At 48.0% G+C, this 144179-nt stretch overlaps 1 protein-coding gene across 1 annotated transcript; it reads left to right on the top strand.

Annotated features, from left to right (window-relative positions):
• Nucleotides 1-5948: 5948 nt before the first annotated feature.
• On the top strand, nucleotides 5949-82039 carry GLYCTK (glycerate kinase). The gene is made up of 5 exons (XM_069644002.1): nucleotides 5949-6039; nucleotides 68106-68556; nucleotides 69423-69574; nucleotides 72337-72512; nucleotides 73320-82039. Exons 2-5 carry the CDS (start codon nucleotides 68165-68167, stop codon nucleotides 74202-74204), a joined length of 1605 nt encoding a protein of 534 aa, XP_069500103.1. The 5' UTR covers nucleotides 5949-6039; nucleotides 68106-68164; the 3' UTR covers nucleotides 74205-82039.
• The last annotated feature ends 62140 nt before the right edge of the window (nucleotides 82040-144179 follow it).

The raw sequence follows: 144179 nt of genomic DNA on the forward strand, positions 1-144179 counted from the left end.
ATATCTGATTTGTTTTGCAACCAGGTCTTTTACCACCAGAGTCACCTCCTTTCTTTTTGCAGCGCCACTTGGGCAAGGTCCTGATACAACTGAATTTCCACCCCATTCATTCTGATGTGATGCATTATTCTTTTTTTCTCAACATTTTATTTATACATTTAACATTTTACATCGATAATAAAATATAATACAATAATACAATGTTCAGAGAATACTTATACAAATACAACATATTAACTTTATCAGTAAAGAACATTAAGGATTGAAATTAAGGTGGGAGAAAGAGAAGAAAGAAAAAAAAAGTCTCAGACTATAATATAGAATTAAGCATAGAGATCATTAAATGCCCCCCAAATCCATTACTCTTGCATTCGTAGTATTTGCTTCTGGGGGTATGAAGATAGTGCAACCAATACATTGCAGGGGCGTGCGCCCGGTTCTCCTTTCCTTCGTGGGCCCACCCGATGTATGGATTTCTTCTTCATCCCCATTTGCCAAAATGTCTTTTAATACTTGTTGGACAGCATCCTTGAGGTCCTTATCTTCCACCGGTTCCACCATGTTTTTTATATGTATATTGGATCTGCAGGAGCTGTTTTCTGAGTCCTCACACTGCAGTTCTAAATTGTGTGTGAGGCGTACCAAATGTTCTTGTGTCTCATTGCTTTGCTTTGCTGTGCTTCTTCTTCCACATTTTGGAACACCCTTTCTAGAATGTCCGTCTGTTCTTCTAGTTTAGCTACATCCTTCCTTAGTTCCTGAACCGCTTGCTTCATTTCGTCTCTGATTGTTGCTAACTGAATCTGCACCGGGGTCATGAATTTCTCTTGGGGGACCTCGAACCGTGCTTGCATGTCTTCCTTTGTGGCCGCCATTGACTGCGAGGGGGTCGGTTCCTGTGTTGTCGATGTTTCCCCTTGGGCTTTCCCTTTGCTGCTGATGGAGTTGTCGCTGGTCCACATCTGGATCAAGTTAGAGACCTTTCTGGTTACCTGGTTCTGTGGGGTGGCCTGTACCCTGTTAGGCAGAATTATATGCAGTACCCTTTGGGAACACCACACACAATTAAGACTACAAGTGACAGTACAATTTCAACTTTGGTACAAGCCTATACTACACAGTTAAAGTGGTAGCAGTAGCAGAGCAGCCAGACTTATCTCAAGAGTAAGTGAGCAGTATGACATAGTTACACAAAGGACAGCAATTACTATGATTCAGGCAAACACTGACGCAAGGTTTCTAAGTAAAAGAATATATATTTATTTACCCAACAGTTCTATAACATTTCACTATTATAAGCAAGTTAAAGATCACAATCATAAATACACCACACCACTTCCCTTAAATTCCAGACAAGTTAAGCTCACAAAATGAAGTGGGAGCAAAATGGCACTCCAGCAATTTAAAAGGGAGGGAAAGACAAAGTTATTAGAAATTAAATCCAACCAACAGGTAAGTACTCAGGGCAATTGAACAAGGGGAACTTCAGAGAGGAGATCAGCTAGAAAAGGCTTAAGGCCAAAGTTAATGGGTCAAATGTCTTTTGCTCAAGATCACACAGTTCAGGGTAGTTCGCGGTACAGTTTGTGGCACAGATTCTGGACGAGGTTGGTTGATAGAAATGTTAGTTCAAAGATAAGAGAAGGACAAGCCCTCGGATTGGAGAAAGATTTCAAACACTTTCACCGCGGTTGAACGAAACGGACAACCGGATTTGCACAGTAACTGAAAACGGAAAGGGAACTGTAGCTGAGGTGGACGTTCCTGGTGGTTGCTGCAGGCTCACAGTTCCTGAAGCGACTGTCGGACTGACACGAAGTTGGAAGACTGGAGGGTCCTGCGCCACCCAGGAAAGAAGCCAGCAGCAGAGCAAAACAATGAATAAAAGGTGCGCTCCTTAAAACCAAAGCAGGGTCCGACCTTCCTGGCTATCCGGCCCACTGTAGCTCTGTACAGCGAATTCGACCAGAGGAGGGGTCCTGGCTTGCAGTTTGGACAAACTGGTTGGTCCCACCAGCTCAACGGAAGAAGTTTCCTGGAGGATCTTCTCTGTCGTCGGATTCTGAAGATTCTGACCTGCAGCAGGGCTTCATCGGGCGGTTCAGTTGTTGTAGGGGTCCTCTTCTTCCAGTTCCTTGTTGGTTCTTTCGTTCCAGTGGCGACTTTGCCTTTCCAGTCCCAGAGACCTGCTTGTTATGCAGTTTTCCCCCATTCATACAGCCTGGCTGTCAAATATACAGCAGGGTGGCTGTCCTGGCAAGGACAGTCCCCTCAGCCAATCAAACAGGAGTGTGACTTGGGTGACCAAGGAAACCCATGGCAGGAGTCCGAAGACCCCTCCCTCACATCCTGCCTACCTAGACTTTCAGGCGCCTTAAGGAGGGCTTCTGTGCAGAAGCCTGCGAAAAGACAGCGAACAAAGGAATCATCCCCGGTTTGGTGCGCAGAGAAAAACACGAGAAAGACTTTAACAAAAAGAAATGGCGAATAAACCCAGCCGGAGCCAAAATAAAATGTATTTGGTCAAGTGGGTTTATGTTCGAGGCTAATATAATAGCCTAAAACAATACCACGTTTATATAAGATAATCGCGGTAGAAAAGTTAGGGTAGATACCACTGCCACCAGCCAAGTCTTAATGTAAAGGGGGCGAAACAATGCTCCAAGAGACACAGACAAAAAGGGAAAAGGGTTAACCCTTTCCAATACTCCGTGTAAGATGGGGTGTACTGGGTCTGTGGTTTAAAGTGACTAAAGTAAAGTTAATGGCAACTTTACCTTTTCTGGTGGACAGAAGTCAGCCCCAGAAAATGTAGTCAGTGGGAAGTCTCAAAGACAACCCTGTGTCACTGCACTGTAGGTGCTGTGTAACACTCATGAAAATATGAGGCCATGGAGTAGGTGAGGCTCCAGTGCTCAAGATCACACAAAAAGTGAAAACACACACAGCAAAACAGTGGGAAAAAGGCTCACACACTTAGCAGGTGAAAAAAAAAAATCCTAGAAATCCAGCAGAGCTGCTGAGCGACTCATTAGGTAAGGGAAATCAGCCATTTATGAGAATTCTCCCTAACATACCCCTTTTCCTCTTTATTTGGACTTTAATACTATTTTGTGTTATCTTTTGCCCTGTTCTGCTTTTTTCCCGCCTTCTTATCCTGTAATCGATGTACTGCTCTCCGTTCTACTCCTTTAATGGCTTCCGGAGGGTTCGGGATGTCTGGATGTTGTCTACTTAAGTCCTATGTGGGTTTCCCCTCTTATCTCTGCCTGGTTCTGGCCGCGTGCCCCTTGACTGGGCAGTAGCTGGATTGACTCCTGCTGGTTAGGTGCCTTTGCTGGGCTTTGGCCCAGTTGAAGCCTGCTGGATTGTTACTGAATGCAGACTCTATAGGTATATTGCAAATCTGATATGTGCCGTGAAAGGGACCACTTGCCCTCTCCCTTGGGGTTCCTCTATTTGGGGATCCCGTTTCAGCTCCTTCCTGTGGCCTTGTATCAACAAATAGAGGTGGGGATTGATATGAGTGTGCCTCCCCGCCCCCTTTAGCCCGATTTCGTGCTGTGAACCTGTTTCGGGGTCTAATGTCAGCGGGCTACTGCGCCTTGGTGTCCCGGTCTCCTCCCGTTACCTTTTCTTTCTTCCTGTTTGGAGGTGGGGTTTGGGGAGGCACAATGCTGATTTAACCTGTGGAGGGGTCCTTGACTAATTCCGCTGCCCTTGTACCCCTTGAACCTTCCTACTTTGCAAGCAAGGGGTAAAATGTCAGCCCCATAATTAACACATGGAACCATTTCATTTGGTTAAACCTCACACCGGTAAAAGGGGAAAAGCCCATATTTACCAAAATTTATTTTCATTTAGGCAGCAAATACCACACTCGTCATTTTAAGAGAAGTATATTGTTTTTAGTTGTATTTTTATTGTAAACATTAAATCCTAAATACTTCCAATATTATTAATACACAGTTAAAAGACTTTTAATACACAGTTAAAAGACTTGTGTTCGCTGCAGTGAAGATACGTTTTTCTACTATGTCTATCACTAATGTTATTTGTCTGTTAGCCCTCATTTGCAGACATGTTTGGAATTACTGGCTATGTAGAGCCCCAGGCATTTACTGAGCTCTCAACCTATAATTGTAAAAGGCAGTCAACAAATGCAAACGCCAAAAGTATTGGCTCTGCCAATGCTTGTTTTCTCTATTCAGAAATCCTCTTTTAAAAAAATATGCTTGCCTCAACTGATGATAATTTAAAAACATTTACTAACGTATGGCTTCAGGGGCGTAAATGCGTCCTTTTACCCTCAAATTTAAGCATAGCGCTCTGGCGCATCTTGTTTGCATGCACCACGTTACAAAATGCCAACTAAATAAATAAACAATCTCACCCTTAATCCTTCTCAAATGTTGGGTGGTTTGCTTAGTTGAAAACGTACAAATTGAACCCTACCATCATTTAAGAGTGTCCTCTGGGCCACCCAGGTACCCGGCTTATAGAACAGGCTTTTTAGTGGTGTTCAGGGTCATCGGGCTTTTGTAGCATCGTTCTGAGAGCCGTAGGGTCACTGTGGTTCACTGGATGAAGTTAAAACCTCTACTTTTTTTGTTTTTTATGTCGCTTTGCATCTAGGGGACCAATTGAGCCGAACAAGTCGGAGCAGCGCACTGGCAAAAACTGTCTTGCCGGAGCACCGTTGCATGTAGACACAGGCCCAAACCCCACAAGTTGAGGAAGCTCTCTGCCCCTGACTGCCATGAGTCTCCTGAATGCCATGTCTCGTCACTCTGGTGCAGTTGTGCTGCGGCGCAAGTTTTGACAGACTGCATCTGAAAATCGTCCTCTGATCGACATCACAAACTCGAACAATGAAACCGTCCAAAGCTGTATATATGTGTTTCATGCACTGCACACATTTTACTGTGCGGGTGAATCGGAACATTCTGACAGAGGAAAGGAATTAACGTTTACATTACTAACACAGACCTGTTTGATAAATTGGTGGTCATTCTTATGTTCCCAAAATGCACTTTGTTTTTATGTAAAGCAGACTGTTGTAAAGTTACACACTGAGACTTTACAAGTGTATAACTAAGTTTATTCGTCAAGCCCCCGGAGAGCTGCCTCCAAGGTGTGAAACCAGCAAACACAATGGAACCATTACAGCTTGGATTCCACACGCTACGTAGTAGCACCGCATAACGTGCGGAAGCCATACATAACACAGACATCCTATATGCACATTATTCAACACTTAGCTCCGCATCCCAGTCCTGCCCACACCACTGACAATCTGAGGGCAAGGGAAGGGAGTTCCCCCAGGAAATTGTGTCCATTTCCAGGACTGTTTTCAGTATATGGTTGTGTTTCAAAGCTCTCGAATATAAGGCAGTATGGTAGTGCTAAATACAATACCGAACAAACAGTAATTGGGAATAGACATATTAACAAATCCAAGCGCTTGAACATGTGCAAAAAATACGGAATTCGATCAATTTGGTTTGCCTTAAATCTGCATGTGAATCTGTATGATTTCTGATCGGAAAAACAGTCAAATGAGATCGCAGTTCCAAAGCAGTAATTCTGTCTTCTTACAGTTTATATAATTACATATTAAAATACATTTGAAAATTACAAATTACGTTTGAAATTTAAACACACAATATCTGGACCTCATATGACCGCCTGGCCTGAAATACAGAAATCAGGAGTTAAAAATATGTAACCCAAATTTCAACATAACATTTCTAAATGAAATTACTGAACACGAATGTCACAACATCGTTCCCGTGTCAGAATGTGTCTAGGTTTGGACATTGCTCCCCCGCAGCAGTGAGTAAGAAAAGCAATGGGAAGTTGGTCATTACAGGAATGTGCACGGTTTAAGAAAGAGTGCCTGTGCTGTCACCGTGCCAGTCACAGTATTAATCATTAACATTCCGCAGCAGGAAACCGACCCTTGCATATTGGACCTCTGTACCAGCAGGAACACCACGACCACAGTCGCGTTCATTAAATGGAAAGCAGAAGACGGAGGTACTGTTTCTCTCTCGATAACTGACTCGAAAAACATAGCAAGAATTTAACAGCCTCTAAACATTCTTGTGCTCTCTTGCATGTGTTATAATTCATCTACGAACAGGGACACTTTCACATACGTACCACACGATTCATGGCGTTCTTCTCACTGTCCGCTTGTACAGTCTAGTCTTTTTTACATTCACACATGTAAGTGTCCTCTTTCTCGGAAGAATCCAGGGAAGGGGTTGTGTTTTGGTAGTGGGACAGAGAAAAGGGGCTGTGTACCCCTTTCAAATTGAAGAACCAGCCCTAGAAGCAGTGCCAGGGGCATAACGGAACATAGATTCGGGGGTGGGCCTAACTGGTGATGGAAGGGGCCACTTCAGAAATTGTGTGGGCCAAACTTGGAGGCTGCCTCTGTTCGACCCTCTGTTCCACCCCAGTGGTGCTCTGGCGTGGGGGTCCAATCATAAGATGATACCTTTTAAAGCATAATATGCCAGTGAGAATGACAAAGTGATTGGATTTAACGATAACACACATTTAGTTGCTTTGATCATTTTTATAGCTAAAGCCCAGCCCTTTAAGCAAAATCGACCACCAGGGTACCAAGCGGAAGTATAGTGAGCCACTGATCCAACTTTCACATGAGATACAAACGGTACATTTCTGTTCATTATATCATATATGCCAATATAAACATGTTCACGCTGGTAGTGAACATCCATTTCCATTATGGCTACACATCCATTTCCATTATGGCTACACCATAATCAATATGCCAATATTCCCGTATATGAACATACTAATGTTTGCTTTGTGCATAATGCCAGATATTATAAGAAAATATGTCCATCCCAGTACAAATGTCAAGCCACAGGAAGAAATGGCTAGACTGGCTATTCCAAAATGCCAATCTAGCCACATTAGCATGTCATGCCTACATTGTTATAGAAGCCCAGTTAAAAAAAAAAAGAAATGTCATGCCACAGTAATAAATTGCTAGACTGGCTGCACCAAAATGCCCTTCTAGTCACATAACACGTGTTCACTTTTTTATGGATGTTCACTAAAATGTTATGTTTAGCTAAATCCCCCTTTCCCCACCCATCCTTGTCCCACGATCACCATGCCCCCACCCTTTACCCGCTATAATCGGCTCCTCTGCCCAGAATTACACATAAGCGCACACACTCAAACATAATTACATTCACTCAAATTTAAACATCCCATTCACGATACACTAATTCACATGTACATCCAACCCCCATACATCATACACTCATTCACACATACATTACATACACACTTCTGGCACACATGATTATATACATAATCAGCTAACATGCAACCATGCAACACCCTTTAACTCTGCCAGTTTCAGAAAAGGCGTTCTCGTCTCTCTGCCTAACAAAAAGCAAGTGTGCCCATCAGCCCCCTCCCCTTGGATGTAAATGAACACTTAAAGGGATGGTCTAGTAAAACATTTTATTTAAAAAATAGATAGGCCACATAAAAAAAAAAATACTAGCATCCTCCGTTTTAAAACTTCCTATGTAAAATTTTGAGCTATTCAAGCTCAAAATTCGAAAAAGCAAGCACAGGGGCGCAGCCATTTTGTGAAATGGAGGCCCTCCTGTGCTGGCTTTTGCGGCACTAATGAAGGAAAAGCCAGCCAGCTGTAGTAAACAAAGTCTACCGCTGGGTGGCTTTCCCTTCATTAGTGCCGGGACTCGGAGGACGCGGACCGGAGACCAGAGCAGGAAAGCTGCAGCTGAATCTCGGTAAGTGCTATTTATTTTTTTACAAAAAATAAGCACTAGCTGCAGTTTTTTTTCTAAGTTTTCCGGGCTGGAGGAGCCCGGAAAACTTAGAAATAAAACCGCAGCTTTAAAAACGTTGTATTTATGTTTGCGGTCGCTTTTGAAGCGACCGCAAACATAAATACAACGTTATTGTGTTGGAAAAAGCTGCGGTTTTTCTTTCCAAGTTTCTCAGGCTCCTCCGGCTCGGAGGAGCCTGAGAAACTTGGAAAGAAAAACCGCAGCTTTTTCCAACACAACCGCGTTGTGTCTGCCTGAATCTGCTTTACCACTTGGGGCTTTAACATTTTGGGGAAATGGGGTCTTTGCTTTGAAACTTACTGCAAAATTTCACACACATTAACTAGCATCAGGTTTTAGGTGAAAACCATGAGACAGCAGAAGCTAATTACAGCAAGTGTGGGATATCACAAAGCCACAAGTAAATCACAAGAGTTGAAATCTGCTCTTGCAGCCATTGAAATGCAAACGATAGCCACCTTTTACCCTGTCAATTAGCAGATCTCCAATTCTCAGAGCGAAGGACACAGAAGAGAGTCTTTGGAGTTTGCAAATTGACTTGCCACAATTTCTTGTTAGGCTTCTGTATTGAAACTGAGCAGGTAAGAATCTCTATGCACTCAATCACATGCTGTTCATTTTCGGTAGGGGTGAGGGATGGTACTAATATCCCTAATGTGTAATGATGGCCTAGATTAGAGCTTGTGCTGTCATGATTAAAAGAAAATAATACCAACTGGAAACAAACATTTGTTACAAATCGTCATTATAAATTGCTCAATATGTGAATAAACAGCAATTCGGGGAGTAATTATATTAGTGATTTGCTGTTTTCCCCTAATAAACATATTAGGGATTTGAATGTGCACAGAAAGGTGTTAAGATGGGCAGTGTCAATATCAAATTGGCCTGACTTTCACTTGGCCCCTCAGAAATAGTGTGTCTCCTATGCTTCCACATTACTGTTATCTTTGCTAACATCAATAGGGCAAATATGTATATTTATGAACATAAATGTTTAAATGGTCAACATTTGTGTCCTGTAATATAAATGTGTCTGTAGTATCTATTGTGTGTGCAAAAAGACTTGAGTACCGAGACTGATTTGTGAATACCAACAAATAGAATGAGAAATGAGTGTGCATTAACAACTCATATAGGTACACATGATTGTGTGCTTTCCAAATATGTACTTATACAGTAACACGAAGGGTACATCAATTGTACAAATGGTAATTTGTTAAAACGCAACTAGGCAGTGACGAATAAGGAAGCACAGATTTGCAACACGATAGTTTAGCATGTCAAACGGAGCAGAGGCACAACAGTATTTTCGCTGCACACCCAACACCTATGCTAGACTGCACAGTGCCACCTATGAACAACTTGTGTAGTGCACTTCCATACATCCATGCCCAATATCACTATGCTACATATTAAGAGGCATGCAGTAATGGAATTACTCAACTGTGCAAAAGCCTATGAAATTTAAAACACATTTTCATAGATCCATGTTTTAGCTGGACAAAAGTGACACAAACGTAGTTTGCCTGCAGGTACATTATTTGTGTGAGACTGCGCAGCACCACCTACATGTGGTACTCAATTGCTGTAGGCATGTGTTGGTGCCAGATTGCATAACTCCACCTATTAACCGCTTATAGTACTGCAGCCTCGTACATCCAATATTGGTTCCCATTGTACAATGTTGACAATTAAGTCTGTGATTGTGAGCTACGTTGCACCAATTACTAGTGCCTGACTCCACAGTGCTGCAAACTTCCATTGTAAATAGAGTAACATGGTAGCTTACCCACACAAATTAGAATGGCCCTCTCACCAAATCTTTGTAAGCCTTCCGTCATGGAGCAGACATGGATTAGTCAAAAAACAAATCATTAGGCAGGGTAAACAAGTGCTTTAGCTTCCACAAAATGGCTGATCCCGTGCACACACGGGCCTGCTTGCTTATTGTATGAGCTTTTCTAGCCTGTGGTTTAAGGAGGGTAAAGTTGAATTGTTTGTGTGGTCACAAAAGTATTTGTCAGTGTTCAGCTATGCATCAAGGAGCAGCCTATTCCCTTTCTAAGACAATACGTAGACCTATGGCATAGGCCTTTTCTCCAGCTGAGCGTGGAGAGCGGTCGCCGGTGGCCTGAGGGGGATCAGCAGGCCTGGAAAGCCCTGCCTGGGCCTACGTGAGTGTTTCTGTGCGTTTTTAAAAAAAAAAAAAAGGAAAAAGTAAGTTGAATTTTTTTCCCTCGCGCTCCTAGCGCGGTGTTTGACCTGCTCCTGCTCCCCCCCTCTCACTTCCTGGTCTTCCCCTCCCTCCCCGCCTCCCTGCCCGCCCACCCCCCCCCCTCTGATTGGCTGTGTGCCTGCCTCCCCTCTGGCCTACTCGACGGCCGTTCCCCACGCTCGCTTCTTTTCTCCAGCTGAGCGTGGAGAGCGGTCGCCGGTGGCCTGAGGGGATCAGCAGGCCTGGAAAGCCCTGCCTGGGCCTACGTGAGTGTTTCTGTGCATTTTTTAAAAAAAAAGGAAAAAGTAAGTTGAATTTTTTCCCTCGCGCTCCTAGCGCGGTGTTTGACCTGCTCCTGTTCCCCCCCTCCCACTTCCTGGTCTTCCCCTCCCTCCCCGCCTCCCTGCCCGCCCACCCCCCCCTCTGATTGGCTGTGTGCCTGCCTCCCCTCTGGCCTACTCGACGGCCGTTCCCCACGCTCGCTTCTTTTCTCCAGCTGAGCGTGGAGAGCGGTCGCCGGTGGCCTGAGGGGATCAGCAGGCCTGGAAAGCCCTGCCTGGGCCTACGTGAGTGTTTCTGTGCGTTTTTTTTTTAAAAAAAAAGGAAAAAGTAAGTTGAATTTTTTCCCTCGCGCTCCTAGCGCGGTGTTTGACCTGCTCCTGCTCCCACCCTCCCACTTCCTGGTCTTCCCCTCCCTCCCCGCCCACCCCCCCCCTTCCTCTCCCTCTGCCTATAACCTCCCCCCTCCTGGGCAGCCCTCTGCCCGGCAGCCCCCGCGGCTAAGGGCCCAGGCCAAGGGCGACTCCTACAGTGCGGCTCCCTGTGTGCCTGCAGGTGTCCGCAGGGGACGCCAGGTGCCAGTTCCTCCGCTCTCTGGCCGACCCCTCCTCACCTTGCACACCTCATCCGCACGATGCCTCGCCCCCTTATTCCAATTGTTTGGTAAACTATGGTGCTTTTTTCTCCCCTCGCAGGATTCTCAAACTTAGGTGGCCCTGACCTACTAAGCATTACTGTTTGCTCTGCATTGTGTTCAACTAGGGTGCTTTTTTCTCCCCTCGCAGGATTCTCAAACTTAGGTGGCCCTGACCTACTAATCATTACTGTTTGCTCTGCATTGTGTTCAACTAGGGTGCTTTTTTCTCCCCTAGCAGGATTCTCAAACTTAGGTGGCCCTGACCTACTAAGCATTACTGTTTGCTCTGCATTGTGGTAAACTAGTGCCCTCCACTCACTTCCTGTCTGCATACTCGTGTCGTCCGCCTCCCCTCTTACTCCATGGTGCTCTCTATCTCGCCTATCTACTCTAACTGCTTCTCCATTGACTATCCTGCTCTCCTCACTAAATCCGGTAGGAAAAAGTTTAAAAAGGACATCCTGGTCTCCAACCCAGGCCTCCCTATCGCTGACACCTACACGAGCGCCTGCTCCAAGGAAACTCTCACTGACATTCTCTTTTTCGTGCCTTCACCTGAACTATGGACCCTTCACATGGTCGCTGTGCTCTCTCCTTTCTCCACCTCTCCCATTAATGGTGGCACCCGTTGGGATGTCCTCTTGGCCCCTTTCCACTCCTCTAAAGCCATCATTAATGTCTATGCTAACAGGACCGTCTTGGTCCAAGGCCCTCAGGCCAACCTTCACCTCTTTGATAGACGCTTCCCATGCCTCATCAACTTCCTCTCCGCTCCCGCTGTCCCTCCTCCTCTGTCCTCGGCTACCTTGCCTCTCCTCTCCCTCCCTGCCCCTTCTCTTGCTCCCTCTTCAACTCCTTCTCCAACACCTCCGCAGGGCGTACCTCTGATCTGTACCCCTCCCCGGAAGTTTTTCAAGGGTGGCAACCTTCTCCACATTGCCACTCTAAATTCTCGCTCTGCCATCAAGCACTCCTCTGATATCTGTCGCCTTCTTGAGGAACTGGACCTCAACGTCCTCGGTCTCACTGAGACTTGGTTCACTGCCAGCTCTGCCACCAGCTTCGACACACTCCTACCTGATGGCTACAAGATCCTCTCCGTGCCCAGGCCTAACCGTTCAGGGGGTGGTGTTGCCCTTATCTTCCCTGAGTGGATTCCTGCCACTGTCACTCCTACGCAGACCTACTCCTCTTTTGAATGTCTTGTCTGCCGACTCTCTCTCTCTCCTAGCCATTCCCTTACCGTGGCCACTATCTATTGGCCACCTGGTCAAATTTCCTCCTTCCTCTCTGAGTGGGCTGACCTCTCCTCCTCACTCCTGTCCTCAACCACCCAACTCCTCTTTCTCGGTGACTTCAACATCCACCTCGATGCCTCCTGTCCCCCCACTGGTCTCTTTCGCGAACTCTGCAACTCTCTCTCACTCTCTATTCTCCCGTCTGGGCCTACTCACTCTGCAGGGCACACTCTTGATGCTCTGATCTCTTCTGACCTTCCCCTCTCCCTCCCTCTCTCCACTCCTCTCTCCTGGAGCGATCACTTTCTCCTATCCTCCTACCTCTCCCTCCCTAACCCACAGGCAAAGCCACCCTCTTCACTGCCTCCCACCTTCTCGGTCATCCGACCCATGAAGCGCGTGTCATTTGAGGCTTTCGCTGCTACCTTCTCGCCCCCTTCTCCCCCCTCGGCTGACTCCCACCCTGACACAGCCCTCTCCATGCTCTATTCCTCTATATCTGATACTCTCGATATCCTTGCCCCCGTCATGAGAATCCGCCTGAAGCCCAAAGCCAAATGTAACTCCTGGTATGACTCGGATCTCGTCACCCTAAAACGCAAGTGCAGGGTGGCAGAGAGGAAATGGCGTGCTTCATGTTCATCCTCTGACAAACTGGCCTGCCGCCTGCTCCAAAGGCAATACCGGCTCTCTGTTCTCACCAAGAAGAGAGCCCTTATCCAAGCCCGCATCTCTGAGGCATCTAACAACTCGGCCGAACTCTTTAAAATCTGCAAGGAGCTGGCCAACCCTGCTGCAGTCTCTACCTCTCCTGTCCCCTCCCAGGCCCTTTGCACTGCACTGGCCTCGCACTTCATCTCAAAAACTCAGGACATACTGTCCTCGCTCTCCTCCTCTCACCTCCCTCCCTCTCTTCCCGGCTCTTCCTCTTGCTCTCTTGCAGCCGCCCCTCCGCCCTCCTTCTCTGCTTTTCCACCTTTTTCTGCTGATGAGGTTTCCAGACAAGTCCGATCTATGAAAGCCTCGTCTAAACAGGTTCACCCCTGTTCCTCCAAAACCATCAAGGACCACATCGACTCCCTGGCTCCTGCCCTGGCTGACTTTTGCAACCACTCATTCGCCTCTGGAGTCTTCCCATCCCCCCTCAAGCACTCCCTTGTGCACCCCCTCCTCAAGAAACCCTCTTCCGACCCCTCCTGCCCGGCCAACTATCGCCCAATCTCCATTACTCCCTTCCTGGGCAAGCTCCTGGAGAAACTGGCCATCTCCCAGCTTAACCTCCATGCTGAATATGTTGGTAACCTTCATGACCATCAATCCGGCTTCAGAGCAGCCAGAAGCACGGAAACTGCTCTCCTGAACATCCGTGAGGACCTGCTCCTGAACCTCGATTCCAACACTCCCTGTGTTCTCATTCTGCTCGATCTCTCCTCTGCCTTTGACACTGTCAACCATTCCATCCTGCTCAACCGTCTCCGTGATAACCTGGGTATCACTGGTCAGGCTCTGGCATGGCTGACCTCTTTCCTTTCCGGTCGACCCTCCCAGGTCCAAATGGGCTCCTTCCTCTCCGACATCTTTTTCTCCACCTGTGGTGTCCCCCAGGGATCCAACCTCTCTCCCTGGCTTTTCAACCAGTATCTGGCACTCCTTGCCCACTGCATCGCCGCTCTCTGCCCCCACTTCCAGTGCTATGCGGACGATACCCAGCTCATTTTCAGGCTACCCTCGGCCTCCTCCTCTTCTTCCCTCATCTCCGACTGTCTGTCTGCTATCCAGGAATGGTGTGCCGCCAATGACCTCTGCCTTAACGCCAGTAAGACTGAGATTCTACTCATCGGCACACCCACTCCCTCCTTCCCTGCAGCTCTCTGGCCGGCCTCCCTTGGCCCCCTTCCTGCCCCTACCTGCAAGGCTAAAAACCTTGGGGTCATCTTCGACTCCACACTCTCCTTCTCTCCTCATATATCTGACGTCTCTAAGAAGTCACACTACCAGCTGCACCTTCTCAGAGGTATTCTTCCCTTCCTCTCCTTCCCCCAGAAGCTCACTGTCTCCCGAGCCCTGGTTCTCTCAAGGCTGGATTACTGTAACAGCCTCTATCTTAATCTGCCTGCCTCCACTCTCCGCCCTCTGCAACTTATCCAGAACAGAACTGCGAGACTTGTCCTTGGCCTCAAGCCCAGGGACCGTATCTCTCCAGGACTGAAATCTCTTCACTGGCTCCCAGTGGCTGCGAGGATTAAGTTCAAAACCCTCTGCATTGTCCACAAGGCCTTCTGGGGCCTGGGGCCTAAATACCTTCAACTCTCTCTTCCTAAATATCTTCCTTCACGAGCCCTTCGCTCATCCGTCTCCAACTCCCTCATGGTCAGCCGCTTCTCGAAGCAACGAGCTGGGGGTAGATCTCTCTCCGCAGCAGGGGCCTCCCTCTGGAACAGCCTTCCTGCCTCCCTGAAACTTGAGGAGAACCATCTCCGGTTCCGGAAGCACCTCAAAACCTTCCTCTTCGCTTCTGCCTTCTCTCTCCCTCTCCCCTGCTAAACCTGCTTAACTCCCCACTGAAATTCTGCACTAAACCTGCATCTTGGCCACTCTCAGCGACCTCGGTCCAGGGCCCAGCCACTCTCCACTTGCACTGCCTCCCTGGCTCCCCCTGCACTGTGGGACTGTCACTGTATCCCTACAGCCCCCTTCCTAGCACTTGCTCTGCACTTACCTCGCACTTGCCACCAGCTGGCCCTTTTATTTATTATTTATTATTTTATTACGCTACTTACCGTGTACTGCACTTTCCCCCCCCACCTCCTCCCCCTGCACTTTCTCCTTTTTCCCCTTACCTCTGCACTTGCCCGATCTGAATGACACCTGCCCTAGTAGGATCGTTTGTCTGTCTTCCCCTTGTTTCCCTCCCTCCCTGCCTCGTCGCGCCTTGAAACACTTGTGTATAGGCGCGTTACAAATACCATATCATATCATATCATATCATGCATGTGACATGTGGCATCATGTGCCATGATGTCAGTGCTGCTCCCTTTACAAATGAATATGAATACATGTAAAAGCTGCACATAGGTGGAAAAAACAAAGCACCGAGTAGGGTAGAATAACAGAGCTCTTACAGGCAACAGTCTGCATTTCTAGCCCCAACTTATGCAGTAAGTCAGGTTCCACTAAATGGCTGGTCCTATGCCCCCTGAAGCTGTTTTACTAGGTAGTTTGGATACTACATTGTGTTGCATGGCTTCCTCTTTTACTGCATTAGCTGTTCTAGTCAGGAAGGAGGGAGAGTAGTGTTGCATTGTTTTTTTTTCTTCACAAAATTAACAAGCAGCATAAAAACTAAACATACACATAAAAGCACCATTCAACAAATCCTGGATGCACTGTATTGCAGAATGCCATTGTACATAAAGTAAAATTCGCCAACACCTGCGCACATTAGAATGACCACCTAGCCACATTTTCTCAGTGTTTGGCCATGCATCACGGATAAGCCTGTGCTCCCTTTTACAAAAAAGTAAGAATACATATAAAATGCAGAAGATAGGTTCAACAAAATATCAATGAACTAGGAAAGGTAAAATGAGTAATGTGCGACGGCTTTAGCCCCAACGGACAGAGGCTTTTACAGAATGGCTTATCCTATGCACTCACAAGTAATTTTTCTCATTCTCAATGAGTTTTCGTGCTTCTCTATGTAGCACATATCTCTCTGGCCTGGGATGGAGCTAGGGCAATGTTGCATCGTTGTTGTGGTCACAGAAAATATTTGTCAGTATAGAAACAAAACATCCACTGAATACACCATTCAACAAATCCCTCCCCAATGTAGACAGTTCCATTAGCAGTACACAAGTGAAACAACATCAATATACCAGGCAGCATGACAACAATACTTAAGCCTGTTAAACCATCATTCAGCAAATCTCTCACCGGCATAAACAGCTCCACTGGCCTTTACAAAATGGTTGAGTCTGTTACACAGCTTTGAGCAGGATGCATTGGTTAAGCATGACGAGGAGCAGCATGCTTTTATCTTCATTAGCTCTCTCTGGCAGCAAAGCCATTCCTAATGAAACTATGTGACATGGCCTCGAACTTCCATATACATTTCCAAGAAGGGACTGGTACTTCCCATGATGACCCCAAGTTGCAGAGGGAGTACTACAGTGCCCAGTGCTCATTGCGCTTGCACATATGCATGCACCAGAGATGAATGGGGGCTCACCGCTGCAGATCGCTGGACTACATTCCAAAGTGATTCCCTCTTGAGATCAGTGTTTGTTCTGATTGTCTTGTGCATTGACCTGTTATGCTGCTTGCCTGTCTCCCCCTGTGCCTGCTCCACTTGTTGTGATGTGTCACAACTCATTACATCTCTGGAAAGTATTCACAGACTGCTCTATCCTGCTACTCTGGTACTGCTCCTAGCCTGCTTCTTACTGACCTGGAAAGAGCTTTTGGCCTGCAACTTGATATACACCTGTCGTTTATCGACCCAGACATTTTCACAGAGGGCTTTGCTTGCTCTGTGTGCTTTGATTGCCTGTTTGCCATTTCTGACTCCTGCTTTCCTATTCTGTTCCCCATATAGAACCTCCTTCCAAGGATACTACTTTGCAGCAGTCAGCTTCTTGGATCATGTCTGAACACTCTCTCCAGCCCTGTTTATCTGTGCATGTGACCTGGTGTCAGCCTTCTTTGGTTCTGTCCTCTTGCTTCCTCCATAACTCTTCAATCAGCCCTGGACTTCTGCTATTCCAGGATACTGTGTTCTATCTCCTCTTCTAGTACTCGTCTGCGTGCCGACGTGGTCATGCCCTTGTGGACTGTTGTATATTTTCCCCCCGAGTTCTCGTCTCATTGTGCAGTCCACATCTAGACTATGCAACATGTAAAGGATTGTTCATCCCTCCTCTCCTCTTACTTCTCAAAGAAATACTTGCAGCTCTTCTGCGTGATGTGCGAAGGGGTGTTGGAGGGGTTAGCTGCATGTACAGTGCCTTCCTGATATATTGTAGAACCCATTTAGTCAACCTAGGTACTATGGAGCCAGAAGCAGATCATTTTTCTGCAAGTCATTGAGGTAATGGAAGAAGGCCCTTGCTGCTCTTCAAAACCTTATGGATAATTTACCGATATTAACGCATTCCCTCCCGATGAGTGTGTGGCTTACATATGCCAGAGGGTTAAGGGGGTGGCTGGCAGCTGCATTTCCTGCATTGGTGCCTCATACTATACCTCAGTGGCTCCAGCATTCATCCTTACAGTTAGTTTCACCCGCGTGCGGTTTTAGGGCAACCTGAGATACTATCATAAATCAGTACAAATTGCACTTTCTTTGCTGAAACGCAACTTTCACTGATTCTCTGTCTAAAGTAGACTTTTTGTACACTACTGGAGTGGTTGCCAGGGCGAAACGGCTGCTTGAAAAGAATTACCGCCTACTACATGATTTCAATGCTCTCACATATGAAATTGGAATTCTTGCGATTGACTTAAGGCAAGCACCACTTAATGAGTTATGTTTCTTGTTTTAATCAGATCAGTTGTTTGCAGAAGCCTCGTCACCAGTGCAAAAGAAGGCAGTCATTTTCTATAATGGGCTGCAAGACAGATCTAAAGGATGTTTTGGCAGTGGTCCCATCTTTGCTAGCGTCATACTCTGCACTGCTAGACTTGGTGCTTCTGGTGGCGGCACACCTTACGGAAAGACGTGGTAAAAAAATCGCCCATAGTTAAAACCTCTGACCAGGCAAAATCTAACAGATACAACTAACCCAATGACCTCGGTCTCTCCTCCTTTGAACCGATGCTGATAGGTGGGGTCAGAGGTCCATGAAAGAGAATTAATGAGGAAGGCATGGCAATTCGTGCACGTCCTGTGGGAAGACCAACACCTCGCGAGTTGGGAAACGCCCATGTTTGCTGTTAGGGAGAATTCTCTGTTCAGGCTGAATTTCCTAACCTAGTGAGTCCCCCAGCAGCTTTGCTGGATTTTTGGGGTTTATTTTTTCTCCTGCCAGGAGTGAGGCTCTTTTACCCTCACTCCTGGACATGATTTGAGAGTGTTTTCTGTGACTTGTTATGTGCTTATGGGCTAGGGGGTAATTTTCCCCATAGGCCATCATTGGTTTTTGGAATGTGTGTTACACAGCACCCTCAGTGCAGTAACACAGGGGTGTCATAGAGACCCCCAAACATAGACTCCACACCCTGGGACTGACTAATGTCTCCCTGGGTCAGTAAAGTTACCATTAACTTTACTAGTCTAAACTTAGGAACTTAACCAGTACAAACCATCTTACTGTGGAAGTACTGGTAGGGGCAATTAGATTGCCCCTGGGTCTGTAGTCGAGGGGGTACTGTCCCGTCCCCCCTCGCAGAGTTCTGGCTGGTGGCAGTGGATACCACGGAAATATTCCACCGGAATATTTCCCAATGGGATTTCCCATTGTTTTTAATGCACCACTTTTTGGTGCAATGTTAAAGATACCGCCGGGTTATTTAATTAAAATAAATTCACCGGTTGGGATTTTTCGCCAGAACTCGCCACCAAAATGGCGACTAGGTTCACTTCAGTATCCCTGAACCCGAGTCGAGCCTTTGTTCCACTTTTGGCGGGCTTCTGCACAGAAGCCCTCCAAAGTGGTGCCATTCTGTCTGGGTACCACAGGGGGTGTGGGAGGGGGTTTAGGCACCCTGGACTGAGTTGCCTTGCCAACTCATGTCGCACTCTAGTGTGATTGGCCCAAGTGGTGAGCCACCCCGCTCACCACTTAGCATGTTTGAGTGACAGCTAGGCTGCATGAATGGGGGTTTGCTGCATAAAAGCAGGGTTTTTGGGACTGGTTCTTCAGAAGTCGCCACAGGACCTAAGAAGCCGAAGAGGGAGAAGCTGAGCCGACCTGCCAAGACGACACAACTGGTGGAGCCCTGCGGAACCGTCTCACCACTTTTCCCGACAACAGAGGAGATCTCCCGCCGGAGAGTCTTCTTCCCTTAACTGGTGGGGACAACCAGTTGCTGCCTTCTTTTCGCCGTCCCGAAGCATCTTGTGGCCGCCTGGCTTGTGCCAAGCACTCCGGCAATCGGGATACCACTTTTTACCTCAACCGCGAAAGAGGGGTAAAATCCTTTGTGTGCGGAAAACTCCACGGCTGGCCTCATCCCTGGTAGTGCAACGACCTTCAGCTTTCCTCCACGTCGAGATCACCTCTTCCTCTGGACGACGCCGCGACTTGCACCCACTACGAGGAACGACTACCACCGCTGGAGGATCCTTTCCACTTTTAAAGGTACTGTGTTCCGCCTGGCCTCCCTTGCCACCGATTGTACGGGGTAGATTTAGTCCTCGGCTCTCGACCCTGGGTAGGCCTGGGACACCCTAACTAAACTTTTCGGAAACATAGTAAAACCTTTTCTACTCACCTGTAAAGACTTGAGACAGTGTGTGATCTTGGGCATATTTTCGCCTGGCTCCCTCTAAAGCGGCCCGAACTAAATTTCCTTGTTCCACCATTGTCTGCCTTTGCTAACCTTATGTGAAAAGTGTTTTATCGTACTGCTCTCTTTATTTCTGCCTTTTCCCTCCCTTTTTTAATAATTTGTTGGAGTACCATCTAACGTTAAGCGCTCACCTCTGGTTGGAAATAAGTGTTGTGAACTTAGAACTGTCCAACAAATGATTAGGGATGTACATATGAGTAATAGTAACTGTGTTTTGACCTTCTTACCTTTTCTCTGTGCTAGTGTAATTTATGAGTGTGTCTTTAATAAATAAGTTTATACTTTTACACCTAGCTCTGATCAGTGTTTGTTTGTACTACTGTGCCTCTGTACCTATTGCGTATCCTCTGTATACTGCCTAACTCTTCTTGAGGGAAGTCTGACTGCTCAGCCACAGCTACCTTCAGGTGGCAGTGTATATTGCTTCTTGACAACTTTGCAACACTTCATGCTATCCCTCTAGTTCAGAAAGATCGCTTTGAAACTGTTCGAGCAATGAATGGTTCCACTGTGCTCTCCTATGTTATTTCTGCACACACTACCTTGGTAGAGATGAGGTTGTGCAGTAGCACTTTTTGGTCGTATCTGTGCGCAAAATGGGATTACCGTAATAATCGTGCACCCAATAACCGGGCAGACTCGCAAAGTACTACTTTATTATCACAGCAATAAAGTAGGCCAAACTGGCGAACAGCAAATTGCAGTTCACACACTGTCAGTTACAATTTTGTTACACAAAGGCTTTATTCCGCAATGTGCATCAGTGTGAGACAGGCATGGTATCACAAGGTGACACAGGCAACTGAAACGTAGTTCGAAAACCTTTATTTTACCGTTCAGGATGGTGTACCGCTTAACTTGCTCTAGCTCTAAGGTGGGAATGTTGCCTACCGGAAAGTTAACTAGGGGAAGTAATGCCTAACTGGCCCTAGCTCTAATGGCGTTGTTTCCTCAACTGATGTTTCTAAGGACCGACGATGTCCGAAGTCCAAAACCTTTGCTTGCACTCACAAATGTGATGTGTCTCCTTAAAGAACAAATGGTGGTTCAAAAAGGAATGCAAACAAAGGTTGGTTTCAGGTAGCCTTACGTCAGGTTTTGTTCTGCAAGTTTAGGAATAGTTCAGTGCAAAAAGGGGTGCCCTTGGAATCTTCCAGGTAGGGCTCTTGCAGCAAGTCAATAAAGTTCACAATGTCTCTGGGTCTCTTGGGGCTCCCTTCCCCAAGCTCGGACTCCTCTGGTTTCAAAAGAAATAACACAGTTCCTTGTAGGCCTATCAGGGTTCCCTTCCCCAAGCCTTGGCCTTTCCCCTTATCACAAAGTCTTTCACAATTCTCTGTGGGTTCTCTCCGGGTTTCCTTCCCCAAGCCTAGGCCCTTCTGGTCAAAAACTAAAGTTCAATTAACAGTTCACCTTGTCAGGATGTACCTCTGAAAGCACAGTTCTTTTCACAGGGCAGTATCAAAGGCTTTCGAGAACGCCAGGCTTTTGCAACTCCCATGCGTAACCACTCTGATTTATGGCCCCTCTCCATATACTGTGTACTTTTCTTTTGCCGCCTTTACCTTCCTGTGCCTCTTTCACTCTGTCATCAGTTCTTTCCCACCTTTCGTCTCTCTGTGCCACTTGCAAACTTTCCACTTTGTCATGCTTCTTGCACACTTTCCACTTTGCCATGCTTCTTGCACACTTCTATAACTTGGCCAGGTCTCTTGCACCCTTCTTTTCCTTTGCCGTGCCTCTTGCACACTCTTTTTACTCTACCGTGCCTCATGCACACTCTTTTTACTTTGCCGCGCCTCTTGCACCGTCCTTTTCTCTTTTGGGCACCCTCTCTTTTTTTTCCATTCTTTCGTGCCGCTAGCGCAATTTCTTTTTCTGGCTTTTCTTTACTCTTCCATTATCGTACCGCCTTTACCTTCCACTGCTTCTCTCTCTCTCTCTCTCTCTCTCTCTCTCTCTCTCTCTCTCTCTCTCTCTTTCTCTTTCTCTTTCTCTCTCTCTCTCTCTCTCTCTCTCTCTCTCTCTCTCTCTCTCTCTCTCTCATATAAAACTCAGAGTAGCGCAGCACTGGCGAGAAGTTTCCTCAGGATTTGTGGGTCGAGGTCACGGTGCCACCACCTGCCCCTCAGACACCCCTGGGACCGGAACACATCTCAGGGGAACAAAAACTGACCTGGATACCACCAGCAGGTTGCATTTCTCCACAATCTGACTCCTTGGAGTTAGGGCTCCCTCGCCACGCTGCAACCCCTCTGACACAGTGGATCAGCATCCTGCCATGCCGTTCTCCTCCGGGCTTCTCCTGCTGCAGCCTCCTATTCCCTGGCTTCCACGATCCATCCAGCAACCCAGGCTCACTCACGCCACCTGGCAGAACTACACCTTTTATGCCCTAACTGGGAGTCATGCGGGGTCAGGTGGTTGAGTGTAGTAGGCCTCTCTCTGCATCACAGTATTGTTCCTATGGGTAATCTTTATTACTCTCGGTTGCCTCTGCCTCATCCCAGTGCATTTTGGAAATTGGTAGGGGAGATGGGGTGAGATTGAAAATACCCCATAAAGGCTGAGGGAGAGTGGGCTGATGTACAATTGGGAAAGGGGAATGCCATGTCTCACCTTTAGGCATTCTCCTCCCAATCCCCCGCGACCCTCCACTCAGGTGATTCTCCCTCGCTTGTCCACCCCCAGGGTCAGGATCCAAAATGTGATGGCCCTTCCCTGGCCACCTGAATGGAGGATCCCAAGGGAGTAGATGGGAGAATACCTTCAGGTTTCTCACATAGTCCAAAACAAAATGCTGTCTGTTTCAAAACATATGCTTGCCCTCACTTCTATAGAATAAAAAGGTGCAGGATACTTAATAAACTCAATAGTGTTCAAAGTAAAAATAGTTGTGCACTCAAGCTCTTCTATAGCTCCCTTGCCCAAGTTCAAGACACTCTGGTTCACAAAGTTCCACAGGCTTATCAGTATTCACTTGCCAAAAGTTCACAGTACCTTAGTTCACAAAGTTCCTTGGGCTTATCCATGTTCCCTTTCCTGAATTCAAAGTGCTCTGGTTCACACTCTTCAATGGGTTTCTCAGACTTCTCCAGCCAATTTCAAACTCCTTTGATTTCACAAAGTTCGTTTTTTCAAACATCAATGTTCAACTTTTCAATTTTCACTTTTTAAAACACAAGAGTTCAACTTGCTTCTGTAGGGGTTCCCTTCCCAATAGTCAATATAACACAAAGGTTCAATTGGTTTCTTTAGGGGTTCCCTTCCCCATATTCAATGACTCCTCTTGGTTTATTCAATTTCAACTAGTCGCACAGTTCACCTATTCAATGCAGTCTCCCCTGGTCGTGGCGCAGTTGTCAGACCGCATGGTCCACCCATTACAGGTTGTGCAACCAGGTGTGCTGGGCTTTAACTGTGCCCTCTTGTTAAAGTTCAGTAGCCAAAATAAGATTCTCTTTCAACATTCACTTTCTTTATAAATTACTGTTTCTTCATATTTGCTAAACTGGGTTTCTGTGGTTATCCTGGGTCACTCCCGGCCTGGAAAACCTCCCAGTATATATTTCTTTTTGATGGGGTCTCCTGCCTGCCGGCCACCTCAATGCTTGATTCATCTTTTTCTGGATCTCTGTGGTTTTCCTGGGTCACTTGCCTGCCTGTAAACCTTCCTGTTATACTTCTTTATGATGCCGTCTCTTCGGCCCTCCTGGGTCACTATCCACTCCTAGTTTGGTGGTGCAGGCGGCTACGGCCCTGGCAAAGCAGGCGTCGTATCCTACCATCCGTCCTGATAAGGACGACAAGTGTTTTGACGGCTGGGCGAAGAAAGTGTTTTCTTCAGGGGGTATGGCGCTTCAGGCGGCCAACTCCATATGTGCCTTGTCACGTTTCACGCTCACTCTGTAGAACTGTTTCCTTAGCGGCTGAACATATTCCCGAAGGGGACGAACAGGATGGTTTCCTTGCCATGGTTCAGGATGGCAAGGATGCCATGTGTGAGGCCGTTCAGTCGTGTTTGGACATGGCAGATTGCGTCAGCTGGGCCATGGCGACGAGCAAGGTGATACGCAGGTTTGCGTGGTTGCGGAAGTCGGGGTTTGATCCTGATGTGCAGGCCCGGCTCCTCAACATGCCCTTTGACGGGGAACATCTTTTTGGCAGCAAGGCTGATGAGAGCCTTGAGAGGTTGCAGACCTCAAAAGCTGCAGCGAAGTTATTGGGCGCTGCAGTTCGACAACCTCTGCCTTCTCGTCCTAGGGGACAGCAATGGAGGGGAGGTTCCTTTCGTTATTACTCATCCTTTGGTAAAGCGAGAGGAGCTGCCAGTCAAAGGGGCCACCGTAGGAGTGCCAGAGGTGGAAAACAAGGTACTCGAGGTGCCAACGCCGCTCGGGCTGTTGCCTCCTTGCCCTCAGGCAACGCCGCAGCCGCTTCAGCTCAGTCATGAGGCCATGTCCCATGGTTCGCCGGTTGGGGGAAAGCTGGCACAGCATCTTGCAGAGTGGCGCGCCATTACATCAGATGTGTGGGTTCTGGAGATCATAACCCAAGGCTACTGTCTTCCTTTCCGGCAGAGGCCTCAAGACAATCCACCGGGGAATCTCTTTGAAGAGTCCAGATCCTCTCCTTGCGCAGGAAATTCAATCCCTGCTGGAGAAAGGCGCCATAGAACTGGTGCCTGTAGCAGAGAGGAACAAGGGATGGTATTCCCCTTATTTTTTGATTTCCAAGAAAGACTGGGGATTGAGACCCATCATGGACTTGCGCGGTTTGAACAGACTCCTCAGGAAGGACAAGTTCAAGATGGTTACTCTCTCTCAAGTCCTCCAGGCCCTTCAACTTCAGGACTGGTTGGTGTCTCTCGACCTCAAGGATGCTTATTTTCATGTGCCGATACATCCAAAGCACAAGAAGTACCTGAGGTTCGCGGTTGGCGACTCTCACTTTCAGTTTCGGGTCCTGCCGTTCGGATTGACCTCCGCCCGAGGGTCTTCACCAAGCTCATGGTAGTGGTGGCAGCGCACCTCAGGAAAGGGGGGATTCACGTCTACCCCTACCTGGACGATTGGTTGATCAGGGCGCGCTTTCCCGAGCAAGTCCTGGATCATCTGTCAGTGACCTGCCACTCCCTCCACAAGCTGGGCTTCTCCCTCAACTTAAAGAAGTCCCATTTGACACCAACTCAGAGGCTCAGTACATCGGAGCAGTGCTCGACACGTCCCTGGGGCAGTGCTTTCCTCCCCAGGTGAGGGCTCATCACATTCAGCAGATGGTGCACAAGTTTCAGCTTGCCCAGAGTCTCCCAGCGTTCGAGTTCTTGAGATTGCTCGGCCTCATGGCATCCTGCATTCTTCTGGTGCCAGAGGCCAGGTTGCGGATGAGATCTTTGCAATGAGCACTCATGCTCCAGTGGTCTCAGTCCTCCGGCAGGATGTCCAACCCTGTTCAGGTGCCGTCCTCTGTCACCCAGGACCTTCTGTGGTGGGCTGTCGAAGACAATCTGATGAACGGGGCTCCATTTTGGCTACCCTGGCCGGAGGTGACGATCGTGACGGATGCATCTCTCACGGGATGGGGAGCTCATGCCAACGAGTTGACAGTCAGCGGTTGTTGGTCTCCGTCGGAGTCCAGACTCCATATCAATCTGTTGGAGCTGAGGGCCGTCAGGCTAGCCCTGAAGGCTTTTCTGCCGACTGTGCGAGGGAAGAATGTCCTGATCCTGGCGGAGAACACGGTAGCCATGCACTACCTCAACAAAAAGGGGGGGCAGGGTCACTTCCTCTGTGCAGGGAGGCGATGCAGCTCTGGTTCTGGGCAATCCAGCAGGAAGTTTCGATCTCGGCAGTTCATCTGGCCGGTGACGAAAACGAGATGGCGGACGCTCTGAGCAGGCAGAGCGCAATCTCACGAGTGTGAGTTGGCTCAGGAGATTCTCCTGGAGATCTTCGCCCTTTGGGGTACCCCTCAAGTGGATCTCTTCGCCTCCAGTGTCAACCGGAAGAGTGAGAGGTTCTGCTCGCAGGAATTTCCTCCGAAAGGAGCCTTAGGAGACGTGTTTGTGGTGGAGTGGTCATTCCCACTGCTGTACGCGTTTCCTCCAGTCCCCGTCATCCCGCAAGTACTGCAGAGGTTACGGAGGTTCGGTTCCCGGATGATCCTCATTGCTCCGGCGTGGGCCCGGAGGACGTGGTACCCGGACCTTCTCGACTTGTCCATCTGCCCTCCACGTCTTCCCTACCGAGACAATCTGCTCTCACGAGAGGGGGGTCAGGTTCTCCATCCAGAGGTCAGATCCCTCAACCTTCACGCTTGGTTTCTAAAAGGTTGAGGTATAAAGATTGGGACCTCCAAGAAGATGTGATGGAGGTGTTGCTCTCGGCCAGACGGCCAGCAACAAAGTCCCTGTACCGTTGGCGTAAGTTCTGCGACTGGTGGAGGGTTAAGAATATGGATCCTTTTTCATGTGACATTCCTGTAGTTCTGTCTTTTTTAGCTTTCTTTGGCCCACAGGGGCCTGCAAGTGGGTACCGTTAGAGGTTACCTGGCGGCGCTGTCCATATTTAAGCGCTCGTCTGAAGAGTGTTCCTATTTTAAAATTCCTTTAATTTCTCAGTTTCTGAAAGGGCTCACTAATGTGTTCCCTCCGTCACCTTTCCAGGTGCCCAGTTGGGATTTCAACCTTGTTCTCAAGTTTCTGATGGGTGCTCCGTTTGAGCCATTGCATTCATGCCCTTTGAGGCTGTTAACTCTTAAAACTGTATTTTTGGTTGCAGTCACTTCCGCTCGCAGAGTGAGTGAGCTACAGGCACTTTCAGTTAAGCCACCCTTCACTGTGTTTCATAAGGACAAGGTTGTCCTTAGAGTTCGTCCTTTCTTTCTTCCGAAGGTGGTGTCGGAATTTCATTTAGGCCAGAAGGTTGTTCTTCCGGCGTTTTATCCTCCTCCACATCCTGGTAAGGAAGAGGAGAGGCTCCAAGGCTTGATCCCGGGTCAGAGTGGACGATCAACTCTTCATTGGTTACGCTGGAAAGCGTTTGGGACAAGCTGTGACGAAACAGACTTTGTCTCGCTGGATTATTTTGGCTATCTCTGAGTGTTACCGCTTGGCGGGTAAGGACCCACCGGTCGGCTTACGGGACCATTCTATCAGGGGTATGGCTGCCTCTACTGCCCTACAGAAGGGTGTTCCTATTCGTAACATCTGTGATGCAGCCACCTTGGCTTCGGTACATACTTTTGTACGTCACTACTCCCTCGATTCCATCCGGGGGCAGGATCTGGCCTTTGGCAAGGCGGTCCTTTACTCTGCAATTTGATTGGGCATTCTAAATTTCTGTTTTCTACATTCTTTTCCCACCTCCTTGCATTGGTACTGCTTTGGGAGTCTGTCATAGATAAGGAATACGTCGGAGGACCCAATCCCCTCGAAGAACAAGTTACTCTCTTACCTGGTACGTTCTTTCGATGGGATGGTCTGACAACGTATTACATATCGCTCCCTCCCTGCCTTCCCCGCTACAGAATTTCTTATGCGATTGCAGCTTACGTTTCCGCAAGGCTTTGTGTGGTCAGACTGGCAGAAGACTGGTGCCACACGTTCTGGGAAAAAACTACAACTGAGGCTATGGGCGTCGTGCGTCCTACTTATAACATCCAGTGACGTCAGCCATCGGAGGAGGTCCTCGAGGGCGGCGTATCGACGTCATCGACGCAGGACGCAGACGCCGAAAGATTTTCCGAAGCAGCACAGCTCTGGTGATTACTGTCATAGATATGGAATACATCGTCGGACCATCCCATCGAAAGAACGTTACCAGGTAAAAGAGTAACTTGTTCGTCTCCCTGAAAGTCTGGATCTATGACGCCTGCCAGGACATCTAGACCTAACGTCCAGGGCAGGCCAGATTTTGGGGCCAATCTTATATAACAACCTGCTGGAGGTAGGTATTAGGACTAAGTCAGTGGGAATCACCTTTCTTTTCCCTGGAGGGGTAGTGGCTTCTCTGCTGTTACAAATGTCAAAGCCTATGGATTCTTTGATGGTGGTAGAGGGGTCTGAGGCCATGTGACTACGTTTCTGGAATTTTAGGGTCCCCAATTTCAATTGATTTGTATCCCAATCCTGACACCATATGTAGGGGAGGCCTGGTATCACAAGTATGACACTGACACAATGTGTACTATTTGTAAAACCTTTATTGAAATGGTTGGGGTTAGAAAAACTCCTAAGTCTGCCCTTTAGCTAAAATGGGAGTAGTCTCGACCATCAAATAATAAATAATGCAGTCCTGGTGGAGTATGTTGAATCAAAATGGCCTATGCTAACAAAACCTAATGCCTGCCCTATCTCTTGTACAAAAAAGTGAATAAAGGAGAAATGTATGCAAAAAAAAAGATTAGATTTCTAATTAGGTAAATTTGGTTGAACCAGGTCTCCTCCCCACATTAGACTTCACGGAGTAAGGCTGTCCCTGTAGGCAGGATAACACACTCTGGCTCTACTTCCAACACAAATACAGTTCCTTCCACATTTAAGTCTATTTTCTCGACTTCCAAAATAATGTTTCATTTAAAATGTTCACAAAGGTCCCCATCGGTCGGGCTCAGACCTTTAACGATAATTTAATTTGCAAGGGGGCTCCCTTCCCCAAGCTTACTTCACTTTGGATCTCCCTCTGTCAGGCTCAGACCACTTTTGGATGTCAAAGGTTTTCGAATATGCGTGGCTAACCTTTTAGACCACTGCAGGACCACTTCAACTCAAAATGTATAGTTCAACATTTACTTTCCCTTTTCTAGGAGTTAAACGTTTCCATATTACTTTTGCTGTATATTCGCTTTCTTGCTTTTAACAGTTTACCTTTCATAGAGACTTACGAGTGGGCTACTTCATTTTGCTAGACCACTCCGTTACTTAGTATCGCTGAACTCGCTGCTGCCTTTCACTTCAAAGTTCATTCGCAGGTCTGCCTTTCCTCGCGTGTAGCCCTCAATTGTGATAAAAATGTTGCAATTTCAAATGTTAACACACACCAGTCTTTCAGGTAGCTTGCCAATGTACCAGCTGTGTGCGTTTCTTCTTTGCTTTACGATTTCCAATTCACGATTCAAGGTTAGTACCACAGGCTTGGCCTCGCCTCCCCCAACTCTGCCGTTCACCCGGGAGGGTCGTTCGCGTCCTTGAAACACAATGCAGTTTTTACCCACGGGATCTGGCCTTCTCCACGTGTCTCTCATGGCCTGTCGGAGGCAATAACCTCCAGTAGGGAGCTCTGGGGTTTTCTGACTGGTGCTCTTTCCCTTTGGTCCGTCGCTCTGCTCCAATAGGTTTGCCTTCATCCCGAAAGCCCTGCATGTTCTCGTGTTCCGCCTTGCTCAGAGCGTGTCGTTGGGTTCTGCCTTTTATTCATGTGAGGGGAGCAAATTGGTATCAGATGTATGCACTTTGAATTAAGTGCCTGACTTTGCCTGACCCAATTAGCAGGACATGGACAGTATGATATGTGAAAGTCAATGGTGTTACTCTGTCACCCTCTTCCTCGGCTCAGGTTTTTGTGTAAAAAGGGGAGGGGGGAGTTATGACCTCGAAGCATCCTAAAATTAAGGATGGGTTGGATAAACAAAATGAGGGGGAATACTGCATCTCGCCCTCAGCTATCTCACCCCCACTCCCCGAAGAACCCTCACCCAGGTGATCCTCCTGCACTGGTCCACCTCCAGGGTCTGGATCCAAAGGGGATGGTGTACCCTGGCCACCTCATAGAGATCCCCAGGGACTAGCGTATGAGACACCCTCTGGTTTCTCACATGAAGGTGACCACAATAGATACGTCACTGAAACTGGTGAACCTTATGAAGAGATATCCTTTGATTAAGACTAGTGGATTCTATGAAGAAGCAATATTTTGCATGTTTTTAATGGATGTTTGTAGGATATGTAGCGTGCATAATGCAATACGGAAGATCAATTACATATTCAGGAAAGGGTGGAACAAAGTTATTTTGACAGTCCCTACCAAATGTAATATGATTTGCTTCCATACTTTGAATGACATCTACAGTAGGTGAGATTACATTTGTATTACTCACTCCCTCTAAGGGTTTGCTTTGGGAGTAGAGTATTATTTTTCCCATTAATATGGAATAACAATGCATGAAGCTGTAGTGACCACCCAGAAAATTGTTGCATTGGCTTGCACTTTCTAGCAGTAGTTTAGTGGAGGGTCAACCTCGTATCTGTCCCTTTTAGATAGGTGGCTCACCAGTTCAGGCTAGGGGTAGCCTCCCCAATTGAGGGACAGACAAGTTCTTCTTGAGGGAGAGTGATAGCCTACTGTAGATATATTTTAAACTATAAGACCTGTTTACTGTTGTGTGTTGAAATTTCTTTCGTTGTAGACATGGCTAGAAGGTGAGAGAAGCTGATATAGAAATGACAGCCCCTAGAGGGTGCTAGAGGGCCATCCAAGATGGCCGCTTAGGTCAGAGCTCCCTCGTAGCCCCCCATCAATCCTGGTTAATCCTACGGATCCTGGCGCTACCGACCCCCAGTCTGCCGGTACACAAACTGCTGATGTCCCCAGCTGTGCCACCCCGAAGTTTCGAGTGAAATCGGAGATCCCAGCCCGAGACTCGGCCCGAGAGGCCCGGCTGCCGTAACCCGCGGGGTCGGCCACTCGGCCCCATGCACCAAGAGCAGAGCTCCCCCACTACAGAACCCGACGCACCCCCCCGGCCACCCACCAGACGGGGGGCCAGTATCCTGGCAAGGAGTCGGCAGTGGCCCGAGAGAGCCGGCGGGAGACCCTGACCATCCCCCTCCTCCCGTCAGGAACCATCACCGGAGCGGAAGAGGCGGCCGTAAGACGCCTGGGCCTCCCCCACGCCCGGAATTGGCACCTGCGGCTCCGGCATTCGGCTTCCCAGCCGCGGGCCGTGGAGCGACAGACCCTGGAAGACGGCCAGCCGCCCAGCAAGAACCCCCACATCCACCAGGCGGAGACGAGCGGAGGGGTCGTCCCCAGGGCCCCGGCAGTTAAGGAGTGGTGGGGTAACAGCGCTGTTCCCCCTCCCCCTTTCCGCCTTCGGGACTGGGCGGCCGCCGTACCCGCAGTGGCAAAGACAATCAAGCAGCGAAGCGCCCCCTGGCTAACCAGTCACTCCTGTAACCCGCTAGGCCCAGACAAGAGCGGCACCCGCACACACGGACGACCTGAACCCTTCCACCTGGGGCGGAGTACCCTCCCTGTCGCAGACCATCACACAGCCCTGTACTACGAACTGCAGGCGGCTGTCCACCACTTCTCCCCCTGAACCAAGAGGAGCTGGCAGAAAACTTCTGTAAACCTCTTTCGCCACGAGCCAGCATAGCGCCTGAACAGTCAACCCCCGGCACGCATAGCGGGCAACGCACATCCTACGCCAGTCTTCCACTGAATCCCACCAAGGGGGCTGCGCTATCAGTGGAAAAGCACAGCGCGCGACGACGTCTAGCCCTCGGCCCGCATTGCTGATCAAACACCACATTCACCCAGCCGCGGCCAGTCCGATCCGGAGGGGGACCCGAGGCACAACCTGACCACCAGCAGCCAAGATGGGGAAAAACGATAAATCTCAGAGGAAGCTAAACTTTGAGAGTGGCCTGACCCCCAGAGCCCCTCACCAACCTGAAGATCAAGCTTTATCGTCCGAATGTTCCCACCAAGATGGAGCGGCGGAGAACCCCTTTGAAATCAAAGAAATCCTTCATGACTTAAAAGCAGACATCGGCAGCCTGAGTAACAAAATGGACGGTCTCGCGTCCAAAGTCGATCTCATGCTACACCGCATGGACTCCCAGGCCGAACGCCTAAACGAGATGGAGCAAAGGGTGTCAAATCTCGATGACAGTTTGGAAACCCTCACAAACAGAGTTTCACAGCTAGAATCGCAAATGAAACTAACCGCCGCCAAGTGCGAGGACCTCGAAGGTCGGTCGAGGAGGAACAACCTACGGATAGTTGGTGTGAGAGAACATCAAACGCAGGAGAAAATGGAAGACTTTGTGGAAGCCCTATGCATCACTCTAAGACCGGCCCCAGGGGCTCCCCCTCGACCCATAATAGCGAGGCTGCTGAACTACAGAGATCGAGACTCCCTGCTCCGCCTCGACAGAGAGAAAGGCGATCTGAGCCACGATGGGGACAAAATCCATTTTTACCCCGACTTCTCCCTGGCAGTTCAAACACAAAGGAAAACATTTGCAAGCGTCAAACAGAGACTCCGCAACAACCAACTGCCATATTCCATGCTTTACCCAGCACGCTTGAGAGTCCAGCACGAGGGAAAGGTCCAATTTTTCCAAACCCCAGATGAAGCAAATTTGTTCCTCGACCGTCTGGGGCTCCCGGATCAGAATCGGGCTCGCCCCAGACCACAAAGAGATAGAATCCCCAGGAACCCTCCTTAAACGGGTGGACACAGATGGACGCATGACCTGACACAGCTGCACCGAGTGGGCCAGACCAATTACAGCAGCACAAGTCGGGGCTGGGACACTTGGGAGACCCCAGGCGCCCCCAGCTCAGCTACCGTTAAGTTACTGTTAGCCTGAGTGGGGTCTGCCCGCCGAGGTGTGGAACGCACGTCTCGACATGGCGACTCCTAGGGCCGTTTTGGTTTGGGGTTGGGTAAGTTGGAACCTCCCGGTGAGCATGTTTAAGGTTGCCCACCCTCGGGAGAGCTACGTTATGGGCCAGTTGGGGATTGCCCGAAGTTCGAATATTACAAAGTTAATGGAGAAGTCCAGCGCCACCAGTTCCCGTTTGTCCCGCTCGCTGCCTGCTCCCTGCTCGTTGCCATATTCATCATCGCATTGTGACTCCCATCCCTCACATACAGACCCAGTCAGCAGCTCTGGCTCAACCAGACCACGGCCGCCCGCTGATTTAGATACGGGATCCGAAATAAAAGCAAAGTCGCCCCGTTCAACGTTTTAACATGGAACATAAGAGGAGGTAACATCCCAGCTAAATCTAGGAAAATCCTGCACTATCTCAGACGACATGATGTAGACGTGGCCCTGATTCAAGAGACGCACTTTACGCCGGGGAGTGACCGCCAGTGGGCCAAAAGCTGGGGCTGCCACAGATACTTCTCATCATACTCCACTTACTCGAGGGGTATTGCGATCCTCATACACAGGCGGCTCAGTTTCCGGCTACTGCACACGGCAAAAGACGAGGAAGGCAGAGCACTACTGGTGAGTGGCATCGTCGCCGGTCAGAAAGTGACCTTTGTCAACTCATATGCCCCGAATGTGGATGGCCATAACAACTTTGGCTGGGTGTTGACACAGCTCTCCGTGCTCGGCCCAGCCACGGTCGTTTGGGGCGGTGACATGAACACGGTTATGGACCCTACGAGAGATAGATCATCGGCCATACATCAACCAACCTCAAAAGCTGCTATCCAAATAAAGGAAATCTGCAAAGCATTTGATTTACAGGACACATGGAGAGTTTCCAATGGGGAAAGGCGCAAGTACACCTTTCATTCTACAGTCCATAACACAAGCTCCCGAATTGACTACTTTTTCACCTCAACCAACAGCACCCTAGCGTGTGGCCGGTGCCTCATCCACCCGAGAACACTCTCGGACCACTCACCAATTTTCCTCAAGCTTCAGCCAGCTAGCCCCACCCCGCCGCTACAACGCTGGCGCTTCAAGCAGGGATCACTGCGGGACGAGGTCTTTGCCTCAGAATTAAGAGAGGAGATAGACGTGTTCTTAGGAGCCAATCTGGGTTCGGTCCCATCGGCAGGCTTAATTTGGGAATCCTTTAAATGTTTTATCAGAGGAGTCTGCCTCGCCAAAGAAAACGGCATCCTCCAGCTCATTAGGGGCGAGCTTGCAAGCAGCGAAAATAAACTAAAACAGCTCGAAACTCAGAACGCGAACAATGACAACCCGGAAGCTGCAGCGGCACTGAAGACGGAGTTGCAGAGATTCAACGACGCAGCGGAGCGTGAGGTGAAATTTCTCCAACGCCCCAACCAAATCCGCCAATACGGCGAGGGCCAAAAACCAGGAGCTTTACTGGCAAATCTAATTAAAGCCGACAATAAACAGTCCTAAATCGAAAGGATCAGAACTAGGCAAGGGGAAGTGGTCCACACTGACGAAAAGATAGCGGAGGAATTCGGCCTATTCTACCAAGACCTTTACAGTGCCAAGCTACCGAAGATTCGCACCTCCCCCTGGAATATCTGGAAGACACAGAGCTCTACTGGGTCGAACATCATCTACCTGAACCCCTGAACGAACTAATCTCACAAGAAGAGATCAAAGCAGCCATAAAGTCCCTACCGCCCTACAAAGCACCAGGCCCTGACGGCCTAACAGGAGAATTTTATAAGGCCTTTGCAGAACCCCTGGCTCCGGTGCTGGCAGCGGTGTACGAGGAAGCGCTAGAGCTTGGAACCCTTCCTCAATCTTCACGTGAGGCCAATGTCATTCTTTTACACAAATCAGGAAAACCACCAGACAAATGCGCCTCGTATCGCCCGATCTCCCTGCTCAATCTGGACAATAAAATCCTTGCTAAGATCCTGGCGAATAGATTGATGCCCCTGATGCCTGCCCTAGTACTAGCAGACCAGGCAGGTTTCATACCTGGCCGCAATACGACCTTCGGCATCCGGAGAATGTTTGGAATCATCGAGGCATTAGACCCTACGGGCCAGGCAATCGCGGTCCTGCTTGATGCAGAAAAAGCATTTGACTCAGTGGAGTGGCCGTTCATGTTCATGGTTCTCACCAGAATGGGGCTGGGGGCCCGCTTTATCAAACTGGTCTCTCTCCTGTACACCAACCCACAGGCCAATATCATAGTGGGCAAGGCAAAATCAGCAGCAATAAACCTGCAGCGCGGCTTGAGACAAGGATACCCCCTGTCAGCACTAATCTTCGCTCTGGTAATGGAGCCACTAGCTTCCAACCTGTCCCAACAAATGGGACTCACTATCGGCCCACACAAACTAATTGTGTCCTTATACGCCGACGACGTAGCACTATTCATAAGAGATCCTGAAGTCAACCTGAACCCGGTCATGCAGGAAGTCATCAGATTCGGGGTAGCCTCCGGACTGAAAACCAATCACTCGAAATTAGTCGTCTTCCCATTGACCAGGGACACGAAACAATTCGCAGATGACTTCGGACTCGAGTGGAGAACCTCGAGGGTCCGTTATCTTGGAATCCAACTGTCACTGGACCCACAAGAGGTATTCCGGGACAACTATGAGGAGGTGTTTAAGTCTCTACAAGACAAGGTCACGCGCTGGAAGACGCTCCCACTGACACTCTGGGGCAGAACCTCCTTAGTCAAAATGGTAATGCTGCCAAAATTACTGTATCTCTTCAACAATATCCCACTGCTACTACCACAATCCTTCTTGAGAAGGCTGAAAAGCTTGGTTCTGGATCTACTGTGTGCTGGCAAACCAGCCAGAGTGGCGTACGCAATACTGACGCTTCCCGTGTCCAGCGGTGGTCTGGCCCTCCCAGACATGGAAAAATACTTCTGGGCAGCCCAAGCACAGTATCTCAGCCATTGGTACGCAACGCAAACGATTCGCCCCCATGTACAGGTCGAGAGGGCCTTGGCAACACCCAACCTCCTAACCGCCGTGGTTTTCAGTCGGCTTCCCGTTCCCAACCGCACAATGAACGTGATGCTTACAACATACAAGGTCTGGAAGTCGCTAGCAAACAAACTGGGGGTGCAGATAAGGTACTCTCCCCTCTTGCCAGTTAAGTTTATTCCTGGAATCCCCCTAACATCAGAAAAAGTGTTTCACCAGTGGCTGTCGACAAACTACACATACAATCCCTTGGAGACCTATTCACAGAGGAGGGCTTCCTGACCCCTGACCAAGCCAAACAGAAAGGGGGCGACTCAGCACTGGACGTGTTCCTCTACTTCCGAACCCGATACACTATGCAGACCCACCTACCTGGTTTCCCGAGACAGCCACCGACCTGGCAGCTATTGCATGATGTCATTCAAGCACAGGGGGAAGGCAGGCTGGTGTCGCAAATCTACAAAGCGCTGACCACCGGAACGCCCCCCGTCAACTCAAGAGCGAAAACGAGATGGGAACGAGCACTAAGCACAAGTATATCGGAGGTTGATTGGGACTACATTCTGAAGCAGACTCAGAAAATTTCACTTAACTCCCGGCTCAAACTTATCCATTTTAATTTCCTCCACCAAACCTATTATACACCGGAAAAAGCTAATAAACACCATCCCGACACCCAGGCAGAATGCAGGAGATGCGGTATTCAATCAGCGAGCTTCGTGCACCTGGCATGGGAATGCCCTGAAGTAGCCCCATTCTGGAACCGAGTGTTAGACACGACATCCGCAATCGTGGGTGAAGTAGTACAACCGCGATGCACAGCAGCTTTGTTGGGAATGACGAAACTGCTATCCACGCCGTCGAGGAAACTGACCAAAGTCCTACTGACACTAGTCCGCAGGAGAGTCAATTTGGCATGGGGCCGCGGCCCCCCGCCTTCCTACACCGCTTGGCGGAAGGACTTACTCTATTACCAGGACACAGAAGCAGATTTCATAAAACTCCTCCCGCTTCACGTGCGCCCGCCTGACATATGGGGCCTGCTGATATCCTTCCTGATAAGGGAGGCCGACACCTCCTCAGAGGGACCACTAGATACTGGGAACACACCCTGATGCAGTCTTAACTCGGACTGACAAGTATTACCACTGGGTCCCTGGGAGGCTGCAACGACGCACAATGAGGACAATGCAGAGATGCGGCAGGGGCTGGGGGAGGGGCTCGGAGGGAGGTGGGGGGGTTGGGGCACTGGTTGACGGCGTAAAGTTAAATCCACCCTAATGTGGGTGCGTATTTGTATGGTGTGTTGAAAGACCAAAAATAAAGGTTTAAAAAAAAAAAGAAAAAAAAAGAAATGACAGCCCCTGGTTATTAGTATTTGCAATTGACCACAGCGAACCTTGTCTATAAAGCTGATTAGCACTTTGCAGAACCTCCTGGTTATTGCATGAGGCAGAAAGTCTGAATGTCAATGTGCAGTCTCTGAATCCATGGCATGCAGACATTTCTGTTGAAATATGTGAGCCTCTTTGGTAAGACTCAAATCATTAATATAGTGACCATATGCCTGAAACTGCCTTCCAACTGGAAAGTACATCCAATATTGCTTACCTATGTACTCAAATGGGTCTCAGGATTTTAATCGTTTGTCAGTGCACCCTCAATCAATTTCTGTTGAGGGTGAGCGAGTGTAAGTACAAGACATTTTCCCAATGCCAAAGAAAGACATTTTCTCCAGACTGGCTGCACCAATATAGGCCAGCCTATCCACTTAATAACACTTATGTTTGCTGTTATGATGGATTTCCAAAATCAGCCCTTGGGGGGTGGGGGGGAGAGGATTCCTGGAGGCCACACTATTCTGGTAAACAGGGAAGACACGGACAGGTAAGCCAAACCCAATCAAGGTGAGGTAGAAGAGAGTCAAGACTTAGGCTGAGGAAGGGTATGAGGGTGGTCTAGGGTTGCAATGAGTCCACACACAGCAACACCAGTAATTCCTGGTTGATAGGTAAGTATACAAATACAATTATTTATTAGGCCTTTAGTTTATACACTAAGCAGATAAGAATTATAGGTAAATATTTTTACACAAAATCCTTATAAAACGGATGTTTACATTCACTATTTGGAGAGATAGAATAGTATTTGATTCAATGACCAGTGAAACATAGGTAAGTAGTCGGATGCATAGAAATAGATAGTAGTCTTCAGAATAATCAGTGCTGCTTCCCTAACTCTTATAAAATCCAACCCAATATATCTATATTGGGGCCTTGTGCCTAAAAATCACCAGTTCCAAAGTATTCACTCTTCAGGTAGATTTATATAGAAATGTGTGGTGTCAGTGGTTATGATTAATAAAGAGTTATACAAAGTTAGATGAAGTTCAGATCAAGAGTCAACTCCTTAACCCAGGTTCCACCACCAAAGGTCAGGTAAGAGTGAGTTAGGGTCAGGAATGTATGCCCTTGTTACCCTCTGGAAGACACAGAGAGAAAGCAACAGGTATGTAGACTTACCCACTAGCTGAGAGTTCTTCGGATACCACTTGGGGAGGTTCCATAGCTCATTGCAGGCGTGTTCTTCTGTCTTGTTTCCTTTCATGAGGGACGTCTAGACAGAAGAGCTACTTTGCTTAGGGGGGATTTAGTTTCAGTTGGTCGCATTACATAGGAATCGGTTGGCAGCTTCCAGTAGAAGACCCAAAGGAAGACAAGTGAAGACTTCTGCAGGACAGATGGTTCGTTTTACTTATCATGTTGGCTTTAGCTTTAATGCCCAGTAAAAAAAATGGCCATCCCACAGTAAGAAAACATATCCTGGATGGCACCCCATCAGAGGCATCCTCCCTGGTCAGGGACATGCACATTTGTTCATACACATTCCCTCTCATTCACACACGCACCCATACCACATTCTTACATATTCACATCCCAGCGCCACATACCAGATCACGCTCGGACCCACACACCATCTCCCTCCCTGCTCCAACACTCGGGCCACACTCAACCACGCACACCTGCACTTACTTGCATGGTGGCAGTGGTCCCTGGCACCTGTATCCATGGAAGATATAGCGGCACTGTTCCGTTGGATCTTCACTCACCCATGTTATCCATCTCGTCAAAAGAACAAGCTTCCCTTGCCAGTGCTTGCACTGTGCTTGTATGACGCAAATGAAGGGAAACCTCGGCCACAGTGCAGTGAGTCAATCCAGCGTTTCTAGGTCACCACTTCCTGGGTCAGTTGAGTTGGTTTCCTGTTTTCGCATAGCAGCTCAACCTTTTTCCAAGGAGTTGCAACACGACACAGCCACCAGAAGAGTCAGGTACGCAGCGCAGGTGTAACATACATTCTCTCATTCGTGCGCACACTTACAGACACAGACCCTCACACGTATGCATACATATATATGTACATTTCTTCTAACCTGCAGTCCCAGTCTGGACTCTGCCTGCCATGATGCCCTGTGGGCTACCACACAGCATGCAACAGGAGCCAGGAAGCATAGAGATGTTCCTGAGGGCTTGCATGGTGGAGCCAGAGCACCTCCTTCATGCCGCCCCTGTACCTTTGAATGTGCAAGAACGCCCCCCACGCACATTCAAACATGCAGTAACCCAGCCTGCATCCCCAATGGATCATGCAAGACTAGGGAAGCAAAACGCTCCAGGCCTTGCACGACCCTTTGGGCATGCTCACTGGGCTCTGTAAACTGTCAACGGGAAACAGTTAAAGCCAGCATAGGAGCGCTCTCTCAGCTGCTTACTATGGCTGGGGGACCGCTCATGTTTTCACTGGTCAGGCCCGGCTTAGTGTTTACAGTGAGTAGTAGGTCGACTCCCATTATGGAAGAGCCACCCCTGCTCAAGACTAGGCACTAGGGTGAAAATCGTGATTTACAAACTATGGATTGGAATTAAAGATTGGCTGCACGGTCATACCCTTCTGCCACTTTGCCCATGGTGGGAAGTTCAGATAGTGGCCCCCATAGTCCTTCGGGATTCCACTCAACCCAATCCAATTGTGGTCATTAAGATCATGCAGATATGTCAGCCAATCGGGAGACTCCAATGGTTATCCTGTTCTGATCGTCTGACTTTTTAAACTTCTAACCTAAAAATGATGTAGGGGTGCAGAGTAGGGGTGACTGGGGGATCCTCGTAGTTGGAGACACCAGATTCCAGGTGCAATTACGAGGGTGTGCAAAGCAGTCATGTCTTGGGTGATAGAAAGGGCATTACAGTGTACTTATGCCAACATGGGAAATGTTCTGCATGGCATGTAAACAAAGTGGGTTGAGGAATCTTGGGGTGAAATGTCAGTACTGTGTTTCCGGAGCAGCAATGATATTGCTTTAACAGGAGCAAGCAAGCTGTGGCTGCCCTTGTTCTGACATTTTGGGTTACAAGTTCCATCAGCCTTAGCCAGTATAATTCATGTTGGGGGATCAAGTGGGTGGTCAGCCAAAAGATCTGGAGATCCGTAGGTCGCCTAGTCCTCCTTACTAGAGTACAATTGCACTCAACAAATTAAATAGTTTTCCCGTCCAGGGCAGGTTTAACGAACTGAGGGTATGGGGGTTAGAAGCGCAGAGTATCGAGTGACTTTCAGAACTGAAGAAGGCAAGGGCACAATACATTCTAAAGAGGACTATGCAGTAACATAAATTGAGATGGGAGGTACTGTATACCAACCCTGCTAACTTCTCCCCCCCGAACCTGATGATTCTCTGATGAGTGTGTGAGTGGCTAGATGAGTGTGTGAGTGAATAAGTAGTTGGGTGAGTGGTCAAGTTAGTGGTCAGGAGTTAATGAGTGGCCAGGTGAGTGAGGTAATGGTCAAGTGAATGAGAGAATGGTTGGGTAGGTAAGTGGTCAAGTGAGAGAGGGAGCGATCAGGTGCTAGAATGCCTTTTTATCTATCTTGCTGACTTTTTTCACAGAGTTTAGAGTGCTACCCTGTAATGCTTTAAAAAAAAGTAATATCTTTGACTAAGAAACATGGAGTCTAGTCGAAAATGCATTCTGGGTGCAGCAGTAAACATTTTCCTCATGCCTCAGTGAAGGCTTCATTTTAATGTGAGCTCAGAATACGGTCTGCTTTCTTTGAATCACTAGAAAAATATCTTGTATTTCCCTATGCTACTTTGCCATGTTCAAGGACTGTTTTGAATTACTGCCTGATAACGTTTCAGGAACTGAAAGCAAGCTCTTTCGCGCTCCCATGAGAAAAAGAATGTGTTTACCCCTTGCAGTGTTTCATGCAACATTTCGGTCGAATGCCTGTGAATGCCAGCAACAGGTGAACTTTTTGGAAAATGCCATTACGCATTTGTGTAATGTTTAAATTCGAGAGCACCAGATTAGGCTGTCAGAGAAAGCTTCTTTGCTGGGAGAAAGGTGGACACACTTTTACTGGTTCCTGTTGTGAAGAGTCTCTCTGCCAACCTGGTCTGGAAGCTGTCCAGTGAAGGTCTTTGGCGAGATGGCGTGGCTTGCAACTGTGCCAATTGTGAAGTATACCATCTAATTTGCTTTTTTGTTGTTGTATTATTCATGTATGAACCGCCGTTAAGAGCGCGATTTGCAATTTAGCTGAGAGTGTGTGTACATTCTTGCGTTTCAAGTGTACAATGCTTTCCCATTTAGTATATTGGGGAGAAAACTAAGTAATATATCTGTGCACTTATTTTAGAAAAGCTACCTCTTTTTATTTCCCAATGCCTCCCAGTACATTTTTTGGCCATGGTTCTCTTTTCTGTTTCAGGACCCAAACGCCGAAAATGCATCTGGGATCAACAAAGTAACCCTGTACCGGCGGCAGAAAAGGGTAATAGAGTGAGAAGGAGCGGGTGTTAGGAGAGAGTAGGAATAGTAGAGATGGGTGTAGGAATGGGGTGCAAGGAGAAGGTGCAGGGATGAAGTGGGCAGTACACAGTAGGAGTAGGAGGGAAAAGTAAGATTGGCTAGAGGGTAGTAACATCGGAGGGTGGAGATAGATTTTAGAAGGGGAGGGGGAGACGTAGGAAGGGGAGGCAGTGGGTAGAGTTAGACAGAGGCGAGTAGGGGGAGGAGGAGAGTAGTAAATCGACAGATGGGCTTGAGGGTCTGAAGGCACATCCATACACAACCCTGAAGAACTAACATCATTGATACTGTAGGGCCAGGTTAGGAATTCCCTGAGGGAGATATTCTAGGCATTTGCCTTAAGGCCATCTCATCTAGATAATGTGAAAAACCTAAGGGTCTTTCCCTACCTACTCCCCAGGGATCCTCTAGGCAGGTGGCCAGGAAAGGACCAGCGCTTTTGGATCCCGACCTTGGTGGAGGACTAGCGAGGAAGGATCACCTGGGTGGAGGGTCCTCCGGGATTGGGAGGGAATACCCGAGGGTGAGCATGATATCCCCCCTTCTCTGATATTGACCTAGCCAACCACCACCCCAAGCCATCTGTCAGGAATGGCACTCTGTCAAGAGTGGCACAGGGAACCCAAGTAGGGTTTGGGTGGCTGTGCTGAGGTAAGTTAGCAGATAAGCACACACAGCAGGAAGTTCAACAAGAAAGAAGAGTAGGAAACAGTAGCTGTGAGCCAAAAGGGGCAAAAGATACAAAGGTACAAACAAACTGGATTCCTTCTTGGGGTGTATGCTGAAATGGGAAAGAGTGTTCCACGAACCTTGGGAAACTCCAGCCTTCTGCACAGATTGCTATAACAGAGGCCCACGCTGTATGCTCATGGCTGGGAACAACAGCAGTGGGTGTCTGTAACACTGAAAACGCGACAAAGGAAGGGGCAGAGGTTGCCTGCCGAAAACCAACAGGCAAGCTCTGTACAAAGGGATTACATAAAACACATGAGAAGACAAGAACAGAAATAATCAGCGAAAAGGAAGTCAATGAGCAATCTAGCAGAAGGAAATGAAGGAAAGGCAGTTAGACTGAAATAGATAACGTAAGGTGGGAGTACAGAGGACTCGAGGAAGAGAACAAGGAGCAGCAGTCAGGAAAACAGAAGGCTGCAAAGTAGGAAGCAGGTCTGCATTCAAGAGTGGCACTAGGTTCAGGCAAACTGTATTGGATTGCGGAGGACTGTAGTAGGCTGAAAGGCAGGGAGTCCAGAAGAACAGGACAGAGAGAGATTAGTAGTAGGCGACAGACAGAGAGCCCAAAAGAATAGGGCCGCTAGGTAGGGAGCCCAGAGGAGCAGGGCTGTAGGCAGCGAGGAGGTGCAGGCTGCAAGGTAGGGAGCCCAGGGAACAAGGGCTTGGAGACAGCAGAAGGTTGCAAGCTGCACGGTAGGGAGCTCAGAGGACAAGGGCTGTAGGCAGCCGGAGTGAGGCAGGCTGCAGGGCAGGGAGCCCAGAGGACAAGGACGGTAGGCAGCCGAAGTGAGGCAGGCTGCAGGGCAGGGAGCCCAGAGGACAAGGAGGGTAGGCAGTCGGAGTGAGGCAGGCTGCAGGGCAGGGAGCCCAGAGGACAAGGATTGTAGGCAGCCGGAGTGAGGCAGGCTGCAGGGCAGGGAGCCCAGAGGACAAGGACGGTAGGCAGCCGGAGTGAGGCAGTCTGCATGGCAGGGAGCCCAGAGGACAAGGATTGTAGGCAGCCGGAATGAAGCAGGCTGCAGAGCAGGTAGCCCAGAGGACAAGGACTGTAGGCAGCCGGAGTGAGGCAGGCTGCAGGGCAAGGAGCCCAGAGGAGCAGGGCAGCAAGGAGTGAGCCCAGAGGAACAGGGCCGCTGACTGTAGAGGGCTGCAGAGGACTGTAATAGGCTGCAAGGCAGGAAGCCCAGAGGACGAGGGCTGTAGGTAGAAGGCAGCAGAGCGTGATCGGCTGCAAGTCAGGGAGCCCGGAAAGGGCACTGGAACAGAACAGGATAATGCAGCAACAGGAACAGCATACAAAGTAAAGGGTCAAGGCAAAACAGGAGCGGGGAGATCTCAAGATGCAAGACACTGTGCTCCTGCAGGCAGCTGCTTATATACAGCCCTGCCCTGTTCTGAGGCAGGCTAATTGACAGCACCTGTAGCAGCACACCTGAAGACAATCTGCCTCCTCCCTCTCTGGTCCTGAGCAGGTGGAAGCAGCACTGGCTGCTAGGGCTTCTGGGGATTGTGGTCCCTATAACGATGAATGAGAATAGCCAGGAATTGAGGACTGCAGCCAGGTGCATTATGGTCAATGTAGTTAATTGAATAAAATAAGAAAGAACCAAAGTTGAGCAAATGGAAATAAAAGACCAAGGCGTGAAAAGGAGTTGTTCAAGGAGTATTAGGAGGATAAATGAGTACCAAGTAGTCCATGATGGTTGCCATTGCGTGCGCCAGCGGTGCGGGCATGACACCATCATGGGATGTTATAAGTCTCAAAACTTCAATTCCCCAAAGTACCACTCAAGTACTGAGAAGAGGAGGAGGAAACTAGGAGGAATACATGCTATCTATGTGAAACACCACTATGGTACTGGGACGAAGAAGATGCAATCAGAGGCACACCAGTATACTCGAAAGAGATGTCCCAATAATAAATGCAGCAAGGTCAAGCCATTGAAGTTAAGCAGGCCCGGCTGCAGCCTGTTAAACACTAAGGAGAGTATAAAATTAACACAGTAAGAAAGCAAGGTGACTGAGTTGGATGGAGAGCTGAGACGCCAGAGCTACCCAGAACCAGCTGGAGGATAACGGGATGCCGAGAGGCTGAGGGGGCTGCAAGCTAAGGGAGAAATAAGAAACGTGGTGAGGGAGCTGGGTCTCCAAAGAGCCAGGGAAGTTGGTGAAATGGAGCTGGGATGCAGGCTTATCCCCTTTGAAATGTTTGCAAGAAAATGCTCATTCCCCTGGGACAAGAGGGAAGCCCAGGAGTGTCTGAGGGGCAGGCAGTGAGACCCTGACCTCAGTTGGAAATGTCATTAACAAGAAAGCCAAGAAAACACAACAGTTTAATTGAATGCAGGAGGAAATCTGAAAGAAGTGAATGAATACAATGTGACAGTGAAATCGCGTATGAAGAGAAACGCGTTTAATGAAGTCTCTGAATGCTATGAAAAGGACAATGAAGTGATGCATGTAGGAATACACGTTCTGGAAAGCCTCTATGTATTGAAGAAACCTGAGAAGAATGGAGCTGTGCGCGGAAACAAAGTTGGCGCAAGATAGAGATCCTAAAAAGGGGGGAGCCATGCGAGAAGGTGATGTGGGAGCAAAACCTGAAAGAAAAGTGAGAAAGAGATACAAACAGAAGAAAGTGTGATAAAGAAGCAATGGGGTGGCCGCCAGGTGGGTGAATGATCCAGAAGGGCCGCAGAGATCAGACCATAAGGAAAGTATTGGGAATAGAGGACACAGCCAAAGCCTAAAGCACCTTGTTGCGCAACCTGTAATGGGTGGACCATGCGGTCTGTCAATTGCCCCACGGCCAGGGGAGATCCCGTTGAATAAGTGAACTGTGTGACAAGCTGAAGCTGAATAAGCCAAAAGGAGCTATTGAATATAGGCAAGGGAACCCCTAAAGAAACAAGTTGTACTGTTGTGTTTTTGCAAGTTGAACTTTTTGTGTTAACAGATTGAACATTGGTGTTAGGAAAAGTGAACTTTGTGAAATCAAATGGATCTAAGCTTGGGCTAGGGAAGCCTGAGAGGCCTGTTGAAAAGTGTGAACCAAAAGGCTTTGAGTTCGGGAAAGGGAACTCAGAAGAGCCCAAAGAACTTGTAATACATAAGGTGCTGTGAACCTTTGACTAAGTGAATCCTGAGAAGCCTCTGGAACTTTGCGAACCTGAATGTCTTGAACATGGGGAAGGGAGCTGAAGAAGAGCTCCAATAGCAAAATATTTTTATTTTGAACACTATTGAGTTGATCAAGTCCCGTACACCTTGTTGTTATATAGAGTATAGGTTGTGACACAGACAGTGGGCCTCATTACAAGTCAGTCGGTCCGTAAATAACGGTGGCGGTAAACCCACCGTTCTGCAGGTGGGAGGTGTCATTCCCGCCAGGTCTGACCTGGCGGGTTTAACACCACCCGCCTGCAGGTGGACGTGGAAATACCGGCACCATCACGAGATGGTGCCGGTGTTTCCACTTCCCCATTCCCATTGAGTCCTACAGGACTCAATGGGAATTGGGATTTACCGAATTCCGCCTCCAGAATTACCGGGTCACCAGGGTTGTAATGCCCTAGTGATTCCGGGAATCACGGTGGCGGAATGGTAATACGAGTCCGGTGGTAACCTGTCGGTTTTTCCGGCTCGGTTACCGCCAGACTCGTAATGGGGCCCAGTGTTATGTTTTGGACTGACAGACTTCGACTTCCCTTATTTTACTTTCCAGTTGGGACCATTACCACCTTAAAGCTAGGGCAAGCTAAGCATTACACCATCCTGGCAAGTAAAATAAAGGTTTTCAAGCTACACTTCTGTTGTCTGTGTCATCTCTTGATACCATGCCTGTCTCACAATAGTGATAGACCTTAGACAGTAGGGGTTACTCATGGGAAGAGATTAACCTGGATCAGGGGCGCCTGCGTTAAGGAGGGTTACCAAATAAGACAAAGGAGAGGGATGGCCCTTAGAGAGCCTCCTCCAACTTTGTTCTCCAGCCTAGTGTATTCTCTTGAACTGTCTGCTTTACTGCTGTAATTGATAACGACAACAGTCAATACACCTTACTCTGTGTTAAACATTAAAAAAGCTTGAACCTGCCGGAGACTCTGAGCTATTAAGGCCATCTGTCACAAGAGCTTGAATATTGATTTGTGTATGTTGCTGCTGCAGGCAGGCTCGGAATGCCCTGTATGGCATAGGGCAGTGCACAAAGTGCAGACCCAACATGCTGGTGTGTACCAGTTTTTGGCCAAAGGGAGACCGATATTGTCTATAGTGGGCCAGTTTGAGTAAATATCTCCCTGTGCAGCTCGTACTTTTGTGTTACTGAACAAATATATCTTTTTAAATGTACAATTTGCAATGCAGTTTGATTTTTAAAAAAAACGTCCCCTGAGTACTACTCAATAGTCTGTCACAGGGGGCATGGCTTGGCGCCGAGGCAAGATGGCAGCCTAAGACAGCAGCTCCACCTCACATTTAATATATAACAGCATTAGGTTAAATTCTACGTTGATAAACTTACCTTATTCTCCTTCCTGAGCTCTGCCGACATCCCGCTTACATCTGTTGGACTTCTTCCGCGGCTCCGGCGTGTTGAACAGCTTAACACGCGACAGGCTCCATTCTCCAACTTCCGCATAGGACGCATCCAGGAACGCGATCCGCCCCACGTGAGGAGAGACGCGGCGAGTCAAATCAGCTAACTCCCCGGTCTGGGCCCTAAAGCACAGCGCTTCCTCACGAGTGTGCCACCCACTGGACTCCAAGCAAACTGGAAGAAACACAGTAAGAAATGAATATAAAAGCAAACTGCCTACATTAATTGAACTTTTACTGAAGCAAAAGATATATTTAAAAAAAAGAAAAAGTAAAAAAAAAAGGGGGGAATGAAGTGATAAAAGAAGAGAGAATAAATTGGATTAATAGGAAAGGATACTTTAGTCACATACCTCAGAAAGGAATCTCCAAGAACAGTGTACGGGCTTTTATGTCACATTTCAAAGGCAAATCAAGCTTAAGAACCATAATACCGAATAAGTCATGAAGTCTCCCTTCTGCGAACACTAAGTGCTGTTTTTAAATTTAACACCACTACTATGCCTCATTGCTGCAAACTTCCAATACTGTATTAATTGATTGGATTATTATCATCCACCGCTATACTTCTACAGCTCTACAGATTTAAACCTATATTTTTGGGCAATAGCCCTACACAACATATCCAACTCAGTCTCCGGTAGTATATGCCTTATTATTCTGGGTCTTTCCAGTTTTTGGTCTCTCTTGCACAGAGTAAAGCCTAAGAATAATATGGAAGTAATAATTATATACTACTAGTCATCCTATAGATCTTCTTCAAAGAATTAGACGCCATAACAATTTATATTTGTCAACTTCGGCACAAATATGGCAACCAACAAAACCAACCAAAAAAATGGCTCCTCTATCAAAGATGCTACCGCTTCCTCAACCACTCTGAAAAGACCCAAAAGTGACTCCCCACCTCCAAGCGGAATCTCAGACCCAGCCATTGAAACCATTCTTGCTGAAATCAGGGCACTTAAACCCTTCATGGAAACCACAAATATTAAGTTACAGCAACTAGATGAAAGGTGGATGGGAGTTAACAGAGTAGAAGAAGCAGAGAAAAGAATTGGCGTGCTTGAAGATCTATCGCCTAAAGTAGCACAAATGGAGAAATCCATTAAAGAACTTCAAAAGCATAATGAAGATTTGGAAAATCGAAGTAGGCGTAATAACCTACGCATCTCTGGCCTTCCTGAAGGAGCTGAGGGCACAGACCCCATTGTCTTCCTACAAAAATTCTTACCGGCCATACTACATTTGCCTTTGGAAACTACTTTTAATATACAACGAGCCCATAGGATTGGCCAAACCTCAGTCTCTCCCTCATCTCGGCAGCCACCAAGAACGCTTATATTTTACCTTTTGGAATACTCTCAACTGCAACTTATCTCCACAGTTAAAGAACGTAAATCTCTAATCTGGCATGGCAGTAAGTTATCTCACAGGATGTTGCTAGAAGTACAGCACAAAGAAGAAAAGTCTTTCTGGCATTCCGGCCTGCTCTTAAACAACTTAATGTCCTATATGGCTTATTCCATCCTTGCTCCTTTAAAGTTACATACGAAGGACTCTCTGCAGTCTTTGATGATCCCGCTGACTTAAGGCTCTTCATACAATCCATCAAAAATGAAAATATGGACACTTCTTCTCCAGCGGCAGCCTCAACTTCATCTACTGCTTAAAACTGGATCTCCATCAATTGACTTTTATACTCTTAAGTATCTAATTACCTAATGCTATGATTTTACTTTGATATTTACTATGTGGGGTGGGCGCTCTTCTGGGTCCATCTTCCACAGGTAGTCGCTTTTTCCTAGTTAGCGACCCGGTAGGCGTTTCCTATCCCCTATATATATCTCCCTTTAACTCCTTATCCCATGTCCTGTTTGATCGCTAAAATTATTCATTCGTCATGGTATACTACCCGTCAAGGTGTGATCAAACCCCTCTCTCCCCTTCCTGACCCCCAGTGTTCCTTCCTTCTGAACAAATATTGGTGTAAACACAATTTCAATCGTATGACTATTGACTATGGTATATGATTATTCCTGTACGATAGCTATAGGGTGTATGAATATCAAATCTCCTCCAACTAAATGATCTTTAAATGCATAACATGGAATATTAAGGGTTGCAAGAATCCAATGAAAAGATGTAAAGTATTATCGCACTTGAATACATTTAAACCAACAGTAGCTTGTCTACAAGAGACACACTTATCCCTTAAAGAAACAATGAAACTCAAGTCTCTTTGGGTGAAGGAGGTTATTGCTAGCCCTGCTTTATCTAAGAAAAATGGTGTTGCTATACTTATTAGTAAAAAACAACCCTACAAAATCCTTGCCCAAGATGCAGATACTAATGGCAGATGGGTTTGGGTAAAACTGCAAATTGACACGACACAAGTATCAATTCTCAATATTTACGGACCTATACTACCAGATCCCTCCTTTTGGAATAATATCAAACAAATGATTCTGAAAAATGACTTCGCCAACTTAATAATGTGTGGCGATGTCAATCAGGTTCTTGACCCTTTTCTGGATCGAAAATCCAGCTGCATATTTAAACCCAACAAAACTCACAAATCCTTCATAAAATGTCTAGGAGAAACAGGACTAATTGATTCGTGGAGGATATCTCATCCTTTGCATTTGGATTATACCTTCCACTCTCCCCCACACAACACATTGCCACGTATTGATTATATTTTTGCTACAAAGACTCTATCTGGATCCATTATAGACTCCAAGATAGCCAATATCATTATTTCTGACCACGCTCCAGTCATCATTTCCTTCTCCCTTACAGGTATGAACAAAGGTTCTCCCAGATGGAAACTTAACAATTTTCTTTTAAATGATCCTAAATCTATTCAATCCATCAACACTTTCATTCAACAATACTTTAGCGAAAACCAAGATCAAGATACCTCCACTGTCAATAATTGGGATGCTTTCAAAGCGGCCCTTCGTGGTCACATAATGGCCCTATTAGGCAAGAATAAGAAAATCAGGAAAAAATATCTTGCTGATCTCTACTCTAAACTCACTATCGCAGAACAACACTATTATACTGACACTAACCCAGCTAATCTACGACAAGTCATTAAGATACGCTTTGAAATCCATAAAGAAATCACTGAGTTAGCTGCAGGTACCATTCTTAAATATAAAACTAAGAACTATCAAACTTCTAATAAAGCAGGTCAAATGCTAGCTTCTTAGGTAAAAACCAAAAAAGAAAAAGTTCAAGTCTCTCACATTCAAGATAAGTTGGGCAAGATGTATCATAGGTCTGATGAAATATTGGAATGCTTTAGAAAATTTTATACGGATCTATATACTCCAGAATGTGCTATTGCCAGAGAAAACATTGATTCCTTTTTGAACAACATAAGTAGAACAATCTACCCTGAAATTGATCTATCTCATCTAGAAAATGACATCACTTCTTTCGAGATTACCAAAGCCATCCATAGCCTCGGAAAAGGCAAAGCACCCGGCCTTGATGGACTATCCACAGAATTCTACAACACGTTTTCTCAATCCTTAACACCTAAACTCAAAAATCTTTTTTTATATTTCATTTCACAAAAATGTTCCTCCGGATCCTTTTTTGAAGCTTTACTTATCATTTTACCAAAACCTGACAAGGACCCTACTCTTCCTAGCAACTATCGACCCATTTCCCTTATCAATATTGAAAGCAAAATTCTTGCCAAAATACTTGCCAATAGAATCGAATCCTCACTTACAAGTCTAGTTAAACCAGATCAAACAGGTTATGTAAAAGGACGTAATATATCCTCTAATGCAAGACTCCTACTAAATGCCATCAACCTTGCAGCCAATGACAAAAAAGACACTCAAGGCTATGCGGCCATTGCATTAGATGCGGAAAAAGCGTTCGATCGTGTTGACTGGAATTTTATGTTTCAAACTTTACGCTGGCATGGGTGCGGTGAAAAATGTATTTCACTGGTCAAACTGCTTTATTCTGCCCCCAAATCCGCTATTTACTTAAATGGTCAAACTTCCTCCTCTTTTCCCTTACTAAGAGGAACGCGTCAAGGTTGCCCCTTCTCACCATTACTATATATCCTCTCTCTCGAACCACTTCTAGAATTAATAAGATCTAACAAAAATATCCCGGGAATTCAAGTCAGTGCCTCAATAAATAAAATAGCCGCATATGCGGATGATATTCTTATATTAATTAAAAACCCCAAACTTCACATTCCCAACCTCTTGAGTGCACTATCGCAATTTGGTGAGGTCTTAGGATATAAATTAAATACGCAGAAATCAGAAATTATGCCCCTAAATCCATACTGCCTTAAACATGATATTGTCACTTTTGGTCTCAAATGGTGCAGTAGCTCTGTCAAATATTTAGGTCTTCGTTTTGCCCCAACTATCCCTAATACGATCAAACTCAATACTGAAACACTACTGGGCACACTCAAGGATCTAATATCCAAATGGTCTCCACTATACCTCTCCTGGTGGGGGCGCTTAGATACTATTAAGATGATGCTTACTCCCATAATACTATACTATTTGCAACTTCTCTCCGTCCCATTATCCCTTTCCTTTTTTAAATCCATTTACTCTATACTACTTAATTTTCTTTGGGGAAAAGGAAAAGTAAAAGAATTGCTCTGAAGAAACTGAACGCCCCCTATGATATGGGGGGAGTTAGATTCCCTGACTTTAAGTCATATCACTATGCATTTCTTATAAAACAATCTCGTCAATGGTTCATGGATCCTATATCCGCTGATATCCCGACCTGGTGTACATTAGAAAAACAAGTAGTTCTACCACACGACATCACAGACTATATATACATTTTTAAACATTCGTCTAAAAAGATTTTGGACCCTATTAAAGCTTCAATCTCAGCTCTACAAATCTTTCTTTTTCCTCACACTATATCTCCTAGTAAGCATCTTTCCCCACTATTATGGCATAATAAGAACATAGTAATTAACAATAAGATCCTCAACCGCAAAACATGGATTCAAAAAGGTATTAGATTCATCCAACACATTATAGATGACCCGTATGTCCTTTCCTTCCAGCAATTCTCTATCACTTATAACATTCCTAAGAAGGACTTTCAATTTTATAACAACTTAATTAATTCCTGCCTTGATGCACTTGCCCAATTTTCCAATGAAATTCTTACTCCGAATGCTCTTAGACTAATGCACCTTACCATAGTTGGTGAAGTTAGAGCTTCAAAAATGTACAATACGCTCACCTCTACTTTTAAGATTTGCCCTATACATCTGAAATGGGAACTTGATTTGGGCTTCATGTTTGAAGATGAAATATGGCATCGTCTGTTTGCCAAAATCAAACAAATATCGGTATCAGCAAATATTTCACAACACTATTACTTCTTCATGCATAGAGCATTCATTACTCCGGCCAAACTGGCTAAGTCTAATCCGAATTATAATGCTAAATGTTGGTCATGTGGCATATCTCCTGCCACGTATATGCATATGTTTTTTGAATGTTCATTTATTGTTAAATTTTGGCAGGAAATCTGGAAGCTTCTTAAACGTATCTTCTGTGTTGATGTGCCCTTTTCCTTTGTTAACATATTTTTAGGAAGTATAGCCATCACAACTTACTTCCCATCGGACTCTGCAAGACTTTATGATTTATTCATCTGTATAGCTTTAAAATGCATTACTGCTAACTGGAAAGACTCTAGTTTGCTTTCTACCAAAATCTGGTGGAATACCATTTGTAACACTCATAAACTGGAGATGTACATGGCCAATAATCTTAACACAATTCCTAAATATAATGCTAAATGGTATTATCTCACCAGGTATCTTAACTGTTTTAATGCAACTGCTCATGGTACATGAATCTACACCCTTATACTTGCATCATTATTCATATTCCATACTCATTTAGAAATGTTAGAACTTGATAATGGTTGAAATGATTAGATTATTTTGATGAATTAATCCAATATACCCATTCTCCCCCCCATCCTCTACCCTCCTTATCCTTATATGTCTCTACTCTGTCTCCCTGTACGTCTCCCCCTAATCTCTATTTTCACTACATATAAGTCACTCTTTGCAGACTTATGCTATTATTAATTTTATACTACTTGTTATACTAACGCGGTTTATATCTACTATAGTTCATATTATATTCGTAAGTAATTTTAACAAATGACTCAGCCTTATAGAAAAACTATTACAAAAGACCAAAATCATTTACTATGTCATTTCTTTGAGGTTCTTGTTTTATTCAAAGTCTGTAACCCGTTGATATCTGTATCAAATTCAATATTTTAACAATAAAAATCATTAAAATAAAAAAAAAAATAGTCTGTCACAAAAAGAATGAACAGCGACTGCGGGCTCAATTTTCATTTGTGCCTGAGCCACATTTATGCCCCAGTCCAACCCTGGCTGGAGGTACATTGACCACTGCGGTAAGGCCCACAAATGGGCAGAAACTCTCACATTTGTGTTAAACTTTGTTCATGTGGTTCTTAGCAAACGTCGGTGTGCCTTTTACTCTTTTGTATGCAAATAATGCTGTTACATTTATTTTACTACTCTGTCAGTATCTGCCAGTTCTTTTGAATAATTTTAATAATTAATTTTCTGACCGTTCTATAGTTAGCAACACATATGGTTTTAATGTCACAGTCAGATTTCTTTTTTGGTATTAATAAGGTAGATTGATCAGTTTGGATGGCTCCATTGTAAGCCATATGTTTAATCCTCTGTGAAAATCCTGTTCGAATTTTAACTTCTGTTCAGCTGCAAAAAAAAGTCCCTGTTAGTATGTTTTCATTTGAGAGTTAATCATTGTCAATTTCTCAGTCTTAGAGGAAGGTAACTGCAAATATAGTAATGTGTTTGTATCCTTTTCCTATATCTATAAATAGGAATGTTCGTTTTTCCTTCACTGGGCTCACTCCGCAGTGCCCTTCTGAAAATGGTATGGGTGCCATTTGGAGACCCCCAGGTCGACCGTGACATGGTCACACCACCACTGCTTACTTGCTCTGTCTTAGGACACCTTGCATCCAGCTCTGTCTCTCGCATCTCATCGCTCTTCCACCACCACGCATAGGAAGCTGCTCTCTGGCTTCTTTCCACCACTGGGTGCCATGCATCCAAGTTTCTCTCAGCCTCTCTCTCCTAACTGATTAAACACACGGGTTCTCCTCTCACCAAGGTCTCCGCCTCCAAGATGTATGACACTACCGTGGGACTTGGCAGAGTGTCAAAGTCCCTTTTCTCTGTTCTATTTTCCCTCAGTATCCTTCCAATGGTTTTCTTCGTCTCAGTACCAAGTAGATGCCTCTTCATAGGTACAATCAGACTGTTTAGTTGACAATAAGACATTTTAGTTGGTTCTTCATGTTTTCTTTCACTGGCTGTTTTTTTTAAATTGTTAGGTTTATGTTGTTTAGGGAGTTCCTCATTAGAATGGGAGTCCCTGTCCCCAGAGGGGAAGTCTCTCCTGGGAGAGGTCCTGCTTGCCTCTACCCGTAGAGAGGGTATTGCGTACCAGGCTCACCTCTGTAGCCTTGCAGGGAAAGCCCCCGCCCCATGTGGAGAAGTGACAGAATCCCATGATTCGTTACAGAGGCTAATACCTTTTGACATGCTGGTTGGATTTGGATGAAATGTTCTAAACAAAAGGTTTACCCCTCCCCAAACTGGACATTGTGGGAACGATTCGTTAAAAAATGAAAAGGTTATTAAGAAAACATTAAAGCGCGGTTTTCAGCTTACTCCCATACATTTTCCCATAGAGAAAAAGTGCAGTTTTTGGACAGCTGTAATGGGAAAACCACTGAGCAGATTTGGACCGAAAAAGAAACGATTTGGGCGCAAAGCACTGACTTAAATTCCTTCACTGGTTTGGGGTAAATCCATCCAGTCATTTTTTAAAATATTCGACCGAGACATGGTGGTTCCTTAAAACCTTTATAAATATCGGCTGTGGTGCTTTGCAGCAAAGATGCTGAGAGGCTTTTACAGAAATTAAAAGCCAACCTTTTTTTGCTCAATACGAGTGATTCCCACAATATATCCGGGAGAAGTTGCAAATGAAAGAACTCAAAATTATGAGAAAAATGGATGCCATCAAACTTTTCCCAAGTTCTCGACATCTGGAAGGGACTCAAAACTCTTCTGTTTATGTAGTCACTCCTAGGGGAGCACTGATCGTTTTGAACAATAGCGCTAAGATGGCCTGGCCATAGGCGCTATATAAATATCAATAGCATTAGCAATCGCATCAGGCTGGAGGTCGGCCTTGGGAAATTAGACACCATGTGAAGTTGAGGGTTTGGTTGATCGGTTGGGGAGCCTGCTACGGGTAGAACATTTTTGGGAGAAGGCTGCGTGAATCTCACTCGATTACAGCGGCTACGCCGCAAGACAGGCTAAGAAAAAAAAAGTGTCATAAAAAAGCTATGATAGATAGGGGGTAATGGGAGAGGGCAAGAGAGGAAAAAAGCAATTGAGTAGAGTGAGGGGACAATGGAAAGAGGGGGGCACTAAGTGAGTGATGATGAGGGCGTGGAAGACGTTTTAATTCTGAGCACGTTTTCCTGTTATTGCAGGAATCTGCGACCCGCCACTCTACTGCAGGAATTTCTGTTATTGAAATGCTTACTGTGAAATTGTCACGGAAATGAGGAGTTAAAAAAAATGGTTTAACGTCTGCAGTGCCTACATCTACCGGGCAGGGGGAAATGGGTGTTTGGTAACAATAATGGTGTGACGTGGCTAATGGACCCAAAATAAAGTTATTGTTGCAACACGTAGAGAGCCAATGGCCGAAGGGCTTAGCTAATAAGACCTCAAGAAACTATGCAACATGTTCGGCTGTGACCACTGCCCATGGCTGAAAGCCATGGCTAGTGGGCCCAAAGAAAAACTATTTGTACCACATGTACAGTGGCCACGGCAGAAGGTCATGGCTAGAGGGCCCTGAGGAAACTAAGGTATAGCAAATGCCTTGAAATTCAGTGAAAAAACATTCCTTAAGAGAGAGTTGGGGTGATGAGATTTAACGCAACAGCACCACTGAACTTCAGCACTTGCATTTCAATCAAGTCCACCTCGGAGAAGAAAATAGGTCTCACGAACCAAAAAATGATAGGGGTTAATGTCCAGTGAGGAAAAAAGTAATTGAAGGCAGTGGGGGGACCATGGAAAGAGGAGGGTGCACTTGGTGAGTGCCTGTGAGAACAGGGAAGAGATTTGGATATTCAAGCATTATGGGGGGAATACTGGGGGAATCCCACGGGCATGGGTAGTTCAATGCCGCTGTATGTTTAGTTTGTTACCATTATTGGGGGAATATTGGTGGACTCCTGCAGGAATGGGGAGAGATAGGGGTGAAAAGTATTTTTACACCCCCAGTGATCGCATCTCCTAGGCAGAGGGTATTGGGTCTCTGTGCCGAAGTTCATGGTTAGTGGCCCCCAAAGAAACCTATCGGGGCCACATGTACAGTGACCATGGCTAGTGGGCCCCAATGAAATCTATTGATGCAACATGTACAGAGGCAGTGGTCAAAGGCCATGGCCAGTGGCCTCCAATGAAACCTATTCAGCCGTGGCCATTGGCCATGGCTAGTGCGCTACAAAGAAACCTATTGGTGCAACATGTTACAGTGGTCACGGTCAAAGGCCATGGCTAGTGAGCTCAGAAGAAACTGTAAGGGTGTAGAAGTAAGACTTGGACACAAAGGTGACATAGTTTTGGTTATGAACATTTATTAACCAGTAAAAGGGTTGGAAAAACAACCTCTCTGTCCCTAAAGCTAAGAGGGGTTTTCCTTTCTCAAAGAAATTTAAGGAAAACGTCAGGATGTCAAATAGTCAGTCACTGTTGTGTCCAAAAACTCTGCTTCTGACCCTAACGCTAGTAACTTAAATCTAATGTGCAAGGACGCCATAGTTAGAACTAAAGTGATGATGACAGTTCTTGCCAACAGAAAGTTCCCAATGTCTTGGGTTGTCGAAAAACAAAATAAGTGTTCCTTTTCCCCTTTGTAACATTCCAATGATCAGGGACTAGCTCCTTTCCCCAGGACTCTTTCTTGTTCTACTTGACAAGTTAGGAGCTCGTCTTCTCCTTATGAGGTTGCCTTTACTTTAAGAACATTACAACAAAAGTCATGCTTTTCTGTGAACACCTCTTCGTTGTTCACTGAGGGTTTATGTCTGGCTCAATCTCCTACCAAACACAACCCAGGAAATGATAACAAATAGTGCCTGTTAATCTCTTCCTTTTATCCCCTTGGGTCCCAGACACCGTACTTTCTTGAATGAGCTTCACCTAATTCTTAGACCTTCATTTGGGTGTGAGTCCGAGACTCGTAATTATGTATTATACCAGCTTGGTGTACTCTCCTGCCAACCATATGATTTCTTCTTGTCCGCCTCTTTTACTTTCAGGGTCCCAGACTCTCTTATTTTCAAGCTCTCATGTGGGTGCAGGTCCCAGACTTGCAATAATGTCTCTTGCTTGCTTGGTTTACTCCCCTGCAAAGCATACAACTGTTTCTTTCTTTCTCTCTGTTACTCAGGGTCCCAGTCACGCTTATCTTCTGATCTGTAGCTGTTCCCCAATTCCTCCTGGACCTCTAGCACCTTCCGGTCTGCCCGCGTACTTATTTGTGTAGTTCACATTTTAAGAGCGGCCGTGCTCCGCTATGAGGCTCTGATAGCGTTTGGGTGCTCTCTCTGGTCTGCGCCGGTTACTCCTTCTTTCTTGGGCTGTGCTTTCTGTCTCCAGTCGTGTTTGAGTAACTCCTCTCGTTGGTGGTTGCTCTGCCAGTCACTGCTTCCCTCTCAGGCTGCGGTGTTGGTCTCCAGCAGCTCCTTGGGATGCTGGGAGGGTTTCTCGGGCAGCAGTCAGCATAGTCTGTTCATCCTGGACTAGATTTGTGCTCCCATTCGCCTCTGTGCATGGCATCTGGTGGTGCGTGTCCCTGTTCAGGTGGTCGGCATCTCCCGGGTTTCCTCAGAGGAGAATGGTTCCCTCCATGGTGCTATCCCTCTGCTATTTTGTATTGCCTTTGACCAAACAAGTTCCAGCAGATACTAGACCGTACACTTCCATTCTCTGCAGTGATCTCCATACTCCTGGTCATAATCTTCTTCAGGGTGCTTGCATTGGAGCTATATGGAAAAAAATGTATTCTCTGGTGCCTTAGTCAGGTCTAACATACTAGGTTGACTGACTTTACAATAAAAGATATTGGCACGAGTTGGAAGGAGAGTTTGGATTTGGGAAAGAGGGGGGGTGTAATTAAGCAGAGGTATACCACGTTCTCGGAGGGGGGGTGGTCGTCCCTAATCCTATAAGGGGCTTCCTCTCCCATGCAATACTCCCCCTGTGCACCACCCCCATGGGGACTATTGTACTGTGAACACACTGCCCTGGCCCAATGGGAACGGTCTCCCCCTTTGGAGCAAAGGGACGACGTCCACAGATTTGTCACTAAACCTACTGTTGTAACATGTTCAGTGTCCACAGCCGAAGGCCGTGGCCACTGGCCAAGGCTAGTGGGCCCCAAATAAACCTTTTGGTGCAACATATACGGCGGCCACAGCCAAAGGCCATGGCTAGTGGACATGAAGAAACCTAATGGCGCAACATGTGCAGTGGCCACAGCTGAAGGTCATGGCTAGTGGGCCCCAAAGAAACCTATTGGTTCAACATGTACAGTGGCCATGGCTAAAAGCCATGGCTAGTGGGTACGAAGAAACCTATTGGTGCAGCATGTACAGTAGCCACGCCAAAGAACATGGCTAGTGGGCCCAAAAGAAACTATACTATAACAAAACCCTTGAAATTCAATGTAAAAACTTTAGTTTGAAGAGTGTAAAGGTGATCAGACTTTACGTGAAAAATACAAAGCAACAAAACCTTACAAATTCATTGAAAAAAAACCTTGGTTAAGAGAGCGCTAATGTGATCAGATTTCACGCAACAAAACCCCTGTAATTCCGAAATTCCATTTCAAGCAAGTCCACCTTAGCTATGCACTCCCTGTGGCACAGCCTATGACCTCAATGTTAACATCACTGGTTACATCCCTAATTACATCATACGTGACATCACTGATGGCGTCACTAATTAGATCATGCATGACATCACTGAAGTCACTGGTTTAATTAATTACCTTTTGAAATATGACAACTCTGTTTTTGTTAACTTAACATATATGTTCATATTTAATACGTATACAGTACAATGTATTCTGACCTTGTTTCTTTAAATGTAACGCACGGTACATTGGCACGGTTCCAACTCGTGCCAATATCTTTTATTGTAAAGTCAGTATACAATAATAAGTACATACAGACATTATTACAAAGAAGAATAGTATGTAAGCATGGATGTGCTTTGAATTGGTAATTGTTATGTTGGAATAAAAATTCATAATTTATGTTCAAAAGAAATTACTACAAATATTAGTAATACCATTGCTATGTCTATAATTCAATATTTACTTTCTAATCTTCATTTATTTTCTATAAATGTAATTATGTAGCATAAGCAACTGATTTGTTTTGCATATTCACCAAACTTCAAATTCTTAGGTTATATATTATCACAACACACACATACTTTCTTTTGTATGTGATTTATTTTTGATAAAACTTGTAATTTTGAGAAGAATGTTTTCATGTAATGTTATTACAGTAAGGAGAATTGTACATTTAAATGTGAACATTGACTATTTTCATAACACTTACATATTTTATTACACTTAATGTTTAATAGTATCAAAAGAGGTCAACAAAAATATGCTTACTTACACATACAACTTCGTATACAAACATTTGTTTTTTTTGTCTGTTGAATAAATGCAGGATAAATAAAGGTCATTTATTTTTGACTGCAAACATGTGGTACATGCTTTGACATAATTTTTAAATAATGACAATTCCTCTCTCAACCTTTCCCACATCTTTACTCCATTTCATCTATGTACCTTTTCCAAATGTGATGCATCTTTGATAGAAGGTCAAATAATATATTATGACGAGTCAGAAGGTCTTGTCCCTATTATTCCCATACCCTAACCAAGAAACGGTATATACCTCCCCATAAGTAACCCGGAGATACCCTATGGATATATGTAATTCTGCAAGGTATAGCACATCAGAAAGAATGAAACCACTGCAACGAAGAAACCACCTGCAGAGGAAAAAAGAGTACAATACTCTTTTTTTATGACTGATAACCGAATCAGCCCTAAAAGAGAAGAATTACTATTACCTAGGTGTTGTTGTTCCAGCAATGGGAGTAGCAGGAGTCGTGGTCGTAGGTGTAGCAGTGGTAAGAGTGGCTGGAAACGCGAAACAGAGTGTGCGGGCAGCTGGAGAGATACGGAGCAGAATAGCAGTGAAGGCTGGAGAAGGTGGGTATGTCGGCAGAAGAGTGGATGGCCAGAGAAGCAGAGTGACATCACAGAACCACTGTCATGGAGCAAAGCAAAGGACTGCTGGGGGAATACGAAAAGAGTCCCCCAAGAGACTTCTGCTGACTGGCGGCAACCCGAGGCAAGATATCCAAACCAGCCGGGGCTGGGTCTCTGGAATTGAAAGACTGTGACACACATTAGCAGCAGCAGCGTCCCAGACAACCACAGCGCGAACCGCCGTATTCAGGAGAGGCGTATTGTTCACGGATGCAATTTCTCAAGCTGGGGAAACCGTGTATCCTCAGACAGAGAACAACTACATCAGGCTCCCTGAAAAGGTCATGGTAGCAGGCGGGGTGAGAAGGTGTGCAAGAAAGTGAAAAGACGTTCACATGCCGCCCGTAACATTGAGAGAGCAACCCATTGAAAGGGGAGACATCAACTGTTGCCATACAAAGTGTGGTTCAGAGATTGAGAAAGTGCCTGTTTCTGAAATCCCAATGGGACGTGTCTCCAGGCAACAAAAAGGCAAGTTGTGTGAGGCAAGCCATTAACAGGTACCTGGTGGGAAAGGGGCGTGGGGAAAACGGACTCTCGAAAATGAATAATCATTGCTGGTTAAATGCTTGATTGAAAAAGAAGTTTAAATAGACCATAATCTTCCCCGCTTCAAAGAAGACTATGCGATCCTAAGAAGTCCTTAACACGAGACAGGAGAGTAAACGCAGACAGGAAGAGAGTTAAACGGGGAGAGCTCTGCTCTTCCTCATGTGAATTGAGAAAGTAAAGAATGCAGCAGGCAGTACTTGGTGAGAAAATAAACCAAGTCTGCCCTAGAGAGAAAGCATGCTTATTTACTGCACATGCTCTTCTCATCCCAGTGACTTTGAAAGGCATATTTGGCAGTACTTAACTCCAGGGAAAACTCAAGTCTGCCAAAGATAAAAGAAATAATATTCAAGCAGACACCACTGGAAGGAAGCCAAGACCAGGTGCAGTGGATTGTCCCCCTTTGCATTTGAAAACTAATCACCAGGGGAAGAAATGCACTTCCTCAACACTAACTAACCAAGGTAGTAAGTCCAAGAGAAACCCAAGGGGCAAGGAAGGAAAGACCAGGGATGAGGATTGTCCCTTTGGCATAATAAGAAACACTGGTGAGAGGTTAAAGATCACTAGAAGGCTATAAGGAAACAACCTATAGACATGTTATTTTTTCCTGATAGTATTCTTGGGTAGTATTTGAGGGTGAGTGTCAAAATAGGTTTTGGACACAGGACTGTGGACTTGTTTTGACATCCTTTCGACTGTCACATTAGTTAGTTTGGTTGAGGCAGGGAAACCCCTCTTAGAATTAGGGCCAGTGAGGCATTGTTCCATTCCCTTTTTATTATTTGAATAAAACCAATATTGCGAAGTAAACAACTCGGTACCCGTCTTCCTACTCCGAACCCTCACAATATGCATTTCCTCATATTTGACACGTAGAAATTGGCGAAGTTAATGGTATATGTTGCCCCATGTCATTCCCATTAATTTGAGCATCAATCTGCTTTTGAAAAATGAAATAATTCTTGGTCATGGATAAAGTAGGCAACTGTGTTAAACATTGTGTTGGCATCTTGGAGGGTTGTTCTTTTATCTAGCACATGCTGTACTACACTTAATGGTCTTCGTGCAGAATATTAGTGTAGAGTCTTTCTATATCCATAGCCACTCTCTAGTCTTTTGAAGTGTCACATCCTTTGTTATAAATTAGGGGAATGACATTTATAGTATCCCTAATGTACGAATCACTGTTTTGAACAAATGGTCTTATAAACGGTTTACAAAAGTGGACGGAGGCTTCAACATTGAGCCAATGCCCAATACTATTGGGCGTCAGGGGAGTAAGTAATGTTTTGATCAATTGTTGGTAAAACATACATGACAGGGGTTGAAATAAGGATTTGATGAGCAGGAGCTAAAAGCAGCCTCAGGTTATCGGGCACCACCCAATAAGGGTGGGGAATGAGGAGGTAGTACATGGCGAATCGCATATATATAACTTTCACACTATAATCGTTTGACCGAGTACGCTTTAAATGTCTCTTACATTTGTTCTGTGCTCCTTTATAAATGTTCCCAACCACTCAGAGATATTGATAGTTAGATATGTTTGTATGGCACCAGGTGGCCTGGGGAGTCTGAAGTTAATTTGACACCAATAGCCACCAAGACCTATTGGTGTCCAGTTAACAAGGCTCTTCTAGGCTACATGCAGGAACTAAATAGCTCCCAGGTCCTTACAATTTTGAACCATGTATGGCAGGAATGTCTGGAATTTGATTTAAAAAAAAATCACCTTTAGCAATTCATGTGATGGCCAGAAATCACTAACAACCCATAGCGAGCAACCACTAACCCTGGTGCCTTGCATTATCTAGATGGGAGAAGGGCATCATTCTCCTTAAGATCCTTTGCAGAATAGCATTGAGACCTGGGGTTGTTAGGCTTAACCCCTTGACAGGCTTCCAGAGACTTCCATGGGTATTAATCCCCCACCAAGCTAGGAGCCTCTGCAGAGACTTCAGTCTTGACCATCCATCCCTTGCCTTGTATTTCTCTTTGGGCACCTCCACCTCCTTATTACTGCCTCTGTTCTTCTCTGTTACCTACACTGCCCCCTCCTCTATTTCTCACTGTCCTTCCTCCTTGATGTTCCACAATGCTCTATTATTTTCCTCACAAAGGAGGAAAAGAATACTACCTTTTCTGATCCTGGTCCCCTCTTCCTCCCCTGTAGTGGTATGCAGCTGTTCCTCTCTCCCCACTTGGATTTTCGTCTACTTTCTATTTCATTTCCTCTTAATAGTTTATTTTCAAGCTCCTTCTTCTCTTCTCCTTTCTCTCTCTCGCTCACCTGTTTGCTTCACCTCCATCTCTTTTAGCTCCTCTTCCTCTCTCTTGTCCTGTTCCTCCAATTACGACTTATGACAGTGTCTTCTCAACTGTCACCGATTCTCCTCGACTCTGCAAAGTAACCTCTCACTTCCAAAGCCTGACTCCTAAACTCCTCATTTCGTCTGCCCCTTTAAAAGACCCAAATAACCTAAGAATGTCTCAAGTGTTTAATGATTGTCAACTGGTTGCGGCTTGTGAGGGAGTGCTGTGATTGGCACTCGTTTCCCCTGTTTCTGATTTGTAAGTGGGACCCAGCTTGGGACTGAATGATGAAGTCAGATGACCCCTTGGTGCATTTGCTGGCACCTAAATTGGTAACAATGCACGTCTCTGATTCAAGCGGGGCTCTCTGTTTTAAGGGCAACACTGAACCCTCCTTGAAATGTATGTACTTCCCTAACCGGGAAGGTGGTCTTCTGGACCATTTAGAGGATCTGTTGAGTTCTCTCAGCTGAGTATTGCACAGTAAACCCAGTGTACCCCTTGTGGCATCTCTGGTAGAATTATCCCAGAGGTTCTGGAAGCTTATGGGTTTCACCTTTCCATGCCATTTAATCCTTAAACCGCAACTTTTTGGACAAACACTTTTTGGGGAATCCCCGTTTGCCTTTTCAGGTATACCAGTCTGGAATTACAAGAAATTGTCATGGTGTAGCAATGGAGCGATCGACTTAAGGCTGGCTGGGTACTTGGGGGGGGGGGGGGGGCAGGATTATCCGTAGTCCTCCATTGGGTCTCCATCATGAAGCAGATGGTGGTTCCCGGCCTGTAAGGTGCACCCACTCCCACCACCCAGCAGCCTACTTGGGACTTCATCACAGGTTCCATGCCCCTGTATGGAATGTATTTATTGCACAGGTCTGTCCAACGCAGTAAATCTTTTGATGGATTCCCCTTGCTGACTGTTCTGGCCCTGATCCTCTTCATCTCCATGCCCGCTTTCTCTAAGACATAAGAAAGGGGTGTTCCGCCTTCCATTACCCTCCCGCCCTCCGTCCTAATGAACAACTCTCCACCCCCGCACTTACAGCGATCGTCCAGCACAGCTTCCTATTCTACAGCTTGGGACATAAGACGTCCCTTGCCCCTACCCCCTAAACGCCACGTTCCAGCTCAACTTCCCTCCCACTACTCTGTCCCGAATTCAACCCTCCCACACCCCCCAACGTGCAATACTTTACTGCGAGGCATGGCAAAAAACCTGTGTTGCACTTGCAGCACGGCAAAGACATGCCAATCCTCAGAATATAGTGCTTCCCTCAGATCACAAGGCTGCTTTGCAACAATGCATTCGACTTCCAGTGCTGAATGTTTCCATCCTGCCCGTGGGTTGCGATACAAGTGCTCTTGATGTGCTGTTTACTCAAGATCACAAGGCTTTACTGTAATGAATACATCCAACCAACCCCAGTAGCGACTGATGGGCTGATTGCTTTCTTCCTCGAGGAGCACAAGAACTCATAATATGCTGTTCATCAACTACCGTACGGTTGCACTGAATCAAATCCCTGCACCTCCAAGTGCTGATTCACTATCTTTCCTCCCCATCAAAGAGAAGACAGCGCAATATACTGCATAACCATGATCACAATGCTAATTGCTTTTTTTTCCTCTCCATGGAGCACAGTATACTCCTTGCCAAAGGTCACAAAGATACACTGTTGTGAGTGTCCACGTTCTGTTTTTCCTTACCGTTTAATAGAGCACAATACATTTTTGACTATGACCCGCAGGATCCCTGATCATTACTATGCTGGCTAGAGTTAGTGGGAACTGTAGCCCAAAGCATCTGGAAAACTAATAGTTGCAAATAGATACTCCTCCTCTTCAGGTTCTGAATGCTTAACATTTCTCCCGTTAAGACTAGAGCTCTGAATATACACTTTTCCCAAGATGACAAGTCGCTACTTGCTACAACTAAGAACAAGCCCCCTCTCTGAACTATCTTATTGTAATTTCTGTCATATTGTGCTTTTAATCCAAAACTAAATGGCACTTTTTGTAGTTTAAATCAGTTGTGCCATCTGGGTACAGTTCTTTATTATTGAACTATTACTACGATTGATTATATTTTTGGGAGGTTTTGTGAATCAAGATTACATTACATTGCAGTTTAACTGAACCAATCCCACGTTCTATGACAACCTGCTGTTATTAAGTTTAAAAAAAGACAATATCGAAATTAATTTCTGATTTGTGTAATGATTTTTTATATGCAAAGACGATGCAAGTGGGTGGTGTGCCTTGAAGCCACTTTTGAGCACTGTTATTTCTTTTTGCATGGTGCACTTGAAGTACAATTTATTTAATTGCACTTTTTTAAAGCGCACAACAGCCCAGGGGCATTGTGGCGCTGTTACAGAAAAAGACATCAAGCTGGTTACAGAGGAAGGCAGTGGTTACACGGTAATTTGCATTACAGGCGCATAATGGAGACATATACTGGTATTACATGCACATATTATTACGGTACGGTTGAGGGTGAGGTTGAGGCAGTGGTGAAGTTTAATTGAACAGTGTGGTTTTAAGAGATTTACGAAAGGAGTACAGCGAAGGTTCTGTTCTGATCTGAGTGAGTTGGGGAGAGCATTCCAAAGCTTAGGTGCTATGTGAGGGAAGCCAATGCCGCCGGCTTTGGCTCTTCTTATAGTGGGAACTCGGAGTTGGTTAGCATGGCGACTTCTTTTGGGGCGGATGGATGTATTCTTTGTTATGGTTTCTGCTAAGTAAGGGGGTGCTGTGTGATTGATGCATTTATGTGTAAGGGTGAGTATTTTTCTTTCCTTTACTGGGAGTGTACGTTCCTTCTGGCCTGTGACACACGGTCAAATTTGGGGATGTGTAGTGCAGCGCAGAGAGCATTATTTTGCACTATTTGGAGCCTGTTTAAGTTTTTGGTAGATGTGCCAGCCAGAAGGGTGTTGCAGTAGTCCAGTCCGGCGCCTACAGTGGCTCTGGCGATAGAGAGGCAGTTGGGTGTGGTAAGGTAGGGTTTTATGGCATAAATGAGTTTGGTGGTCAGTGCGGAAGCGCAGGAGATGGCGCTGACTTGTCTTGTCATGGAGAGTGTGGCGTCTAGGTAGACTCCTACGGTCTTTACGGTTGATGAGACAGGTATGATAGTATTGTCAATGGTCATGTGTGAGTATTTGGGGCTGAGTCTGGTTAGGATTTTGTTGGGAGCTAGGATGATGATCTTGGTTTTATCGCCATTTAGGCAAAGACCATTAATAGCCATCCAGGTTTGGATAGTGGTGTTAATCTTAAGGAGAGCTTCTGTGTCTTGGTCATAATCTCCGGAGAGGGGGAGGAGAACTTGTGTATCGTCGGCATAATTAGTGTAAGCTATGCCGAGAGTGTCCAGTAAGTCAAAGAGGGGTTTGGTGAAGAGGTTGTAGAGGGTTGGTGCGGTGCATGACCCTTGTGGGACTCCACAACTGATGGTGGTGGGGGGGAGCGTTGGCCTGGTCTGAGTACACTTTCATGGCCCTACCTTCTAGAAAGGAGGTGATCCACGTGATTGCATTGTGAGAGAAGTGTGCTGCTTTAAATAGGTGAGTGGTGAGGATGCTGTGGTCCACTAGATCAAATGCTGCGGAAAGATCGAGCAGTAGAAGGAGAGCAGGTTTGCCTGTGTCCATAATTTTGGTGATTTGATTCTTTAAATCTAAGAGGGAAGTTTCAATCTACTTCAAAAGAAATGTTTTCTGTTTTAGTTTGGTGATTTATTTCCGAATCCATGTAAAGGCTGTATCAGGCACAAAGGCACTATTATGTGCAGCATTGATTCACAATATCTTGCATTAACAATCTGTAGGCGGTAATGTTCTAATGTAATGCAAATATGCATTCAATGTAATGTTTCGTTGCATGACATGTCACGCTGCTCGAAATTAAACGTGCATAGCAATAATTTTCTCCTATAATGCAATGCAGCAAATCATTCCATGGTATTATTCCATGTTGCAGTTGAAAGTTGTCTCCTACACTCAGTCTAAAGATTGTAATAGGGCTTGTACACACAGATAACACTATAATTATCAGACTTGCTCCTATCTTTGCAAGATGGCCCTTGTAAAAATGCTGCTTTCGTTAAGATGTTTTGGCCCAATGAAGGCACTCTACATCATATAACAGCTGGTTGTTATAAATGTGGACCTTTATTATTTAATTCTGTAAACACACTGTAATTCCTCACAAAAGTGTAAAAACAGCGTATCGAGAGGCAGGTAAACAGAAGTTGTTCCTAAAAGGAACTTTGTACACTAGTTTACCCAACCTACACAGTTTCACTAGCTTCTGCAAAATGGCAGGCACTATAGCAGAGCTTTCAATATAATGCACGTTTTATGTATTGTTTAGCAGCAGATTAGATTGAGGCCAAGGCTTTCTACATACTGCTACAAAAGATCTTGCAAATGGCTACATTTCTCCCTTGCTAACTCCCTTAACCAGAACTCAGTGCATTGCACATTACATCTCCTCGTCGCATAGCCTTTCCTGCTAGCCTGCTTACAGCACTAGTGTAAATGATGGCTCCTGTACGCAGTGACGGCCTTCAAAAAAGCCCACTCTTAAGTAACCCTCTAATTTGAACCAGAGATTTATATTTAAATTTTGAAAGGAATAATCCCTGGCCCTTGGTGGACTCTTAAACGCAAGACACAGTTGCAGTGGAATAAGCACTACAGTCATATAAAACACTTAGCATGGGAAAATGAATGTAGGACAAAGTTTTAAAAGTATTTGTGCTGTCGTGTATGGTTTACATTAAAATCAAAACATGGGTATAATTTCTGGCAAAATCCACATACAAGCAGAAGTGGTTTCCTAAAGTCCAACCCCAGTGCTTAAGTTTGCTGTAGGATCCACCCTCAAACCCTCTAACCAATTCCAAAGGCAGGAAACCTTGAGGTTGATTAGGCCCATTTAGAGATTTCATCTTGCAGTGTGTTGTATGGAAATAAACTATTAGTTGCAGATTCTAGTAAATCCTAGGAGAGAAATGTGAAAGTAGGTAGTGCAATTGTCCATGAGGGGCAAGTTTAAACCAATGCCATAACCTAGTATCACAGAGGTGGTAGAGAAAGAAGACACATGGAGGTACTGATATGTCTCTTTTTCCCTGATGTAGGTGACATTGTGGTGTCCAACAGATAGAACAACATGTACTGAAAATATGGTTCCCTTACAATGGCATTTGCCTTGAGGAACCTGGACAACATTATCCAAGTATCTATGAAAAGGACCTGGAAAGCCCTTCTTACCCACACCAAAACCAGCATATCAAGCCATTACAGCATGTCCTTACCGGAGCATGGGAAGCAGATTTTCAGCAGGGCGGTCCAAGCCGTTCTTCCTGATGCGATCATGAGGAAAAATCTAAACCTAACGCATGGTGCTTCTCCAAGACTTCTCGTGGGAGGAAAAGAGTTTTCCTTTGAAAAGCTGTATATTGTGGGATTTGGCAAGGCTGTGCTGGGTATGGCAGCCACAGCAGAAGAGATTCTAGGGGATCATTTAATACAGGGAATCATCAGTATCCCACTCGGTATCCAGGAATGTCTCCGTAAAGCAGGAAAACGGTAAGGAACAGCAATTCGGATGTGGATTTACATGACCTGATAATGCTTGATATTTGATTCTGAATGTCAAAAATGCTGCTGCTGGCGATGGTCTTCTGTAGTCACATGACATGAATGCACACATAGGCTAAATAAATATGCATTCAGACAAAACTCCAATCTCACTCCTGAAATTGACCCAACTATATCAAGGTCAATTAGTGAATTTGAGAAGTGTTTAGACACAATCTCTCCAGTGGAATATCTAGTTGTGAGTGGGTCTGGTGACCTAACCTTTGTAGATACAAAGGGAGTTGTCAGTTAGAGAGGAAGCAGTGAAGTGCAGTACGAGTGAAAGGTAACAACTTTCATGCAGATGTTAAAGATAAAAATGAACATGTAGAAGGAACCCTCATCTTACTTCCAAAAGCAGTACCTGATATGTTCATGTGAGAGCGTGTGCACTGTCAAGATACTATTAAACATAAGTGAGGGTTGCACTACTGCTCATATTATATTTCGTGGGGGAATCTTGTGTCATGGAGGCTTGCAGTGCTGGTGACATTATTTGACCTCTTAGGCATGAATGATGGAATCTTGCCAGTGCATGTGCACTACATGTCCTATTTATGATGCAAGTTCGCTCTGCTCTGCCTCTTGTTCTATTTCCCTGTGCGTGGAGGATGTGTGTTTGGGAAACTTGTACTATTGCATGCGTTGTAACTTTTATGTATGGAGGAGGTTTGTGTAGCCTCTGCCCGACCTTATCATTTCCTGAGTTAGAAAGATGTGTTTGTTCTTACTAATGCTTGCGTTGCCGTCTGGGTACAATTAGAGTTGCGGTGCTATGACTTCATATCCTTCATCTGGTTTCTTGAACACATCAGGGAGATGCTGCTGAAGTCTGATAGTCGTATTAAGGTCATGGAAGGAGCCCGAAACAACCTTCCAGATGATGCTGCATTGCAGGCAGCCCGAGAGATCCATAAATTATCCCAAAGACTGACTAAAGATGACGTGCTCCTAGTTCTGATCTCAGGTGAGTTCATGGATTCACGAAAACCTAATGTCATTACCTCAGGGTGGAAACAGTTCTTTCAGAGGAGACTATTTATATTGGTTCTGAGGTCCCCTCGATTTCTTTGCTCCCTCCTGCTTCTACTACAATCTGGTGTTTGTTTCCAGATTGCCAGATAAACCTCTTCTTTTGCTTATGCAGCAGTTTGGTTTCTCAATATGCTTGGTCTCTTGCTTTCCTTTCTCTGGGCTATCGTTTAATACTGGGTTCTTTCCCCAGATTCACCGTCCCCTACATAAAACAAACTGTGCTAAACTCTGTCTTATGTAGCTTTGTGAGCCCATCTGCCATTTCTGCAAAAATAATCTTTGTAAAACTGCTGCTTTCACTGTGATAACTTTTTATAAAAAGAGACTCCCCAGTCGCCACTTATCAATTTATAGAGTTCAGAATGAGGCTTTGCATCTGTTTTTCACTCAGATGAGAAGTGACCGTGTTTCTGCATCCACAAAGTTTACACACGGTTCTTTTGCTACCATTTATGATGTTCAAGATCCTCTACTTGGTACATAAATCCCTCCTCCTAATGACTCCTTAATACATTTGAGATCGGGTCTCTACCTCCCCACCCGCCATATTAGTTTTGCATCACACTTTGTAGGGTCTACCCAGAAACCATAAGTGGTGGAGATGTTTTAACTTTATTTAAGTTTGGCTGCAAACAAGTGATGGGTTAATCACGACAGTTACATTCAGAGTAAGTCCACCTCTTAACCAATAACATTCCCTCCCTACACCACAAAGCTTTCCCACCCGTTCTCGCATTCTCACAAATTCCATCTATATTTTAGCAATCCCGTAAGAAATGTGCAACTAAGCGCACCTTATACGTTTGTGCTGGATAGTCGAGGTCACAGTTAAGTATGGGAGTCAGACCTCTGTGAACTGATGCAGCACCTCTTCTTTCGCCACTGTGATTTTTTCGGCAACTAAAATGTCCCAAATCTTTGTCCACCACAAAGAGATGAGCTTTTCTGGCTATTGTGATTTTAGCTGCTAGCAGCAGGTGGGTAATTAATTTGGCCGTTAACCCGGATTTTGGGTATTTATCTGGGACTGGGATCCTTAGCAACATCGCCTGGGGTTCCAACAGGAGCTGAATGTGAGTTATTGTTAATATATTAGGCAACACTACTTCCCAAAATGCTTGAACTAGTGGACATTCCCACCACATATGAAAATACGACCCTATGCACCACATCCATGCCAACAAGTGGGGTCCAAAGAACATTTAATATTATCTAGTATCACAGGGGGATAATCCCAATGATATGTCAGTTTAAATGTGCATTCCTTATTGGTTACGCATTTAGATGTGAAATCATTTTCTCAACCATGTGTCAATCCATGTTTGATCTTCCACTGGGTGACCCAGATCCGCTTTCCATTTCACCATGTATTGGGGCCCAAGCACCCACATATCCTGTAGGATTTTATATAGCTCGGATATGTCCCCCACCCTCGCGTATCCTCTGTAAGTGTGAATTCCATGGCCCCCTTTTCACAAGTTGCCCCTTGTTTAACGGTTCCTTGCAATCTGTGAACGTCAAAGGTAACAACTAAATAGCTGTGAGATGTGATGTAGACCCCCCCTATGACCACTTCATTAAATCTGTATGGCGGAGACCTGGGGCAAAGTCTGGATTATGGAGGACTAGATTTAGTGTGCCCAGACCCACCGGGAGTCTGTTACTCTTCATCAGTATAGTTTAACAGTTACTTTGGTGGAGTATAGAAGTTGGGGCCAGAGTTTACGTGCTGGCCTAGAGATGTATGGCAGAGATCGGGGGGCAACGGGAGCATGGATTGCTCCTTCTCTATCCACTTGGGAGGGGCAGTTGTCCTATTCCACAGGATTATATGTGCTAGCTGCGCCGCCATATAATTACGTATGCTTGGAACTCCAATTCCCCCCTAGTCGTGCATCCCCCATCATCACCGCTCTGAGGATTTATGGCTTCTTGCCTTGCCATATACATTTAAAGACCTTTTCTTGTAGTCGCAGTAGTGGAATTCGTGGGATCTCCACTGGGAGCCTTGTACAATGATAGAGAACCCTTGGGAGCAGATTTATTTTAATTGCTGTAATACGGCCCATTAACGAGATCTCTTGGGCCAATGTACCGCTCTAGGTCTGATTTAACTTCTTTAAAGAGCTTCAGAAAGGTAGCGGTGTAAGTAGCTTGTAGGTGTGATGGGATCTGAACTCCTAAGTTCCCCACTGCTGTTTTTTTTCCCACGAGATTGGACAGCCTGGGCGGAGACCACTCATTTCTTCTTCTGTCAAGCCTATCCCCATCGCTGCAGACTTGTGATAGTTGATTGCGAATCCGAATACCCGCTGAAAGGATTCTTACTCCAAATTTGCTGGATACTGTTGCAGAACTCCCTGAATCACAATCTTTTGCTTGTGTTAACAAGTCATATTTACATCTGTGATCTCCCAAGGTTTGCCTGTATTGTATCCTCATCTGTTGCTGTACGGCACCCTATTAAGCCTTCAGAATTTTCTTCAGGTATTTTGTTGAATTTATCATGCAGAGTGTTTTAATGGTTTTTATCTTGCTGCTTCCTTTTACTACTGAATTCCACAGTTTGTTGCTCTTTCTCTGGCTTTAGCTCTCTTTGTCAGACTGCTGGATCATATATTACAGTGCACTGCCTATCTGACTGCTCTCTAATTTCTTCCTTAAACCCCTCTCATGCGGTTTCTTATTTTATAGGAGGAGGTTCTGCCCTTTTGCCATCTCCCATCCCACCAATCACACTGACTGAAAAGCAAATGGTTACTCGATTGCTGGCATCACGTGGTGCCACCATTCAAGAACTGAACACTGTACGTAAGGCCCTCTCACTCCTGAAAGGTGGGGGCCTGGCACGGGCTGCTTATCCTGCACAGGTGAGTGGGACGGGATTTAACGAAGAGAAATAAAATATCAAGGAGGACACAGGTGAAGGAGAAGGCATGCAGGGAAGGAGTTGAAGGAGGTACAGTCACAGGAAAGGGCCAGCTGCACTTAGCCATGGCATCATAACACGTCTTTTTAAATGTTAATTGCACATGTTCACACTTAAAAACGTAAAACATTCATTTTTTTGCTGATTGATTGGGTTGTTCCATTTAACTTCAGTATTTTAACACCTGCGCCAAGATACAGGGTCTTCTGTCCGGTTCCTCAGGATTTGCGCATGATAAACATACAAATACATACAAATATACAAATGCTCAAACTACAAATCATCCAAAGAAACCGCCATAATGATGTTGTATTACCTCGATTTTCCATTTAGTTTGCCCTTTCTGCGTTGTGAGCAATTTTCTATTTCTGCTGTTTTTATTTACTACTGGTCTTGTTACTTCATATTTGCGTTTATTTATCTGATGTTGCCCTCCTTTTTTCAGTTTTTTAAATTTGTTTCAATTGTTACTCATTTCTATACCTCTTGTTCCGCTCGTGACCTTTCATTCCTTTATCTTCCAACATTTTGCCTGCTCAACCCCATTGTAAAAAACCCAAAATGTACCTTAACTTCATTGATTTCTTTCTGTTTTCTTGCATTTTCATATCTTCCTTTTTACTTTCCGCCACCTTCTATTTTGTTTTTCTCCCTCGCTATCATTCTTTCACCTTTTGCCAGTCAATGTTGTTTTATCCCTCTCTCCAACCCATTTATAAATCTTTGTGCTCTTCTTCTCTATCTTCAGGTTGTGAGCCTCATCTTGTCTGATGTAATTGGAGACCCGCTGGACATTATAGCAAGTGGTCCTACTATTCCAAGCCCCCACAGTGTTCGGGATTGCCCGCTGGTACTAACTAAGTACAATCTGTGGGATGACATGCCTTCATCTGTGCAAACAGTTCTGCAATCTGATTCTGGCCCCAGTTTGGAAAATACACTGGAATTCAGCCATGTCTCCAATACAGTGATTGGCTCCAATAGCCTTGCTTTAGCCGAGGCCAGAAACTATGCTGAAGAGCTGGGGTATGATCCTGTGGTGCTGTCCACAGGAGTGGGTGGGGATGTAGGTAGCATCTCTCATTTCTACAGCCAACTTATCAGCCGCATTTGCTCACACCTGGCCGGAACAGAAGCAAATCCCAAAGCAGATCAAGAACTTTTGGAACTGGTAGCACATCTGAACATTCCAGGCCTGAGCCTCGCAGATTGTTTCAGTGTGGTTAAATGTCTCAAAGATAGAAGAGCACTTTGCCTGCTGGCTGGTGGTGAAACTACAGTCAAGCTCCAGGGAAAGGGGAAGGGTGGTAGAAACCAGGAGATGGTCCTGAGAGTAGCTTTGGAGCTTCATAAAGAATGTGACAACTTAGGGCCTTGTGACGTTCTGTTTCTAAGCGGTGGAACAGATGGGCAGGATGGGCCAACGGAGGCAGCAGGTGCCTTCTGTAAGCCAGGGTTGGTGGGACAGGCGGAGCAGGAACACCTTGATGTGCAGCGTTTCCTGCGCCGTAATGATTCATACACATTTTTTCGCCGATTCAAGCAGGGCCAAAACTTGCTGCTGACAGGTTTAACGGGTACTAATGTGATGGATGTCCAAGTGGCACTGATTAGAAGTTCAGAAAGTAGTTGATGGTCTGTTCCAAACAAGCTCTGGTGCCAATAAATCGGAAGCATGCATGCATACGAATCATCCCCAGGTCATGTAAAGAAGCTGTAAATCGTGCCACTACATCAACGTAGAATATTCAAAACCTTTAATCACTGAGAATAGGAGCAGCTTATTTTTCTCAGCCCCATAACCGGCTTAAAATTATTCATTTTGTGTGAAGCATTTGATAACACACTAACCTCATCAAAAGCATAGTCAGAACAATTCATAAAAAGAAAATATAATACTATAACGCAAAATGCAAAGGTTTTTGTTTAAAAAAAAAGAACAATTTCAATAGAATCATTACACAGTGTAAAATGGCAAAACAATACAAAAATAATACTATAGAAGCACAAATCCAAAATAAATATTCATTAATAGATGCTCAAAATTACAAGAAAAAATGTAAAGAATCCCCCAGTAAATTGTAGCTAGTGTCACAGATAGCCTTAATAATTCACAGACCCTCCAGCAAGTTCCAAAGCTTTTTAATCAAAATACAGCCTAATGTCTTTCAACTGTTCAATGAATATACTTCACTGTATAGATGGCAGATGGTTCAACCCAAGGCACCAGCTGGCATAAGGATTTGTGAAATGGCGCTAGGGCCGTCCCTTTTGCTCTCTTCTCCTGTGGGGTCTTCTCCCTAACCCAGACATCTGTACCCCCAGGGTTAGTGCTACTGATTGGTATCCCCTGCTGTCTAGTAGATGACAGGGCCTAGCAATGAGTCTTCTAAATGCACGCTCACTGGCTCTCTCCGGGACTTCCTAGCATACGCACTCTCCCCAATGTAAGTGTTCTAACAGGGAGTGGGGTCTGCCTTGCAGTTGCTTGGTAGGATTCAAGTGTTTTCACTACACTAATGTCCACCATGACCTTACCCTTCTACTCAACCTACTTCCTCTCCTCTGATCCCTCCCCACCAACCTTCTGTCCCTCTGATGCTTTACTGCCCTTCTCTCCTGCCTCTGCCCATTGTTGTTAAATCTCCTCTCCGTCCTCCCACTCCACTACTACTCGCACACTACTACTACTTCCACCTTACTACTCCTCCCCCCACTACTACTCCTTTTGACCACTACTACAACTCTACCACTACTCAACCTCTTTCCACTACTACTCTCCTCCTTACAGTACTATTCCCCCTCCTCCCACTTCACTACACAAACATCCTCCTTTTACCCAGTATCATTCAATTCAGATTCTCACACACACACACACACACACACACCCCTCTCTCTCTCTCTCTCTCTCTCTCTCTCTCTCTCTCTCTCTCTCTCTCTCTCTCTCTCTCTCTCTCTCTGCAGTACACTTGTACTCACTTAGCCAATACCTCCAATAAACGCCTGCAAACTTTGCTGCTCTTTCCTTCCTCCTGCTGGTCTCTTGGCCCTCCTTCACAGCTGACCTCATTCGGATAACACACATTTCCTATTTCCTGTCTCCATGCTTAAATGTCCCTACCTGTGCCCTGATGTGTCTGCTTTCCCTAGCTAATTCTATTCTAGTTGGAGGTGTATGAGCATGAGGAAACCTTTACAAGAGGGCTAGCACTGCCCTTCCTCGGAAGGGATATGCAACTTTGCTGGCCGCCACCTGCAGACTTTGTAATGGTCCTCATTCTCTGCTCCTTTTCTGCAATGAATGTAATTCGGTAGATGGATGGGCTTCTGTCTGATCGTTGGGTGGCAAGCTTTCAGCTTCTGGTAGATGATCCTTCACACTGGGTCTAACGGGTTGCTGCTCTGTTGCGTTCAGATTCTGCTTCCTCTTCCCTGCAATGAGGAGAAAAAGACTGGTGAGTATCTTGGGTTAGAGGCAAGGTGTGCAACCAATATGTACTACCAACATATAAACTAGCACAAGGGGGTAAGGGTTGGGTAGGGTTGGGTCCCGTAAGCACCAGGGGAAACACTTGGCTCTGGATCTGGGCCTTTTTCACATTGGGAATTTTCAACAGCAAATGTTTTTGTTTTGTGAGGTCCTGACCCTACAATGTAAATGCAGCTTGGATACCTAGCAGTGTTGATCATTTACAGAACAAATCTCTTATCAGACAACCAAGCGGAAGTAAGTCCATCTAAAATTACTTAGCGGGGCTGGGGAGTTGTGGGTATTAAGGTGGTCCCTAAATTAGGATTTAGGTGTGTTTACACATAGGTTTAACAGATTTTGGCTTAAGAGCTTTACCGTGTTAATGCAACGTCATGCTCCATAAACAAGACAACCCATTTTGTATTATATAAGGGCTTTAAAGTAATATTGTTCTTAGACAGAAAATGTTATCTTTTATTTTTTTTACTGCAAATAATGTTAACAGTCCTGTTATTAGAAAGAAGGCAATCATTTTGAGCATTCGCCACCTCTTGGACATGTTCAATCACTACTTCAAAGAGGCTCTCAACAACTCTTGGATTCAGCAGGCAACTGCCCATTAGAATCACTCATATGTTTCTTTTCATTGTCATGACCGGCGTTCCTTAAATCCTCTAACCTGTTCTTGTCTCTGTTTCTCAAGTGTCTTGTAGAGGACCTCACCATCCTCCTGGATTTGTCTTCAAAGTATTCATTATTTATAGAACTGTCTCTCAGAGGCCCTCGCCAAACGTTTTTTTCTTTTCAGCCAATTGTTTCTTATAGACGCTCACAGACCACTTGGCTTCACCCGGCAACTGTTACGCAGATGCTCTGATCAATCTGCAGGCCACTGTTTTTTTTTTTAAAGGTTCTCACCAAACTCTTGATTTTGACAGGAAAGCCTTTTTTAAGGACTTCCACCAACCTCCTGACGTTGTAAGACATGTGTTTTCCAGAGAACTTCCACCAGCCTTGCCTGGCTTTATCAGGCAAGCATCCTACGGAGACTTCCACAAAGCTCTTGGCTTTGTGTGAGCTCTTACTTGGTCAGGAGGCAAGATGCATTCAGGGAATATGGAAAACAGAACTGCTACCCCCACAGATTTGTGAAGTTACCGAAGGTAGTTAGCATGAGAAACCCGTGAGGTGGAGGAGCTTCATCATGTGCCTCCTAACACAACAAAGGACCTCACAATGACATTGGAGCATAAGAGCCTCGGAGGAAGCTGCTGCTGTGCATGAAGTAATACAAATTTCAATATACAAAACCAACAAACACCTGGATATGTTTGATTCTGGAAAGTCCAGAGGTCTTGTACATGCATGTACAAAACATTATGTAATAACAAGACCCCTCCATTTATTATAGACTATAGTGTAATTCCTTTTTACATCTCTACACATTATTTGCTTCCGATGGGCCCCTTCCCTTTGATGTACTTCCTGTTTCATTCTGCTCTTCTATTGTCATGGCTTCTCCATGTTATGGGACCCATTCAACTCTTTATGAAATTCTATTCTTCTACAGTGAGTGGGGGCAGAGGATAAGGTATTGTGAGAGGAGGCTGTTACATTAAGCCTCTACTTTACTTGAGGCCTCACTACTGTGGATTCTCTGTAAATACTTCATTGTCCAGGAGGGCCACATTACAATTCTGGCAAGGAGGTGACTCCCGCGATTCATCGCCCCAAGACTTCTATCGTTCTAAAGGAATACTTGCGATATGTGTAGGTAACTGAGGTTGCTAACAGTATTCTCATTTCAGGGCCCTCACCTACCACTCAGAGAGGACCCGCTTCTTGATGTACCAGTGTGAAGGTATCATGAAGAAAGACACAGACAACAGATTCAAAGTTTAAAATAAACTGGTTTATTAAATCAAATGGCGGGATGGTTGAAGGCCTAACTTGCCTTATGCTAAGGTGGAATTTCGAAACTTAGGAAGTCTGAGTCGATAGACCAAGTGTCCAAAACCTATCCTTGCTTTCACAGCTGAAGCTAAACAATGTGTGGGGATGTCAACAATAAAAGAAATGTTGATCAAAACAAAGTTCCAAGCTTCTTCCAGCTCCTACCTTCCCTTTCGGCTCCCCTTCACCAAGTTTACGAAAGTTCCACAAAAATCTCAAGATTACCTTTCCCAAGTTCAAGCAGTTACACAAATCCTTGGGGTTCCCAGTCAGTCAAATAACTTTATTCAGTCGTATGACCAAAAGTACATCCTAGCAAAACAATTCTAACATTACGCTTCCATATTTACAATCAAACAAGAACAGGAAAGACCCAACATGCTGGGACTCACTGCTGACATTAATACAAAGGAGCTAATCATGACCCCTGTTAAATGGCTTGGGACGAATCTCTGAACTTAGATCCACTGTTCCGGTACCACAGTAGTTGTCAGATCGCTGAATACCAAGGGAATGAGATTCGCACCAGATAGGGCATTGTTGGTTATAAAGTGTTTGGGGGCGGCCACAGTGACCGGATCGGTGGACAGGCTGCCCACAATGCTACTATCAATGATAGTCCGGCCATGACACTTGATTCTTCCCAGTACTTCCCTGGACATTTGTCCAAAAGACTAATTTAACAGAATCCTCAGGTTTATCCGCACCATGGACTCCCAGGTCACAAAAGCACAATCCCCAACTGAATGGAGCCAATGGAGGCATTTATTCAAAAAGGCGTCCCTCGGTTCACGCCTGTCGGGGGAAGTTTGGGTACCCCATGAAGAAAAACAATGGACCCACTTTGTCTCCCCCTACTTGGAGCATGAGCGCACCCCCCCAGAACCCCTTCCCCAAGTTCAAGGCAACACAGTTCCAACAAAATGCGTCTTTGAGGGCTCTGTCCTATTGCAGTTCATCAAGCTCCAGGGTTCCCTTACCCAAGATTCCAACGTATCAACTTATACTTGGTTTTAATCTGTGTGCTTCGGGCAGAGCACAGCTTCCCATTGTAGTTGTCGGCAACCGGAGCTCAGCCAGACAGTTAGACCCTTCCGTGACCCACACTCAGCCCGGGGGTCGCTCGTCTTCTCCGGACTCACCAATTCTGGTTTCTCCGACATGCTTCTCTCCAGCCCGTTCTTTTCCCTGCTCTCTTCCATGGTGTGCAGTCCCATCTTTTATGATCACTGGAAGTGTTAAAGGCCCACGGGTGTGGGTCAGTAGGTTTAATTGCCTGACCTATATACAGTCTATTTGTTGGACATGCCTGATTTTCCCAATGGTACTCTTTCTCAGTCTTCTTCGTCTCAATGAAAATACCTACTGGTGTTCACTACTCCTAGTCGCCACTTCCTCGTCCAAGTACCGTAATAGGTTGAATGAGGAAAAGTGACGGGAGCTAGTTCACAGTAACCCATAAAGGTTGGGCGAGGTTTCAGTTGCTTCTCAGAAGGGAAAGGGGGCTACCATGTCTCGCCTGTGGGTACCCTTTTCCCAATCCCAAGGACCCCCCCACCTAGGTGATCCTCCCTTGCTTCTCCACCCCCAGTGTCAAAATCCAAAAGCGATGGCCTTTCCCTGGCCAACTGAGAAGAGGATCCACCAGATATTCATTAAACGAGTGACTGTGTCATTGCTTTTACCTATCCACATCTTGTCCGCTGGCCCAAAACCCTTCCAGTCTATTTGAGCTTGCTAAAACTTATCTTTGGATCCAACTGTAATTGGTGAAATGGTGGCCTTGCTTTAGTATTTACCTTAGGACATCTCTGGTTTCATGAGGCAAACGTATACCACCAGATGAACTGGACAGCAGGATGGAGGTCTTAGCCTAGTGCCACAGAATTCATGATTTTCTCAACAGAAAATTGCTGTATGAACCAGGTGTACCTTCTGAAACTTTTCCTAAATTGAGATACTAATTGTGTGCTGCTGTCCATTATAATGTTCACAGAGAGTCCTGGGGCCTCATTACGGCTTTGGTGGTAGCCATGCCGCTATTGGCGGCATGGCTGCCTCCAAAACCGGGTCCGGGTTCCCTGAATGGGGAATTACCGGGCCATTCCGAGTTTGGAGGGCCCGGTAGTTCCTCCCTCAGGGAACCCGGGCCAGGATCTTCCCCATTCCCATTCGAGCCCTGTTAGGGAGAATTCACTGTTTAGGCTGAATTTTCCAACCTAGTGAGTCCCCCAGCAGCTTTGTTGGATTTTTGGGGTTTATTTTTTTCTCCTGCCAAGAGTGAGACTCTTTTACCCTCACTCTTGGGCATGATATTTGAGTGTGTTTCTTTGAATCTAGATGTGTTTAATGGGCTATGGGGTCTTTTACTCCATAGGGCTTCATGTGTTTTTGTGATGTGTTACACAGCACCCTCAGTGCAGTAACACAGGGGTGTCATAGTGTCCTCCCAGTATAGACTCCATACCTTGGGACTGACTACTGTCTCCCAGGGCATGTAAAGTCACCATTGACTTAACTAGTCTTAAATTCTGAACAGAACCAGTACAAACCATCATATTGTGGACGTACTAGCTGGGGCAATTCAATTGCCCCAGGGTCTGTTAGTCGAGGGGGCACGTTATGGCTGGTGGCAGTGGATACTACTTTTTATATTCAACCGTGAATATTTTCCTATGGGATTTCCCATTGTTTTAGGCTACTATCTTTATTTAATTATTTACGGTAGCCTCGACCATACCGCCGGTTTATTTAATTAATATTAATTCTCCGGTTGGTATTTTTTGCCAAAACTTGATTCTAAAATGGCGTTTGTGATCTCTTCTGTGACTCCAACCCAAGTCGAGCCCTTTGTTCCACTTTTTGGCGGGCTTCTCCACAGAAGCCCTCCAAAGTGGTGCCACTCTGTCTGGGGTACTTAGGAAGGGTGGAGGGGGATTTAGGCACCCTGGACTGAGTTGCCTAGGCAACTCAAGTCGCACTCCGTCCTGATTGGCCCAAGTGGTGAGCCGGCCGGCTCACCACTTAGCATGTTTGAGTGACAGCTAGGCTGAGTGAATTGGGGTTTTCTGCATAAAAGCAGGGCTTTGGGGACTGGAACTTCAGAAGTCGCCACAGGACCTAGGAATCCGACGAGGAAGAAGCTGAGCCGACCTGCCACGACGCCACCACTGGTAGAGCCCTGCTGGACCATCTCACCACTTTTCCCAACGACAGAGGAGATCTCCCGCCAGAGAGTCTTCTTCCTTTGACTGGTGGGGATAACCAGTTTCACCGTCTTTTTGCCTTCCCGACGTACCTCGTGGCCGCCTTGCCTGTGCCAAGCACCCCGGCAACCGGGATACCACGTTTTACCACGAACAAAGGTACCACCTTTAACCGGAAAACTCCGCGGCTGGTTTCTTCCCTGGTAGTGCATCGACCTTCATCTTTCCTCCAAGTCGAGATCTTCTCTTCCCCTGGACGACAACGCGACTTGCACCCACTGCCAGGAACAACTGCCACCGCTGGAGGATCCTTCCCACTTAAGGTACCGTGTCCCGCCTGGCTTCCCTTGCTACCGACTGTACGGGGTAGATTTAGCTCCCGGCTTTTGAACCTGGGTTAGCCTGGGGCACCCTGGCTAAACTTTCCTAAGCCTCTCTAAACTCTTTTTGAACTCTCTGCAAGACTTTCCAAGCCTAGTGTAACTGTGTGATCTTGGGCGCATTTGTGCTCTGCTCTCTCTAAGAGTGGGCCCAGCCTTTGGACTTTGGCTCACCAGTGACTTTTGCTCTTCTGTCTTGTTCCTGAATCTTAGAGTGGTGTACCTTTCCATATTCTGTCTTTTTCCCTCCCTTTCTCACAAACTTATTGGAGTGCCATCTAGTTAAGCGCTCACCTCTGTATGAAAATAAGTGGTGTTTTACTGTGACTTATCTGATAAGGAAAAAGGGATGTATATATTACAATAGTAACTGTGTTTAGAATATTTTACAAAAAGAGTGCTGGAGTGTTTCAAACAGTGTGTTTTTAAATAAATAATTATATACTTTGATACCAAAGCTCTGGTCAGTGTTTGCTTGTATTATTGTGGCTGAGTGCCTATTGTGTATACTTTGCATACTGCCTAACTCTTCTTGAGAGAAGTCTGACTGCTCAGCCACAGCTACCAGGTAAATCTGGGTGGTACAGACTGCTACCAAGTGGGTTTACTGCTAACACCTGTAGTCCTAAATCTTTTGCAGTGTTCCCTAAGGGAACTGCACAGGTTTCTGCCTAACAAGCCCCCATAGGGCTCAAAGGGAATGGGTGCAGGGAGCTAACAACGGGCCGATTACGACCGGCCTGTTGTTAGCTCCCTGGTCCCCTCGCAGGACCCGGTAAGGACGCCTGGTTTTACCAGGCGTCCTTACCGGGTCCTGCGAGGGGACCTCGTAATCAGGCGGAATGGGTTTAACGGGTCCGCATCCATTTGCAGCACCCGTTAACCCATTCTGCCAGGGTCATGAGTCCCCATGTCTCCTAAACGTTGTAGGAATAAAGGCTAATGCCAACGTGGCAGCAGTAGTAACTGCTGGTAAAAGAACAAAATACACTAATTTAGTGTACAAATCAACTTGTGTTCATATGACTATGTTACCTTGGACTGGAGAAGGTGGGTCACAAAGCCTGTTCTGCAAATCTGCCATGAATGATTCAGCACAGTGTGAATATGTGGCCTACCTGGTCCTACAGGTAAACGATGGAGTGGCTACGGGGCCGTTACCACTACCTGTTAAGTGCTACAGAACCAGGTGTAGGTGTGGTCTACCCCACCCATCATGAGGACTTGTCACATTGCACTACCAATGGGCTCTGCCTGTAAACAGATTATTGGGCAGCAGGGATGCCACAGATTGTCTACCATGGAGCAGCAGGCCCCACAGATAGAAAACATATAGCCAAACACTTATTAGACTGGAGTTTGTGAGCCCCTTGCACATACAAACCTGTTCAAGAGCACCGGGACTCGCAAACTCAGAAATCTTACAAGTAGGAGTGCTGAGATGACCGTACGCATTTGCAAATGACAAATCCAAGATTGAACCCGTCTTAGTTATCGGTTCAGGTTTGCGCTGTGTAGAGCCCAGTAAGGAGAAGGGTAGGAGTCCATAGCATGGGGAGAGCACTGCCTGTGAGCTCAAATCAACCAATCCCATTTGTGAAAATATCCCATACTGCTGATAGATATTGAGAAGGGGAGACCCTGGGAGATGGGATCAGGTATGTACAGTATATGTCATCAAAGGAAAGAGTCTCGTAATGGATACCAAAACACATCGGATGCAAAGGAATATGTTTAGATATAGGGCTGGTATGGTGGAGCCATTGGAACTATCAATGGGTTTGATGAGGTGATTGACAATGAGTGGAATCTTTAACATAGGCATTGTCCAAATCAATAAAGTTACTAGTCAACCACAATCAATTAATATTTTTTTGTCTGTATCCAACCATGTCTATTCATATTTAGCTCTACTTGTAGGTATAAATTCAAGGTGTTTCCTGGAGGGGATGCTTGATGTAGAAAAGGGACGGGGTGCTGAGTATAGCTACAATTTAGCAATAACCCCGATATCATCAATTAATGGTCTCATTTTGCCTCACGCATTGTGCTCTGTTAGTAAATAGCCTAACTAGATCCTAGCTCCACCATAGTAGAAATAGAGGTTAAGTGTCGGCCTCCTTATAATCAATGTTGCTTTTCTATCTTTTCACATCACCAACTCAAACCCGTACAAAGTTTTACACCACAATAAGTTTATCTGTAAAATTATATTCCAGTTTTATTTTACAAAATTGTTGCACTAGTCAAATCAAAATAATTTTGAAACTGAATAAAAGTTCAGTACCTAGTGTAACACAGCTCTGTACCACCACTATATTTGTTGACAAATCAGGCAGTCTCACTTATACTTATTCCTACTGTAAGGGTGCTGAAGTACGAGTCTGACACAGTGGTGGCATGTTTGTTGGCGAAGACTTTTATTTATAAAAGTAAAAGAAAAGGAAAAACAACTATCTTGCCCTATTACTATGTGGGGTTGCTCAACAAAAATACTAAGGACTCTTTCAGGATGTACTTGAAGTGAAATGTCCACCATCCTGTGTCCAAAGCCTATTTCTGTGCCTTACACTCTAAACTAACTAAGGAAAAACTGGGTCTCTTCTTGATCCAGAAGGTAGGGCCTCTCGTTCTGGTTTCAAACTCAAATGTACAAGTCTTGATCCGAAAACCTTGTGAATGAATCTTTAGCTTAAAAGTTCTTGATTTGTAAATGTCCTTCTACACATATACAAAACACAATCCCCAAATGTCAAGGAGGTGGGGGAGAGCCTCTTCCCCTGTCCTTTCTTTAGCTCATCGACGTAGCATTAGGCCTGGTTCGCTATCCTACCAGACCTGACTGTAGACTTTCTTTTCACAAAACACAGTGCCCACATATCTCCAGGTTACCAATGTAGCGCAAACTCTGGTTCACTATCCTGCCAGGCTTGACTGTGGACCTCCTCTTGAGAAAACAGAATTTCCAAATGTTCCCAGATCACCAATGTGGCATCAAGTCTGGTTTACTATGATCCTGCCAGACTTAAATCTTAGTGTTCCAAAAAGTGTTTCTCTCTTTGGTAAAGGGTGCCTGATCCCTTGTTCTGGTTTCTTGCTCCTTTCTTTCTCTTCTACTTGGGCTCTAGATCCCTCTGGGCTGTTTTGGGATCTCCTTGAAGTGTTCTGCTGTTGGTTTCTCCTTTCTGTGGGTCCTCTCTGGACCTCCCTGACTTATTTTGGGCCCCAGTCCATTAATTAGGTGTCTCTATGCACTGGTGTGGGTCCTTGACCCCTGTGCACTTCTTTGGTGGGCTTTCGCCAACTTTTATATGGGTCCCAGAACCTGGTATGCACTGCTAGCGGGGCTTCCCCATCTTCATGTGGGTCGCAGACCATGGTATACTGTTTCTGTAGGACTCCTGCTCCTGCTTCTCTCTCTGTCCAATTGAGCAGACTGGTGTACTCTACTGCCAAGTACTGTTCTAGATAGGATATTTCGCAAAGTTTGTTTCAAACTGTCTAATTCTTCCATTATCGTCTCTCGGGACGTTAATGTGAGCCCTTTTAATCTATTCATTTATTTATTTAGTTCTTAAGCACCAAAAGGCCCCTGGCACTACATATCCACAAGGACTTAGAAGCGACGGGACATAAAGTAGGGCATTTGAGAAAGGAGGTCCAGTCCGTGACTGGCGCAGGCCAGATGTGATAATTGAAATAGGGTTTTCAAATGTTTCCTAAACGTTAGTTAGCACACTTCCAGGTGTAGTTCCAAGTATAGCCAAGGATTCCAAATTAGAGAGGTCAGGAAGATAAAAGGGCGCCCGAGACTCCTGGCTCTTTTGGATCTAGGAACAGATAGCAAACCGCCGGAACCGGAACAGAGTTGGCTCTGAAGAACATAGAGTTTTATTTTATCCTTGAGATAGACGAGAGCATTGCCATAGACACATTTGTGTACCAGCAAGATTGCCTCAAATCGAATTCCTGCTGCCACACTCAACCAGTGGAGTCCCCATCTGGCTTGTGTGATGTGTTCTCTCTGTAAAACATCGCAACCAATGCGAACCGCCTCATTTTGTAATGTTGGAAGTCTCTTTAGACTATTGTTACTTGCTCCGATCAGAAGTGTGTTACAATAGTCAATACAAGGCATAATAATTTCCCTGACTAAGGCTGCAGCGTTTTTTTTGTGAGATGGAAGAGGTTTAACATGCCTTAACACTTTCAGGTGATACTGTACGTGTACGTTCCCTATTATACCATCTACCTGTGCATCAGAGCTTAGTGAAGTATCGATATGTACTTTGGTCAGGATCTATATGCAGTTGTTTTCAATGGTCAAATGAGAGTAATCAGGATGTAACTTAGTTCTAGCTTGTGTTGACCCACAAATCATCAGCTCGGTCTTGGCAGGATTTAAACACAACCCGTTATGAGCCATCCATCTTTTGACAAGGTCATAGATGTTAGTAAGCCGGATTGAGTCAGATACATAGTTGCCACTCAGTTCCATGAGGAGCTGAGTATCATCAGCATAGTTGGAAAAATTGACATCAGAGGTTGTGAGGAGGGTAACAGAGAGGCTTGAGATATAGGTTAAACAAGGCCGGAGACAAACTGGGACCCCAAGTGGATTTGCTCTGGGCTTGAGGAAACCTCTCCCCCACACACACACGTGAGCTCCAATTGCTCAAAAAACAGTAAATGCAATCTGCAGCCTCATTAGAGCACTCCCCATAGGTGGTTAGACAGTCCAACGAGTGCTTGTGATCAAACAAATCAAAAGGGGCTTATAAGTCTAGCAAAATGAGTAAGCCAGGTTTGCTTTTTCCCATAAGACTAAACATATGAGTTTGGAGCTCCGGTAAGGCACTTTCAGTTCCATGGTGAGCACGAAAGCCATATTGTTTAGGATGGAAGATGTTGGCATTTTCCAAATGTTTTTGTAACCGGGATGTTGCTAATTTGTCGATGACTTTCAGCAGGAAAAGGGTGTTTGTGATGGGGCGCAGATTACTGGTGTCTTTTGGGCATAAACCACTTTTTTTGGCAATGGTGTAATGACTACATGTTTAATGATGTCCGGTACATTACAATGTCCAAAGGAAGAGTTTGCAAAGCGAACCAAAAAAGGAACAAAAATATTGGGATTTTGCAAAATGAATATGGAGGGGAGTATCTCACCTGGACAGTAAGTAGGGCGCATAGATTTGTCCACCATAATCATCTCTTCCTTCGATGTATGAGAAAAGGAGATCTGGGAGCTTTTCATTTTGATAGGCTGATGTCGGAGTGTAGGTGTACTTATTACACTTCGTAAAGACGGATATTTTAGTGCAAGCAGTTTCAATTTTCTTAGCGAAAGCCTGTGCACCAGATTGCAGTCCTCAGTGTTAGGCGGCGTGGACAGAGGCTTGAGTTTGGGTTTTTAGAGGTCTCTGTAAACTTTTGAATAGTTGCTTAGAATTGTTCCCAGCAGTCTCAAGTTCGTTGTCATAAAAAATTCATTTTGCTTCATAAAAGTGGTCTTTATATAGAGATTTCCATGTATCCTTGTTTTCCTTGGTTTGCGTTATTGTCCAGCTATGTTACGCCTTTCTCTTTTTCCTTTTTTAAGTGGCTAGGACAGGAGTGCACCATAACTGTTTACATACCCTGTCTCTGATCACCTTGGATTTAAGAGGAGCCACTCTATCCAAGAAGCAACTTAGTGTGTTGTTATAGACCTCTACCAGGATTTTAGGGAGATCAGTATCTGACTTGAGAGGCATCACCTGGTTGAGACATTGTTGTAAGTCAATCAGATTTATCCTTTTTAGCTTCCTCTGTGACCCAGTAGCCGGCCCGACCCTTTCCCTACCTTCGGGAAGTGTTGTTCTGGGCGTGGGTCTATGCTGGGAGCAGAGCGGGGCTTCTGTGCTGCTACTGCGCACAACGTCCTGTCCTGGAACTGGCGTCTGGTTCCTTGCTCCTCCAGGGCTGGATTGATGAAATATGCAGTCCATCCTTGCTTTTTATCTTTGAGGTTGCCTCTAGTAAGCTGCACCAAAGTCACCAGACCTATGAAAAGAGTGACTGCGGCCACCTTTGCCTCCACCTACTCTCCAACCTCCTACTCATGCTGTTGACTCCCACCGTGACACAGCCCTCGCTTACTTCAATCTCTCTATCTCTAACACCCTTGATACTCTTGCCCCTGTTATGAGGGTCCGACTGAAACCTTCCAAAAAGTGCAACTCTTGGTACGACTCCCATCTGGCTGACCTTAAACGCAGGTGTAGGGCAGCTGAGCGGAAATGGAATATCGACTCTGCATCCACACCAAGAAAAGTCTTTATTCAAGCCTGCATCTCTGCGGCATCAAACAACACCGCTGAATTTTTTAAAGCCTGTAAGGAACTGGCCAATTCTGCAGCAGCCTCCTCTTCTGTCACACCCACCCAGGACATTTGCTGGGCCCTGGCTGTAGACGTCACTGCAAAAACCCAAGACATCCTTTCCTCTCTCTCCTCCACAGCACCTCATGCACCAACACCTCTGGATCCTCCCTTCACCCCTCCACCACTTCTCCTCTCACACCCGTCACACCTGATGAGGTTGCCAGACAAGTCCGTTCTATGAAGGCTTCATCCAAACAGTTCGACCCTTGCCCCTCAAACTATTAGGGACACCATTGATTCTCTCGCTCCAGCCTTGGCTGATCTCTGCAATCTCTCTTTTGCCACTGGAGCTTTCCCAACTTCTCTTAAGCACTCCCTTATGCACCCTTTACTTAAGAAACCCTCTGCCGACCCCTCCGTTCTGGCAAACTGCCGCCCTATCTCTATCACTCCTTTCCTGGGAAAACTCCTGGTGAAGATGGCTATCTCACAGCTCTCCCTCCACACTGAAACTGCTGGTTGCTTCCACGACCATCAGTCTGGCTTTAGAGCCTCCAGAGGCACCGAAACTGCTCTTCTGAACACCTGTGAAGAACTGCTCTAAAATCTGAACAGTAATTCTCTTTTTCTTGACCTCTCCTCTGCCTTTGACACAGTAAATCACAACAGCCTGGTGTCATGCAGACGTGGGATCTAACCTATCCCCCTGGTTCTTCAATGTCTACATGGCTGCCCTTGCACGTGTGATTGCCACTTTCATCTCTAACTTCCAGTGTTATGCGGATGACACGCAACTCTCCTTCAGGGTACCCTCAGCCACCTCCTATACCTCGCTCATATCTGACTATCTGTCCATCCGCAATTCAGTCATGCTGTGCTGCAAACAACCTCTGCCTCAACGCCAGCAAGAATGAGATTGTTCGCATTGGGACTCCTGCTCCTGCTTTCCCACTCTCTCTGGCCTGCCTCCCTTGGCCCTGTGCCCGCACCCACCTACGAGGCAACAAACCTTGGGGTCATCTTAGACTCCACTCTCTCCTTCTCCACTCACATTCCGGACATCTCTAAAAAGTCCAACTACCAGCTATACCTCCTCAGAGGTACTCTTGTTTTCTCACCTTCCCCCCGCGGCTCACTGTCTCCAGAGCCCTGGTTCTCTCAAGGCTAGACTACTGCAACAGCCTCTTACTCATTCTCCCTGTCTCTGCTCTGCTCCCTCTGCAACTCATCCAGAACAGAACCGCAAGACTTATCCTTGGCCTCAAGCCCAGGGACCGCATCACTCCACTGGCTCCCCGTGGCTGCAAGGATCAAGTGCAAGACCCTCTGCATTGTCCACAAGACTTTCTGGGGCCTGGGATATACCTATCTGCAACATTGCCTATCTAAATACTGTCCTTCCGACCCCTCCGCTCATCTACTTCCAACCTTCTGCAAGTGGGCCGGTTCTCCAAGCAGAGATTTGGAGGGAGATCTTTATCCTCTGCAGTGGCCTCGCTCTGGAATAGCCTCCCTGCCACACTCTGTCTTGAGCCTGATATCCTTAAGTTCAGGAAACTCCTTAAGACATCTCTCTTCTTCTCCTCTTCCTTCTCTCTCCCTCTACTCTGCTAACCTTTCTCGCCACTCTATCCCTCTCTCCCTCCTTTTCCGCTAAGCCTGCTGACTTGCCGCCTGGTCTATCTCAGAGTCTCACAGGTCCCTGGCACCCTTGCCAGTCCACTCGCACTTGCCTGCGGGCCTTGCACTTGCCTCATCGTTACTGCACTTGGTCAATGCCCCATGAGTGTGGCATCTCGCAGCACTTAACCCAGCTTCTGACTGACTGGGCGCACTTAGTCGCCACCCCCACCCTGCCCCAACCCCCAGCACTTGTGCCCCCCTCTCCTCTCCTGCACCTGTCTGCGCACTTGCACAATCTGAATGTACAATGCCTTGAAGATCGTCTATCTGTTTTTCCCTTGTCTCCCCTCCTTGCATGGTGGCACCTCAATGCACTTGCAAAAACTGCAGAATCGTCGGCAGACCTATTTGCTGTTATCTACACCGTTAATTGTATTATATGCACTTGTTCCATGCACCCACTCTGCGCATGCAGACTTGTATCGTTCAGACATTCAAGGGCTCTGAATGACTATTGTTTTTCCCCTTGTTTCCTCCCTCCTTGAGGGCTTTGAAACACTTGCTTTGTGTATAGCACTTTACAAATAAACAATACAATACCATACCGCATATATTGGTTTTGCGGTGGGCTTTTGCCTCCTTGCCGGATCTTCTTCATGTCAGTGATGCTTTGTAGTCTACCTGTGTAAGCTTCACTTTTCCTCGTGTCAGTCGATTTAATGATCTCCTATACCCTAGTGAAATAAATAGTGGTGTGGGGGACCAGAGGGTACTTAGTGGGGTGCAAGGACAGTGAGGACAGTAATGGAGGGGTTGAATACCACATTCTCCCAAGGCTATGGTCACTGCTCCCATGGAGGGCTTCCCTCCCCATGAGTACCACCCTAAGGGGGACTTTTGGGTAGCAGCCTCACCTCCCTGGTCTCATGGGAAGGGGCTTCCCATGGAAGCAGTGACAATACCATGGGATTTGTCACATAACCTTCCCCTCATGCAGCTGGTTTCTCCATCTGTTAAAGGAAATCGGGACAGGAAATCAACATTACCCTGTTCCTTACCTTTGCGATGTTCTATGATAAAAGAAAAGGGTTTCAGATCGAGAAACCAGCGCATGATTCAGGGATTTGTGTCCTTTCTTAAACTCATCCATGTTAGTGGTGAGTGATTCATGATTAACGTAAACTTTTTTCCAGTGAGGTAATATTCTAAGTGCCCCATGGCCCATTTTATCACCAGGGACTCGAGTTCTATTGTGGCATACTTGTGTTCCGCCTGATATACATCACTGGATGTTCTATCCCCTCTGTAATGAATCTGGCAATGTCCTCACGTCTTTCCCAGGAGAAACCCCCTCCCATTTGGCCAGGGGATGGCAGCCGCTACCGGATTGTGATCCTGGGGGTGGCTATATGAGGGAGAACATTCTGGGGGAGGTATACCTCAGGAAAATGACAGGACATTGTCAGGGGAAAACACATATCCCCCTTTTCCCTCCAAGGATGCTTCCTCAGTCCCCCATGCCTTAATGTCATATTGTTACACTCATCCTCCACCTCCTAATAGATCTATTGTGATTAATCCCCAAACTCCCATTAGGGAGAATATGTTGACAGCCAGGATGAGGAGGAGGCAGGGAGTAGTGAGGTTCACTTCCCAGGAGCCTCAATATCAAAGTCCTTCAAAACATTCAGAAAGCAACTCCATAATGCGACCAATGCAGTGGTATAGTTGTTGGCAAATGAGTAAGCAAGCTTGGAAGTTCAAATACCACCCGGCTACAGCTGATTATGTGAAGGAGAGAGGAGAGCTGCAGACTCTGAACTGCCTTGCAACCCATAATACCACTGAGCTCCACGCTGACGGCACGCACGCACGCCGTGGCAGGCGACCTGAAGTTGAATCCGATACATGAACGGAGAAACCAGGTTGCGGGCGGTCTGCTGCTGAAAGAGAGAGTGCAGCGGGAACCATGCCCCCTGAAAGCCAACACAATGAGAGTACATCGCTTGAAAGGGCGCACGTGTAGCCAGTACGCCAAAGCAGGGTAGAGTGGAAAATTGCTGGAGACAACTGGTAAACCCGGTGAAGGAAAAAGCGTTATTGATTTGTCAGCAAGTATATTTCGCAGCGCTGAAGCAACCGTAACAACCAGTGAACCTAAAAGAAACAAGTGGGTTGCCGGGTGGGCAAATAAATTAAATCACTTCTTGAGAACACAGCGTGAGGAAAACAGCATTATTACTAAAGAAGTGAGAGTATTAGCAAGGCAAGTTATCCATGGGTGTTTGGACCTCAAGCTGATAGAAAGAGTGACTCATATAGTTAAGTCCTGGCAAACAAGTATACCATGTGAAGTTAAGGATCTGTATAACAAAGTGTTTCTATAACAAAGAGTGTGTGTGCAACAAACTACTGCCAGGAACGTATACCAGGTGAAGTTTAGTATTTGTGCAACAAAGTCTTGGCAGGAAAATATACCAGGTGCTTTAAAGACAATGCGCTGGGCAACTGGCAACCAGTGCAAAGAACGTAGCACAGGAGATGGATGGGCACCATAAGGGGAGCCAGTAGGAACCCGGGCAGCCATGTTTTACAAATGTTAAAGCCTCTGTATAAGTCCCTTAGGTTGTGCTAGATACAGACACATTAGTCAGGCGACTGAGCACAAGGGCAGCCATTGGAAAATGTAAATGAGGAGGTAGCCGAGAAAGGACCTTCCTCAAAATTCTAAGATGTTTTTGAGGGTGTCAAAGCAGCTTTGTTCTTCCTTACCCCACTGTAGCTTCTGAGGCCCTGCATTTCTCATTGTATTGGTCAAACAGGCTGTGATGGAAGAAACATTGGGAATAACAGTCGGTAGTACCCTACCAGCTCCAAGAAAGTCCTAAGATCTTGTTTGGTTTTTGGCACAGGGGTTTCTTTTACGGCTGTAACCTTTGCCGCTTGCGGTTGGACCAACCCGTTACCCACAAAGAATCCCAGATACCTCACAGTGGATTGGGCTAAATAACACTTCTTTGGGTTTAGTGGTTAGTCCGGCCTGTGCAGGGCCTTGATGATTTTATATAGATGTCATATGCTCTGCCAAAGTTTTACTATGGATAATGATATCATCTAACTAGGCGCCACAGAAACTAGAATAGGGTCTTAACACTCAGCCCATTAGCCTTTGGAAGGTTATTGGTGCACCATAAAGGCCAAATGTGTCAGAAAAACATTTGTTTGGGGCAAGAAACAGCGCGTTACAGTTAGAAAATAGGCTGTTCTGGGATTAAACTACGTTTCCCAGCATGTCTAGGGAATTCAGTAGTCCGGGTTTTTCGCGCGATGCAGCAGCTGGTAATTAAGGAAGGAATAAATCTCCAACCGCCCGTGACTCGGTGCAGATAATTAATGATTATGTGCACGGGCGGCAGGTTGGAGAGTTGGTGAACCAGGTTATTGTCTCGGACGCCGAAGGACTGTTGGGCGTCAGCACGAATTCCAGATCAAGATAAGCAGGCATTCCGTGGTGATTTACAAGCGGCTTGGACGTGTTTTGGAAGCAACGATCTTCAGGGCTCGGGTGTCCTCGTGAGGCGCCCGGGCCATCAGCTAAGTGCATTTTCCATGGTGTTCTGTTTAATGGTTACGCAACTCTTGAAGTCATTAGTTATGTGTGCGTGTAAGTAAACACACGACCACGTTGATACATAGCGGGCCGAATTACTTACCTCAGATCGCTCAAGTGTCTCATTTAAACTCAGGAATTTATGTACAAGCATATGACATAAGGACATTGTGTTTGTTTGTTGCATGTAGTTTTCTGTGCACCATTTGTTCGTTCTTTCATTGTGCTAATTGGGGCCATGAGTACAATGTGCTTCATTCCAATGTATGTTACATGCTTTATGTGCTAAGTCCGTGTTGCGCAAAGTGTTCCTTTATGTTGTGTTCATTACGTTTGGGTTTCTAAACACACTTACGTGTGTTCAAAAGTCAGGTTAGGTGTTCTTGCTTGGAAAGATAATATGAATATGAATATACAGTGTTAAGGACAGGTCAGGTGCAGGATTTATTATAGTGTTGTATGTTGTGTTTCCCCTCTTTCCCTTTGTCATTCCACCCCCTTTCCCTAACTCCTTCTTCCCCCCATTGGCTGCCACGTGGCTCCTTGTGTGACTAGTTCAAGCGCCCGTGCTAACCAAGGTGGGAGGGTCGAATCTATTCGGCTTCTGTGGTTCGGGAGAGAGGGTCGAGACCCTTATCCCTTTGCTTGCATTGACAAAATGGGAGTACCTGAAATTGAAATAGTCCTCTAGGGGTGGAGAATGCCATTTTTTTCTTGTCTTCATGGTTCAGGGGGACCTGCCAAAAGCCTTTGCTGAGATCAATCGTGGAAATATAAACGACAGCCCAGTCGATCAATCGGGTAATTTATCCTGGGCATGTGTAATGCTCACCTGGTATCCACATGGACGCCACCCAAATTGGCTGGACTGCTTCCGGCCTGGACCCACTCACTCAGGTTCTTGTTCTGCCGAGGACCGAGTCTGGAATACAGGAGTACTGATTTTAGCTTATAGTCTCTTTTCCCTTGAGCCCACCTCCCTTGTGGACCCAACGACACCCTTAGTGTTTTCCTCACCTTGGTTTTCAATATGGTGCACTCTCAGTCCTGCTGTTCTGTGCAGGGGTGCGTCATGAATGGGCGCGCCGCAACAGAGTTGCTTCACAGGTGCGGGCCCTGTGAGTTCAGTCCTGCTGCAACTCCTTTTTCAGGTAAATCTGCTGTTTTGACAGCTTGTCCTTAATTGCAATTGCCCCTGTTAATGTATTTCCTTCTCTTTCAGGTGAGGAAGGAGTTCTGAGGAAGCCGTGCTGGCTGGGGCTGTGCTCGAGATGGTAAGTGAAAGCGCGGGGTGTGACGCTATGTGCTTTTCTTGCCGTTTGCTGACCTGTCTTGTCCTTCTCTTGCAGGCCGCTGTGATGTTCCGGAAGGTAGCTGCTGCGAGGATGCGACGTGGTGAGTAGGTGTTGTTCGAATTGCCTCCGAGTAATTATGCGTGTTAATAAGTCTTGCCTTTTCTCTTGCAGGTATACAGAAGACCGAAATGGCCTTGAACCAGAAGCAAGTTCAACTCAGGTAAGCGTGAGACTGACGATGATTGTTGAAATGTGAAGAATAAACGCTTTCTAATGTTGCTTTTCTATTTTCCCCCCAGGTTGCGGCTTCCAAGGAAGAGAGCAAGCGTTCGCCGAGAAGCTGGAAGTTCTGGACACAGGAGCAGATGGCAGGAGCTGACTCGCTAACAGGTAAGAGTACTAATGATCTTCTTTTTCTTCTTGCAGGTGTCGGCCCGGAATGCTGAAGATGATCCGACAGGTCGTGGTGAACGTCACGCTGCGAGAGCAGAGCAACGCAAAGCGTGTTTTCCAGCTTAGGTGTGACTTATATAGCCTGCAGGTATCCCAGGAGCCTTCAGGCCAGACCACACCCTAAATGCTAGACTGCATGGTTCAGTTCTGGAACTGAACCATGTGGGGCATCCATGTTGTGCCACTGCCATTTAGAGCTCCAGCTCCCCTTTCTACCATATGAGCCTGACGCCAAAGGCGCCAGGACTGACTCCAAGAGAGTCTTGGGGGGCATGACTGGGCCCTTGGGGCCATGATGAGACACCGTGGTGCAGCCCAGGGGGGGGGGCGATTGCCAGCATGAGGGGTAGTGGACATGACAGCATGGGATAGTTGTTGAACTAGAACACAGTGTTTCATTTTCGAAAATCAATACAGAATCTCCACGACTGATACGGTTTGGCTACCAAGACTATTGGCGAGGACCATGGACTCTGAGAGGTCACTTCTTGGTGGACTATTTCTTTTCTAGCCTCTGGGATTCTGTATGGCTTTAGATTCACCACTCTTCCCAGGGAGTACAAATGCAGTGATGGATGCTCTTAACTCTCCCTGGTTCCTCACTGAAAACATCCAGGAACTGATTTAAGAGGTCTTCAACGTTATGCTGCAGTGCTAGACAGAGGCAGGATGGTCTTAACTGATGTATCACCCCTTCTTCATTTTATTTAAATATATATATCTAAATATAAATTGAGAAAACAAAAAAATGAACAGTAAAACAAAACAAAAACAGCAAGCAGGGCAAAAAACAGCCCTTCTTTAGTTAATAAACTGGCCATCACTACTGAAGAAGACTCTTCCGGGTCCTTCTTCCATTCTTTCAAGATGTTAAAATGGTAGATATGGGACATGAGTTTTCTCTCTGGATGGGGCACTCTATAATTACATCAACCATTCTTTTCTACGTTTTCATATGGACCATGCCCGTGAGACAACATTTTATTTTCGGACGTAGGGAGGAGTACCAACACCTTCTGTCCGATGAACCATTTTTCGGTCATACAATCCCTTTTGATGTTCTTCGGTGTTGCTTAGATGGGAACGGCCTGGATCTCGGACAATCCCCATGGGTTCATTTATTCTCTGGGCTGTCTGTGTTATGATCACCTAGTATCTACAGGGACGCCACCCAGCCGGGTTACTCGCTGTCCCGGGAGGATAGCTCAGCGGCAGCGTGCGCGTCTTGGAAGCAAGACGACACGAAGCAGCAACAGGTTCGATCCCCGGGTCCGCGCTTAGAAACCTCCGGGTGTTTAAGCGCGTTATAACTAAGACAAAAAAAAACACAATTACGCAACTAAGAAAAACAAACAATTCATGTAACAGCGCCTCGATGCCTGCGGGCTGTGTGAGCGCTTTATAAATGTAAATAAATAAATAAATGCTGCTCAGCTTTGCCCTGATGTGATCTGCGGGGAAGGTTCTGCCTGAAAATACAGGAGGACTGTGTTCAAGACTGACCGACTGGGCTAAGTATCCTCCCTACACCCCCGTATGATTTCAGTCCCTCTGGCGACCTCTCCTGTGGTAGAATTAGGCGTGCTCTCCGTCCTGCCTTCTTTGCAGGGGCGCGTTGTCTTTCATGGGCGGGTGCGGTCCAGTTACTTCACTGACGCCGGCCCGTTTGATATTGTTCAGGTAGGTCTTATTGCTGTTCTTTAGTTTTGTTGCTATCCTGCATGCCTTTATTTGTTTAAAATGTCTTTTTTCTCCCTTAGGTATGCGGAGCTTCAGCGCGGCAAACTGGCTTGGTTGAGCCCCACTGGTAAATGATGGCGCATTAAGAGCGCTATGATGCGGTAAGTAAGCGCTATGTGCGAAGACTTGCCTTTGCTAACCTGTGTTTTCCTTCATTGTAGGTCGCGGTGTTCTTCAGCGCGAGTGGAATGTCCGGAGTGGTGCCAGCCGAGAGGTGACCAGCCAGGTAAGCCTTTTGAGCAGTTCGTAATTTGTAAATATCTCTACTGCTTTCTTTAATGTTGCCTCTATCTTCCTCTTTCAGGTCGTTCTGTCCAGGAGGCGTGCAGATTCGAGGAATCTGTTCTCAGTAGCTGCGAGCGTTTAAAGATGAAGACTGCAGGTAAGATGCTGCTGCTAATGATGTTCCTTTTGTCTCCTTGCAGGTTCTGCTTCTCCGAGGTTCGAGGGAATAGCTGGACACGGTGAGCATCACGTTGCAAGCTGCAAAGTAACGCGAAGCGTGTTGTCTTGCTCGGGTGTGGTTTAAATAGCCCCAACAAAATAGTCCAGGTAAAGTAGTCCCTAGGCTGCCACACCCAAAACACTAGACCGCATAGCTTGGTTCTTCGGAACCAAGCTATGTGGATGCCTCCATGTTGGCTGCCAATACAATAAAGTAGTTCCCAAGCACATTATTTTTCATGGTGTATGAGCCTGGCGCCTAGGTGCCAGGACTGGCCTCATGAGGGCTTTTGAAGAGGATGCCAGGCTCTAGAGGCCTGAGTCCTGACTCCACCTGGCCAGTGGGTTTGCCAGAAGGGGTTTTGGGTGAGGGTTGTGACAGTCTGGGACAAAGGTAATGCAGCTTCCTCCCTCTCCTCCCGGTATCTATGAGCATATCCAACACATCCCTTGGTTCCTGCCCATTAAAATGTTCAAGAGATGAAAAACGTAGGGATGCCTGTGGAGTCTTTATTACAGCAAAGAAAGGGATCATTACATCACAGTCCCTTCGATCAGTTTACACCAGCTTTCTAATGACCATTGTCAGGGTCTTATTAAAAAGCTCAACGAGTCTGTCTGTCTGGGGATGATATACCGATTTACTGAGCGTCTTAATCTGAAGGATTTCTTTCACCTCAGCCATCAGTTTGCTCATGTAATTGGTTTCTTGATCTGTGAGAATTTCTTTAGCAAAACCTACACGTGACAGGAAGGGGATAATGTGTTTTGGAATTTGTTGGTTTGAGCCGTTCCACATTGGGAAGGCTTCGGGGGTAGTGGGTCTCATAGCCTAGAATGACCAATATATATTTATTTCTGAGCCGGGATGGTTTGAGGGGACCTACAATATCTACCCCTATACAAGAAAAAGGTATATCTATGATGGACAAGGGCTGAAGGGAGTTTGGGGGGAAGGTGTTATGTTTTGTTAGGGTCATTTATTAACCACTCGTACACCTGAAGGTATCATGGTGCTTAAATGAGGAGAGAGGGCAGCATTTCTTCAGTCACAATCCTAAAACAGATACGATTTCAATGCCTTTCTGAAAGTAAGGTGGTTCACTGAATTTTTCAGAAACAACGGGAGACCATTCCAGTGCCGAGCTGCAGCAACAGAAAAAGCGCGGCCACCACAATGGGATCGTCGAAAGAGAGGGACAACAAGTAAACCAGATGTAGCAGAGCACAGAGTCCGAATAGGAAGGTAGTGGGAGAACCTTTCACAGAGATATTCTGCACATTGGTGCTTTAAAGGCAATACGCTGGGCAACCAGTGCAAAGAACGTAGCACAGGAGATATATGTGCACCATAAGGGGAGCCAGGAGCAACCCGGGCAGCCACGTTTTGCAAACGTTGAAGCCTCTGTAGGTTGTGATAGATACAGACACAGTAGTCTAGGCCACTGAGCACAAGGGCAGCCACTATCGGAGAATGTAAATGAGGAGGTTCCAGAGGAAGGACGGACTTTCCTGAAAATTCTAAGATGGAAATGCCCCCCTTTACAGACAGCAGCAACCTGTGACTCCATAGAGAGTGAGGCCGAGACTATTACCCCAAATTCATCACCTTGTCGGCCGGAACAGGGAGGGGACCCAAAGAAGAAGGCCAGAAAGAAGACACCCAAAGTGAAGGATCGGGATGAGAGCCCACCACCACCGTCTTGTCCCCATTCAACTTCAGCCAATTGCGGTTCATCCAATCTCCAATGGACAACAGGCACCCTCGCAGGCGCGACAACATCTCCGCCTGATTAGAATCTGAGTGTCGTCGAAGGAGCGGATGAGACACACAAAAGAGGCCAGATGTAAATATTGAAGAGAATAGGGGACAAGGCAGAGACTTGAGGGACACCAAAGAGAGCTGAAAGATCGAAGAGAGAAACTGAGAAAGTGAGAGAATCTGAGTTCTCTCTGCCAGGAATGAGGTAAACCAGGTGTGAACCTGGCCGGAAATTCCGACTTGGGCCAGGCAGACTTGTTGGGTTGTCTTTTGACACAGTGAACAATGTGAGGGGTCAGAAATGTGAGGCAGACATTTTTGTAAAGGTTTTTCATAAGATGCAATTTTATTAACTTAAAAGGGTTTAATAAACGCCTCTCTAACCGTACCATGAAAAGAATTTCCCTGCCTATCAAAATAAACTGAAGTAAACACTCTAACAAAAGTAATCTGTCCCTCACAAACAAACATATGAAGGGAATACATGGCAATTCAAAAATAATCAGAATCACATTTAGATCCAACATAAGCTTAATAATTGTTTCTCCTTGTAACTTGGGTAATGTTCCCTTTCCCAGATTCAAAACAGAAATGTATATAAACATTTCTGGTAATGAGATTCTTCTTGCTCCAAAGGTTTCTTACTTAGACTTTCCAACAGTTCCAAAGAAATAATAACTCTTTGTCTCTCCACTTGTAGCAAAGAGTTCAACAGAACTCCTTCTTAGGAAGCAAAACACTTCCACAGTTCATCCTTAGCAACATCAATAGTTTGTCGTGATGATTTCACAATGATTCACAAGATTTTGTAGTGACCTTCCCACTTCTTCTTCTCTGAAGTTTTTAGACACAACACAGTAATTCAATGATGTTTATCTGGTCCACTCACCTGCTATACTCACCTGCCAGCACTAAAGAAACCCCTAACACTACTACAAATACTTCTGTAGTATGGTTTGCTTCCAACAACTTTGTAAAGTCTTTTGACCTTCAACAACATCAGCAATGAATATTTCTTCTGGAATGACATGAAACACATTGGTGTTGTTTATGCCACAACAAAGTATTTTAGTTTTCAGCAATAACAGTATTAACAACTGCAACTTGTACTACTTCTTCTAGCAAAACATGAAACACATTGGTGCTGTCCATTCCACACTTATGATTGCCACATGCAATGCAGATTATGCTCCTCTCCTCCTGAATGCTTTCTGAAACACTTAGTGTATGCGTGCATTATAAATGCTTTATCATATCAGGAGGGCAGTGTCACGCGCCTAGGACTTTGGCACTTGTGGGACCGCTGGCACTCGGGCGGAACTTTGATTGTCCCATCACGTTTTCTCTCGCTTGCGCCGGCTGCAGTCTAGTCGTTCCCAACATGGCCGCCGCTGGGAGGTATTTCCATTCTGTCCTCCCAGCAACCGGCACATTGCAACCCTCTTGCTCTTTTGGGTTATTTTGGGTTATATGCTTGAGTTTTCCCTCTTGTCTGTATCTCTCACGGCCTCCGCTCTGTGTCTCTCTCCTGCCACCGCCCTCGGGTCCTTCCCCTCACGTCGCTCTCTCTCTCTCTCTCTCTCTCTCTCTCTCTCTCTCTCTCCCGTTCTGGCGGCTCTCTTTTCTCCCTTCCGTCCTCTTGCTCCGGCTAACTATCCTGTTGGTTCGGCCGATCCTCGGCCTCGCCCTGCTGCGGTCTTACCTTGTTTGCTGGTACGCTATACTTCTTTCGCTTTCGGGCTTCCCCTGTGTCTCTGTCAGGAGTGCACTCCCGGTTGGCCGTAAAAGGTTGTTAAAAATACCTGCCCGGCACCCTGTGTTCCCAGTCAGGGGTACAGACAGGTCTTGCTACACCCACCGTTTCTCCGGCGTTGGCAGTTGCCATGGCGCCATGAACGCCTAACGGACGTTCCACGTCACGTGACGCGGCATCACGTGACACAGCGTCATGCGGCGACGCTCGATTCCAGAAGTAAAGCCACGTAACACAGTTGCGGCGGTGCTTCTGATTGAGCATTTTGTTGTGGAATCTGTTGGCGCTTTGGTTTTGGATTTCTTTCATTTTCCTGAGCTTGGCCTGCTTTTGGATATCTCTTGGAACTCCCTTATGACACTCTGCCTTCGTGTGTACCGAACCTTGGACTTCTGATTGGATTGATTGTGGTTTGGTATGTTCTTGCCTTGCCTCCTTGTTACTGACTCGGATTATTACTGACCTGCCTAGCTGTTCTTGGATCCTTGTTCCTCTTTGGTTATTGGTACTCTGGGATAATCTTACCTTGGAATTTGGCTAGAATCTTTTCTGCAACTCCTCATCAGCCCGGATATAAGACGCTTTCCTGCTTCACCTTAGGTGGCCTCATGCCGGCGAGATAGGTTGTGTTTTCAGCATCTTGGAACTAGAGACGCTTTCCTGTCTTCTGTGTAGGCGTCCTCGTGCCGGCGGGATAGGTGTCTCTTTTGGAACTGTGTCTTCTCTCTGGATTTCCAGATGGAATTGCAGGACTGGTACAGCCTTCGAACTCTGAGTGTCCCAGACCTTGGCTCATGGTAAGATCTAACCAGTTTGTTGGTTTCTCTTTCTGGGTTACTGTTTGAGCATTAAATTAATGCTGGGTCCGCCTATATTTTCATAGGTTCCTGGGTGCGCTTTGGGACGTCACTTCCTTATTCCTTCCCTGTGCTCATCGCCTCCAATTAATACATACAGGTGGGCACTCTTCTGATACAGAGTAGGGAGACATTCTAGTACTACTGGCTAGTAGCCTGTGATATTTTCTTTACAACAGGTGTTCGAGAGTGATGTCCTATCTTCTGACTACTGGACCCCTTTGCTTGTCCGCTTAAAACAACAGAGGGTTACAGTTGTAGGAAGAATTCTTCTTCTACTGTCTCCAGATCCATAGTGGTGAAACCTATTACGGAGTTCGGGGTGATTCATGACAGAATCAGAAGCCTCTAACATGGAGACAGTAGACGCTCTGGACAAATTGGTACAACTGGTATCTGAGCTGCGTGCAGACATGACCGTTGCTCATGATGCCACTCATCGCTGCATTGATGCTTTACAGGCGGCTCAGGCTACCGTGTCACAACCCACCCCTTCTACGTCAACGGGGCAGGTTACGCATTACCCAGGCAAGAGCCAGTACCAGTGTTGATGTCCACGCAATTTCCTCTCGCAGCCCCAGAGAGATTTAATGGTGACCCAAAGCATTTCAGGGCATTTGTCAACCAGTGTCGACTTCATTTCGTATGCGGACCGCCTTCCTTTCCATACTCTACTACGAAAGCTGCATTCGTCCTATCATATTTGGGCGGAACAGCGGCAGCTTGGGCAAATCCTTTGCTAGACCAGAATAGTTTTATGTTGTACGATTGTGAAGCTCTGCTTGCAGCCATGGGTAATGTTTTTGATACCCGACATAAGTCTCAAGCTACCAACCTGGAATTGCTTAACCTCCAACAGGGTAATACCCCTATCTTGTCCTACATTGCCAAGTTCAATCAGTTGGTAGCTGAGACAAACTGGCCGGAGTTAAAAAGATATGCTGTGTTTTATAAAGGGCTTTCCGATTCCCTAAAAGATCCTTTGGCTACTGTCCCAGTTCTACCATCTGTCTTCACAGACCATCTAGTTCTGGTATTACAAATTGATGCCAGACGGATAGAGAGAAAGGGAGAACGCAAGTCACCTTTTCCCATTGCTCCGTGTGCAGACGTCACTGGTAGTACGGAACCTGAACCCATGCAAATTGGGGCAGTACGGGGCCCTTTGTCACCAGATGAATGAGAAAGATGCAGAAAAAACAACCTGTGTTTTTACTGTGGATCCTCTGAGCATTACATCAAATCATGCCCCAAGAAGCCCAGTAGGCCCCAGGGAAACCTCAAATCTCGGCAGTAGACAGGGTCCCTGTGCCGAGCCTTATGTACAAGGACTCCACTACCTTTGGTGGGTTTTCTCCATTCGCCATTGCCATGTCATTTTGTTGTCCTTCTGGCATACCATGGACTACATTTGCCGTCATAGACTCCGGAGCAATTGGCAACTACCTGGACATACAACATACCCACTGTAACCAAAGAACACCCTGAGGTGGTTAATGCAGTAGACGGCACGTCTCTGGTTTCTGGAATGATCACAGAAAGGATTGTGATGTTAACCATGATGGCGGAAGACGGTCACACTGAGGAACTTGCTTTTGATCTGATTGCCGCCCCTCAATACCGGGTCATTCTTGGCTTTCCATGGTTACCGCAACAAAACCCATGCATTTATTGGCAAAAGCAAGATGTAAGCTTTTTCTCTGTGTTTTGTGAGGCACATTGTTTCGATCGAGTACAGTCGCATCTAGGGGTCCATGCCAAGCGCTCCTTAAAGGCACTCTTGATTCCGGTTCCATTGTGGGGTCGGTTTCCGTATCCACTCTGCCTGCAGAATACAGTACTTATCAGGAGATTTTTGACAAGGCCTGTGCAGAACAGTTACCCCCCACAGACCACATGACTGTCCCATTGATTTGAAGCCTGGGGTTACTATTCCTAATGGCCTGATTTATTCCCTAACACCAAAGGAGGACACGGTATTGAAGGAATATATTGAGCATGCGCTTTGTACTGGGTTTATTCGCCCTTCACGATCCCCAGCGGCTTCCCCATTGTTTTTTGTGCCTAAAAAAGAGGGGGACCTGAGACCCTATATCGATTACAGGGCACTGAATGCCATCACTATACGGAATCAGTACCCCCTTCCTCTGATTTCCGTGCTTCTTGATCAACTAGGCAAATCCACCATATTCACCAAGTTGGATCTACGCGGTGCGTACAATTTGGTGCGCATACGCGAGGGTGTTGAGTGGAAGACGGCTTTCAAAACTAAATAGGGCTTTATGAGTATTGTGTAATGCCCTTTGGTGTATGAAACGCTCCAGCTACTTTCCAGAACTCTATTAACGACATATTCCATGACATGTTGGATCAATATGTAGTGGTTTACTTGGACAATATTTTGATATATTCTACGTCTTATCAACAACATGTTAAGCATGTTACAAGTGTTCTCCATCGCCTTCGCAAGAATCACTTCTATGCCAAATTAGAAAAATGTGTTTTCCACACCACTGAGGTGGAATTTTTAGGTTATGATCTAACCGGCAAAGGGATACAGATGAATAACGTAAAGGTCAGTGTAGTCTTGGACTGGCCCAGTCCTAAATCATTGAAGGAGCTGCAGTCCTTTTTAGGATTCGCCAATTTTTATAGGCATTTCATACATTCCTTTTCAGGGATAGTGTCGCCTCTGACAGCTTTGACTAGTACTAAACAGCAGTTCTGTTGGACAGACAAGGCGCAACTGGCCTTTGAGTCATTAAAATGCTCCTTTACCTCCGCACCCATTTTGCAACATCCTGACCCTACTTCTCCGTTTCAAGTGGAGGCTGATTCATCGGGTATAGCCATAGGCGCCATTCTGTGCCAACATTGCAAGGATACAGGTATGCTTCATCCGGTTGCCTTCTTCTCTCGGAAACGTACTCCTTTCGAGAAGAACTATACAGTCACGGACAGAGAATTATTGGCAATTCGTGAGGATTTCAGAGAATGGCGGTATCATCTGTTAGGGGCCATTCATCCTATCCAGGTTTTTACCGATCATCGTAACCTCCTAGCCATGAAGTCGGTCAAGTGTTCCACTTCCCGGCATGCTTGTTGGCACAAGTTCTTTTCTATGTTTGACTTTACTATTACGTATCGTCCTGGCAGTCAGCATTCAAAGGCGGATGCCCTTTCACATCTTCATGGCACTCCTCTTACATCCGATCATGTTGAAACACTTATGTTGCCACATCAGGTGGTCTGCGGTTGTACCCCGCAGCCATCTCTTAGAGCTGCCCTCAGTGAGTGGGTTAAAAGTACACCTACAGAACTAACGGACTTGCATTTGGACGTAGTTAAGATGCTGCCATACATACAAGGTCGTTTTTATATACCAGACGCTAGGACTCGTCAGACTGCACTCCAATGGTGCCACGATTCAGTCTTTTCGGCTCATCCCGGTCGCAGGGAGACTGCAGAATTGCTGCGCCGGTGATTTTGGTGGCCTTCCTTGGATCGAGACATGGCTGATTACATCAAGACCTGTGCTGTTTTGTATTCAGTGCAAATCTTCGCCATTCAAGCCTGTAGGTTTGCTCCATCCCTTGCCAGTGCCGCAGCGCTGGGCTATGGTATCCATGCATTTCATCGTGGACCCTCCTGCCGTACAGGAGTATAACACTTTATGGGTGGTCATTGACTATTTTACGAAGATGGTTGTGTTTGTTCCCTGTTACAGTCTACCTTCGGCACCGGTGTTAGTTGATTTGTTTTTGAGGCATGTCTTCAGATCCTTTGGTTTGCCGTCCATCGTGGTTTCCGACAGGTGAAAGCAGTTTACCTCACACTTTTGGAGATTCCTTACGGCTTCGTTTGGTATTAACGACCGGTTCTCAAGCCCCTGCCATCCTCAGACTGATGGCCATACTGAAAGGTTGAACGCTACTCTCGAGCAGTACCTACGCTGTCTAATCCTTCAACATCAAGAAACCTGGTTGTCGGTACTGGTGGCGGTGGAATTTGCATATAACAACTACGTCCATGCCTCTACGGGGTCTTCCCCGTTCTATGCCCTCTATGTTCAACATCCGAGGGCCTTACCTCTGGACCCCTCTGTGTCTATAGACAATCCGGCTGCTCTGACTTGTGTCCGGGATGTTTCGCTGTTCACAGGAGTGTTGAACATCTGCATATGGCTCAGCTGTCTGCCAAGCGATTTGCCGATCTGCATCGTTCACGTGAGCCGGATTATTGCCCTGGTATGAAGGTGTGGTTGTCCTCCAGGAATGTGCGTCTCCCGGGACGCAAGGCTTTACTACCCCGCTATGTGGGGCCTCATGTCATTAGTGAAGTGATCAATCCTGTGGCTGTGAGGCTAGTTCTTCTGTCTTCTTGGAGATAGATATGGTTTTTCATATTTCGTTACTCAAACCTTTTTGTCCTGGTACCCGTTTGTCCACTAACCCTGCTCCTCCGCTCACTCCTCCTTCTGATGTCTTCGAGGTGAGGGCCATCCTTGATTCGCGAGTGCAGCAGGGGGTGCTTCAGTTCCTGATTGACTGGAAGGATTATGGGCCTGAGGATCGGACTTGGGAGCCTCTGCGAAACATTAACGCACCTCGTCTGCTGGATCATTTCCTTAAGTCTCGGGGGGTGCATGCTCCTTTGGGAGAGGGAACTGTCAGGAGTGCACTCCCGGTTGGCCGCAAAAGGTTGTTAACAATACCTGCCCGGCGCCCCGTGTTCCCAGTCAGGGGTACGGGCAGGTCTTGCTACAGCACACAGTTTCTCCGGCGTTGGCAGTTGCCATGGCGCCATGGACGCCTAACGGATGTTCCACGTCCCGTGACGCGGCGTCACATGCCACAGCGCCACACGGCGATGCTCGCATCTGGAAGTAAAGCCGCGAAACACAGATGCGGCAGTGCTTCTGATTGAGCATTTTGTTGTGCAATCTGTTGGCGCTTTGTTTTTGGATTTCTTTTGTTTTCCTGACCTCGGCCTGCTTTTGGATATCTCTTGGAACTCCCTTATGACACTCTGCCTTCGTGTGTACTGAACCTGTACCGAACCTTGGACTTCTGATTGGATTGATTGTGGTTTGCCCTGTTCTTGCCTTGCCTCTTTGTTACTGACTCGGATTATTACTGACCTGCCTAGCTGTTGTTCTTGGATCCTTGTTCCTCTTTGCTTATTGGTACGCTGGGATAATCTTACCTAGAAATTCGGCTAGCATCTTTTCTGCAACTCATCATCAGCCCGGATATAAGATGCTTTCCTGCTTCACCTTAGGCGTCCTCGTGCCGGTGGGATAGATTGTGTTTTCAGCAGCTTGGAACTAGAGACGCTTTCCTGTCTGCTGCGTAGGCATCCTCGTGCCGGTGGGATAGGTGTCTCTTTTGGAACTGTGTCTTCTCTCCGGATTTCCACATGAAATTGCAGGACTGGTACAGCCTTTGAACTCCGAGTGTCCTAGACCTTGGTTCATGATAAGATCTAACCAGTTTGTTGGTTTCTCTTTCTGGGTTACTGTTTGATCATTAAATTAATGCCGGGTCCTCCTATATTTTCATAGGTTCCTGGGTGCGCTTTGGACGTCACTTCCTTGTTCCTTCCCTGTCCTCATCGCCTCCAATTAATACATACAGGTGGGCACTCTTCTGATACAGGGCAGGGAGACATTCTAGTACTACTGGCTAGTAACCTGTGATATTTTATTTACAACAGGTGTTCAGGAGTGATGTCCTATCTTCTGACTACTGGACCCCTTTGCTTGTCAGCTTAAAACAACAGAGGGTTACAGTTGTAGGAAGAATTCTTCTTCTACTGTCTCCAGATCCATAGTGGTGAAACCTATTACGGAGTTCGGGGTGATTCATGACGGTCTCCTCTCTCATTGGCCACCCCCTTTCCCTTTGCTGATAGCTCTCGCTCTTCGGAGCCGTTCTGTACGTCTGCGGATACCGTTCCGTATGCCTGCGGATTGTGTAGTACGGCACCCCGCTGCCTTGAACTCACTTACAGGTTTTTTTATGCCATCCGGCTTTTTCCCCTGCCTGGGTTGTCTGGGAAGAGGGGCCTCCTGATCGTTCCTTACATCAGTGGTCACAGTGGCTTCCTTCTGTGGCAGGCCCTTCTTACACAAAAAAAAGTATCCTATTGGAAGAAGAAGGGAAGATGTCTGGACACCGATACCTCAGGGGAGGGAATTGACATATTTTGAGGTGGAAGAGTCCTCTGGTGACAGTTTGTAATGCCAAACAAGAACCATGGCGACGGCAGAACAATTCCAGGAGTTGGAAGGCCTGACCGTGAAACTCCAAAACATCAAGATGGAAAATGCAGTCTTGAGGCAATTGATGACAAACCATGATGCACATACTACTGACTTTCCTCCTATGGCCTTACCCTCTGGAAAGTTCGACGGATCTCCCAAATGCCTGAAAGAATTTCTTGAGGCCTGTATGGTCTACTTTGATTTTCGTCCTCACACTTCCGCCACGGACCCCTCCAAGGTAGGCTTCATGGTTTCCAACATGACGGGCAACGCTCTGGCATGGGCCATCCCGTTGGTAACTAACAACAATCCGGTGCTCCAAGACTATGGTGGATTTCTAGCATTGCTCAAACAATCATTCGAACTTCCAGAAACCACATGTGTCGCGTGTGAGGAGCTGCTAGACGTCCAGCAAGGATCCAGCGACATGCTCACCTACATTACCACCTTCAAGCGCCTTGCTGCTGAAGCCGGTTGGCCCGAACAGACCCAGTTATCCATATTCCATACAGGGATTAAAGAGGAAATAAAGGATGAGTTAGCCCGCACACCCCGACATGTTACCTTTTCTGACCTGATCTCAACGGTCCTGCAGATCCAATACCGGTTAATGGAATGTAGATCTAAGAGAAGAAAATACAACGCCCATCCCTCCTCCTCCTCTTTCTGCTCCGAAGACCACCAAGGACGAACCCATGCAAATTGGCTCCACCCGAGCCCCTTTGACTCCTGAAGAAAGGAAACGCCGGCGAGAGTCATCCCTTTGTATGCATTGTGGTTCTGACAGCCATCTGCTCCGTAACTGCCCTGAGGTTCCCCCAATGCGTTCGGGAAACGACCGGCCTCGGACCTGTTAGGGATGGGTATCCGAGATATGTCCAGCAGTCCCTACGTTACGCTCACGGTTTCTCCTAAACCCGGCGCAGAAGACTCCCGCCTCATGCTCATTGCCTTACAAATTGTGGAACAGAAGCAAACCATCAACACCATGGCACTTATTGACTGTGGAGCGGCTGGCAACTTTATAGATACCATATGGGCAGAGAAAATTGGCCTACGCCGCCTGCGGCGTGAAGAAGACCAGAAGGTGGAGGGAGTAGACGCTCTCCTCACTTCGGGTCCCATCGCACACTCTACTGAAACTCTTTCAGTAAGATTCTTGCAGCATTCAGAGGAAATAACATTTGACATCATCCAAGCCGCCCATTTCCCTGTGACCCTCGGAATCTCATGGTTGCAGAAGCACAACCCAACCATAGATTGGGCAAGAAATACCATGGCTTTCAATTCCACCTATTGTAGGCATTACTACCTTGGGAACCTTCCGAAGCAAACGGTGTACATCACACCAGCAGGGCAAAAGGAATCCCGCAATGTATGCTGTATTCTGCATGAATTCAGAGAATACCAGGAGGTATTCGTCAACAAGGCCATCCTTGACCATCCACCTCATTGTCCTGAGGACTGTGCTATAGAATTGGTTCCAAATGCTCTGGTTCCATTTGGGCGTATGTTTGCCATGTCTCTAGCAGAAAAGAAAGTGTTAAGGGCTTACCTTGACACCCACTTGGTGAACAGACCTATACAATCATCCAGATCTCCAGCGGGACACCGTTGCTATTTATCCCTAAGCTGGATTCCACCGATCTCAGATCCTGTATAGACTACAGGGGACTGAATAAGGTCACAGTCAGGGACAGGTACCCAATGCCACTCATCTCTGACATCCTGGAGCCAGTACAGGGGGCATCTATGTTTTCCAAGCTGGACCTTTGAAGAGCGCATCACCTCCTATGCATCAGGAGTGGGGACGAATGGAAAACTGCATTCCGCACTCCCTTTGGCTTGTTTGAATACAAGGTGATACCTTTTGGACTTGTTAATGCCCCCGCGATATTCCAGCGATTCATGGACCGTTTATTTTCTGATGTTCTGTTTATGAATACCATTATTTACCTTGATGACTTTTTGGTCTTTTCCCATACCCCCCAGGAACACATTGAACACCTTAGAGCAGTCCTACACCGACTGCAAACCCATCACCTCTTGGTCAAGCCAGAAAAGTGTCTCTTTGGAGTCACCTCTGTCCCGTATTTCGGATGTATCTTATTAGAGCAAAGCATCCAGATGGACCCCAAGAAGGTGGCGGCCATCCTTGAATGGCCCACTTCATCTTCGGTGAAAGACATTCAGAGGTTCCTCGGTTTGGTGAACTTCTATCAGAAGTTTATTGTAAATTTCTCCTGAGTAGTGTAGCCCATCACGTCCCTACTCAAAAAGGAAGCCAAACACTTTTGATGGACTGAACAAGCAGATGAAGCCTTCAGCCATCTCAAGACGCTGTTCTGTTCAGCGCCTATTCTTAGGCAGCCCGATCAATCAAAATCCTTCATCATCGAGGCGGATGCATCCGCAGGACCAGTGTTATTACAAGAAAGGAACGGCCTAGAACATCCCGTAGCCTATCTTTCACGAACGCTCTCACCCCCACAAGAACTATTCGGTGATAGAGAAGGAATTGTTGGCACTAAAGCTTGCCTGTGAAGAGTGGAGACATCTTTTGCAAGGAGGGTATCATCCATTCATCTTACGCACAGACCACAAAAATCTGCAGATACTCCATGGTATGGAGTGTGTCAGCTCTCCGCAAGCCAGGGTGCCCCATTTCTTTGGTCAATATGACTTTAACATCACTTACATACCCGGCAGCACCAATGTCCTGGCCGATGCCCTGTCCCGCAGGGATTCCTCCGAGCCCACTTCCAACTATCAATCGGAACCTATCTTTCCCAGGAATGGAATAGTCTGTCTTTTGTCGTTGTTTCTACAGGCTGTCCAAACAGCCACTACTCCCCGTCTTGTAACCACATTCCAACAGAATGGACGTACCCAGACAGTATGGAAGGACGGACTGGAAACTGTATTTACCCACACGACTCCTTCAAGAGAAGGCTTTGCATTTATGCCACGACCACGTCTCGGCTGGGCACCAGGGGGTTAAGTGTATCCAAGACCTTGTGTCCCAGGCTTTCTTTTGGCCTACCCTTCACTCTGAGCTTCAGAAGTACTGCAAATCATGTCAGGTCTGCGCCAGGAGTAAACACTGTTCCAACAAACCCATAGGTCTGCTAGAACAACCTGCAATACCCTGCAGACCCTGGTCCCTGATCTCCACTGACTTCATAGTAGACCTGCCCGTTTCATAAGGTTGCACATGCATTATGGTCCCCATTGACTCCTTCTCCAAGTTGGCCCATTTGTCTGCTCTCCAGGGAATTCCTTCAGCATTCGAGACGGCTGAGGTGTTCCTGCAGGACATCCTCCGCCTACATGGTCTGCCGAACAAGATTATATCCGACCATGGGTGTCAGTACACCTCCAGATTTGGAAAGCACTTTGTGACTGCTTGGGGATAGAGAGAGCCTTGTCATCTGGTTTCTACCCTCAGACCAACAGACAGACTGAACGGCTGAACGCGGCATTAGAACAATACCTCAGATGTTACATCAACCAACATCAAGACAACTGGCTGTCTCTCTTACCCACCGCTGAATTTGCATACAATAACACGGTACACTCAGCTCTCGGAATTAGTCCCTTCCTTTGCACTTACTTACTTATCCTTCCCTTGAACCCCAATCCTACCAATTTCCCCACCATTGAGTCTACCGTGGTGGACATTTCGGCTGTCCATAAAACTGCTAAGACTAGCCTTTTGGAAGCCCGCGCTAGATACAAACTACAGGCCGATCGGCACCGTTCGCTTGTCCAAAATGGGAGGTGGGATCCCGAGTTTGGCTTTCTACCAAATACCCGGATGGGTTCACCCTTCCAAACTTTCCCCTCGGTATCTAGGATCCTACGAAATCATCTCCAAAATCAACCCTGTGGCCTTTCCCTTTAGGCTCCCCAAGAAACTGGCACGCATCCACCCAGTATTCCATAGCTCCCTATTGCATCCTGTTGAGCAGAGTGATGACCTCCCTCCAGTACGTTTCCTTACTGTGCCTTCTACATCGTTGCCCGATGAGTATGAGGTCTCTCAAATCCGGGACTCTAGGTATAGGAGAGGGCGTCTGGAATACCTGGTAAGCTGGAAAGGGTACCCCAATTCCGAAGACTCTTGGGAACCTTGGTCGTATGTCCATGCCCCTAGATTGGTCTGTAGGTTTCATCAAGCTCACCCAAGCAAACCTGGGAGAACACAGGCTGGGCGGGGGCATACTGTCACGCGCCTAGGACTTTGCCGCTTGTGGGACCGCTGGTGCTCGGGAGGCCATTGATTGTCCCATCATGTTTTCTCTTGATTGCGCCGGCTGCGGTCTAGTCGTTCCCAACATGGCCACTGACGGGAGGTATTTCCATTCTGTCCTCCCGGCAACTGGAGCGTTGCAACCCTACTGCGCGGCTCTTGCTCTTTTGGGTTATACGTTTGAGTTTTCCCTCTTGTCCGTGTCTCTCACTGTCTGCTCTCTGTGTCTCTCTCCTGCCACTGCCCTCGGCGGTCCTTCGCCTCACGTCTCTCTCTGCCGCTCCGGCGGCTTTCTTTTCTCCCATCCGTCCTCTTACATCCTCTTGCTCCGAAAACTATCCTGTGTGGCCAATTCTCTGCCTCGCCCAGCTGCCGTCTTACCTTGTTTGCTGGTACGCCATACTTCTCTCGCTTTCTGGCTTCCCCTGTGGCTCCACTCCCATTGGCCACCCTCTTTCCCATTGCTGTTAGCTCTGGCTCTTCGGAGCTGTTCCGTATGTCTGCAGATCTGTTTCGTACGCCTGCGGATTGTGTACTACGGCACCCTGCTGCCCCGCTGCCTTGAACTCACTTACAGGGTTCTTTTACGCTATCCGGCTTTTTCCCCTGCCTGGGTCGTTCCGGAAGAGGGGCCTCTGGACCGTTCCGTACATCAGCGGCCAGGGTGGCATCCTTCCATGGCAGGCCCTACTTACACAAAAAAAAAAGGATCACATAATGAAATTCATGATTTCTGATCGGCTCAGCCTATAGTTAATATAATGCTAAAGTAATGTATTTATGGAACGGACTGTGAAAGATTTTCATCAGGATGAACTTGTATATGAATATTGTATGAAGTGCATGATGTCAGGAAAAATGTATTGTTTTTATACAATTTTACGTTTTTATGCTTGCTGTTTTATCTTGTGTATTTGTGCTGTAAAACTAACGTTGAATAAAGGCATTTTGAAACTGAAGACTATGATGGTGGCATTGAGTTGATTAAAAGGGGAACGTGGTTGGCAGATTACCCTTTTGGAGATGGAATTACCTGCATCATTGGATGTATTAACAAAATTCAAAAAGCCAGGGCTTTGCACCCTTCCGAGATGGCAATTCTTCACACTGTGTACATTTTAAATTTGACATGTGTCATGCTCAGGAATTGATTAAATAAAACAGGACATTGATCAAAGGGGACCCATAATATGAAAGATACATTTCAAAGAAAGCTCAAATTAAAGTAAAGTAAAGAAAAGATGGAGCGGGCAATTATAAGGGGGCTTTGAGAAACGCTTACAGCACTACCCATTGCAAATTTTGCATTAGCTAGTAGATGGGTGACCCTGAGAATGTAGTAGCTATCATTTATCTTGCAATGCTGTTCTTGCTATAAATAATATTGATGTGAGGAAAGACACGCATCACCACTAACTAGACCAGCACCATAATGACGCTATTTTAGTTTACATAACTAGTTCTTTTATTGCAGGCATGCTGTTTAGTAGCACAGTAAGTGCTCCTATCAACAGCATGTTTCTACACAAATATGAACCCCAGCACACAAACACAGATATCCGCAACAAGTGCTTAGCTCACTGAGCTATCTTCTTCACCATGGTGGAACTCAAACATTTCAATATTCATTTCAACTTTTATTATTGCATTTTATTAATATATTCCCCAAAAGAAGATGGAATCTCAACAAAGGTTGTGTTGTAATGAATGCACAAACTGGGCATTTACAGGTCCAGTTGATCTGATCTGTACTTGGTTGCAATACCTTTTTATCACACTTTGCATTATCATGATGTGTTTAAGTCTTTAAAAAAAAAATGTAACTACTTCTTTGCCGGGTAGCCAGATGGAAGCCCCTACCACAGTGCAACATCTCAGTGTATGCAGACAAATAGATCACACTTGTCCTGCCTGTTATCACTCTTTTTTTTGTCTGCCTTCACCTTAGCCAGGCGCTGTTTGTGATCTGCAAGGTGCTAATGGCTAGGGCATGGATGCCAGCCCTGCCCCAAAGATCACCTGTAACAGGCGTGCTGGAAAGCGGAAACCCGCAGAAATGTAAGCATGTCAGTGTTTTTTGTTTTTCAAAATGATTGCCAACATTGAGTGGTAGGGACTAAGCTTATATTGCAACCTATGTCTGTTTATTGTAATTTGTACATCTACTCCTACAACAGTTTGACACGTGGATAATTGCCGAAGACAATATTCTCAACTAAAGCGTTCACACGCCAAATCATATTTATTGTGCATTGGGTCAACATAATTTTCATTGGGTCTGGAAGTCAACGCACACAGTGGGTCAAAGTCTAACTCCCGTTACATGGAAGCAATACACCATGACAACATACAATCAACACGCGCTAATACACCTATCCCTCAGCTTTCATGGCAACCCCGCCCCCAATAGAAACAACACCTAATCCATTAGGATCATGACATGGAACGTGAATGGACTGGGCAGCAGCATCAAGAGGCGCCTGGTACTGCAACAGCTAAACCATTATGCGCTGGATGCAGCGTTTCTGACCGAAACGCACTTGGCAGGCACGAACTGTAAATTATTTAAGCAAACTAACTACTGCATAGCATTACACTCTGGGTTTTCCATGGGGTCCCGCGGAGTACTCATCCTAATACTCAAGTGGCTGCCATTTAACCTGTTATCTGTCACACAAGACACAGGGCGGAGATTCGTATACATAACCGGAACCCTCTGGGAGTGCGCTACATCCATGCTAGCTATCTAAGCACCACCGACCCTACTAACCTCCCTGATCAATGACATCACTCCCATAATCTCTGGTGACCCCGCGAACCTGATGATAATAGGAGGAGACTTCAACGAGGTCATGAATGTAGAACTCGATCGCACACATATTCGCACTAGGAACCCCTCCATGTGCACCTAACCAGCTACATTTGCCGATGCTCTGGGCTTGAAAGATGTGTGGAGAAACCTGCACCTTGACGCAACAGAATACTCATTCCACTCTGGAGCGCACGCCTCTCTATCGAGGCTAGACTATTTCTTCCTCCCAGCAGTGGAGCTGCACCTAGCAAGCGAGGTGAGGCTACTGCCCAGAGGCATCTCAGACCACTCCCCTCTCATGCTAGAACTCACTACCAACAGACTGAACCCCCTGCCCACCTGGCGGCTAAATAGCTATTACCTGGGTTTCCCGGAATTAGTGGAACACATCCAGAATGCCACAGAATCGTACTTTGAACTAAACATGGCCTCAGTGGAAAGTCCAATAGTGCTGTGGGAGGCATATAAAACGGTGCTAAGAGGGGAAGTCATCTCCTGGACCACAAGAAAAAAGCCCATAAGAAAAAACTATTAAGCTTGCTCAGGGAAGCCGAAACACAAGTACAAAGGGCAGAGGCAGCTCACTTAACCCTTAACCAACCAGAGTCACACCGCGCGCTACAGCTGGCACAAAAACAGCTACAAAATATTGCCCTAGATAACACCAAACAAGCACACACAGCGATGCGTGCCAGGGTATACGAGACCCGAGACAAAGCGGGTAAAATGCTGGCGTGGCTGGAGCGCAGGGATGAGGGTCTCAGCCATGTCAGGGCAATCGGGGCAGAAGACGAGGCACCACTAACAGCAGACCAGGACATATCGGAAGGCTTCGCAACCTACTATGCTGAGCTTTATAAAACACCACCCTCCCTCATGGACACCTCCGTCCTATCAGGGATCGTCCTCCCCACACTTAAACCTGACCAGATGACCCTGTTAGAGAAAGACATCACAGAAGATGAATTAGCCACAGCCATAGCAGACCTCCAATCCGGGAAAACCCCGGGACCAAATGGCCTCCCTATAGAGGTATGGAAGAAAATAGACCCAAATGCGATAACACCACACCTGTTGAAAATGTACGAAACCTCGCGTACAGAGGGTTGCCTGTCACATGATCTAAGGAAAGCCACTATAGTAGTATTGCCCAAGGCAGACAAACCTCCAGACAGATGTAGCTCATATAGACCTATCTCACTCATTAACACTGAAACCAAAATCCTAGCAAAGACACTAGCCAACCGACTACAGCAGGTCATACCCTCCTCGGACCACCCGGATCAATGCGGATTCATGCCGCAAAGATCCACACATATGAATATATATAGGCTATACACAGCATTGGAGAAAGCGACCACTATTCAGGGGCCATTAGCCTTGCTTGCAATGGACTTTGAAAAAGCGTTTGATTCAGTCAACTGGGAAGCAATCTGGGAAATAATGCAGAGAATGGGCTTCGGCCCGCAATTTATGATCTGGGTAAAATTACTTTATAAATCACCAGTGGCAGTGACAAAAGTGAACAGACATGTATCCAACCCCTTTGAGTTAGGAAAGGGGACAAGACAGGGATGCCCCTTATCAGCCATGATCTTTGCAACAGCGATCAAACCTCTTGTAATAATACTAAGAGACACAGAGACATGGAGCGGCTTCTGCTGGTCAGATGACTGGGATGACAAAGTGTCCTTATACGCAGATGACCTGCTTATATACTTGAAAGATCCAGTAATATCCTGCCCTCTAGTGACAACCTTGTTGGAGAGATATAGAGGCCGATTCATGGAATAATTAGCGCGGCGCAAGTGGGCAAAAACGTGCGATTCGCAGTGGAATAGCGAAAATCGCAGTGCAATTGCGAAAATCGCACGAAAAGCAGCGCACGTCGATTCATGGAAGGCCGTGCGCGAGAAAACCAGCGGATGTGCGATAAAAAAGTGCGCGGCGCACGTTGGCGCACAGGCCATCTAACAGCGTGCGCCAGGTCACAGCGAAAATCGCACAGGCCACAGCGAAATTCGCACATAGCGCGGCGCACGCAACAAAAGTAGGCGGAACACGGGCGTAACACTCGGAATGGGGAACAACTTGCCAAAACGTGGGCGTCACGGGGGAAGTACAGGGCACAAGTGCGCGGAACGCCCACACGCTCGCCTACAACACGTATTCATGGAATAGAATAGGGGAAAAAGCGCACGCTCAAACCAGCGCACAGGCACAAACACGACCGCCACAAGAAAGCAGGCGGTAGCGTCTCTGCGGCTGTAAGAAATGTGCGCCAAAAGGTGCGCCAACAAATAGCACCTATATACTGCCATGATGAATGTCCCATACTGTGGCCCTCCAGGAAAAATGACGTGCAAAGGGGTACCCACAAACACGGACACCCGCTGACAAAAAATACGTGTGCATGTATACCGGGGTGCGCGGGAAGTCTAACACGCGATTTCAGCAGGGTACGTGCATCACAGGGGTTCGCGTGAAGTTTCACACGCGATCGGGCCTGGGGGAGCGGGCTACGTGTATATCAGGGGTTCGCGTGAAGTTTCACACGCGATCGGGCCTGGGGGAGCGGGCTACGTGTATTACAGGGGTTCGCGTGAAGTTCCTCACGCGATCGGGCCTGGGGGAGCGGGCTACGTGTATTACAGGGGTTCGCGTGAAGTTCCTCACGCGATCGGGCCTGGGGGAGCGGGCTACGTGTATTAGAGGGGTTCGCGTGAAGTTCCTCACGCGATCGGGCCTGGGGGAGCGGGCTACGTGTATTCCAGGGGTGCGCGGTAAGATACAGGGGTGCGCGGGAAGTTCCACACGCGAATAGCCTGGGGGCGCGTGTATTCCAGGGGTGCGCGTGAAGTTGCACACGCGAATAGCCTGGGCGCGTGTATTTCAGGGGTGCGCGGGAAGTTCCACACGTGAATAGCCTGGGGGCGCGTGTATTTCAGGGGTGCGCGGGAAGTTCCACACGCGAATAGCCTGGGCGTGTGTATTTCAGGGGTGCGCGGGAAGTTCCACACGCGAATAGCCTGGGCGCGTGTATTTCAGGGGTGCGCGGGAAGTTCCACACGCGAATAGCCTGGGCGCGTGTATTTCAGGGGTGCGCGGGAAGTTCCACACGTGAATAGCCTGGGCGCATGTATTTCAGGGGTGCGCGGGAAGTTCCACACGCGAATAGCCTGGGGGCGCGTGTATTTCAGGGGTGCGCGGGAAGTTCCACACGCGAATAGCCTGGGGGCGCGTGTATTACAGGGGTGCGCGGGAAGTTCCACACGCGAATAGCCTGGGCGCGTGTATTTCAGGGGTGCGCGGGAAGTTCCACACGCGAATAGCCTGGGCGCGTGTATTTCAGGGGTGCGCGGGAAGTTCCACATGCGAATAGCCTGGGCGCGTGTATTTCAGGGGTGCGCGGGAAGTTCCACACGCGAATAGCCTGGGCGCGTGTATTTCAGGGGTGCGCGGGAAGTTCCACACGCGAATAGCCTGGGGGCGCGTGTATTTCAGGGGTGCGCGGGAAGTTCCACACGCGAATAGCCTGGGCGCGTGTATTTCAGGGGTGCGCGGGAAGTTCCACACGCGAATAGCCTGGGCGCGTGTATTTCAGGGGTGCGCGGGAAGTTCCACACGCGAATAGCCTGGGCGCGTGTATTTCAGGGGTGCGCGGGAAGTTCCACACGCGAATAGCCTGGGCGCGTGTATATCAGGGGTGCGCGGGAAGTTCCACATGTGATTTGACAGTGTGGGTCCTCCCAGGTGTACCCTGTACACCCTCCACGGCCCCTGCAGGCAGCCCACACCACAGGGGACTACCCTGCATCCCTGGTCATGTCCCGCAGGCAGCCCCACCCACCATGGGCATGCCCCCCAGCAAAGGCACATGTCTCCTTCAACTAATGAACACCAACTCATGTCCCCTTGCACCCCCACCCCCCAGCACTGTGGGGCACCTGCCAGCAGGCCCCCACCCATGTCCAACTCATGTCCCCCACCACCCCCACCCCCCAGCACTGTGGGGCACCTGCCAGCAGGCCCCCACCCATGTCCAACTCATGTCTCCCACCACCCCCACCCCCCAGGGTCATCCTCCACCAGGCCCCCACTCATGTCTCCCACCCCCCAGCCACCAGGGGCACCCTCCACCAGGCCCCCACTCATGTCTCCCATCACCCCCACACCCCAGCAGTGCAGGGTCACCCTCCACCAGGCCCCCACTCATGTCTCCCACCACCCCCAAGCCACCAGGGGCACCCTCCACCAGGCCCCCACTCATGTCACCCACCACCCCCACCCCCCAGCCACCAGGGGCACCCTCCACCAGGCCCCCACTCATGTCTCCCACCACCCCCATACCCCAGCAGTGCAGGGTCACCCTCCACCAGGCCCCCACTCATGTCACCCACCACCCCCACCCCCCAGCCACCAGGGGCACCCTCCACCAGGCCCCCACTCATGTCTCCCACCACCCCCACCCCCCAGCCAACAGGGGCACCCTCCACCAGGCCCCCACTCATGTCTCCCACCACCCCCAAGCCACCAGGGGCACCCTCCACCAGGCCCCCACTCATGTCACCCACCACCCCCAGCCACCAGGGGCACCCTCCACCAGGCCCCCACTCATGTCTCCCACCACCTCCAAACCCCAGCAGTGCAGGGTCACCCTCCACCAGGCCCCCACTCATGTCACCCACCACCCCCACCCCCCAGCCACCAGGGGCACCCTCCACCAGGCCCCCACTCATGTCTCCCACCACCCCCACCCCCCAGCCACCAGGGGCACCCTCCACCAGGCCCCCACTCATGTCTCCCACCACCCCCAAACCCCAGCAGTGCAGGGTCACCCTCCACCAGGCCCCCACTCATGTCACCCACCACCCCCACCCCCCAGCCACCAGGGGCACCCTCCACCAGGCCCCCACTCATGTCTCCCACCACCCCCAGCCACCAGGGGCACCCTCCACCAGGCCCCCACTCATGTCTCCCACCACCCCCAAACCCCAGCAGTGCAGGGTCACCCTCCACCAGGCCCCCACTCATGTCACCCACCACCCCCACCCCCCAGCCACCAGGGGCACCCTCCACCAGGCCCCCACTCATGTCTCCCACCACCCCCAGCCACCAGGGGCACCCTCCACCAGGCCCCCACTCATGTCTCCCACCACCCCCAAGCCACCAGGGGCACCCTCCACCAGGCCCCCACTCATGTCACCCACCACCCCCACCCCCCAGCCACCAGGGGCACCCTCCACCAGGCCCCCACTCATGTCTCCCACCACCCCCAAACCCCAGCAGTGCAGGGTCACCCTCCACCAGGCCCCCACTCATGTCACCCACCACCCCCAGCCACCAGGGGCACCCTCCACCAGGCCCCCACTCATGTCTCCCACCACCCCCACCCCCCAGCCACCAGGGGCACCCTCCACCAGGCCCCCACTCATGTCTCCCACCACCCCCAAACCCCAGCCACCAGGGGCACCCTCCACCAGGCCCCCACTCATGTCACCCACCACCCCCACACCCCAGCAGTGCAGGGTCACCCTCCACCAGGCCCCCACTCATGTCACCCACCACCCCCACCCCCCGCCACCAGGGGCACCCTCCACCAGGCCCCCACTCATGTCTACCACCACCCCCACCCCCCAGCCACCAGGGTCAGCCTCCACCAGGCCCCCACTCATGTCTCCCACCACCCCCACCCCCCAGCCACCAGGGGCACCCTCCACCAGGCCCCCACTCATGTCTACCACCACCCCCACCCCCCAGCCACCAGGGTCAGCCTCCACCAGGCCCCCACTCATGTCTCCCACCACCCCCACACCCCAGCAGTGCAGGGTCACCCTCCACCAGGCCCCCACTCATGTCACCCACCACCCCCACACCCCAGCAGTGCAGGGTCACCCTCCACCAGGCCCCCACTCATGTCTCCCACCACCCCCACCCCCCAGCCACCAGGGGCACCCTCCACCAGGCCCCCACTCATGTCTCCCACCACCCCCAAACCCCAGCCACCAGGGGCACCCTCCACCAGGCCCCCACTCATGTCACCCACCACCCCCACACCCCAGCAGTGCAGGGTCACCCTCCACCAGGCCCCCACTCATGTCTCCCACCACCCCCACCCCCCCAGCACTGTGGGGCACCTGCCAGCAGGCCCCCACCCATGTCCAATCCATGCCCCCCTGCACCTGGGTCCCAACATTCCCCAATCATGTCCGTAATGCCCATCCTCCCCTGCCAAAAGGCCCAACCAACTATCACACCCACCCACATATCAAAGGCAATTACATGTTACACCCCCAATTTAAATAATGCAATAGAACACATGTCTGTCACACACAATGGCTGCAAGTGAATGACAAAACACCCAACATGACATGCCTGAAAGCAATGAGATGATACGACACATTGAAGATTAAAAAAATAATATGTATTTAACAGCAAGTAGAATGGAAATGAAATAAGAAAAAACACAAAGCAAATCAAACAAAACAAGATGAATGTCCAAGAAAATAATCTGAAAAATTAAAATAAGCCAATGAAGAAGATCATCCTGGGTCCATGAGCCCTACCAAATTAAACCTAACTATGACTACTAACTAAAAAGTGAACTATATACAAAAAAGTGGTGCATTGTCCAATCGCAACCAAAAAAAAATCAAAAAAACAAAGGAAACCTAACCCTAACTATACAACTATATACAAAGGCAGCGGGCTATTCGGACGGCTCACTGGTTGTTGTCATGGGCCAGGGCATCATCGAACTCCTGGTCAATGGCTTGGAGGCGGGCATGTTCCCTGGCCCCGAGGTCCCGCAGGGATAACGCAGTGTCAAGCTCAAACTCCCTGCGAAGACCCTCGAGGCACTCAGCCCGCCTCAGCGCCCTCCGCATGGAGTCCTCCGCCCTGACCATCGTGAGCCGTTCCTCCTCTGCCCGCTGCCGCTCCGCACCTATCCGCTGGCACAACCGCTCCCACACGGAAGCCACTCCCATTCCAGGGTTCTCCTGCCCTCCGGCCGATGCCTGCACCCCTGATGTTGATGGCCCCGAGCCATGATGCCTCCCACGTTGAGCCTGCTGCTGCCTCCGACGCAACTGCCTGTGCCAGCACGACGGCATCCAGGCTGATGGAAACCACCGACGCCGTCGTGCACGTGCCCTGCCCGATGATGCCGTCACATCCTCCATCTGCTGGGGTCCAGTTGCTCTGGTGTCCACCCCTGCTGGATCTCTGACTCCCGACTGTGGCAGAGATGGGATCCCCACCGAGCTGGCTGCATTGGTCGGGGCAGGTCCACAGGGGGCCCTGGTGGCATCTGGGCTGGAAGACGGCAAGGAGAACGACTGGTGGGTAGCCTGCACAGAGGAGGAGAGGGCCGCCACATTGGCCAACACATGCAGGAAACCCCCGAACATGGCCGATCCCAATTGGGCCACGTCGGCACGGTGCACTTCATGATGACGTGCGTGCTCCTCCCGGGAAGCACGCACGGCATCACGAATCACAGCCGTGCGCATCGCGACCCCAATCAGGACCTTCTCCGCACGGCCAGGGGTTCCCACGTCCGCAGGTGGAGGGGAGTCAGGTGACATGGACATCCCCTCTACCTGCGGACAGGCCTGGGACGGGGCATCCCTGCTGGTGCATGGTGGTGCACTCACAGGGTCAGGGACAGCGACATGCACAGGCCCCTCCACGGTGACCTGTGCTGCCTCCTGCCCCTGGCCCTGCACTGCACCACTTGCACCAGCAGGGATGCCCCCACCAGGCCCCATGTGTGCCCCAGTGGCGGCCTCCTCCTCCTCTGTGCAAACCACCAACCTGGATGGCTCCTCACCGTCTCCCACCGTAGCAGGCCCCTGTGGGGGCTCACCCACCCCTTCCGCTGCAGCCGTGGGGGCATCCCCGCCGCCTTGCTCCACAGCGCCGTCTCCGCCCTCTTCTTCACTAGCCGCTGCGTAGAGGGAGACAAAGAACACAAGCATCAGGGCACTGTACAATGGTCCCCTAGACAGGAAGCAATAGCAGATGAGCACCACTGTCAAAGTACACTTCCATCATGTCCCTCCACAACACATGGGTCAGTCCAGGCAAAACACACACAGTAACAGGCATGGTGCATGCCATGGACATTTCCATGCATGTCCAATGGACTCTTGAAACATTCAATGATATGTAACTCACATGCATCATGGCTCATGCCCATCACATGCACACACTTCACCTCAGTCACATCATCTGGCCCCAAACACACCAAACACAGCGGATACAAGGGTAATTTGGCTGCTTTACTGAATCTCTGCATTGTCACACACATGTGTCATGCATCCATGGCATGCACAAGTCACAGACACGCAGGTCAGGCACACAGACATGGCTACCATATATGTACCTGGCATCAGCACCCATCCCTCACCCCCACCCATGTCCAGGTACAGAGACTGGCATGCTCTCATGTTCAAAATCTGAATAGGGCTCCCCATGCGGCATTTCAACACATGCAACAACCATGTGCATCACACATCACTGGTCGCACATGCATTACCATGATGTCCCTGCACAATTACATGCATACATGGCCTATGGCACACATACAGGCAAGTATCATAGAACCAGCACACCGCAACATGCCCTGTCTCACACAGTAATGCATGGACACTTACCGCTCAACTCCAGACGGGCCTCCCTCTCAAGGATCTGGGCGTGGAGCGCTGAGCGTACGCGTTCCAGGACCCTCATCTGGATGGAACTCATGCGGCCCCGGCCCCCCTCCACGAGGCGCCGGGCCTTCACAAGGGTTCTGGACCTCAAGTCCTCCCAGCGCTTCTTGATCTTCAGGACGTCGCGGGTTGCCACCCCCTCCGCGTTGATGGCAACCACACAGTCGGCCCAGATCCTCTGCCGTCCTTCCTTGCTGGCGCGGGACGATCCAAAGAGGGCATCATACTGCCCCAGGACATGCTCCACCAGGACACCAACTTCGGTGACAGTGAAGCTGGTGCCCCTCTGCCCCTCTGGCCTGGGGTTGCCACTGGTGCCAGATGTGGAAGTGCCCGACATGGCAACCCCAGAGGCAGGTGTGGGTGGGCAACTGGGTCCTGGGGCTGGGCTGTGGAGCGATGTAATCCCAGTCGGGAGTCTCCAGTTCCAGCAGGGGTGGACACAGCAACTGGACCCCTGCAGATGGCTGATGTGCAGGCACCAAATGGCAGGGCACGGTGGCAGCAGGCAGCCAGGCAGGCAGGCAGCAGCAGATGGCACGTGGGAGGCTGCTCGGGGCACTGGGGGGCAGTAACTCGGCCTTCTGGGCAGGAGCGTGGTCTTCCGTGTGTTTTCGCGTGGCCAGCTTGATACGGAGTGATTTGGCACGTGAAAATCCTGCACGTCAGCGTGAAATCCGAGGAAAGGCCCTTAGCGCGTAAGCGCGTCAGCACGCATACGCGATTCTATTGGACCAGAGTCCCTCAGCGCGTAAGCGCGTCTGTGACGTGACCCGCACGGGTGTTCCCCACTCAGCACGTGATGACGGGGCACATGTGGAGATACTGCACGTCAGAGTGTCATCGCGTGTAATTGGACAAAAGTGCGCGTACACGCGATTGGCCTATGTACGTGTATTTAATGGGTGCGCGGCCACTTACACACGCAAGTACGTCAGCGAACCTGTATCCCGTGGTGCGTGTGAATTTCCACACGCTATTGGACTGGGAACTGGATTCCAGGGGTGCGCGGGTCACACGCTGTATCCCGTGGTGCGTGTGAATTTCCACACGCTATTGGACTGGGAACTGGATTCCAGGGGTGCGCAGGTCACACGCTGTATCCCGTGGTGCGTGTGAATTTCCACACGCTATTGGACTGGGAACTGGATTGCAGGGGTGCGCGGGTCACACGCTGTATCCCGTGGTGCGTGTGAATTTCCACACGCTATTGGACTGGGAACTGGATTGCAGGGGTGCGCGGGTCACACGCTGTATCCCGTGGTGCGTGTGAATTTCCACACGCTATTGGACTGGGAACTGGATTCCAGGGGTGCACGGGTCACACGCTCGCCTAGAACACGCGCAAAGCATAAAATTGCGGACTTTAACAATAACAAGCTCAGACGCCAGGATGAACATACCGTTCCTAGCAGCAGTGGCAGTGGGCTACCAAAGGAGGAGGAGGAGGAGGAGGAGGAGGATAGTCAGGGCCAGAATATTCACACCCAGAACCAGCCTTTTCGGGATGCCTGATGACCAGGTGTATGGGAGGTACAGGTTTCCACCACACATCATACTGGACCTGGTGAGTGAGTGGGAGGATGACCTCACATCACCCACCCTGTGCTCCCAAGCACTCAGCCCCCTGGAGAAGGTCCTCAATGTACTGCACTTCTTAGCCACTGGATCATTTCAGCGGACAAGTGCCATAGTGGGTGGGGTGTCACAGGCCACCCAGTCACGCTGCCTACACCAGGTATTGAACATCATGACTGCACGCCCATCAGTCCGCAGGCACATATACCTGCCCAGAACACCTGCAGAAAGGCATGCTGCCGCCCTGGATTTTTACGCTGTGGCACGATTCCCCAAAGTGCTAGGTGCCATCGACTGCACCCATGTGGCTCTACGTCCCCCCAGGGCATCTGAGCACATCTATAGGAACCGCAAGCACTGGCATTCCATCAACGTGCAGGTAGCATGTAATGCCAAGGGAATCATCACCTCAGTATATGCCAACTATCCCGGCTCCACCCACGACAGCTTCATTTACCGAATGTCCACCCTAAGCCGGGACCTAGAAGCTGGGCGGCATGGCGATACATGGCTGCTTGGTGAGTATGTATGCCACTGCACATGCATGCATGTTGGATACTGAGCAAGGTCACAACCCCACCAATGATACCAATCACCACCTCCACAGGGGACAGTGCCTACCCTCTCAGCCCCCACATGATGACGCCAATTCGGAACCCCACCACGCCACCCCAGGTAAGATATAACACAGCCCACATTACAACCAGGGGCATAGTGGAGCGCACATTCGGAGTGCTAAAGTCACGCTTTCGCTCCCTTAACCGTTCTGGCGGGCAGCAGTTATACGCTCCCCCAGTAGTGTGCAGGATCATAGTGGCAGCATGTGTCCTGCACAACGTTGCAACACGCCGGGGCCTGGCCGTGGACATGGTGGTGGCCCCACATCCCCAACCACATGCACAGCCGCTGCGCATGGGAGGGGAAAGGGCACGGGGGGAGGCAGCCCGTACACAGCTAGTGGCTAATTACTTCACATAGAAATCACACCCCTGTGGAGTGCACACTGCCCTGGCACATTCCATCTGACAATCAATGATGACTCAACCTGACACTGATCCTGAATGTCTGGAGAATGAACCGGGAATACCATGTCAGCCTGAGATTGTTCACCTGGAAGTGTCACAATGTGTGCATCCCTACCCACACAGACACCACCAATGCAGTTTTGTGAAGTTACACATTGAAGCAGCTAAAATGAATACCCACTTGCAAAATGCAACAAGAGGACAGTGCCATGTCAGCCAACCCAACCCCAGTACTGCCACACGACACACCGTGCCATGTCATGCTAATTGCAGGTAAACAAAGTAATCCCCACAACATGACATCAGTCTCACTATGTACAGTGGCACTATTAGAAACCTGCAACACCTGAAATGCTCACAGCAATGCCGGACCAACAACATACTTGAGCACGTAGTACCATTAACATGACATCACAAATGTTACATATTAGTAGTCTCACCACCTGGAAATGCCTGCACTCCCACCACTATCAACTGTGCAGTGTTGTCGCCATGTAGAGTTGTAGGTGCACTGCTGCCAACATGGTCCCCATCTCCAGACTAGAGGTCCTTGTGTGGACATGAGGAAGGGACCTGCAAATTGGGAGGTAGACACAGAAGAAGAGTTACACATCAATGCAACATGCAGTGTACAACACAACAGCAATATGCACTATGAATGTATACACAGTATTGACTACAGACTGGCCACACAGCTCATGGGAGTCCAACGTCACTGTGTAATTCACTGTCACTTGGGCACACCCTTTGCAAGCCCATGGAAACGGGAAGCAGGAGGGGTGTGTGTGACTCAAACCCAAGCATCTGAACCAAATACATTACAAGCCTGCATGTGCCCAGCAACAATGCAGCGTATGCCCACAGGAACCACGGAAGCCAACAGATCGTCCCAAAAAAATTGGGAATAAAAGAAATCAAAATAAAAATAAAAATAAGAAACAATCAAAAATGGCCATTGATGGGCCCGGGGGGGTTGGGGAGGCCACCCAGGAGGTCCGAGGACAGGATGCACACCAGAACCCACCTGCGTGGATCCTGGGAAGATAAAACACCTCCATGGGCTCATGGCCCACACGGCTACCCTATTGTGGGAGTATCACTGCTGTCGCTATTATCACCCTGTGCAGCTGCATCCGGAGGTGGTTGCACTATGGGAGGCAGCCCACGCAAGGCCCTAGTCTGCTCCTCCATGGCTGCAAGCATGCGGGTGTGGTAGGTCTGGTTCTGGAGGATGAGTGTGCGGAGGTCCCCATGCAACAACTCACGGGATGCCCGGACCTCCGCCCTCGTTGCCTGCATCTCAGCTGAGAGCGTACGGGTGAGACGCTCCAGCTGCTGTTCTGTCCTTTGGTGTGTTGAAGCCTCAAGCTCAACAAGAGTCGTCCTGAGGTGAAGGAGCTCCTGCCTCAGGGCTTCCCTGTGGCCCTGGGACTCAATGGAGATGGCCTCCTGCAGAGTCGCCAGTGCCGCCCGCCTGTCCCTGTTGGACCCCAACATGTCCTCCCTGTGTGACTGGCAGATGGAGTCGGTTGCCTGCTCTAGTCGCTCCATCAGCCTTTCTGGGGGGACAATGGAAGTGGCCACCCTATCCATGGCCTGAGCCATCATCTCGGATGATGCAGCCTGTTGGGTAGCCATACCGTAAATGGATTGCTCCCATGCGGTATTGCCGGGTGGCGTACGGCCACCACGTCGGCGGGCACCACACCTGTCTGGGGCAAGGCGAACTGTGCCTTGCTGTGCCGGCACTGCCTGAGGCTGCAGGACTGCATTCCCCCTCTGATCTGCTGGCCCAGGAACAGGATCAGATGTCGGAGTGTGACCCTGCATCCGTAACCACGGAAGGCGTAGCTGCCAACACTGACATCCCCATGGAGGGTACTGACCCTGGTGCAGGTGGGTGAGACAGAACAGAATCCCTCCCTGGAACACTCACCTGCGACGGCACGTAGGTCTCATCCGAATCAACACCTGAGTACAGCTCGGGGGAGGTGCAGCCAGAGACACCCCTTGAGAGCACGACCTGCAGCACTTGTGGGTTCTCCCCCACCACCACACCACGTCCCTCACTGGTGGTTGGTCGGCCCTGGGACACCTCCTGGGTCTGCACCATCTCCACAACCCCAGCAGTATCAGGTGCGTCTTCCCCTGCAAAGACATGAAAACAAAGAAATGGAAACAGGCATTAGCACCATGGCACACATTGAGGGCTGAGAAGCAAGAGAACCAGTACTTGATTGACACATGTCCCACATGACTAAAACCCTCCCATGCATGCACCCTCACTGCGTATGAAGTGCAGGCAAATGGCACACACTGATGACACCAAGATGGAAGATGAACACATTTTCTGCATGCTGCCTGGCAGTGGCATCACACATTGGCCTGTGATTGGCAGGTGAAACACACATGCCATCACACAGATGGCATGTACCATTGCTATTGAGTGAAGATGGAGAGGAGGGCAGCACCTATTCATTCAGTCCAGTTCCCGCATGTAATTGCTTTTCTAATTCTAACAGGTCAGATTTTTCACCTGGAGCTGCCAGTCTGAAATGGTCAAATTGCACAGGGACATGTGTGTACAAATGATATCCAGGTAACAAAGTCACTCCACTTTACCATACCCATGTCAGACATGTGACTAGTGGACAGCGACATGCCTAGTGAAAGTGGTGGAATGCAAACAAACTGACTGAATGAACAGTGAAAAAGAAGCAAATATGTTGTGTCAAGGTGACACTTCAAGGGCAACTGGCGTGCAGTTGTGCTAGATGTCTACTGTTGGCAGAAGGGATACTGCTATGGCCAAATGCAGCTGCGCAGGAAGGATTGCATGAAGCACATGGCTGACCCATACGACTCAGGCGCACACACTCTCACCTGGCACCCGAACAGAAGCCCTCACACACACACCATGCACATGGATGACACACACATGCATGTGCACTCACCGGACAATGCCTCGTAATCAGCCAGATCTCCCACGCCTTGGATCTGTTCCTCCGTGACGTAGGTCCCAGCGACTGACTCATGTGGAGTGAGTTCCATGTCTACTACTGGAGACCCACCTCCAGTCACTAGAGTTGCAGCATGACTTGAGGCCAGCTTACTCTTTGCCCTGCGCTTTAGGTCATTCCAGCGCTTATAGCAATCATTGGCTGTGCGCCTCACGATTCCAAGGGCACTTACGATGTCCGCAACGGTCTGCCAGTGTGCCTGGCGTTGTGCAGGTGTGGTCTTGGATCCTGCAACAATGACCATCTCGTTGTCATGTCCGGACACATACTCGACAAGTGCATTCAGTTCGTCATCCGTGAAGCTGGGCTTCCTGGACGGGCCGGACTGTGTAGCCGTGTCTGGGGCATCAGCCTGTGCCGGACGAGCACTCTTCCTCTTCCGCTTGGAAGGTGGTGGTGATCCTGAGTGTCCTGCGCCGCTCTGGACACTAGGGGCAGGAGCCCTGGTGGACTCTGTATCAGGAGTGTGGGATTGCACACTCAGCATGGGAGTTGGTGCAGGCATTGGCTCTAGTGTGATGGTGTCAGGGGGAATGTCAGCAGCATGGACTAGGACCGACACTGTCCTGGCTGGGTGTGTGAGGGCTGGGGTGGATGGAGCCGCAGCTGCCCCTGCAGCCTCTCCGCCCTGCCTCCTTGGTGCAGCAGATGACCTTGCTGCCCCAGATCCACGTGGCATGATGGCATCAACGTGCACCAGCGCACGTGTCGTAGCCCTGCTGACCTGGAAGTCAGCCATGGAGTCAGCCAGGTCTGGTGCCACAATGGGCTGGTCCAACAAGGGCTGAGCATGGATGGTGTCAGCCACATCAGCCTCAATGGGAGGGGGGAAGGGGGGGGATTGTGGGTGCCCGTGACTGGTCCTCCACACATGGGGGGACAGGCTCACCCTGCAAGTTACGACCACGTCCCCTACCGGATCCACCACGGCCACCACTTGTGGCTCTTCCACCTTTGCCACCCTTACGGAATCCTCGCCTCCCAGCCATGGCACTGATGTTAATGTGCGTATGGGAGTGGATGTAGACTATTGTCCTGGGCAATTGGGGGTCAAAGGGGTTGGGTACCAGATGGTAATTGTACCCTAGTGCTCTAGCAAGGCTGAATGTAACCCCTGGGGAAAGATGACGGGTCACGCAACTCACAGGAGGCCCAAAAAAGGGAGATGACGTGCACGCAACCCCTCCTAGACCACGTGTGCAGAAAGAAAAACCTGCACTACGCTGTGGCACCCAGTAACACAAGAATGAACGTATGCGTGTCACACGCAGCCTAGAATGACCTCTGAAGGGGTAGGCTACACACGGGGCAAGCACAGATGTTCGATACGTGCGTGACTCACCGTCTGCCTGGTAAACGAGCGTGTAAAAGGAGCACGTTTGGTTGGCAACACCCCCGCCAAAAGAAGATTTGTCCGCTGTCTGAGGAGACAGGACAACAGTAGAAGGGAACACTGTTTGAGGGAACAGGCCCAGGTTAACCAGTAAAAGAGAAAAAAGAGAAAAAGCTGTCAGAGGTAACAGGGAATACGAACTTGAAACGACGTGAAGTAAATCGCGTGTGAAATGACAAGAAGTACAGAATTCACCCACTCGCTCTCCACGAAAAGCACGTACAAGGAAAACGTGTTCTACACGTACCTTTTATACAGGCCCACACATCCAGCGTCACTTACGCGGCGTGTACGCGCTAGGGCCATTTCCACCTATTCCATGCTTTGTCACTTCTGCGTGTAGGGCCATTTCCACCAATTACACGCTTTGTCACTTCTGCGTGTAGGGCCATTTCCACCAATCACACGCTTTGTCACTTCTGCGTGTAGGGCCATTTCCACCAATCACACGCTTTGTCACTTCTGCGTGTAGGGCCATTTCCACCAATCACACGCAATTACACTCTGACGTGCAGTCTTTCCACGTGTGCTCTGTCATCACGTGCTGTGTGGGAAACACCTGTGCGGGTCACGTCACAGACGCGCTTACTCGCTGAGGGCCTTTCCTCAGTTTTCACGCTGACGTGCAGGATTTTCACGTGCAAAATCACTCCCTACCAAGCTGGCCACGCGTACGCACACGGAATACCACGCTCCTGCCCGGAAGGCCGAACTACTGCCCCCCAGAGCCCGAGCACTCCCACCTGCTGCTGCCTGACTGCCTGCTGCCCCTGCACTGCTGGGGGTGGGGGTGGTGGGTGACATGAGTGGGGGCCTGGTGGAGGGTGACCCTGGTGGCTGGGGGGTGGGGGTGGTGGTAGACATGAGTGGGGGCCTGGTGGAGGGTGCCCCTGGTGGCTGGGGGGTGGGGGTGGTGGGTGATATGAGTGGGGGCCTGGTGGAGGGTGACCCTGCACTGCTGGGGTGTGGGGGTGGTGGGTGACATGAGTGGGGGCCTGGTGGAGGGTGACCCTGCACTGCTGGGGTGTGGGGGTGGTGGGAGACATGAGTGGGGGCCTGGTGGAGGGTGACCCTGGTGGCTGGGGGGTGGGGGTGGTGGGAGACATGAGTGGGGGCCTGGTGGAGGGTGACCCTGCACTGCTGGGGTGTGGGGGTGGTGGGTGACATGAGTGGGGGCCTGGTGGAGGGTGACCCTGCACTGCTGGGGTGTGGGGGTGGTGGGAGACATGAGTGGGGGCCTGGTGGAGGGTGACCCTGCACTGCTGGGGTGTGGGGGTGGTGGGAGACATGAGTGGGGGCCTGGTGGAGGGTGACCCTGGTGGCTGGGGGGTGGGGGTGGTGGGAGACATGAGTGGGGGCCTGGTGGAGGGTGCCCCTGGTGGCTGGGGGGTGGGGGTGGGGGTGGTGGGTGACATGAGTGGGGGCCTGGTGGAGGGTGACCCTGCACTGCTGGGGTGTGGGGGTGGTGGGAGACATGAGTGGGGGCCTGGTGGAGGGTGACCCTGCACTGCTGGGGTGTGGGGGTGGTGGGAGACATGAGTGGGGGCCTGGTGGAGGGTGACCCTGGTGGCTGGGGGGTGGGGGTGGTGGGAGACATGAGTGGGGGCCTGGTGGAGGGTGCCCCTGGTGGCTGGGGGTGGGGGTGGTGGGTGACATGAGTGGGGGCCTGGTGGAGGGTGACCCTGCACTGCTGGGGTTTGGGGGTGGTGGGAGACATGAGTGGGGGCCTGGTGGGGGCTGCCCCTGGTGACTGGGGGGGTGGGGGTGATAGGGGACATGAGTGGGGGCCTGGTGGGGGCTGCCCCTGCACTGCTGCGGGGTGGGGGTGGTGGGAGACATGGGTGGGGGCCTGGTGGAGGCTGCCCCTGGTGGCGTGGGGGTGGTGGGTGACATGAGTGGGGGCCTGGTGGAGGGTGACCCTGCACTGCTGGGGTGTGGGGGTGGTGGGTGACATGAGTGGGGGCCTGGTGGAGGGTGACCCTGCACTGCTGGGGTGTGGGGGTGGTGGGTGACATGAGTGGGGGCCTGGTGGAGGGTGACCCTGCACTGCTGGGGGGTGGGGGTGGTGGGAGACATGAGTGGGGGCCTGGTGGGGGCTGCCCCTGGTGACTGGGGGGGTGGGGGTGATAGGGGACATGAGTGGGGGCCTGGTGGGGGCTGCCCCTGCACTGCTGCGGGGTGGGGGTGGTGGGAGACATGGGTGGGGGCCTGGTGGAGGCTGCCCCTGGTGGCTGGGGGGTGGGGGTGGTGGGAGACATGAGTGGGGGCCTGGTGGAGGGTGCCCCTGGTGGCTGGGGGGTGGGGGTGGTGGGTGACATGAGTGGGGGCCTGGTGGAGGGTGACCCTGCACTGCTGGGGTTTGGGGGTGGTGGGAGACATGAGTGGGGGCCTGGTGGGGGCTGCCCCTGGTGACTGGGGGGGTGGGGGTGATAGGGGACATGAGTGGGGGCCTGGTGGGGGCTGCCCCTGCACTGCTGCGGGGTGGGGGTGGTGGGAGACATGGGTGGGGGCCTGGTGGAGGCTGCGCCTGGTGGCTGGGGGGTGGGGGTGGTGGGAGACATGAGTGGGGGCCTGGTGGAGGCTGCCCCTGGTGTCTGGGGGGTGGGGGTGGTGGGAGACATGGGTGGGGGCCTGGTAGAGGCTGCCCCTGCACTGCTGGGGGGTGGGGGTGGTGGGAGACATGAGTGGGGGCCTGGTGGAGGGTGACCCTGGTGGCTGCGGGGTGGGGGTGGTGGGAGACATGAGTGGGGGCCTGGTGGAGGGTGCCCCTGGTGGCTGGGGGGTGGGGGTGGCTGGGTTGACATGAGTGGGGGCCTGGTGGAGGGTGACCCTGCACTGCTGGGGTTTGGGGGTGGTGGGAGACATGAGTGGGGGCCTGGTGGGGGCTGCCCCTGGTGACTGGGGGGGTGGGGGTGATAGGGGACATGAGTGGGGGCCGCCCCTGCACTGCTGCGGGGTGGGGGTGGTGGGAGACATGGGTGGGGGCCTGGTGGAGGCTGCCCCTGGTGGCTGGTGGTGGGGGTGGTGGGTCATGAGTGGGGGCCTGGTGGAGGGTGACCCTGCACTGCTGGGGTGTGGGGGTGGTGGGTGACATGAGTGGGGGCCTGGTGGAGGGTGACCCTGCACTGCTGGGGTGTGGGGGTGGTGGGTGACATGAGTGGGGGCCTGGTGGAGGGTGACCCTGCACTGCTGGGGGGTGGGGGTGGTGGGAGACATGAGTGGGGGCCTGGTGGAGGCTGCCCCTGGTGGCTGGGGGGGTGGGGGTGGTGGGAGACATGGGTGGGGGCCTGGTGGAGGCTGCCCCTGCACTGCTGGGGGGTGGGGGTGGTGGGAGACATGAGTGGGGGCCTGGTGGAGGCTGCCCCTGGTGGCTGGGGGGTGGGGGTGGTGGGAGACATGAGTGGGGGCCTGGTGGAGGCTGCCCCTGGTGGCTGGGGGGTGGGGGTGGTGGGAGACATGAGTGGGGGCCTGGTGGAGGCTGCCCCTGGTGGCTGGGGTATGGGGGTGCAGGGAGACATGAGTGGGGGCCTGGTGGAGGCTGCCCCTGGTGGCTGGGGGGTGGGGTGGTGGGAGACATGAGTGGGGGCCTGGTGGAGGGTGCCCCTGGTGGCTGTGGGGTGGGGGTGGTGGGTGATATGTGTGGGGGCCTGGTGGAGGGTGACCCTGCACTGCTGGGGTGTGGGGGTGGTGGGTGACATGAGTGGGGGCCTGGTGGAGGGTGACCCTGCACTGCTGCGGGGTGGGGGTGGTGGGAGACATGGGTGGGGGCCTGGTGGAGGGTGCCCCTGGTGGCTGGGGGGTGGGGGTGGTGGGTGACATGAGTGGGGGCCTGGTGGAGGGTGACCCTGCACTTCTGGGGTGTGGGGGTGGTGGGTGACATGAGTGGGGGCCTGGTGGAGGGTGACCCTGCACTGCTGCGGGGTGGGGGTGGTGGGAGACATGGGTGGGGGCCTGGTGGAGGCTGCCCCTGGTGGCTGGGGGGTGGGGGTGGTGGGAGACGTGAGTGGGGGCCTGGTGGAGGCTGCCCCTGGTGGCTGGGGGGTGGGGGTGCAGGGGGACATGAGCAGGTGTGCAGGGTAGTCCCCTGTTTTGTGGGCTGCCTGCAGGGGCCGTGGAGGGTGTACAGGGAACACCTGTGAGGACCCACCCAGCCTACTCGCGTGTGTAACTTCCCACGCACCCCTGTAATACACGTACCCAGCCAAATCGCGTGTGATAATTCCCGCGCACCCCTGTAATACACGTACCCAGCCAAATCGCGTGTGATAATTCCCGCGCACCCCTGTAATACACGTACCTGGCCAAATCGCGTGTGATAATTCCAGCGCACCCCTGTAATACACGTACCCAGCCAAATCGCGTGTAAAACTTCCCGTGTACCCCTGTAATACACCTACCCAGCCAAATCGCGTGTGATAATTCCCGCGTACCCCTGTAATACACGTGCCCTGGCTAATCGCGTGTAAAACTTCACGCGTACCCCTCTAATACACGTACCCTGGCCAATCGCGTGTTAAACTTCCCGCGTACCCCTGTAATACACGTACCCTGGCTAATCGCGTGTAAAACTTCCCGCGTACCCCTGATATGAACGTTACCCGCTTTGCGTTCCTTGTTTGGCAGCCCTGTAAACTGGTCCAGGGTTAGCGCAGCCCTTTGCGATGATTTAGCAATTTTGATGGCTTTTCCTTGCGCGAGGGCGTTCTTGGGGGCGTTACTGGCGCTGCTGCAGGGTCGCTGCGATACTCTGCGCCACGGCTGGTTTGGGAGCCTAAAATCCATGAATACGCTGTGCGCGGAAATCGGTTTTAGCGCACGTGCCTGGCGCAGTCAATCGCACGCGGACACTCTGCGCCAGCCGCTTGCGACACTTTTCTGCGAAATTCTATGAATTACCCTGATAGCTTGTTCAGCGGTCTACGTTTTAATTGGTCCAAATCCATCTTGTTCCCAATAGGAAGGGAGGAGGGAACCATACCAACCCACTGCCCCTATCAAGTAGAGAGGGAACAATTTAGATACCTAGGTATACAAATCACGAGCAATCTGAATGATTACATACCTAAAAATGTACACCCGGTAATGACAATATTTGCGGAAGACTTCCGACACTGGTCAACCGTCCCCTTAACGCTGCTAGGCAAAGCGGCACTCTTTAAAATGATGGCCTTGCCCCGCTTCCCACATATATTACAAAACGCCCCCCTGCATATCCCGCAAAATGAATTTCGCAAAATAGACCAAACACTCTGGAAGCTGCTATGGGATGGTGGACACCCATGAATAGCACTTGCTACTCTCCAGAGGTTCATATGGGAGGGTGGAATTGGGCTCCCCCGAGTTCAGACGTACTACTGGGCTAGCCAGATGGCAGTCGTGAATAATAAACTGCATGGAGACACCTCAGCCCCACATAACAGACCACCAGAGACACACTCCACTGAAAAACCCATCCTGAAATATCTCTATAAGAGGAAAACACGGATGACCATCTCAACTATGCAATCACACACCACTCGAATCTGGGCAGACGCACATAAATTCGTGGGGTGGGAAAATAAGCTGTCCCAAGCACAGCTACTATGGAACAACAAGAATCTCCCGGAAGTGTACACGCTCCCAAGGTGGCCGAACTGGTCGCGACAAGGGGTATTGAAAATAGGTGATGTTTTGAAAGAAGGCAACATAATCCCATTTACAGAGCTAGCCCTCCACTTCAATCTCCCGCAGACTGAACAATACCACTATACCCAGCTGCATCACGCACTACAGGCCCGCCTGCCTGACATAAGCACCCTGCCGGAATATACTCCTAGAACGAAACCTATTCCCAGAACAAATCAAACACAAAATAATGTCAGTCTTGTACAGTGCTATAACCTCCTTCGCTACGTCAGAACTGTCAGTTACAGGCCAAATGGCAAACAGATGTGGGTACTATATTACCGGAGGAATGGATCGCTGCTTTGATGTTCCCTTGGGAAGTGGCTATATCATCAAGACTCAGGCTAATCCAATTAAAGATATTACACAGGGTATACTACCCCAGAGTGGCGCTCTATAGGTGAGGAAGGACTAGCGATCCAGCCTGCTTGCGGCGTAGAACTGAGGAGGGCACCTTCTTTCATACCCTGTGGGACTGCTCCCATATCCGACAATTGCAATGATCTATCGACAGTTATGGGCAAAACAATCTCTAGAGACCCGAAACTGCTACTGTTGGGGGTGGAGGGTGAGAACGAACTGTCAAGATATGAAAAAGTCTTTCTGTTCACCGGCAAAGGCGCAAAAGATATGGCAAAGATAGGAGGACGGCCATTAAAACACAGGCGTCAATGTTTGATTGAATTGACTTGTGGGGACATATCGTGGTAATCTTACACTTTCAGATTGACGGACGGGGGTACAATTTTCTGTAACATGTAAATCCACTTTCGACTATTGGTATGCTTTTTTGAAGGGAACAGACAATGACCTGCTAGTTGTTGTGTGCTTGTATTTGTTTTTAAAAAATCAATAAAATGTGTTATCAAAAGAAAATACAATGTCAGGACCTTCTGGGGCCAAGTCCCTTTCTGGCAAAGTCTCTTGCCTTAGAAGGCCTGCTGAACCATAAACAATAAAAAAAAAAAAAAAGTTTTGTTGGTACTCTTTCACCTTGGGCGATTGCTCTTCGCACCTTTGGATCCTCCTCAGCCGGGCTCCGATCCTTCTATTCAAAAGTCTCAATGTCCCTTTCAACATCTATTTATTGTGGACTTCCCTTAGTCGGATTCACACTTGCCACAATTTTCACGGGTATATCACTGTTTAGCCCCAATGTGTAGGCATCCCTCCGTCGGGTTCACGTTTGCCAATTTTCACAGTTCACTCCGTTTTATCCAATAAGTCAAAGACTTCTGAGTGTACAAGGGGTTTTGTTCGACCCTCGTAGGACGACTTTGACATTCCACACCAGCCTCTCCTAAGGCCTTTTGGTTCTCGTAGTTTAAAAAAAAAACACCACAACCCAAAAAGGGCTCTAGTCAGAGTCCTTCGAATGATCGCCCCTGCGGCGCCAGACCACACTGCTACTGGACCTTTCTCCAGGGTTTCTTTTAAGTTCAAAACATACAAGTTCTTTGTTGAACAATGTTGCCGCCTGAAACCTTGGGCCCAGCACCGCTCGGTTTACTATCAGTCTTCTTTGACTCACCAGCTGTGCTGAACTGTTGGAGTTTTCTTGTCTCAGGAGTCAAGGACGGCACCACAGCGGCAAACGCTTCTCCCCGCTTTGGCTATCAGCGCAGGAGGGCCCTGTGTGCTATTGACACTTCTCTGCACCACATGCCAGCTGGGCTTCCGGTCTTATGATTTCATTTCCAAAGGCTTCGTAAGTCTGAGATGAAAAGGGCAACGACAAGTCCTTCCTCATCGTTCTTCCTGATCTCACCGCCTTTCTCCTCCGTTTGAACTGCCGGTCCGGAATGGCTGCTTCCTCGTGCATTCGGCTTGCTCTTTTCCTTCACCACTGGGTGTCCCTCTGTCGGGCTCGGACCCTTCTTAAGGTTCCTCAAGGGTCTTCCTCGGCCGGGCTCAGACCCATCTCAAAGTTTACAATTCACCTCGAAGGCTTCCGTCTGCCGGGCTCAAGTCTTCTCTTTTGCAGCACAGTCAAGTACCTCAAGGCTCTCCCTCGGCCGGCTCAGAACCCTTTTTAAAGTTTAGCAAGAAAGCTTCCCTCAGTCTGGCACGAGCCACCTTTCAAAGTTCACATTTTCAACAAAAACGGTTTTCGGACTTCTAGTCCCAGAATGCACTGGGCTAATTTTGCTCCCACTTCATTGCTCCCCGAACAATGGCATTTTCTGTCATTGGGAGCTGCAGGAGCCGAAAGGGGATGTTAGTCAGAGACCTGGTTTTGCCTGCATTGCCCAGGGAAGGAATTTAACTGTTGGTACTGCCAGGCAACCCCAGCTACCACTGGTCATGCCTTGTGAAAGTACAGTTTCCTCCTCCACACTGCAATCTCCTCTCTGGTAGCAGGGCCAGTGTTTGGCTGGTATTCTTCTCCTCCTCCAGGTTTCCCACGGTCTCTGCAGCTCACTAGTGCTCTCTCCTTCTCTCCGGCACATCCCTGGGTCACTCAAGTGTGCTCTCCTGCTTCGCCTTGTATACTTCCTGGGAGTGGTAATCATGTTCAGGTGTGCCTTGTTGGAAACGGGAGACCCGACTTTGCATGTCCTCGTTAGTGGGACAGTCTACTGGCGAAAGAGGAGAGTCCATTTTTTGTGTCTGTGGTTCTATGCTGGTAATCCTCATCCTCCCAATCTCTCCCCTCCTCGTCTCAGTGTTTGATGGAAAAAGGGGCGGGGAGTTGAGAAGTCAGTAACTCCTGTATAATAGGATGTGGAAGAGGTGTAAGAGGGAAGAAGATACTGTATTTCCTCACTAAGTGTCCCTACCCTGCTCCCCGGGGTTCTGTATAGTGAAAATCCCTTAGGTTTTTCACATTCCCCATTACCGTGGAGTCCCATAGGACTCCATGGAAGTGGGGAGACGGAAGCACAGTTGCTAATGGTGCCGGTACTTCCGTGACAACTCTGCCTACCGGGGCAGAAGTGACCGGCAGGGTCAGACCTGCTGGGCGCTACGACCCCTGCAGGCAGATTCATAGTGTGGCAGTCCGGAAACAAGGGTGCGGGGTAAGCTTACTGGCACCCTTGTTTCCAGACCACCACACTCGGAATTCGGAGGCCCAAAGACATAATTTAGCTTGTACAGCATGATATGGAAAATCTATACTCAATTGCTTTCAGAATTGTTGCCCTCTCAGGCTATACATCCCTGCTTTATGTAACCATACACTTGTTTTACGGATCCAGTGGATGGAGGAGCCCCCTCACTGTGCGGCTTGCAGAATCAAGGGTTTGGGGGCTGCCACACCAGAAACACTTTCCACTATAGTGAGGACCTGCCAATGCCCTCCTAAGGCTCCAGGCCCCAATTATTATTATTAATTTATTTGTAATGTGCTAAAAACCTAAAAGCATGAATGGCCCCCCAATGTGATTGCTGTATTTCATCCTCAGACAAGCATTTTTTTAAATATATAAGTCATGTTATTTTGAGCACTTTAAAGTACCCTGGTGCTTAAGTAATCAGGGTTTTCAATGCTCAGCTAAACATGACTCATTTTATCTGCCTCTGAAAGGATGAAACGCTGAGTCGGCCCTCATGAGGTTCAGAAACTGTGTGCTGCAGGCTACAGTGCTCACCGTCCCATTTCCTTTTCCTTTAACTTTGTGTATATTTTGTGTACTCTGAGCAGGTTATTGCAAATCCAACGTAATGAAAAAGGTGTACTGTTTCTACCCGTGTCCCGTATCCTGCCAGATAAAAGCTGATATTTGTGATAGATGGTGGCAGGGCCCCCCTCAAATGTGTGCCACCACACGCATAACAATCTGGCCTTGGGGCTTTGGAGGCCAAATTAGAGAATTCTAGAAGTAATGGGACGATATTAGCATCTGGCAGCATAGCAGCTTGCGGCTACAGTTTCACATCACCTTCCACATAATTGCACTTTTTAGACATGCAGAGATGCAGAGATTGGTCCAGAATAACACTGTGCTGTTCAGGTACTGAAGCTAGGATTTAAATCGAAGTGTCTACGTGCTAAACTCAGTAATATCGATGATTCTGGTTGAGTGGGCACAGCTACTTAATTGTGTTCTCAAATGTAATTCAGATAATGCTTATATAGTGAACATTTCTAATCCTGTAGCCAGAAAGGCCCTAGTTTTACTTTGCCAGAAAGGCCCTAGTTTTACTTTGGGGTGATAAATATGCTAGAGGATGTTGTCTGGGTTGGGATTACCCAGGTCTGGAAGGACCTTGTGTAAAATCTCAATGTGTTTGTTTTGATTAGTTGTACATCAATTTTCATAACTCAATCTCAAGTATACAGTTCATACAAAAGTCTTCAATTGTCTTATTCATAGAAATGAAGCATTTATTCCATATACATAGGCATTCTTATGGTGTCCAATGCATTTCGGTCTTGTAGACCATCTTCAGAGACCAATTTCTACATATGATAACCAAGCACATTTTGTAAGTGGTTGAGGATATTGATTTCATATCACATTAGGATTTATTATGCATACCTGTTTACCTGCCTGTAGTTCTATCTCTCCTATATATGGTTCATATCCTTATGTTATCTCTGGCGCTGCTGGTCTATTCTCAGGTCTATGACCTACACCTCTGTGAATGTTTTGGTAACCTAAAATGTAAAGCACACATTTTGCTGCTTGTTATTGTGTTCCTAAGCTCTCAAATATATTGAGTAATTCATTAAGTTGACATACCTTGTGTTCACAAGGTGTGCTCCCACTTCAATTGCCTCTTCCTGTTGTCTTGTAGGTAGACCTGGTAAAGAAGGACCAGTTTTACATTGGTCTATATCTGGAAGTTAATTGGCCCTAGTGGTGGTCTCCATAGTTTGCTATCATGATGCTGACCTTAGTTCTTGTGATGCTACCTCCTCTGGACAATAGGATCTGTCTATGGTGGATCTCTGTGTCCAGAGGATGGCTTAAAATGCGAAAATGGCGCTGGCAATAGTGGGCACGATGACTTCACCACATTGGTGACATCATTGCGCGCAGGCCGCCATTTTGTTTGTTTATATCTTCATGGGCGCATGCGTGGTTTGATCCTTGCGCGCTCATTATGTAATTTCATCAAAGTGGATGCATATAAGTAAATGTGGATCTATTATAAAGGAGATGAAATTGGGTAACGTTTTTTCCTTGCAAGAAATATCCTCAATACATGCAATTAAATTGAGATGTTCGGTAGCCTAAAACTCTATATATATATATATATATATATATATATATATAATTCCATACATGATTTCACAGTGTATTGAAGCAATTAATGATACACAAGTATTATGTTACACACAATAGTAGTTATCAGTTGTCTCAAATTTCTTATACATATATATGCACGGTGGGTATAAACAATTATTGATATTAGCAATCTTATGTTTCACATAGTTATTACAATAATATATGCCCTTGTTAAGGTGAGCATATACAATATATTCTAATCATTCTACACATGCCATTAGAATTTTGTGATTCCATGTAGTGATTTACATCCTGCGTACTATGTAAACATTCTTGGTAGCGACTGCATGGTGATTCACATTAACTAGCGATCTCCGCTAGGTTCTTAGTTGCATATAAGTATAGCATTTCATTATAAGTTTACATATGATGGTATATTCTAAGGATAATGTTGGTCAGTCCAAACACTTTTCGGCTTGAGGGTACCTGGTAGCCTTACTGAAATATCTTCATAGCAATTGCAGTCCAGTTGATGGGTGTAACAATATGTTGTCTCCTTGGTGTTGTTAGTAGTAGAATTTTAATACGTGCTTTAGAAGGTATAGCACCATGGGGTGACTATCTACTCATGTGCTTCTAAACTTGTACTGGCTATTTGTGTTCTCAAAGGAAACAAGCAAAATTACACTCTTCGTTCCTCCCTCCTGGATGTAAGGAGTTCAACCTTTCTATCCAAAATTTTTCCTTCTGGTCAAGTAATTTGGAGATGCAGCATCCCCCTTCTCTTTTCTCAATGGTTTCTAGTATTTGGAATTTCTAGTGGGATATCCGATGCCTGGCTTCTAGAAAGTGTCAGGTTACCGAAGATCGCATGTTTCCTGTCCTGATGTTGGGCCGGTGCTCATTCCATCAGAGTTTGGCCTTCTTTGTTGTCTGTCCAACATAGTTCTTCCTGCAGGGGCCTTTTATACTGTAGATGTTGTTACTGCTTTTGCATGTAGCGTGACATTTCAAAAAGATCTTCTTCCCTGATTTGGGCTGAAATACAGTGTCTCGTTTCTGTACTAGGCTGCAGTTTGTACATTGGAGGCACGGGAAGGTCCCACGTTTTCTGGGTTTCTTAGGTGGTCTGTTGCTGTCACTCCTGACTAGCATGTATTTAATGTTCCTGCTTCTGGTGTAGGCAAACACAGGTGGTGATTCATATAGTTTACCCAGTTTGCTGTCTTGAGAGAGATAATGCCAATGCTTGTAGATAATGTTCTTGCTTTCTTTTCTGTTGCTTTGTAGTGAGGACTTAGTAACAAAGTTGTGTGGAGGTTGGGTCTTAGTGTTACTCTTCGTCAATATTGTCGCTCTTGTGATATTTTCTATCTTCTCTAGAGAGCTTCCATCGTCTGGGTAGCCCCTTGCCTTAAATCTTTTAGCCATGTTTGTCAGGTGTCTGTCACAGTCAGTTTCGTCTTCGACAATCTTCTTAACTTTAAGGAATTGGCTGTAGGGTAGACTTTTTATTCTATTGGGTGGATGGAAACTAAGTCTGTGGAGAAGGTTACTGCAATCTATGGGGTTGCAAAAAAGGGTGTTTTCCAGTTTGTCCTCTTTGTGTTTTACTGTTACATCTAGAAAGTCTACTGTCTCCCTACTGTATTGCAGGGAACTGTATCCTGTCGTCTATATTGTTCAAGTAGCTGTTGAAAAGTATGAACTCCTCTTCAGCGCCTGACAATAGTCCAAAGATGTCGTCTATGTATCTGCCCCAATATTTGACGTAATGTAAACGGCAAATTGTTACTGCCCATCTCCCGTATCCTGCCAGATAAAAGCTGATATTTGAGATAGTTGGTGGCAGGGACCCCCTCAATATATGTGCTACTGCACACATAATCTGGCTTTGGGGCTGTGGAATTCTAATGAGAGAATCCTAGAAGTGATGGGACGATATTAGCATCTGGCAGCACAGCAGCTTCTGGCTACAGTTTGACATCACAATCCACATAATTGCACTTTTAGGCATGGGGAGATGCAGAGATTGGTCAAGAATAACACTGTGCTTTTCAGGTACTGAAGCTAGGATTTAAATTGAAGTGTCTGCATGCTAAACTCAGTGATGTGGGCACTAGCCCACACATTCCAATTCATTTTCACTGGGACTTGGTCCCAGAGGCCAGAAGTGCTGTGCAAATAATAACCTACAACACAGCACATGAGTAATCTCCACCCGGGGAGGGTGCCCTGCCCTGTGAGGTCCAGGGCAGTTTGCCCCTCTGACTTGCACTCCACTTCTGATGGCCCTGCATGGATGATGAATGTACGTGCCTTCCCCAATTTGATGACCATTCGTCTCCCTCGCCTCAAGCCTCGAGGAGGAGCGACTCAAAGAAGAGCTCCTCAGGCTCCTAGCTGGCTGTCCTTCTGTGGCAGGTAGGCAGTAGGCAGCAAAGTGAACGTTTTAAATCATTGGGGAGCAGACAAACAGTATCATGACATGTATTTTCTTTTTTTTCCAAGTTATCTTTGATTGAAATATCGATGAACATAGTATAATGTCAATGCCAAAACAATGCACAAAGAGTAGAACCACCAAAACTTCAATTTTCATTTGCATAATCCCCCAAATAAATAACTGAAGCAGTTAAAGTATGTAATAATAAAGTAAAATATGGTCACACGGGTATCCTTAGTCTGCCTTGTGGTCCCCCTAGATATGCCAACTCAACCAGATGCCTACCCCTCCCCTGAATGGCCTTCCACCACCTTGTACAAGCCCTCTAATGCATTCCTGTGCACTC

This window comes from Ambystoma mexicanum, chromosome 2p, assembly GCF_040938575.1.
Source record: "Ambystoma mexicanum isolate Mex_15411 chromosome 2p, UKY_AmexF1_1, whole genome shotgun sequence".
NCBI lineage: Eukaryota > Metazoa > Chordata > Amphibia > Caudata > Ambystomatidae > Ambystoma > Ambystoma mexicanum.

What these genes read in the sequence shown, in the direction of transcription:
- GLYCTK (XM_069644002.1), top strand. Translation starts at nt 68,165, where the DNA reads ATGGCATTTGCCTTGAGGAACCTGGACAACATTATCCAAGTATCTATG. An exon ending in GCTCCTAGTTCTGATCTCAG is followed by an intron (nt 69,575 to 72,336) that starts GTGAGTTCATGG and finishes CTTATTTTATAG; the next exon opens with GAGGAGGTTCTGCCCTTTTG. An exon ending in GGGCTGCTTATCCTGCACAG is followed by an intron (nt 72,513 to 73,319) that starts GTGAGTGGGACG and finishes CTCTATCTTCAG; the next exon opens with GTTGTGAGCCTCATCTTGTC.